Source organism: Equus asinus, chromosome 23 (genome assembly GCF_041296235.1).
Source record: "Equus asinus isolate D_3611 breed Donkey chromosome 23, EquAss-T2T_v2, whole genome shotgun sequence".
Classification (NCBI taxonomy): Eukaryota; Metazoa; Chordata; class Mammalia; order Perissodactyla; family Equidae; genus Equus; species Equus asinus.
This window is the reverse complement of record NC_091812.1, coordinates 62,235,663-62,348,394: the sequence shown is the minus strand read 5'-3', so window position 1 is coordinate 62,348,394 and position 112,732 is coordinate 62,235,663. Positions and strand designations below refer to the sequence as shown.

The window sequence follows — 112,732 nt, the reverse complement described above, 5'->3', positions numbered from 1 at the left end:
TGGGCACAGACATGGCACTGCTCATCGGACCACGCTGAGGCGGCATCCCACATGCCACAACTAGAAGGACCCACAACGAAATATACAACTATGTATCGGGGAGCTTTGCGGAGAAAAAGGAGAAAAATAAAATCTTTGGAAAAAAAAAAAAGAGGAGGACTGGCAGTAGTTAGCTCAAGGCTAATCTTCCTCAAAAAAAAAAAAGTTTAAATTCTGTATTATAAAAAAAAATTGTTAAAATGATCAATTTTATGTTACATATATGCTGTTGACTGATGATATCTCCCCCAGAATTCATATGTTGAAACCTAATTCCCAACGTGCTGGTATTGGGAGGTGGGCATTTTGGGAGGTGACTAGGTCATGAGGGTGGAGCCCTCAAGAATGGGATTAGTGCCCTTATAAAAGACCCCAGAGAGCTCCCTCATCCCGTCTGCCACGTGAGGCTATAGAGAGAAGGCACAGGCTGTGAACCAGGAAGGAGGCTCTCACCAGACACCGTATCTGCTTGAGCCTTGATCTTGGACATCCCAGCCTCCAGAACTGTGAGAAACACATTTCTGTTGTTGATAGCCATCCAGGCTATGGTATTTTTATTAGAGCAGCCCGAACAGACTAAGAATATTTTACTGCAGTTTAAAGGAAAGGAGGAGGCATCCTGTGGCCACGTCAACCTCGTCCCATTCTAGAGGTGGCCGAGTCTAGCGGCGAGTCCAGCAGCCACTGGAGATTTTGAGCGTGAGATGGGCTAGCCGTGTGGGGCGTGCCACCCGAGGATCATCGAGTCTTGGGCACTCGGCTTGGTTGCTGAATCCAGCTTCGCACACTGCCCCAGAGGACTGGCTTCTCAGTTGCTCCCTTTTCCCGAGACAAACATCCTTCCGTAAGGAAGCTAGATGTGGCAAAGCTGTGACGTGGGTACAGTTGTCCCTTGGCCAGGGGGGGCTTGGGTGGAGAACGCAAAGCCTGGACTCGGGCAGGATCTCGTGGAGATGCCTTCTCCCAGACTGCCCACTTGCTTCCCATTTACTGTTGGCAGAAACCAGGGGTTGAGCTCGAGGCTTTTGAAAGGAAGAAATGGCAAGCTGGGGCCAGATTATACCTGGGGATGAAAACAGTCACCTAGACAGGTTCTCTCTGGATGGGGAGGGAGGCCCCCAGGTGTGGGGAGGGAGGGCCCCAGGTGTCAGGAGGGAGAGCTGAGTTCTGGAGCTTGGAGGGCGGAAGAGATGGCCCTACGACTTGGCGTTGGTGAGGGAGCCTCCACCCCCATGTTGCTACGTTGGTACAACCCTTCTGGGAGTGGACTGAAGGGAAATAAATCTTATAAATGGAGCTATCCCTTGGCCCCACAATTCAGCTTCTAGGAATTTATCCAAAGAAAACAATCCAATGCACAAGGTGTATGTGTGGCAGCATTTACCTGGGCACTGCTCGTGACTCTGAAAACATAGAAGCCACCATTAATGGGGGACTGTGCTAAGTAAACTCAGGTCCATCCAAACAATTAAGTGCTATGTGACCATTGAGAATGATGGAGTGGATCTATATTTATCGATTGGAAAGAAGTCTAAGGAGAAAAGCAAACTACAGAATGATATTTCCATATATGGCAGCGAAACATGAATAATTTAGTACAGAAGTTACTCTGTAATTGTTTGTGGGAGCAGATGCACAAGCGATAAAATGAAGGGATGGTCTTCCCTTCTCTGCACAGACTGTGCAGCCGGGCTCCTGTTCTAGGGTAACAACGTTCAGTGTTTCGGGGGCTCCCTGAGGGCCGAGGCCTTTAACAGTGCTGGCCCGGTTGAGAGAAGGAGCTGGGTTGTCCCCGATGGAGGTGGCATTCCCTGAAAGTGCTCAGACTTGGAAGGGAGATGGGGCTTCCTCCCACTGGCGGATGGTGGAAGCTGGACAGGAGCTCATCTCAGGCTGGGGAGCTTCTTGCAATTCTCTCAGACTTAGAAAAATAAAGTTAGGGCATTTCGTGCCACTCTGTCTTGAGTGCAACTGAACATTCATGCCTGTTGTACTCGGGTAATAAAAGTGTTAATGAACAGAAAGGTTGGGTGGAGGGGCTGTGCCATGGCTCCGGAGGGGCAGGACTGGCCTAAGGCACCTGATCAGGGCCCCGTGTGGAGCGTGAGCCCAGAAGGAAATGAAGGGGACCCCATTGCCCATGGATCTTTGGCCCCAGAATCCAGGAGCCCTATTGCTGAGGGAGGCGCTGACATCTGGATTTTGAGAGACCTGAACTTGGAGCTCATTTCCGGGCCAGATGTGAATGCCAGACAGTCAGCCTGTGCTCCTGGACCTGGTCCCTGCCTGGGAGGCATGTACCGGGGAGGCTAGGTACCAGGCTGTGACTAGCAAGAGTGCACGCCTCAATCACTGAATCCTATCTGGTGGGGTGCCAAGGGCTGGGCGCCAGCCCTGCTCCACCCTGCTCAGCTCCGGGGCCCGGCCAGCTGGAGCTTCCTGCATTCAGAGCCCTGGGACAGGGTGAGCCACCGGAGGTCATCCTGCCAGGGACTCGGGCCATCGGTGGGGCCTTCAGAATGTGCCTTTTGTGAAAGTGTCCTGTTGCTGTGGCTGCAGTGACTTTGGTCTTCTCTGATGACGGGAGACAGACTGGTTCCAAGGCCCCAGCTCTGTAGTTCCCAATCCACCAAAAGCAGGGCTGTAGTGAGGGAGAGAGGAGGGGGTGCAGGGGACTCGGCGAAGACCGTAATCCCTCATGCGGGCTCTCCCCGCTGAGCACACCCACACCTTCCCACCTGCTCTGTGTTGTTCGCCACAATAATCCCTATCATGAGAAACAAGCTCAGGGAGGTCATGTGACTTGCACAAGGTCGCACAGAGTTGGTGTCGTATCCAGGTCTCCTGAGTGTGGCCACTGGACATGATCCAGCCACTCATCCAGCCACAGGGGCTCTCCCTCCACAAAAGTGTGAGAGCTGGAGGCTGAGTGGTGCCCTGCCCCAGCCAGGGAAGGCGTGGTGCCTGCTTCCAGACTCAGCAGCATCAACAAGAGTGCAGCCTAGACCTGGGGCTGGACCCAGGAGCATGGTTTTTGTTTTGCGTGTTTGTTTTGTTTTGTTTTGTTTTCCCTTAACAGCTGTAGAGGATTTGGAACCTGGCACACTTCGTGGCAGCAGCTCCCTATACCGGGGACCTCAGTAGAGCCTCCACCTGGGAGGCACATGGGCGTGAACACTGAAATCCTCCACGAGGAGGCAGGAGGCCTGGGTCACGGGGAAGCACGAGGAAAGGGGACCTCTGAGTGCTGCGGACCCACGTGGACTTGAAGAAGAAGCGGGGCTGCATCGCTCTGGGCACAGACAGCACAGCTCCTTCGTCCCACCACTGGGTCCTGGCCCTGCCCTGGGTTGACACCTGGTGTCCCAGAGGGCTCAGCACAGTGCGGTCCCAGGCTGCAGGCACCCCTGGGAGAAGGCGGAGAGACAGGCGGCTCTGCTGAGGCCTGGACTCCTGCTCAGCCCCCATTTCCCTTCTTGGCACCTCTTCTCCCCCAGTGTACAGCCTCTCCTCAAAGGAGGGCAGCTGCCACACCATTCCCAACCCTCCTGAACATTCCTGGCCAGTGGCATTTTCCTAATGAAGCCCGGGCCTGTGGTTTGGTTTGATGATTCATAATTCTGAGGCTGAATTGAGAGCTCTAAAAAGCAGGTCACTGGGTTTATCTTCATCAGCCTCCAGACCTCAGCGGTTGAGATTTCATGCAGTTTGCTCTGGACAGAACCTGACCCAGCTACCATGAGACCGTGGAATGAGAGAGAAGGCCTGCTGCTGAGGACAGAAGAAATCTCCACCAGGACCAATTTGTCGGGCAACCATCTCCATCACCGGCCCAGGCCCCACCTGCTAGCTCGGATGCTTGGCTTCTGACTCGGATGCTGGGCTCAGCATCTTTTTTCATGGGCCCTGGTTTGGTGACTGGTGGGTTTGGCTGCTGAGTTTGGCCTGGTGGCTCCCCGGGGCCTGTCGGCACTCTCCCCATGTTGGGCCTGTCCTATCTTGCAGGTTCACTGCCCACAACCTCCAGAAGACTGTTCCAGGGCTTTTCTTCATGGGAAATAAGTCGTGCAGGGCCTTTCCGTGGCCCCACACTAACCCTGACATTTTTGCTTTTTCTAAATCTAGATATGTAAGGGAAAACCTTTACTATTTCACCTTTAAGGATATTTGATGTCATTTTTTGTGTGTTTTTTTTAAAGATTTTATTTTTCCTTTTTCTCCCAAAGCCTCCTGGTACATAGTTGTGTATTTTTAGTTGTGGGTGCTTCTAGTTGTGGTATGTGGGATGCCACCTCAGCATGGCTTGACGAGGAGTGCCATGTCTGCGCCCAGGATTCGAACTGGCGAAACCCTGGGCCACCGAAGCAGAGTGCATGAACTTAACCACTTGGCCACTGGGCCAGCCCCTTGATATAGTTTTATGTAGCTATTCTTTGTCAAATTGAGAAAATTCCCTTCTGTCCCTTGTTTGCTAAGAGGTGTTTTTAAAAATCATGAATGAATGTTGAATTTTATTAAATGCTTTTTGACATCTATTAAAATGATCATGTGATTTTTCTCCCGTATTCTTTTAATGAGGTGAATTGTTTGGATTGGTTTTCAAATATTAAATCAACCTTGCATTCCTAGAATGGAACCAGTTTAGTGATTATGTATTAACCTTTTTATGTACTGCAAGATTTGGTTGGCTAACCTGTTGTTTAGGATTTTTGTATTTATGTTCATGAGTGAGATTGGCAGGTAATTTTCCTTCTCATAACATCCTCATCAGGTTTTCATATCTCTGAAGCGGTTATTTTTCTTTTTTAATTTTATAAGTCTGCTCAAAAAAAATTTTGGTTTTGGTCCTCTCTATTGTACTTTATTTCCATTTCTTTAATTTCTGATCTAATTTTTAAGATTTCTTTCCTTCTACTTTATTTGGGTTTAATTTGCTTTTCTTCTAATGCTTTGAGAGTAAAATTTACCTCTTGATATGTATTTAAATATATTTACGCGAAGCTATAAATTTCCCTCGAAGCATATATTTAATTGCATTCTATAATTTTGTTGTCATGTTTATTACTATTGAGTTTCTAGTTTGCATTTTTTTCTAATTTCAATCGTGATGTTTTTCTTTCATCCAATGGCAACATAGAAATATATTTTTGAAATGTGCTGTCATATGTGGGTTTTCAAATTATTGCGTTTTTTGTTGTTGCCGTTGTTGTTATTGGCTTTCTGGGTCAATCGCATTGTAAGCAGGACACATCCTCAGTGTGATCTCGGTCCTTTGAAATTTGTTGAGACCTGCTTTGTGGCCTAGTGTGTGGTCAACTTTTGCAAGTGCTCTTATATGCATGAAGGACAATGTAGTCAGAACTTGGGGGGGGTATACCCATTTGATCAAATATGCTAATTGTTTTGTTCGAATCTTTTATAACCGCAATGAATTTTTAAAAGAATCTCCTATACCCTTTACTTGTTAGAAATCTTCTACTATGTGCACTTTTTTTTTTTTTAAAGATTTTTAATTTTTTCCTTTTTCTCCCCAAAGCCCCCCGGTACATAGTTGTGCATTCTTCGTTGTGGGTTCCTCTAGTTGTGGCATGTGGGACACTGCCTCAGCGTGGTCTGACGAGCAGTGCCATGTCCGCGCCCAGGATTCGAACCGACGAAACACTGGGCTGCCTGCAGCGGAGCGCGCGAACTTAACCACTCGGCCACGGGGCCAGCCCCTACTATGTGCACTTTTCCTGTTATTTTTGTAGTTGTATTGTTTCTTACCTTTTGTCTTTTGAAGCTATGTTTTTAGGAGCTTACAAATTTAGAATTGTTGTATCTTCTTGGCTTAAAGCTTTTGCCTTAAAGTCAACTTTATCCAAGCATTAGATAGTGGTGATGGTTGCATAATCTTGTGAATAAACTAAAAAAAAACAAAAAAAATCATTGAGGGGCCAGCCCCATGGCCGAGTGATTAAATTCATGCATTCTACTTTGACGGCCTGGGGTTTCGCTGGTTCAGATCTTGGCCACAGACATGGCACCGCTCATCAGGCCATGCTGAGATGGTGTCCTACATGCAACAACCAGAGGGACCTGCAACTAGAGTATACAACTCTGTACTGGGGGGCTTTGGAGAGAAGAAGAAGAAAAAAAAAAGAAAGAAAAAAGATTGGCACCAGATGTTAGCTCAGGTGCCAATCTTTAAAGAAAAAATCATTGAATTGTATGCTTTAAAGGTAAGAGAAAATCCGCTTTCTCTGCTATTAATATAGCTGCATCAGCTTTCTTTTGGTTAGTCTTCCCATTCTATATTTTTCTATCCTTTTAATTTTTCTGTATCCTTGTTTTACCTGTGTCTCTTGTAAACAGCATATAGTTGTTTGTTTTTTAAATCCAGTCTAACAATCTTTGCATTTTAACTGGAGGATTTTTTCCATTTACATTTAAAGTAATTATTGATATATTTCAGTCTAAATCTATCATTTTGAGCGCTTTCTAGCTCATATGCTCTATATTCCTTTTTCTCTCCTTTCTGCCTTATTTTTGAGCTGATTATATATTTTTAACTTTTCTGCTTTTATAATTTGCTTAGAAACTATGCATCTTTTACTATTCTTTGAGTGGTCATTGCAGGGGTTACCCTATCCATCCTTGATTTATTGAAGCCTAATAGGAATTTACTGTCTTCCAGGACAATGCAAGAACCTGGAACACTCTCACCCCATTTACTCCTTCTTCACTTCTGTGTTATTGTTGTCATGCATTGTCATTTCACATATATTTGAAACCTCATGAGAGATTGTTATTATCATTGTTTTACACGGTCAGTATCAGCTTGAGTTTACGTATTTACTGTTTTCATTGCTCTTCATTCTTTTCTGTATTTCCAAGCTTCCATCTGGGATCATTTTCCTTTTGCCTGAACATTGTCGGTGTGGCTCAATTGGCAACACATTTTCTCATTTTTCGTTTGTCTGAAAATGTCTTTATTTCACCTTCATTCATTTTTGATAAAATGTTTGGAATGGAAAATTTCAAACAAATGCAAAAGTAGAGAGACTAGTATAATGAACCTCTGTACTCATCATTTAACTTCAACAATTATCAGCACCTATCCAACTTGTTTCACTCCACCCATCCTCACCCAGTCTCAGATTATTTCAAAGCAAATACCTGACATCAAAATATTTCATCTTTAAATATTTGTGTCTATCATTAAAAGATAAATGCTCTTTTTAAAACAAATACAATAATTAAAAATAAAAATTCCTTAATATCAAGTATTGTCAGTGTTCAAATTTGTCCAATTGTTTCAATATATTTCTATTTATAATTTTTTTGAACAGAATCCTATCGTTCTTCTTGAAGGATATGGAATTTTCGCTGGATATAGAATTGAATTTAGCAGTTATTTTCTTTCAATGCTTTTAAAATATAATTCCATTGTCTACTGGTTTCCATTGTTTCTTATGAGAAGTCATGTATTAGTTTAATTGTTGCTTTTTTTTTTTAAAGGTAATTTGTCTTTTTTTTCCTCTGGATGTTTTTAAGATTTTCTCTTTGTCACTGGTTTTGAGCAGCTTTGCTATGACATGGCTAGCTGTGTATTTCTTTTTATTTACCCTAGTTGGATTTTCAGAACTTCTTGAATATCTGGCTTAATGTCTTTCTTCCGTTTTGGAAAGTTTTCAGCCATTAATGCTTCAAGTTTTGCTTCTATCCTGTTCTCTGTATCTTCTCTCTTTCTGGAATTTGATTACTCATGTGTTATATCTTTTCATCACACCCTTTATGAATTGTTCCTCTCTTCCGTATTTTCCATACTTTTGTCTCTCTGTACTTATTTCTGGTTATTACAATTCATGAATTCTCTCTTTAGCTTGTCAGATGATCTGGTAAACCTATCCATGATTTCCTATTAGTGATTATTGTATTTTCAGTTCATGAATTTCCATTTAGTTTTCTTTATTGTTCCCAGTCCTCTGTTGAATCTCTGTGTCTTATAATTCCAGTATTTGGAGCTCCTGTGGAGTTGTTTCTATTGTCTAAACTTTTGCTGGTTTTCTTTTCAGCTCTATTGTCTGTACATGGGCCATAATATTTGCAAAACACAGTGCAAAAAAACTGTTTATAGCAATCATTTGAGGCCTAATTTGTTTTCCTCCAGAAAGGATTTAAGTATGCTTCTGCCAGGCTCTTGGGAGTCACAGGCATTCCAGAATTACTTTACTCCAATTTCAAGGATTGAGATGATTTGAAGCTGATCCCTATGAGGGCCTGTTTATTTCTAATTCATTCTTACTTCTAAGGTTCAACCTTTTAGTACCTTAACGCAAGGGAGGTTCATCATGGCCATTCTTAAACTCCAATCCTTGTCCTTCTAGTCAAAAAAGCCATCTAACTCTTGGTCATCCATTCTGGCACTGACAAAAAACCCTCAGAGAAAAAGTGGTCCCAAACAGCAATGTATTCTCTCTTCTATGCCTTCTAGCTGATTTGTTTTGTATTTTCCAGTTGTCTTCAGTAGGAAGGCTGGGCCACATTGCAAGAAGTGAAACTCTACTTAACCTTCTGAACTTCAGTTTTCTCAAGATGAAGACTCAGATGTGCTCGCTGGATTTGCCGGCATGGAAGTCATCAGTGACCTTGACGCGAGCAGGCTTTGTGGAATGGTAGAGACAAAAGTCAGAGTGGAATAGGTTAGGAGTGAATGGGGTGAGGGGGTAGAATTAGCATTTTGGGGCAACTCTTTCTAGAAATTTGGTTATGAAGGAAAGCAGAGAAAGGAGGTGGGAGATGAAGAGGGATAATGTGGGTCAAAGAAGAATTTTGAGAGTGAGATATACCGGAACATGTTTGTTTGCTGATGGGAATGCTTATGATGATGTGTATGTGTTTACCATCCTCATGACAAGTATATTTCATATTCCTACGGCAGGTAATTAACAAGTTTGCTTTCTAGGTCTGCCTCATAATGGTGTTTTAATCAGCATGAGTCAAAGCCCATGGGCCCTGCCAATCCTGAGGTCCAGCTCCAGCCAGCCTTTCTTATCACATTCATAGTCGTTTCCATTTCTTCCTCTACTTGCTCCTGTATCATCCCTGGCCCTTGACCAAGCTCCCGTCCCCTTTCACCTGATCTGATGCTCCCAAGTGGGGTTCCTACCACTAGGCCACCAGTTTCCAGCCCTCTCTACAGGAAGCTGCCAGAGCCATTCATATTTATTATGTGCTAGGCACTATTCTAGGTGTTGGGAGCCCAAAGTGCAAATTTAAACATATCACTCTCCCATGGAGTAATACCTCTTGGCTCCCCATTTTCCTCAGCTGAACCCTTAATTCCTACCTGCCTTCCCAGCCTCATTGCCCTCACCCTTGTTCCCTTTCTCCAGTGGGCCGCTGTAGGGTAAGCTTGGCCTGTCTGGGAAAGAGAGGCTTGGGTTGGGCAAAGTGGGGACTCTGGGTGTTAGTGCTTGTCTGCCCAGCCTGGGCTACCTGTCCCAGGGCTACCCTGTGCCTGGGGAGGCTCTGTGCCCCTTGGCTGGGAGCCCCTGGGGCAGTATGTGAGCGAGAACTCCAGTTCCAGGGAGACAAAGGCAGAAGCAGACATCCTGGGCTGGTGAGCCAGGGCCGGGCTGTGCCAGGGCCTTTGTTTCTGACTTGGGAGAGGTTTCAGGTTTCTGGCTTTTTTTTCTAAGAACTGAGGATGTGCCACGTGGGCACCACCGTAGCCAGAATCAACAAGAAAAACAATACCCGGGGGAAAAACCTACTCCCTTAAGTCACAGGATTGTGTGTGTGTGGGGGGTGTGTGTGTCAGAGTTTCCATGTCTGTCACCTGATTGTATGTCTCTATGTATTTCATATTTGTGTATGTGCATGTCCCTGTGTCCCTGTGCGTGTCCCTGTGTGTGCTGTCTGCTGGGAGGGAGGAGAGGGGAGGTCTGTACTGTGTCCTGTATCCATGAATTACTGTATGGCTGCCTGTGCAGTGTGCCTGTGTATGTCTGCGTGTATGTCTGTATCCTGTTTCTGTGTCTCATATGTGTTTGCATGTGCTTCCATGACTACATGTTTAAAGGTATTTAGCTCCCAATTTCTATGACTTCTTCACCCCACTTCAGCCACTTCCTCTTGTGGTCATGTCCAGACTCTTTTCATCAGACAGAAGGGCCCCACCTCAGGAGTCTCAGAATCCAGTGTTTCAGGCTGACAAGCTCTCCTCTCTCTCTTCTCTCACACTCTCTCACCACACTTTCTTCCACCTCACCGGGGCCTCCAGCATTTCATGGCTCCCCATCCCCTTCAGCCTGGACCTCCAGATGTATCATTGCAACAGCCTCTCCTCCGCACCTTCAACGTCCTAACCTTCTCCCGCTTTTACCCCACCCAGCGAAACCTCAACAACGTAGTTGAGTCTTGCTGGAGAAAAATCAAAGAGAGCTGGGTGGATGAGTCTGCCTGAAACTCGTCACCCATAACCGCAGCTGGGAATTCCTCTACCTGATGCAAACCCTCCTTCCCTCTCCTGTTTACAGCTGTTCCTTTGTCCAACGACACCCTTCCCACCCCAAGTGCTTTGGTTGACCTCAACGCAAAGACCTTGCCTTCTACCAACTCACAGAAACAGCCTTCCACGTTAATGGGTGTGGACTTCCTCCATTTCCTACCTCCCCCCCCCCCCCCAACCCCGCCAAACGCGTCTGCAGCTGCCCCTACTCTCATCTCCTTCTCCTGGATGTTGGGGTCCTTCCTCACATCCAAGGCTAGATCCATCCAAAAGAGTCCATCTCTGTCCTCTTTTGTCAGTACCCTTTTAATTAAAAATGACAGAATCCCAACCCAAACCAACTTAAGGAGACAAAAAGGGATCCTTCACCAGCTCACACAACTAGGATGCCCAAAGTTGATACTTTCTAGGAACAGCGAGATCCAGGAGCTCAGGTCATACCACATGGATAATGTCACGATTCCGTGTCTCAGTTTCCTCTTCTGTAAAATGGAATATTAATCGTCCCTACCATGTAAAGTTTCTGTGAGGAAGAAAAGCTATCAGAACCCCAGACAGCACTCGTGGTGGCCCTCATCTCTCTTTTTCTAGCCCGGTTCATTCTTTTCTCTGCAGCCTGACTTTCTTTGTGTCCCAGTAATGTAAGAGAAAGTGTCCACCCACAGCTCCCCAGCATATCAGGCTAGTTAGAACTAGAATATTTTGATCCCAATTCTTAATACTTGGGAGAGAGAATCCTACCGACTTAGTTGGGGTCAGTGTCCACCACCGGGCCTTTCAGGTACGGTTGGAGAGAAATACCTGGTAAAATGTGGCTGTAGCAGGCACACCCCTGAGGGTAGTTGGAGCACCACAGGGAGACAGGAGAACTGTGAGCTGCCCAGACATCCCAAAAGGCGTCCATTGCAAGTGGAGAGGGGACTCGCAGTCTGCTCCATGAGTAGGAATAAAACGGGGTTGAAGCTGGAACCTTCCCCCTGATGTAGATAAAGAAAGGCCAAGCATTCCAGGTGCCAAATTTAGTCCTTATTCTGCTCCTTAGAGTCCCTGGAGGCTGAAGGAAAGTACTCTGGGCAAGGAGACCAGAGATGCTGTTTAAGAAGTGGGAACTCCCTGTGGGGTGAGTACAAGAAGCTGCTGGGGCTCATCTTGGTCTGGCCCTATGGATTCCGTTTGCACAGATCCCAGATCAAAGATGTGCTAAGGGAAGCCTCTGGAAACTGCAAGTGCTAACAAGTCATGGTGTGGGGAACCGGGCTCTCCAACCTTGGCCTTCCATCTGAGCCCAGGCTTCTGGGAAGAACCCTTTCGGTGTAAACAAAGGAGGTGCTGGCCACAGACCCCATTGTGGCTTTGGCTGAATTGGCCAGCAGGAACACAGACAGGGATTCCAGGGGTCAAGATGAAGCAGAGGATTATGGGGCACCAGCCATCCACCAACTGGTGGCACATGACCGGGGTACAAACCCATCTGTGAGAGTGGCATGGCCCCAAAGAGAGGAGGAGTCCCTCCCTCCAAAAATGACCAGTTTTAGACTTCATTTTGACTTTCAGTATTAATTTTCTTATTGTTTTAAGAAACATAAATAAGGGCCCAGCCCTGTGGCCAAGTGGTTAAAGTTCTGCATGCTCCACTTCAGTTCACTGGATCAGATCCCAGGCATGGATCTACGCCACTCATCAGCCATGCTGTGGAGGTGTCCCACATAAAAAAAATAGAGGACAGTTGGCACAGATGTTAGCACAGGGTGAATCTTCCTCAGCAAAAAAAGAAAGAAAGAATGAAAGAAACATAAATAAGAGAAGGGCTTTTACTTCTTTTTTTTAAAGATTGGCCCTGAGCTAACATCTATTGCCAATCCCTGTTTTCTTCTTCTTCTTCTTTTCCCCTGAGCCCCCCAGTACCTAGCTGTATATTCTAATTGTGGGTCCTTCTAGTTGTGTTATGTGGGACACCACCTCAACATGGCTTGATGAGCGGTGCTAGGTCCATGCCCAGGATCAGAACCCGTGAAACCCTGGGCCACTGAAGCAGAGTGTGTCAAACTTACCACAAGGTCACGGGCCCGGTCCCTTTTACTTCTTAATATATAATAATAATAATAATAATAATAATAGCAAACTCTTATTCAGTGCTTACCATATGTTAAGTATTGCTATAAGTGTTTTACATGTATTAACTCATTTAATCCTCATAACTTTTTAAAATTTTTTATTTTTTGAGGAAGATGAGCCCTGAACTAACATCTGCTGCCAATCCTCCTCTTTTTGCTGAGGAAGACTGGCCCTGAGCTAACATCCGTGCCCATCTTCCTTTACTTTTTTATATGTGGGACGTCTACCACAGCATGGCTTGCCAAGTGGTCCCATGTCTGCAGCTGGGATCTGAACCGGCGAACCCCGGGCCGCCAAAGTGGAACATGTGCACTTAACTGCTGCGCCACCAGGCCGGCCCCTCATCCTCATAACTTTTGAAGTTGGTACTATCATTATCCTTATTTTACAGATGAGGAGACAAGGCACAGAGAAATCAAGTAACTTGCCTAAAGTCACACAGCTGATAAGTGGCAGGGCTGGGATTCAACTCAGGCAGTCTGTGCTTTGTTTTTTTTTAGGAAGATTAGCCCTGAGCTAACTACTGCCAATCCTCCTCTTTTTGCTGAGGAAGACTGGCCTTGAGCTAACATCCATGCTCATCTTCCTCTACTTTATACGTGGGATGCCTGCCACAGCATGGCTTTTGCCAAGCAGTGCCATGTCTGCACCAGGAATCCGAACCAGTGAATCCCGGGCTGCCGAGAAGCCGAATGTGCAAATTTAACCGCTGCACCACTGGGCCGGCCCCAGTCTGTGCTCTTAACCACTCTCAGTACTGCTGCTCTCACTCCAATGGTGTGCATTGCTCATGCTCTTTTGGAAGCAAGAAACACCCTCCCACAAGCTTCTTCAAGGAAAGGAGGGGCTATTAAAGGATAGAAGTGGGCTAAAAGAAAGAGACGGAAGCTTGGAAATCTAAAAATAGGCCCCATGGTGCAGGATTTAGGAGTCGGGAAATGGAGGTTCTCCAGGGCTCAAGGGTCACTCCAGCATCCTCAGCAGCAAGGTGGAGTTCAAGACTCCCCGCTCCAGGGTCCCTTCGTTAACACCACTCAGCATAATCCGGGTGTCTGCTCCAGGCTTGCCTCATCCACACACTGGCTTTCCTTCCCTCGGCTCAGGATCTTTCTGCTCTCTCAGCTAAAGCTGCCTCACACTTCTGTCTTACCCATCTCATGGCTCCCCCACCTTAGAACCTTTCAGCCACTCCTACCGTTAAGTGCCTGGTTTCTCCACATGTTCAAGGTCATAATTCTGAGACAGAGAGAGAAACTGACTGGCTCAACTCATCTTTGTGAGCCAGTGCAGGTCGTAGGATGCTGGTCAGCCTATGGGTTTTCCACTCTTGGGTCTGGAGTGTACCTCTAGCCCAGTCACTTTGGACGGGGATGGGGACTGGAGTCACACGGCATGAAACGTGGTCACCTACGGTTGCCCTTTAAGGTGGTGCTGTGGGTGAGGCTGTTTCCTGAGAAGATGCCTCCATGATAGGCACGTGTAGCTCTGGTCCTGTGCAAGAGTCATGTCGTCAGGCTACAGCTCTTCTCTGTGCCCGAAGTAGTCCCATTTCCTTGCCCTCTTGGGAAGGCATCTTTCCTCCCTGCCTCCCCCCAGTCCTCTAAGCCTGGACTTGGCTGGTCCACCAAAAAAAAAAAAAAACAAAAAAATCAGCATCTGTAGCCACTGATTCGGACTTCGGTCAAAGAAGGAAGGGAGGAGACAGGAGTCAGCGTAAATGAGTTTTTACAAGCTTGGGACTAACTGTGAGATCTGGGTGGGGCCCTTGAGTTCCTCCTCTCCATCTTCTTGTCTGTGTGGTGGGACTCTTCAGTGCCTCCTACCAGCCTCACAGACAAGACCATATGGACAGGGTGGGCTGTGTACCCAACAGTCATTCTCACTAGTTCCATCCCCTCCTCCTTGCTGGATGATCTGTGACGGGGTTTGGATGCTCAGCAAAGTGGTCCCTTCTCAGCCCTGGGGGCACATGTGCATCTTCAGGCCAACCATGGTAATTCCATTCTTCTAGCTGGTGACGGCTTCGACTTGAAAATGGTCATACGATCTTGCCTTGGCTAATGTGTCAGCTGAAGTGGGAGGGGTTTCTTGGAAAGCTTTTGCCCTTGATCAAAATTAATCAATGTGAGAAACTTTCAAAAGGAAAGTTGACTCTGGGACCAGGGCTTTTTCGCAATCTCTGAAGGGAACAGGCTTTGTTCTTTGGGAGCTACAGGGAAGCATATTTTATCCCAAGTTGGGACAGGTGGCTTTCATTCAAGTCGGTGTACAGAAAAGCTGGAGGTCCTTCATCAGGGATGATGCAGGGATTCCTGCCCTGGAGTGGGAAGTGGGAATTAAAAAGGAAGAGGTTGAGTTGAGACCTCTAAGTCATGTCCCGCCGTGAGCAGGTAGAATTGTGTGATAACGTTTCTCTAGACTTAGCCTGTTTATCATGTTAGAGGAAATTGATCTAGTTTAATAGGAAGGGCCAACCTTTCGCCCCATTTTGGCACTCAGACATTGACCCAGCCTTCTACTTCCTTTGCCTATTGTACCAAAGATCTCTCTCCCTGACCCTTCTCCTCTTTAAAAGACACCTGGAGGCCTGGTTTACGGCGGCGGCTTTTCTGTGGTTGGCCTGCCCTCTGCTGGATTAAGGAGATGGATTGCGGAGACGTGGACTTCGGGGAAGGGCCAGCTTTCCGGAAAGGGGACGTGATCAGGAGACCGGATTTCCCCTGAGGTCACTCTAGGCCGTTTGTTTGCCAGAAACATCCAGGAGGCTGTGACCCAGCCTCTGAGTTGGGGGTGGGGAGCTTCCTGATGAAAACAGCTGCCTGGCTAGAGGTCAGAAGTTGGCTGTGCTGTGTGCCTGCCTGTTTGAGTTTCTCTATCCATACACCGATAGACAGATGTGAGAGACCAATTTCCTAGACAAACTGATCTTCAGCAATTGTCAAATTTTATCAGCTGGCTAATAAAAGATCAGCAAGATGACAGAGAGTATGCTTTGGGTATGGAAGGGATATGGAAATTGATGGGTTATATAGTTGGGATACAAAACACTTATATAAGCAGCAAGTTTATGGGGGGAAAAGACCTCCCTAACTAGGTAAAGATTGCAGTTTCATTACATACAGTAACAAAAACGTCATAGTCAAGTCCCTTATTACAGAGAGACATGGATGAGGAGGGATTGCGATGCCAGGGGCATCGGCTGTCAATCAGAGATTAAAAATTCAATACCTCGGGGCCAGTCCGTGGCTCAGCGGATAAGTTCACACGTTCCGCTTTGGCAGCCCGGGCTTTGCTGGTTCGGATCCCGAGTAAGGACATGGCATTGCTCGGCAAGCCATGCTGTGGTAGGCATCCCACATATAAAGTAGAGGAAGATGGGCATGGATGTTAGCTCAGGGCCAGTCTTCCTCAGCAAAAAGAGGAAGATTGGCAGCAGATGTTAGCTCAGGGCTAATCTTCCTCCAAAAAACAAAAAAAATTCAATACCGCTGAGAAGCAAAGGATGAGGATGCATCTGTGGCTGCTAACTGTAATCATAACGTTTGATTTCTTAAGAATGGTGTCTGATGATCTGATTGTCATGGATGCATAAACCACAGACATAGCAGCAAATAACAAGTTCTGCCTTGAAACAGGCCACTTGGCTCTAGAGATTTTCTCATGCAGAAGCAACGCAGATAGGACACAGTTAACACCCACCTCAGCCCCGACCCTCGCCTCACACGTCTTTGTTTCTTTAGTTTAGAGGCAATTTTTTTCCTCTGAAATTAGAATGACCAGAGGTTGAATTTTTTCACATCAATTAATTTTTCAGATAACTGATATTTGCACCTTTAAGTACTGTAACTTTTCCTCTTGAAATTTTTAAAAAAGGTTTTATTTTTATATGCTTATGAAAAAAATTTAAATGATGCAGAAAACTGAAGAGAATAAAATGTTAGTCCAAATCCTCTCACACAGATGATGTTACGTGACTGTCACCCAAGGAGCCTTTCCATACACAAACAACAGCATTCTAGATCGATGGATGGATAGAACAGGCTTATGACACTTTTTCTGAAAATCTTGAGGCTAGACATGTTTTGGAATTTGGAATTCTTTAGATTTTGGTGAGATAATAAGGTATATATGCTGTATATCTTATAATATCTCCCGGTAGGATCTAGGCAGTACTCCATAATTAAATATATTAACATCTCTGCATATGAATATTCACACTAAGAGATGTTTGAAAGACTGCAAATAGCCTCCCTTAAATTCAGGACAGATTTTGCTGCTAAAAGGCTTATAAAATACCTTTAATTTCCACAGCTTTTTAGATTTCAGAATTGCAGGTAAGGAATTGTGGACCTGTGCCTTCATAAAATAGAAGAATATAATACACACTGTTTTTTAGAGAAAAAGTAATCAATTTAATTGTACCTGTAATTGATTGAATAAAAAGAAACTGAAGTGAAACCAAAGGAATTGCTGCACTTCACATAAATATTTCTTTATCCCAAGGTATTTTTTTAAATTTTTAATTATTTTTTTGCTGAAGAAGATCTGCCTTGAACTAACATCTGTGACAAACTTCCCCATGGCCAAGTGGTTAAGTTCCTGCGCTCTGCTTCAGTGGCCCAGGGTTTTGCCAGTTCGGATGCTGGGTGTGGACGTGGCACCACTCATCGAGCCATGGTGAGGTGGCGTCCCACATAGCAAAACCAGAGGCACTCACAACTAGAACATACAACTATGTACTGGGGGGCTTTGGGGAGAAGAAGAAGGAAAAAATAAATAAATAAAATGTCTTGCTAGGGTTAAAAAAAAGAAAGAAGTTAATAAGAGATTGGAGTCATTATGTTGGAATCATTTCTGATGGAGCTCTTCCCCACACGTTCTCCGTACTGTTAGGCTCAAGGCTCCCCAAATATTTTGTAACATTCTCTTTGGTATCCTGAGAATCATAAGTAATATAATCTATTCACACAGAAAATGAAAAAAAATGTAATACCTCATATATAGGAAAAATAAAAAGAAATTAATTTTATAAAATATGGTAATATGTATTTCAATATTTAAATCCTTGGGCATTATTACTAAAGACATCATGACGCAATGAGATGCTTGCATCTATGTATAATGGACAAGTTTTTATTTATTTTATTTTTATTGAGTTCATAACAGTTTACATTGTTGTGAAATTTCAGTTGTACATATTTCTTGTCTGTCACCACACAAGTGCTCCTCCTCACCCCCTGGGTCCACCCCCATGCCCCTGAACAAGTTTTTATTTAATAGGAGTCACAACTACCATATGATCCAGCTATTCCACTGCTGAGAATTTGTCCAAAGAACACGAAAACACGAATGCATAAAGATATGTGCACCCCTGTGCTCATTGCAGCATTATTCACAATAGCCAAGACTCGGAGGCAACCTAGGTGCCCACCAAGGGATGAATGGATAAAGAAGATGTGGCATGTATACACAATGGAATACTACTCAGCCATAAAAAGATGGAATCTTGCCATTTGTGACAATAGTGATGGACCTTGAGGGTGTTATGCTAAGTGAAGTAAGTCAAAGGGAGAAAGTCAAATACCATGTGATCTCACTCATAAATAGAAAACAAAGACAACAACAAAGAAACATATAGAGACAGAGATTGGATTGGTGGTTACCAGAGGGAAGGCGGGGAGGGAAGAGGGCAAAAGGGGTGCTTAAGCGCATGTGTGTGGTGATGGATGGTAATTAGTCTTTGGGTTAGTGAACATGATGTAATCTACACAGAAATCAAAGTATAACGATGTACACCTGAAATTTATATAATGTTATAAACCGATGTTACCCTCAATTTAAAAAAATAATAGGAGTTGTAAGAAGAGAAGCCATTCCATTCAAAGTGAAAGCAGACGTGTGGTGGACACTAGAATAAAACCTAATGTTAAGTAACTATAGAGAAGACTTATTCGTATAAGTGATAGACAGAAGTAACCTTAAGTGAAGTAAGAATAACATAAGTACTAGGTAGAGAAGATGAAGGCATATGCTACTGTTGAAAATGAGCTAAGTGTTCTTTTCAAGGAAGATGTAATAATTTTCTATATTGTGTCATGGGATGGGATCGCGAAAGAATATCTCAGAAATCATACACCCATCTAGATATCTCACTCATGTTGGAGCAAACATTTAGACCCCTAAGACCTTTGAGATCTTGGAGACCACGACCTTTAAGAGTTGATGCGGAATAGAGAAAGATTTGAAAAAAAGAAGCAATCTTTGAGAAGCTACAGAGAAGTTGTGTGGCATACTTTTGGGGACATATCAGATGAGATTGAGAGCCAAGAGGAAATCTCCGAATAAATAACTTCAATATGAAATTTTCACAACATAGATTTCTTATCACTGTGCTGCAAATATTTTAAAAATTAATATTGAATGACATTACAATGTTTTAAAATAGCCTTTATCAAACTCATTGATAACTCTACATTTCACTTGTCTCATTTAACAATGTATAGTTTAAAGTCTTTTAAAAGGAGTCTCAAATCCCCCTGCACACATTTGCATTCGGTATCATCGTTTTTCCAGGAACCGAAGCACCGCTGCGAAACCCTTTTCAACTAAATAGTTAGCTGGAAATGCGACAAGTAATTTAGCTCTTTCCAAGAAGTGTGTATGCAAATCCTAACTGGGTCCCAAACTTCATAATTAGATGTATTAAACTGTGTTTTGGCTTCAGTCTTTTACGAATTTACTTCTTTAAACTCAACGAATTCTTCCTGCCAATGTGGGCTAGTGGCCCATTGGTTTCGAACGTATTAATCTCCCAGTCAGGTATTGAAATTTCAATCCTACCCTTAAGTCTAATCAACTAATTGCACCAAATAAAACTAAAATTTCCAAACCATCGTCTCTAAACAGAAATCTCCTCCAAGGGGACTGGAGACTTGAGAGCAGGCGCCTATTCTCCACCTCCGACAGCCCCTCGAGGCTCCGCCCCTCACGTCGGCCACGCCCCCTTCCGTGCACGCCGCCTCTAGAGCGGGCGTCGGGCGTCGGGCGGAAGTGACGTAAGGCGGCCGCCGGAGGTGGCGTTGGTGTGTTGCGCTTCTGGGCCTGAGAGAGGAGCGGGGCCTGAGCCCGGGGAGATAACGCGATGTCGATCGAAATCGAGTCCTCGGAGTGAGTCCTGCGGTGGCGAGTGTTCGCAGAGTGGCGGGGCCGGGAGGGTAGGGGGCGTGGAAGGGGCCCAGGGGGAGGCCTCCCGGAGGCCCGGGCGTGGAGGGCTATTGCCTCGTCCACAGAGAAGCTTCTTGGATCTGGCTGCTCGGAGGCGGGCCCGCGGGCTAGTGGCGGACCAGAAGCCCAAAGCCCCGTGGGAGGCGCGGGGCGCGGGGAGGACGCCCCTTGAAGCCCTGAGTGCCAGCTCTCGCCGCCTGCCGGCGCGCGCTGTGACCGAGCGCGTCACCCACCCCCTCTGGACTCCAGGCCCGGGGCGCCTGGGCTCGGAGCCTGCCTCCTCTCCCCGCGCCCTCAGGCAGTGGGCTTCGTTTCCTCCTCTCTGCTTACACGGCCCCTCTGCTTTCTTCCTTCTGCCCAGCACTTAGCCAGTATTGTCTCTGTCGGCCCACCCTGCCAGCCCGTGTAGGCGCCTGGGGGCTCCTTTTCGTTATAGTCCGGTGCCTAGCACACTGTAGAGGCTCCGTTTCTGCCTTTGGAATGAGTGGACGACTAGCTGTTTTAGCTGGCGCCGAATTTTGGTTAGTCTGTGAGCTCCGCGTAGCTACAAAGGAAAGCGGGAATCTGGAGATTGGGCCAGAAGAAGGATAGATTTGTGGGAGATGGGGGGCTAGTGAGTGACTGAGGAAGGGCTTTAGTGAACTTCTCTAGGACACCACCCTCCACCTTGCCCTTGCCAACACTTACTAATTAAATGGGCAGACGTAACGTTTGAGTCCCGAGTGCAACTGAGGGAGAGGACTCGTCCTGAAGACCTGCCACAGGAGGAGGTGAAGTGTTGTTATTCAACAAATATTGAAGTCTACTATGGACTGTTCTAGACGCTGGGGATACAGTAGTGAACAAAACAGACCACAGTGCTTGCTCCTGTAGAAAGTATTCTGTGATTGGGGAAGGCAAACGACAGACAAAAAAATAAGTGAGATAATGAGGCTTAACAAGTGTTGCTGAGTGTTGTGCAGAAAATAAAGCAAAGAAGGGTGATAGTGCTGGAGATGAAGAAGACAGTCAGGGCAGGAGTTGGAAAGGATGCCACACTTTGGGGTCTGAATAACAACAGACACTGACCGTTCTCCCACCCTTGGCCTGCTGCATGTTTTTTGTTATCAATAATAGCTACTATTTACTAAGTATTTTCTCTGCTGATCACACTATAAGCAGTATAGTCAACCCACTTCACCAACCCTACAGGGAAGGTATTTTTGTTAACCAATGAGGAAACAGGCACAGAGATGCTAACTGACTTGCCCAAGGTCACAGTTAGTAAGTGATGGAACTGATTCAGATCTCAGCCTATCTCAGAAGCTTTTAGCTCTTTATGTATTACATTGTTTTTTTTTCTGGCTGTGTCAAATATGAGGTCTTTGCAGGGAGGGTGTCTCATTTGGGGAGTGTAAATGGAAGTATGCAATGGAAGATAGTATGGTACTAGATTAGCAGGGATCTAAGCCTGGCTGTCTTAAAGGGGCCATGAGGGAAGAGCCTACAGAGTACAGAAATCAGTTCCCTTCTGCAGGAGTTTTCTTTTTGGAAGATTAGCCCTGAGTTAACATCTGCTGCCAATCCTCCTGTTTTTTTTTTTTTTTTCTCCCGCTGAGGAAGACTGACCCTGAGGTAACATCCATGCCCATCTGTCTTCCTCTACTTCGTATGTGGGTTGCCTGCCACAGCATGGCTTGCCAAGTGGTGCATAGGTCCGCACCCTGGATCCGAACCAGCAAACCCTGGGCTGCCGAAGCGGAACGTGCAAACTTAACTGCTGCACCAGCGGGCTGGCCCCCCTGCAGGAGTTTTTAAGAGGGTGTTGGCTTTCCTGTGAGGAACGTGTGCTCAAGAGCCACACTGCCAACTTGAATCTTCATTTTTCCACTTATCTCTGTTACTTGGTCAAATCCTCGTCTGTAAAATGGACATAATAGTGATAGCTACCTCATAGGGTTATTTTGAGGAGTAAATGAATCAATATGTCTAAAATGCTTAGAACAGTACCTCATATGAAATAAACGCATAATAACCATTGGTTATTGTTTTGGGTTTTTTAAAAAAAGATTTTATTTTTCCTTTTTCTCCCCAAAGTGCCCCCTGTACATCCTTGTGTGTTTTTCGTTATGAGTCCTTCTAGTTGTGGCATGTGGGACGCCACCTCAGCATGGCCTGATGAGCGGTGCCATGTCCACGCCCAGGATCCGAACCGGTGAAACCCTGGGCTGCCGAAGCGGAGCGCACGAACTTAACCACTCGGCCACAGGGCCAGCCCCCTGGTTATTGTTTTTTGATTACTGATTCTTCCCTGGGAAAGGGAATTGACTAAATTCCAATCTGAAATCTCTTGCAACCAGGACAGCCTGACCCTCTGTACTGGCACCGTCTGACAGAAATGCAGTGTGAGCCACACATGTACATTTAAGGAAAGAGGAGGAAACCGTATTACAGCATTGTGCAGTGAACGTTTACAGTCTGTGTGAATAGATTCTCCACCACACCTCTTGACATTAAGCCCAAGATCAAGAAATTTTGACTATATATGTTTATAAATAACTTGTAAGTTTTCTGTCACATGTTGAAAATGGTTGCTTATTCTATCAATATTTGGGAATTATGTGGGTCCCTTTTTCCCTGGGAAGCTGAATCCACAATGTCTTTATTTCACTTGTCCTGAAAATTAAGTAATAAAGGCAGTGGGTAGGTGTTATTTTTGCAATGAGAACATATAGTTTTATTTTGCTTTTACATACAGTATAGCCCTACTTATTTGTGTTCAGCAAGCCCCGTTAAGAAAATCTCAATTTATATTTTTTGGTTGTCACTTTAAAAATGGACGAAATTGGGGCTGGCCCTGGGCCGAGTGGTTAAATTTGCATGCTCTGCTTTGGTGGCCCAGGATTTCATGGTTCCGATCCTGGGCATGGATGTGGCACTGCTCATCACGCCATGCTGAGGTGGCATCCCACATAGCAGAGCCAGAACCTACAACTAGAATATACAACTATGTACTGGCAGGCTTTGGGGAGAAGAAGGAAAAAACCCAAAGATTGGCAACAGATGTTAGCTCAGGTGCCGATCTTTAGCGAAAAAAATAAATTAAAAAAAATGGATCAGAGGCCGCCCTGTGGCCGAGTGGTTATGTTTGTGTGCTGCGCTTTGGCGGCCAGGGGTTTCGCCGGTTCGGATCCTGGGCGCGGACACAGCACCGCTCATCAAGCCATGCTGAGGCGGCGTTCTGCATAACACAACTAGAAGGACTCACAACTAAAAATCCACAACTGTGTACCGGGGGGCTTTGGGGAGAGAAAGGAAAAAAATCTTTAAAAAAAAAAAAAAGGGTCAAATCATCCTACGATCATTTGGAGTATTCTGTGTCAATGACTATACTAGGTTTAAAATATTTCACTGAAGTGCGCAACAGTATAATCATATGAGGTAATAAGGGACTTGGCATAACACAAAGGTCCTTGGCCTTGCAAGTAGGAGAGTCACCTTGGTACCAAATCCCTTTCGAGCTGACCGTGAGACGTTAGGCAAATTATTTCCCCTCTCTGAACCCCACTTCTGTTTCTGAGATGGACGTATGACTGGATGATCCCCAAGGTCCCTTGTAACTTAGATTCTGAGTTTTTGGGAAGTTTTACTCACCTGATAATGAATGGGAAGTCGGTGGTGCGAGGCGGGTGGTTGCGTAGGAGAAGTAAGCTGGAGTGAATGGGCTTTACTTTGTGGCCTCTTTGGTGAGTGAAGATTCCTGTGCCAAATGACTTGTTTTCTCCTTTCAGTGTGATCCGTCTCATCATGCAGTACCTGAAAGAGAACAGTCTCCATCGGGCTTTAGCCACCTTACAGGAAGAGACTACTGTATCTCTGAATACCGTGGACAGCATTGAGAGTTTTGTGGCCGACATTAATAGTGGCCATTGGGATACTGTTTTGCAGGCTATCCAGTCTCTGAAATTGCCAGACAAAACCCTCATTGACCTCTATGAACAGGTAAGAGCGGAGGTGGTGCTGCTCCCCGTGGTTGGTGTACTATGGGCCCCTGACCCGGAAGCCTCAGTGAGCATCCCTTCAGGCACCAGAGGGCTGGAGCAGCCCTGCAGACTTAGCTGTCAAGGCTCCAGAGCTACTTTGTATTTTTTTCTCTTCTTGGAAAAGCCAAGATTTTCCCAAGTTGAAGTTATTTCTTAAATGATCATTAAATGAACTATTCTAACACCAACTTTTCTGTCACCAGCTAGCAGGCTGCAATTTAGTCCTGGCACTAACTACCCAGAGTTAGTGCAGACTCTGCAAGTCAAGGGCTCAGGCCTCCGCAGGACTGCCTTTACTTCAGACACCAGCTGCACTTCTGAGCAACTGGCTGCGAATTCAGGAGTCCCCATGACCCCTTCGGATTTGATAATTCACTAGAATGACATGGAACTCAGGAAGGCGCTGTACTAAGGATCACAGCTTTATTATCAGGGTACAGATCAGGATCAGCTAAATGAAGACACATTTGGGTGAGGGCCAGGAGGGTCCTGAACCAGAGCTTCCAGTGCCCTCTCCCTGTGGAATCAGGGTGTGTCTCTCACCTGGCACATTAAAGTATTCACCAACCTGGGAGCTCCAGTGAGGTTTTGTTGGGGGTTTCATTCCGTCTCCAGCTCCCTGCCCGGCCCTCTTGGGAGGTTGGGCTGGCTCAAAGCATCAACTTTCTAATCACATGGTTGGTCTTTCTGGTAACTGGCCCCTGTCCCGAGCCGTCGCCTTAGCACTAACTCAGGTGCGATGCAGGGAGCTCATGAATAATAAAGATATGCCTATCACTGGGGAAGTTCCAGGGGTTTTAGAAGGTCCTTGCCAGGAAACCAAGACAAAGATCATACAGAGTATTTATTATACAACAGAACGGAGTGGACACTCTGGAAATAAGAATGTAGAGTTGTTTGAAGTAAAAATAGGGAAGTTGGGGGCTGGCCCTGTGGCATAGTGGTTAAGTTTGTGCACTCTGCTTTGGCTGCCTGGGGTTCACGGGTTCGGAACCCTGCGCGCAGACCTAGCACTGCTCGTCAAGCCATGCTGTGGCGGTGTCCCACATAAAGTGGAGGAAGATTGCACAGATGTTACCTCAGCGACAGTCTTCCTCAGCTAAAAGAGGAGGATTGGCAACAGATGTTAGCTCAGGGCCAATCTTCCTCACCAAAAAAAATTAAAAATTAGGGAAGTTGGTTGGTTTCTTTACAATCCACATGAGTTTAGTATTACCCTAAGGAGAATTTTGTTAACTGGAGAAAGGTTTCTCTGGACCCCATGGAGATATACTCATCTTTAGTTTTATTCAGCATCTGTATTCTGAACAAGAGGCCTGAGAGAAAAGGAGATTGGTAGATAAAAATGAAGGATGGAAATTATTACTTGTAATTACCTTAGTCGTCCACCTGAAATTCCTTGTGAAAAGGAGAAGGAGCATTTCCCAATAGTGGAAATCACTGGGGGCTGGCGCAGTCATGCAGCAGTTAAGTGTGCACGTTCAGCTTTGGCGGCCTGGGGTTCATGGGTTTGGATCCTGGGTGAGGACATGGCACCGCTTGGCAAGGCATGCTGTGGTAGGCATCCCACATATAAAGTAGAGGAAGATGGGCACAGATGTTAGCTCAGGGCCAGTCTTCCTCAGCAAAAAGAGGAGGATTGGCAGCAGATGTTACCCCAGAGCTAATCTTCCTCAAAAAAAAAAAAAAATCACTTTGGCAGGCCATTTCTGTGTCAGAAATTATATTGAAAAAAGAAATATTACTAAGAGAATGCGTTGAAACAGCCCTCCTCTTTCATTTATCCAGGTTGTTCTGGAACTGATAGAGCTCCGTGAATTGGGTGCTGCCCGGTCTCTTCTGAGACAGACTGACCCCATGATCATGTTAAAACAAACGCAGCCAGAGCGCTACATTCATCTGGAGAACCTCCTGGCCAGGTCTTATTTTGATCCTCGTGAGGTATGACTGTGGTAATGAAAATAAACTTGTTAATTTTGAGAACATGCAATAACGTGATCTTTTTTTACCATTTTATTGGATACTTTTTTGATTTTGATTTAATTTTTGAGAATGATGCTTTCCTGGGTTGTTTTGTTGGTTGAAATTTGCATACGTTAAAGAGAATAATCTTCTTCTGTTTTCTGAGTATTTGAGGGCCTTCCCTCCCCCACACACCCCATTTTAGAGGGTTGTGTGTTGATTAGTAAAGAAGCAGAACATTTATTCTGAGGTCATTCCCGCCTTAGCCCAGTACTTACCTGGCCCTGAGTGCTGCCTGACTGCTGGCCTGCCCCTGGCCCTGAGTGCTGCCTGACTGCTGGCCTGCCCCTGGCCCTGAGTGCTGCCTGACTGCTGGCCTGCCCCTGGCCCTGAGTGCTGCCTGACTGCTGGCCTGCCCCTGGCCCTGAGTGCTGCCTGACTGCTGCCTGCCCCTGGCCCTGAGTGCTGCCTGGCTGCTGGCCTGCCCCTGGCCCTGAGTGCTGCCTGACTGCTGGCCTGCCCCTGGCCCTGTGTCCCTTGCCCCTGACAGCTGCAGTTTCCTCCCAGTTCTTTCAGTTCTTAAAAGCTTGTGCTTTTCCTTCTCAGCTGACGATGCTTACTGGTGGAGTATGGGCACTGATACTCTTTGATTCCTCCACAACCTTATTATATATGGACTTTCGTTCCTTCTCCCCCAGTGTTTTACTAGAGGCTTGTCTAGATCTGAGGAGGAAGAGTTTACTAGGCACTACATAATGGGAAGTTAGAATAAACTCAGAAACCGTGAGTGTAAAGGAAAGGCGTTTAGATTACCAGGACAGGGTTTACGTTTGAGGTGGTGAACAGCTTCTGAGCTGGGAGTCATTTGACTGAAATTACCAAAGCACATAAAAGAATCCTTGGCTCTGCAGGTTTTTCAAAATGTGGAAAGACAACTCTGGCTTTGACGTGATTTACTTGGGCCCTTTTCAGAAATAGCAGTGTGGCTTGGCTGACCTCAGTTCTTTCACAGCTCATACTTTTGAAATGCAAGTGGGTAGAATTGGGAGGTTGTTTTTAATAAACAGATTGATTTAATTAATCCCCTGTTTAAATGGATAGTTTCTTTTCATGTTTTCCTTTTTGAATGTTTCTGCTTGGTTACTGTTGGTTTTTTTAAATAAGCACACTCTTATCTTGTAGCTGCTTCTTGGAAATGATGCTGCCCCCCCTCTCCTTTTTTAGGCATACCCAGATGGAAGTAGCAAAGAAAAGAGAAGAGCAGCAATTGCCCAGGCCTTAGCTGGGGAAGTCAGTGTGGTGCCTCCATCTCGTCTCATGGCATTGCTGGGACAGGTAATTAAAATCCATGGAACTGAAATCACCCTAACTCTGGTTCTGTTTCCTGTATATAAACTGTCTGAATACACTGAAGAAATCGGGCATCCTAAGAGTTGGGGATTACCTATAGAGCTGCTTGTACCCACAGCAGTGCCATGCCCCTCTCGTCTAGAGTCAGTATGGATGAGTGCTGAAGAACGTGAGCTCTCGAGTCCGTTAGCTTTAGGGTGACCATGGACTTTAGCCTTCCCTCTGGATCGCTTGGGGGCACTGTTGATCATCATGCCAGGACACTGTCCCCGGCAAATTGGAACAGATGTTTACTCTAGTTAGAATCCAAGCTCTCTCACTTACCAGCTCTGTGGTCTTGGCCATGTTACCTAACTTTTTTGATCCCATTTACTCATCATGGTGGTGTAGTAAGAATTAAATGAGGTAGTGTGCTCAAAGCATTTCCTATATTGCCTGGCAGCTTGTGAACAAACCTAGATGGTACAGCCTACTACACACCTGGGCTGTGTGGTGCTAATCTCATGGAACCACTGTCGAATACATGGTCCATCGTTGACTGAAGTGTGATTATGCGGCGCATGACTGTAATAGATATTTTTATAAGTAGCGCAGGGTACAGGCCATTGATAGAGATGTAAATAGCCTCTTTGCACTAAATCTGCATTTGCAAAAGGACCAAAAAGCTATTTGTTACAGGTTTGCAGTGATTCTGAGATTTAAAATTAAGCTGCTTCTTTCTTAATTTACTTTTTATTAAAGTAATAGATGTGCATAGTTTAGTACTTCAGGGCTTATAGTGAAAAATAGTTGGATCTGTCCTTCTCCACCTGATTCTTACGGTTTGCAGTCATTCTGACTCTCCTGACAGTTACCTCCGTAGCTAAATATCATGCTTATACTGTTATATCTTGACTTTTTTTTTTCTTCTTAGACAGTAGCTTTTGACTTTATTTTTCTTGTAGAGGAAGATTTGCCCTGAGCTAACATCCACTGCCAGTCTTCCTCTTTCTGTATGTGAGCTGCTGCCACAGCATGACCACTGACAGACGAGTGGTATAGGTCTGCGCCTGGGAACCGAACCTGGGCCACCAAAGCAGAGTGCCCCAGACTTAACCACTAGCCTACCAGGGCTGGCCCAGGTATTGACTTTCTTTAGTGGAAGATGAATTATCTCATATCTACTCCCCAGAACATGCACACATTCTTCTTCTTCCTCCAGATTTTCAGTATAGTTATATCACAACTCTTGGTTAAATCAGTTCAGTATTTATATTATTTTCTTTACATACATATTGCTCATAGCCAAAAATAATTACATTTAATTTCTTACATAATTTTTATGATTCCTTGTGATAATTCTTAATTTTTAAAAATTTTGCCTAGCTTTTTACCACTTGCTGATTCAGCCTGAATCTTTCTGACAACTGTAAAAAGTCCCTTTTTTCCCTCTTGCTGATACCCTCTCTGAGGCCCTTCCCTCATTTCCGCCAGGACTGGTTCTCTCGGCTTGCTGCACAGTTACTGTTCTGGGACTTCTTTCATCTTCGTTCTGGGAATTCTTTGCCTCTTGTGTTGGGTCGTATTTTTTAGATCCATGTTTTCCTTCTTTTCATAGTTTAGACCGTTGTTTTGATGGAGTACTTCTAGTAACTTCCTGAGAAAAAGGTACATGGAGGTAAATTTTTGAGATCTTACTTGTGTATGCAATATCTCTTATTTTTCTCTTGTTGGTCAAGTTTTTAAAGCTTTATTTTGCTCCCTACATTGGCCCTTTTTTTCTCTGATTTCCTTTTTTTGCCCATTTGTCTTGGTGCCCATGTCTGGAAACTTTCCTCAGACATGTCGTGATCCCTGGCTATCGGTTTGTATGTAAGAGTGAAACGCTGAAAAGCTGTTTGGAAACTCACTGTGGGGTTGGGATGGAAGGAGGAGCTGGGGAACTGATAGAATTCAGCCTGGAATGACTGGCTGAGGATCCTCTTGTGTCATAGCTATAGATATATTTTCTTGGACTGATTAGCTTTCCCAGAGAGTAGTCCTCTAGTTTCTGGCCTGGGGGAGGTATAAACTGTGTCCTGGAGCCAGAGGTGGGAGGATACTGGTGGGGGTGAAGGGTAGAGAGATCTCACCGTTTAGCAGACCAGTTTGCACTGGATCTCCTGTTTTCATTGTGGCGTCTCACTGGCGCCCTTCTTCCTCAGCTCTGCCTTGTTTTCCAGAGCCCAGGATCTCAACCCTTCCAGAACGTAAACCACCTGACTTCTGTTGAGGCTGGGGCAAGGCAGTGACGTGGTGCATGGCGTTGAAAGAGGTCCTGGGAGCTAACTGCTCTTTATATGGAGTTTATCATTGCCTCATGCCGTGCCTTGTCCTTGAGTGGTATGTGGTACCTCCAATTCCTAACCCTCTTTGGAATTTGCAGGGTGCTGTGGCTGGCTTCCTGTGGCTTCATCATCCCCACCTTGTATAATTAGGTTTCGTTTTTCTGTTCTTGGTTGCCACTGGTGCGTTCACTTTTCAGCTTCTGAAATTTAACTAACATTTCTCTTCTGCTGCCATCTCTCCTTCCATTCTCTTTGTCTTTTTGGGCATGTGCCTTTTTTATTCCTTTATTATCGTCACTTTAGTGGAGTTTCTAGAGAGTGGAAATAAACGCACGTGTTCCTCCCTGTTTAATTGGTTAGCTGTGCAGAGTAAGTGAGGTTTTGACTCTGGGTTGCCCTTTTATGTTTCTGGCTTGGGTGACTTAGGAAAGAATACAAGGAGAAGGGCAGATTTGTTGCGATTTGTTGAGAGGTAGAGACTAGGGTGGGGCGGATGGTCAGTTTTGGCTGTACTAATATTGAAGATCTCTGAGATGCACAAGTGGAGATGTCTAGTATACGCACTGGCATTTGTGGATCTGAACCTCAACCGTGAGGTTTTGGCTAGAGCTATAGATTTGGAAATTACAGTAGTGCTTGACTCCATGGATGTAAGTATGATTACCCAGGGAAAGCAAGTAGAATAAGAAAAGTAAACATTTGAGAAGGAAGCCATAGGGAACACTTAAAGTCAACAGGATGAACAGAGAAAGGAACAGCCAGAGAGATAAAAAGGGAAGCTCAGAGAATAGAGTTAGAAGAGCCAGGAGAGCAGTTTCAGGAAGACAGGTGGTCATCAAGGTCGAGAGCAACAGAGAACATGGGAAGTTGAGGGTCAGAAAGGAGTCTGGTTTTGGCCATGGCGCTATCTGAGATGCACTTGCAGTGGAAAGGTGGGACAGAAGACACATTGCAGTGAGTTAGGAGTGAATTAACTGAGAAGTGAAGGCAGTGAGTGGATGGCTCATGAAGCTTGGTTGTTGAAGGAGATAGCGGGGAGGGGAGTGGGCAGTAGTAGCTACAGAACAGAAGGCAAGAGGGTATTTTTTGCTTTTAAAGATGGGAGTGATTTGAAACTGTTAATAGACTGAGGGTAGAGAGTCAGCAGAGAGTACACATTGATTGGAGAGAGGTCCTGAGCAGGTACATGTTCTCTGGTCGTCATAGTAAAACATGAAAAATAAGTAACATGGATTTTGGAAAGAAATAAAATTAATAATATGTAGAAACATTAAATATTTCAATTCTAAGAATCATAGAAATAATTTAAAAGTTTGGTAACATTGCCAGATATAAAATACACAAAAATTGATTACATTCCTATAGATTAGCAGTGGCCGGTTAGAAAATTCAGTGAAAAAAAGAGCTCTCGTTTATAGCAACAGCATACAATATAAAAATTCTAGCACTAAATTTTGTGGGAAATAGATGATTTCCACTTTTAAAAAGGGAAATACCCTTCAGTACTTACAAGAGAAAAGATTTGAGTAAGTGGTGAAATAGTGATTTTCTTGGATAAGACTGACCTTCTTAGATTTAAGGCAGTTATAATAAAGATCACAATACAATTAGAATTATTTCACAAAGAATTCTAGTGTTCATCTGGCGAAATAAACTTGGAAATATATTCATCAAAGACATTTTGAAAAGGAAGAATATTGAGAACATACCAGCCCTAAAAATGTTGAAGCATTTAATGAAGGCTCATTGATTGAATCATTTTGGTACTCGGCACAAGAATATCTACTGCAACCAGTGCAACAACAGTGCAACAAATTGATCCACTATTTATATGGATTTAATAGATAATGGCATGTCACAGAACCTAGGAGCAGGGAAGAGTTATTCAGCGTATGGTGTTGGGTCCTTGCTTTAGAGTGGAGGGAAAGGTCAGATCAGAGCCTTCTCTCATATTTTATACAGCATAATTTCACATAGATTGAAAGTTACTTATGTTACGAAAATAGAAAAACTAAAAGATAATATAACATATCAAATCTCTTGATAGAGGAGGACTTCTGTGATGAGGGCGTAAACACCAAGGTAAAAATCAACAAATTTAATCACTTAAGAATTTAACTTAGGATTTAAAAAAAACCTATAAAACCATAATCAAAATAGGCAGATTGGAAAAAATTATTTTCAGCAAACGTAAACAACAAACACCTTGATGACATTAAAAGCTCACAAGTTGATAAGAAAAATAGTAAGATTACAATAGATAAACAAAGAACATGAATAAACAGTGAACAGAAGAGGGAATATATCCAGTTAATAAACATGGAGAAAAGCTCAAAGTCATTAATCAGAGAACTGACTAAAGCAGGGCATAACTTTCCATCACTAAATTAGCAAAGTTTTTAAAGGGTATCCAAAGTTGTTGAGTTTTCTTGATACAACAGAGGGAAAGGAGTTCGCATTCATCGTGTGCCGGTTGCATAGACTTAACGTGTCATTTCGGTTTATCCTTTCAGCAGCTCTAGGAATTAGGCTTCTTTCCTGACTTTTTTTAGGTGTTGAAATTTGAGGGTCAAAATAACAGTTTGTAAATGGTCTATCCTAGGACTCTCTGTCTCCAAAGTCCATGATTTTCCACTTCCCATAACGTAGTTGTGAATGCTGTTGAAGTTGCAACTTTTTGGGAAAACAGTTTTGCAGTATATGTAAAGAACCTTAACCATTCACCGTCTTTTTTGAATTCGGTAATTCCTTTTCTAGGAATCTATTCTGGTGTGGAGAGATATAGAAACTAGAAAAAGCCTTATATCCAAAGATGTTCATTGTAGCATTACTTACATGAGTGAAAAATTGGAAGCAGTGTACGTGTCCCATTAAAGTATTAATTAAATAAACTGTTAAATATCCGCTAAATAGGATATATTTGCAACTGTCAGAATGGTAGTCATGTCAAAGCATGACCTGATGATAGGTTAAAATAAGAAAATATAAAATTTTACATATAGTATAATTATAGTGACATTAATTAAACACGTATGTAATGCGAAAAATACTAGAAGGTAATATAGAAAATGCCAGCAGTGGCTGTGTTTCAATGTAAGAACTATGGGAGATTTCTGTTTTCCAAATTTTGTTTATAAGAGTCACACTTATGAGAAAATGGGTGTGGAAAGATGGACTGTTGGCTCTCAGAGTCCCCTGCTACCCTAGACCAGCCTGCGTTCCTAGGGCACACAGAGTAGCACAGATTATGCTCTGTTTGACTGGCCAGAGATGGTTGGGTCTGGATGGCTCACAGTTTCCCGTGAACCTCATCATTTCAGGCCTGGCTTTGTCTGAGCGATCAGGACCAGATCTTAAAAGCACCCAAGTGGATTACTGTACATTTCTTTTCTCATAGGCACTGAAGTGGCAGCAGCACCAGGGCTTGCTTCCTCCTGGCATGACCATAGATTTGTTCCGAGGCAAAGCAGCTGTCAAAGATGTGGAAGAAGAAAAGTTTCCTACACAGCTGAGCAGGCATATTAAGGTAGGATCCTTAGACACCAGTCGGTCGGTCATCATTTGTTGAGGACTGAACATGTGCCTGCTCAGCCAGGCCCTGTGCCAGGAGCTTGGGTTGGGGAGCAGATCTCATTCTCCAGCTCTGACGACATTCGGGGTTGCTGCTGGTGGCCGCTGGGCTCCTCCTGTGGCCTGGCAGTAGCTCACCTCGGATGTGTAACTTAAGTGCACATACGGTTGAGGTCTGGCCGCTCGTCTGCCCCTCTCTTCCTCCCAGGGAGCCTGCACTGGGAAGAGTGCTTAGGGAGCTCTGTGGTTAAGCCTGGGGCTCACTGTGAGCTTTCTATATATTTGTCCTGTTCAACATTTGTGTGTGTCCCTTTACATGTCAGGCAGAGTGCCAAGCATGCATTGTAAAGTGGGCTTGTGTGGTGTTTGAGGAAAATCGTTTCATCGTCTTTTGACTGGTTCTTGTTTCTTTTTTTGAAATCTGAGACTTTTCTAGGAACCAGCACATTCACTAATAGCTGCACTTCCCAGAATTACAAGCATATTTGCTCCTTGGGCATCTCCTTTATATTACAGTTTCTCTCTGAGTTTGTGCTCTGATTGAACTTAATGGATTTTAAAATATTTCTCAAATCTTTGACTTTGCCTTAGTGTTTTGAATTTGTTTTTTCTAGATTATATGTTCTGATTTGCATGTAAAGTTTTGGTGGTTTTTTTTTTTTTTTTTTAAGGAAGATTAGCCCTGAGCTAACTACTGCCAATCCCCATCTTTTTGCTGAGGAAGACTGGCCCTGAGCTAACATCCATGCCCGTCTTCCTCTACTTTATATGTGGGATGCCTGCCACAGCATGGCTTTTTGCCAAGCAGTGCCATGTCCACACCCGGGATGCAAACTGGCAAACCCCAGGCCACAGAGAAGCAGAAGGTGCGAACCTAACCACTGCATCAACGGGCCAGCCCCTGTAAAGATGTTTTTGAGCAGCACCTTTATTTACCCTGGCTGAAGCTTTGAGACAGGGATCCATTATAATTGTGCTGCTGGGCTATGATTTTTTGTTATCAACACTTTCCTTGTTTTACATTTAAAGTGGAATTCATAGTAGAGCTTTTCTCTGTTCTCATCTGTCTAATGTTCTGTACTTTGCTCATCTGTTTTTGGAAGCGTCATGGCTGGTAAATGCTCAGGATACATTTCCCAGGCAGCTTTCACTAGTGCACTGGTTCTCCTAGAGTTAGTCAGCCACACCTTATCACTTGCCTACACGAAGGTCATGAAAAGAAACAGTGATGCAAAACTTGTTTACAAAATAGTGCAGGAAAACAGACATTTATTTTGAAAAAATGAATTTTTTCCCCAGATGCACAGCAGGAACGTATGCCGTATTAAGTTGAGTGTGAAAGTTATGCTACCAGTGGCTGATTCTGGGAAAAACTTACTGTTTGAGTTAACAGGAGTGTTTGTTCTAAGTCCCATGGTAAAATAGTTTTTTTGCTTTTCTTTGGAAATATCCACTTTACATTAAAAAAAAACTAGTTTCAACTGAGAGCCTAGACATAAAACCAGTCAGAGAAAATATATCCACCATCTCCCTGTGTCCCAGGACAGACACGGCCCTCTAATTCTCCATAAGATGGGCTACCTATGACTTTATGCTAGGGCAAGGTTTTTCAAAAAGTTAAAGTGGGAATTGTTTTAAGGCCACTAGATAAAAATGCATCTGTTTCATTGTTTCATTTGAAACAGTTTGGTCAGAAATCACATGTGGAGTGTGCTCGATTTTCTCCAGATGGTCAGTATCTGGTCACTGGGTCTGTTGATGGATTCATTGAAGTATGGAACTTTACGACTGGAAAAATCAGGAAGGTAAAGTATTTTTAAAAATTAACTTTTCTAGTACGAGAATTATCTATTATTGTTTAATTATCTGGTTTTACAATTTAAATTTATTTTTTGAATGGGTAATATATACCTCTGATACGTCTTATAAAATAGAAAAATTATTCAGTAAAGAGTCTTGCTCCCTCCCTTGTCCCTCAGCTGCTCAGTTCCTTTCTTTGGTCCAGCCAGGGTTACCAGTTTCTTATGTAACCTTCTTGGAATATTCTGTGTATATGTAAGCAACTACTTGTTGTTTCCAATCTAACCTAATTGTGGTACTAATTGTGTTTCTGCTATTATGAGTGAAGTTGTGAAAAACCACCAATATTTCCTATTTTGTGAAGTTTGTTCATATCCTTTGCCCATTTTTCTTTTGAATAGTTTCTTATTGATTTGTGGGAGCTCTTGATAGTTTGAGGAAATCAACCTTTGTAATATGTATTGCAAGCATTTTTCAATTTTGTCTTTTGACTTTTATGATTTTGCTTTATAGATAGACTTAAAAACTTTTTGTATCATAGTATTTATCCATCTTTTCTCCCACAGTTTCTTCCAGTACTTTTATGTTTCATTTTGGATCCATCTGGAATTTGCTTAGGGGGATAAAGTTGGTGTAGATACAACTTAATTTTTTTCCCAAGTAGCTATTTATTGACTATTCACTGATTTAAAAGGTAATCTTTATCATAGAGCACTAAATTGCACTCCATGAGTAGTGGATTTATGAGTGATTTTCACTTTCTACTTTATGTATTTCTTTATAGTTTGCTTTTTTTTAAACCATGAAGCAGTCTCACTTTATAATTAGGAAAAAATAAAGATACTTCAATTTGAACAATAACAGATGTTAAAAAAAATCACAAATAGTTGAGTCAATGCATGGTTTTACAAAAAGTGGTTGACAATTTGGAAAAAGCATTAGTTTCTCACATATCATACCCCTAAAAATCTTACAAGTTTATTAAAGATGTATGGTATGAAACTGTAGGGAAATTTTGCTTAGAAAAGATCAATAAGCAAAGATGAAGAGTATTCTGTTGCATTTTTCACAGTATTGATTTGAATTGTGTAAAATTACTTATTCCCAGCCTTCTCAGTTGTTCATTAGGAACGTGTGTGCACAGTGCTTCTGTTTGCTTTGGAGCTTTGGGGTGGGCACAGTCCATTATCCTGCTGTTAGTGAGTTTGTAGAGACCTGGGGTGACTTGTGTTATTTTGATAACTGCTTATCATTGTTTCCTTTAGGATCTTAAGTACCAGGCACAGGATAACTTTATGATGATGGACGATGCTGTCCTCTGCATGTGCTTCAGCAGAGATACAGAAATGTTAGCAACTGGGGCCCAAGATGGAAAAATCAAGGTGTGGATGAGAGGCATGGACTCTTGTTTGTAGATGTTTGGGGAGTTCTGTAATGAGGTAGTGTCCTACATGTGATACTCAGCAGCTACTTTTTCTTGATCATCAACTTTATGCTCATCACTTTACTTTTTCTTGTTAATAATAACTCTTGCTAACAATAACTGTGCCTAGGGAGGTCCAATCATTTGTTTAAGGTCGCACAGTTGGTGAGTGATAGATCTGGGACGTCAGTCCAGATCTGCTCCTGCCCTTCCTGCTGGACCCCACGGCTCACCTTGTATGATGTTTTGTACTTTGGTTTTTAGGGAATGGGATGATCTCCAGCTCATTATCTGTGGCTTGTATTTAATTGCTGGTAAAACTCCCTGTGCTCGATAAAATACAGAAATGGTCTCTGCTGAGTGAATTTAGAGTCTAAACTTTTGTTTTAATAATTTACTAGGAAAAAGGTTTGAGTTTCTAAGGATTCAAGTTATCATTGTACTACGTGAACCAGACGTCATACTCAGCTATTAGCATGCATTTTTAATGCTCTTTTAGTACATTAGTGAGCACTGCATCTTGCTTGGCTTTGCGGGCTAGAGTGAGACACTCTACTTACAAGTTTTTGCGATTTTTTTTTAATAAAGGTATGGAAGATTCAGAGTGGACAGTGTTTAAGGAGATTTGAAAGGGCACACAGTAAAGGTGTCACCTGTCTCAGCTTTTCTAAGGATAGCAGTCAGATCCTGAGTGCCTCTTTTGACCAGACAATTAGGTAAGTAAGAATCCCCAAACTGCCCTCCCTTGGATTTGAGATGATGAAGCCCCAGGGGGAAGTACTGGTGATTCCTTATGCTTTCACCAGGATGCTCCTCTATGGAGAATGAGGGTTTGTGAGACCTCATTTCCCTAAAGTGCTGCTGACTCATTGCTATTATTTTGTCCATTTGAGTCTGTACCCAGAAGAGAGATTAGAAAGGGATTATAGCAGTGTTTCATGTTTTTCAAAGTGTGGTCTGGTCGCATCTGCATCAGAAGCGTCTTAGAGGGTGTGTTACAAATACAGATTGCTGGGACCCAGCTGAGACCTAGAAGTCTCCCTGAACAGAACCTCGTGGTATTACTGGTGTATTTTCTTCCAGTCTCTGCGCAGAGCTTTTGTTTTAGTTTTGTTTGATTGTTTGACATAATGAAAATAATACTGCATACGTAACTGACTAGCCTTCTTTCTTCACTTAGTATTATAACATGAGCTTCTAAAATTCATCCAAAATACATTCAACACTTGGTCTCAGCCATAATATAAGAGTTTTAATTGTTCTTTCCATTTCCTTTTATTTGTGATAGAATTCATGGTTTAAAATCTGGGAAAACACTGAAGGAATTTCGTGGTCATTCCTCCTTTGTTAACGAAGCAACGTTTACGCAAGATGGACATTATATTATTAGTGCATCCTCGGATGGCACTGTAAAGGTTAAGTATTTGCTACTGGTTTATTTTGGGGTGTCTCTTCCATTTTGGCCAACCCTGGTAGGCTAGTGGTTAAGTTTCGACACTCTCTCTGCTGCGGCCCAGGTTCATTTCCCAGTCAGGGAACCACACCACCCCTCTGTCGGTTGTCATACTGTGGCGGCTGCGTGTTGCTGTGATGCTGAAAGCTATGCCACCAGTATTTTAAATACCAGCAGGGTCACCGTTGGTGGACAGGTTTCGGCAGAGCTTCCAGACTAAGACAGACTAGGAAGAAGGTAACTGACCACCCACTTCTGAAAAATTGGCCATGAAAACCCTAGGAATAGCGGTGGAGCATTGTCTGATGTAGCACCGGAAGGTGAGAGGATGGCACAGAGAGACCAGGCAGGGTTCTGCTCTGCTGTCCACTGGGTCTCTAGGAGGCAGAATTGACTTGAGGGCACTAACAACCACAATTTCTATTTACCATTTCTGTTTACTATTTACTATTTCTCCTTTGAGGAGTTTTCAGTGGTGAAAATGGTGATAATTATGGTGGGTAAACCTCCACCAGCTTTTTAGCCATAATGAGGTGAGTCTATGGCAGTAGTAATATTCTTGAGTAATTCCTATCGGCCTGGGGACCTGAAATCTCAAACCTACCAAGTCGAAACAGACTTTATCATGTGTAGGAAAAGAGGAAAGGTCTGGAGTTCTAAACTTAAGTCAACCCCGTTTACAGCAGTTAAATTCTGTCTTGCCCTAAGTATGGTCCACCTGCAACAGTCAAATTCACAAAGGGCTAATGGCCAAATAAATAGATCTCTTTTTTGTTGCACAGCCTCCCCACCCCACCCCAACCCTGGTCCCCACCTTTCAGGCCTTCCTAACAGCGTTTGTAGAGGGGCAGGAGAGGCGTTGAGTAGAGCTGAGTCGTCTCTCAGATACTTAGTGCCCCCAGCTCTCAGCTGAAACTAATGGCTCTTCAGTACCTTAAGAGATTTAGTTATTTGAAGAGAGGGCCTCATTTCCTAGAAACGATGGGAAATCCAAATAGAAAATTGCTGGAGATCTTTGAGGCAGTCCATTTACATTCTGGACCTGCTTTTAAATTGCCTTATGTAAGTAAGTGCTCTGTGGCAGAAGACCTGAACATTGAACACAGAAACCTGAAATCAGACCACCCTCTGAGATTGCTTGTTCTGGCTTGGGAGTTGAACCAAACACCTGAAGGTAGGAGGTGTAATCTTCCTTGGGGATGGGGGTGGGGAAATACACAGAGCTCGTAGTACCATAGTTGTGGGGTTTGCCCTCTGTGCTCTGTTTGGGCCTCACAGTGTGTAAAATGCCATTATGAAGTGGCTTGTTCAGCCCTCTTTTCTTTTGGTTCTGCAATGATTGGGGCAAAGCATCTCACTGACCTTTTGGGTGGAAAACACTAGAACCCTTAGAATTCTTGATCCCTGAAATGTTCATTTCTCTCCTGGGCAACTGGGCTTTAGAGAGGAGATTGAGGCAGATGAGACAGTGTTTATTAGGAAAGTAAACACTGGGCCATCTAGTCGGGTAACTGTTTCCTCCAGTTTGTAGGTGTTTATTCAGCATCTGTTTTGTGCTAAGCTCTGTCGAAGGCACAGGAGAAACACAGCATAGTCCATGCCTTTGAAGCTTGTGTTCCTCATGAAGTGAGCCGTGTCCAAATCATGCCAGGCAGTATTTGGTCCATCCCTTCTCTAAGCACATCTCACATTTCCACAACTGTGAGGTCTGATTTAACCCCTTCATTCATAACAACTGAGAAGGGCAAGATGAAAAGCACTAGTTGGGGAGAACTCTTACCAGAAGAGATGTTGGCCTGGGGGAGGTAATACAAGTGGCTTCCACTTCAGGCGTCCTCATGTGTGTGTTAACATTGTGACTTCTGTTCTGTGGTTCTCAGTACAAGCTGTACATGAGGATCATTTGTGGAGCGTTTTGAAAGTGCACAAGCCTGTGTCCCACCCCAGACCTACCACATCAGTCTCAGGAGAGGGGCCCAAGTGTGTAAATCTAAAAGCCCCCATTGGATTTTGGTAGCTTTTTGGTTGTTTATGACAGTAGCAGTGTTGACACATAGGTAATTTTAAAGCTAGGTGGCTCCTTAGCCAAGGAAAATTTTGTAGGAAAAGAACATAGATTTTAAAAAGTTTTTATTGTTTAGCTTTGTGACTTGTATTTTGTTTATACCAATTAACCAGCAAATAGATGATGGGTGCTTACTGTGTATATGACAGTACTAGGTATTTGGAGTGAAAATCATGGGGGAAGCTTTTTTTTCTGAGTCAGTTTTATCCTTTTAGTAACCCCATTTTCAGTTTTTTAAACCCAAAAACTTTAGAAATTGTTACACCTCCCAAAATGTTTATGTCTTAAATTTTCGTGTTGTAGATCTGGAACATGAAGACGACAGAATGTTCAAATACCTTTAAATCCCTGGGCAGCACTGCAGGGACAGACATCACTGTCAACAGTGTGATCCTGCTTCCTAAGAACCCAGAGCACTTTGTGGTTTGCAACAGATCAAACACAGTGGTCATCATGAACATGCAGGGGCAGGTGAGTGCTCAGAAGGTGCCCTTGCACGGGCCCTGTGGGCTGTTCTCGAATCAGTCTGTCTCGGCCCTGCCCCTTCCAGTAACCAAATATGGGTTCACCACACCAAAAAAATATATACACCATACTTGTTTTTCAGACACTTACTTAAATTATATGTCTACAAAACATCTCTTTGGAGTCTCAAAAGTTACCTCCTTCCCTAGGGTGTTTGTATATCATGCTCTTTCTTTTGCATCCTTTGGATAAGTGAGGCTCTGATCTGTCTTTAAGCTGCCTTCAGAACCCCACTGAAGATTTTAAGTTCACAATCCTTGTCTGACTGAGGGAGATACACTCAGACTTACCAACTTGGGACATCTCCCAGCTACCACGTGATCTAAGGTGGAACTCTTGTAGGAGAAGAGCAACAGTGTCTTTGTAATTAAGACACCTACATGGTTCCCAAGGAGCCTCACTTTTGTAGCACCAGGAACATTAAGGGCATCAAAGTTGAGGTCTCAGGCCCTGGAAGAGTGGTGTGATGCCATTGCACTGTTGGCCTGGGCACTCAGGGATCCTGCTGAGCGTGGAGAAGGCCAGGGGCTGGTGTTTGGGACTCTCTCCATTGCTTGAGTCCCTTTTTTTTTTGAGGAAGATCACCCCTGAGCTAACATCTGCCACCAATCCTCCTCTTTTTGCTGAGGAAGAGTGGCCCTGAGCTAACATTCATGTCCATCTTCCTCTACTTTATGTGGGATGCCTCCCACAGCATGGCTTGCCAAGCGGTGCCACATCCACACCCAGGATCCGAAGCGGCGAACCCCGGGCCGCCCAAAGCGGAACGTGCGCACTTAATCGCTGTGCCCCTGGGCCGGCCCCTGCTTGAGTTCCTGATGAATCAGTAGTTAAGAACACATGGTTGAGATGGCTGGTCTGCAGTATCTGCTGGGCTGCTGCATAATAGCCATAGCTGCCCACTTCCTAGTTTTCTACTTTACTTTTAAAAAACTTTTTATTAAAAAAATTTTTTTGGATTCCCAAAGAAGTTACACAACAGTTCAGAGTGTTTCTGTATACCCTCCCCCTGCATCCTTCAATGATGACATCTTACATAACCATAGTACAATTATCGAAACCAGGAATTGACATCGGTACAATACTGTTAACTCAAATAAAACGTTTATTTGGATTTCACCAGTTTTTACATGCATTCATTTTGAGGTGGGACGTTAAAAGTTCTCTGAAATTTTATCACATGTACAGATTTATGTAACCACCCCTGTGATCAGGATACAGAAGTGTTCTGTCGCCCCCAAAGAAACTCCCTTACACTGCACTTTTATAGGCACCCCCCACCCCAAGCCCCTGGCAACTGCAGCTGTTTTCCGTTATAAGTTTGTCATTTTGAGAATGGTATTTAAATGGAATCACAAGCTTTTAACCTTTTGAGAGTGGTTTCTCTGACCTGGATTTATGATGATTTTAATGGTGTATAGAATAGAGCAAGCAAAGTCTTGGAGACAGAGTTCCATCCTGCACGGGAACTACTAGAAGGAGGAACTGGGTGCTGGAGCCCACAGAGCAGTGGGCACTGTGCTGTATTGATTTAGAAATTTGGTGTATGTGTGATCATGGGCTTGCTCCAGGGTAAGATGGCTCTGTAGACTGAAGAGCCAGACTGGGGACTTGCGACTTAGGAATTCTAAATTTCTGTCTGCCACTCACTTTAGATAGCTGTTGCCCAGGCAAGAGGGTTTAGCATGTTGTGAATGGAATTGGTCATCTAGTTGTAAGTGACAGTGAACCAGCATGCAGAGTAACAGTGTGAAGATGTGAGTCTGACCGGCTGCACCAGGACTGCTGCTTATCCGATGTTCTGTGTTTGCCCCGGGCCGGGGTCTGCTGCAGATCGTCAGGAGCTTCAGCTCCGGGAAGAGAGAAGGCGGTGACTTCGTGTGCTGCGCCCTGTCGCCGCGCGGCGAGTGGATCTACTGTGTGGGGGAGGACTTCGTGCTCTACTGCTTCAGCACAGTCACGGGCAAGCTGGAGAGGACCTTGACGGTGAGTGCCACCGACCCGGCCTCCCGGGAAGTGACCTCGGGCTGGGGTCTTTCTGAGCTCTGAAGGAAGCCTTTTCGAGACTGCCTGCTGTCAGGGTGAACCTCGGGATAAAAATGTACAAGTTTTATCACTAAAATTGTATGGAATTACCTGCTCTATCAGGAAAAGTCATCCTTCAGTGAGCCCGCAGCTTTAAGTGGATAGGATGGTGTGCATAAGGCCGAAAAGAAGGAAGGGAATGTGCCTGTCTAGCCAGTGAGATAGCTGGCTCTTCCCCGGGGTACTAGAGTGACAGAAACAGCTAGTTCTCTCCATTTCCTTTCAAAGGCAGATTATTTAACATTATCCTGTCAGACTGATGCCATGTTTTTAAGCAGCTCTGTGTCGCTAGAGTCAGTACAAGGAGTAATTCGAGCCAGCTTCTGTAGCAAACAGTTCCCGAATCTCTGGGTAACACCATCCGAGTTTCTTTCTTAGGACGCCACAGTGTGATAGGAATTGGAGAGCCCTCCCCATCTTCTAGCTGTGCCGTTTGCGATATGTGGCCTCCGAGATCTCGGGAGGAGAAGAGAGAGCTGGATGGCTGTGCTGGCTGTTTGAGAGACCCACAACTGGAAGTGGCTTATATTACTTTGTTCCTCATTTGTTTTGGGTTAGAATTTCATCACTGGCCACAGTGCAAATGCAAGGGGGGCAGGGAAAATGTAGTCTTGTGTGTCCAGGAAGAAGTGGTACGGTGAACATGTAACAGATCATTTACATACCCGGGTTAGAGAATTGTCTGGCATTATTCTTGAGTGACTTTTGGTCCACCTTCCCTGTGAAGCCTCCAGTGCAGATCTAAGACATGAACAAAACCAGCGGAGGTGGAGCGTGTCCTCTAGCTGAGGGGCCTGGACAATGCAGGGTCGCTGAGTTGAAGGAATTGTGTGGTCTCAGCCACTGTCTCGGCCTAGGATTTCCAAAATGGAGATGACAACTAGCATCAGCTGTAGTCCAAAGGTGATTTGGGACAAAGTTTTATTCATCCATCCTGAAAAACAGCACAGAACTGGGAACAGCAGTGTGACAGCCTCGTTCGAGTCTGGCGGCTGTGCTCGTTCAGCCGTCTGTGAGGCTGCTGTGGGCCCGGTGCCTTTGCTGAGAAGTAGAAGCTCCACTCAGCCCTTCAGCCCTGGAGGCCCCGCAGTGGCTTGTCCCAGGCCTGCCCCTAACCCTGTGCCTTCCCCGCTCCAGGTGCACGAGAAGGATGTGATTGGCATCGCACACCACCCGCACCAGAACCTGATTGCCACCTACAGCGAAGACGGCCTCCTGAAGCTCTGGAAACCCTGATCTCGCTGCTCTTTCCACACTCGCTTCAGAGCATGTACTTACATGAGGACATATTCATGTCTTGCTGTTTTTTTTTTTTTTAGTCCAGCTTTTCTAAGCAGATTGTCTGAATTAGGCATAAGAATAATTTTGTGAAAATTCATGTTTAAGTAGCAGTAACCCTTTTTATATTTTTTAAAGGTATTTGTCTGTTTCTAATTGAGGCAAACACTTAATGTTTTCAATAGTCTTCTACCTGGAGAGTGAAATACTGATATTTCTAGAAAAAAATTGTACTCTTTGGATTATTTGAAATGCTGATTAAAACGTGCCTCCTGCAGTAAAACTTGTAAATAAGGAACTGTCCCATATTCGGTAGCTGTTTCCGGTTTTTCTTTTTTTAGATATTAATAAACTTTACACCTTTCTGGAGGCTGTGTTTCTAGGCGTCAGTAAGTACTCATCTAGGTACCGTGTTTACTTAGAGTCAGGTGAGGGGCTGGGACGCAATGTGACGGTCCCTGGATCTGAAGTTCAGCAGGAGGTCGCTTCCAGGGTGGAAGGGTAGACTGTGAAAGGTTGGTGAAGAAGCCCTCGCCAGTCCCGTCGTGCTCCTCAGCGGTGCCTTCTCCTGTGTCCTGGCCGACTCCAGCGAATGTCATCTCCAGCTTCTGGATAGAACCAGTTGGAGGATCCATTATGAGAATTCAGTTTTGACATCTCTTTCTATGTGAAGGAGGGTTTGGCATTGGAATTGTGCTATTGTTCTGAAGAAAAATTAGAAAAGGACCTGGGATTTAGAAAAGTCTTTTTTGCTATGTGTGGCATTACCACTTAGCTAAAGAAAAAAAATGGAAAGCCAACAATACCCTTGAAACTATTTTGCATATGGGTGTCTCCTTTATGTTTAAAGATGTGTGGAATGCCTGTGTTGATGGATGAAGGTACCGTGCTGGGTACCATTTCAGGAAAGTGGGACTTTGTTTTTGTGGGCCTTTTATGCCCCTTTGTAATTCTAGCGTTTATTAAGTGCAAACCAGTGAGTAAAGTTTTTTATAAGTTGTGCGGTCTTATGATTAACCTTGATTGTAACTTGAAATACAGCCCGATGCTGTGCCTGGCACATAGTAGTGCTCAGTTTGGCTGAATTAATTCTTAGCAGCACTAAGAAATCCCTCTTTCCTACACACATTCCCAAAACTTTTTTTCCTTTTGCCACAAAACCTGCAGCTTTTTGACAAAATGTGGTTGGCTGCCATTTTTGGAGTTGAACATAGCCATGAATCCACGTGAATGTAGTCTGCCATCGCAGTGAAAAGAAGCCTTCACTTAAGTAAAAGAAGTTTAAAGTGGAAAGCAGCAACAGCTTTGCTAAAATCCCTTAGAAAAACCTCAAAAATTGGGGTTGTGCTTTAGCCCACAAGCTGGTGAGCGGGCAGGTGTGAGATGGATACTTCGTGCCAAGGCTCACGGAGAGCGAGAATCCAGTCAACCTGTGTTCGCTGATTTGTTCTAGGAATTCTCATCAAGTGCCTGCTCTGTTCTGCACAGTGTGGAGGGCGGTTAAAAAAGACCTGTTTCATATGAGTCTGACAAAGACAAACACTGCGTGATTTCCCTCATAGTTAGAAGACAAACAGGTGGATAAAGAGAACAGATTAGTGGTTACCAGAGGGGAAGTGGGTTGGAGGGGTGGGCAAAAGGGGTAAAGGGGCACATATGTATGGTGACGGATATAAATTGGACTATTAGTGGTGAGCACGATTCAGTCTGTACAGAAACTGAAAAAATAATAATGGGACACCTGAAATTACACAATGCTATAAACCAGTATGACCTCAATGAAATAACTGAAAAAAAATATAACCAAACAATAAAATCAGCAAAAAAAAGAGACCAATTTCTGTCATCAGGTAGGGAAGAAAAGCACAAGTTAGAGTAATTAAGGGGCCAGCCCCGTGGCCAAGTGGTTGTGCACTCTGCTTCTGTGGCCAGGGGTTCACCGTTTCGGATCCTGTGTGCGGACATGGCACAGCTCATCAAGCAATGCTGAGGCGGCCTCCCACATAGCACAACCAGAGGCACTCACAACTGCAATATCCAACTATGTACTGGGGGGCTTTGGGGAGGGAAAAATAAAAAGATGGGCAACAGATATTAGCTCAGGGCCAATCTTACTAAAACAAAACAATTAAAATAGTGGGGTAAGAGAAACTCCTGAGGTTTTTTTGGTAAGGGGAGGAAGGGCACCTAGTCCAGCCTGCTGAGTTAGGAAAGGCTTCCTGAGCAGCTGGCCATGGAAGGACCAGCAGGAGCTGGTGGCGAAGGGCTTGGGATCTAAGTTACAGAAGGAGCCTTTCGAGGCCCTGCAGTGGGGCGTGGCGGTAAGGCATGTGCTGGACAAATGGCAGCGTTGGGAGACCAGGCCAAGAGGAGAGGCCTGGATTGGGAGCTGTTAAGTATATCTATTTTCTTTTTAATAAAGTAATGCATTGATGTAACAACGCAAAGGTGAAAAAGAAAATGAATCTGCCTTTCCCAGGTAACCCTTGTGCATCTGTCTACAACTTCCTTCATTTGTTGTGACTTGCTTTGTTCAAAAGTGGAAATGGCACTTCCCCTTACTCTGTGCCTGGCTTTCCTTCTGAAGGCCCACGTGGCCATCTCTCCACAGAAGCTGGGGGGGGGGGGGGGGGCGGCGCGGAGGAGCTGGGGACAGGCGCCTCACTGGAGCCACCTGTCGGGTGCGGGAGGCGAGTAACAGCCAGCACTGCTGGGCTGCTTGTCCCTTCACATCCTGGCAATCACATCATGATATTGGCCTCTCCAGCGCAGGGCCGGTGGCAGAGGCAGTCATGGCGAACTCCCTGCTGGAGGCGTGTGTTGCGTTCCCAGGGATGTGCTCTGCTCAGCCCACCCATTCACCACATACGCCTCTCCAGCACTGCAAATTCGCGGCATTAAAGTTAACTCCGTGAGGGTAAGGACGTTTGTCCTCCCTCCCACTCAGTTGTTGAATTAATGACTCTGGGAAACATTGGACGACCTAACGGTGTTTCAGGGCAACTTTTTAAGTATATAGTCTCAGGTGCACTTCAGTACCCTCTTCACTGGTTTTGTTTCCAACTTGTACTACTCCCGCTAACAAACAGGGTTGACCGAGCCCGCCCTCCCTATGTAAGCAGCCTTATTTAGTCCTCAGCCGCTTGCTGAGGCACAGCCTAGGATTCCTATGGTACACAGGAAGAAACAGGTTTCCAGAGGTTACCACCTTGCTCACGGAGCTCACTGAAAACCAGGCGTGAGTCCAAATCTCAATTCCTTTTCTCGCTTTGAATCTAGTCGCTGTCAGTTTCTTCTCCATCGTTAGGTTTGGGCAGAGGCAAAGAACCCGTGGATGGTTTCCCCACATCCTGTTAAAACTTATTTATGAAAACTGGCCACAGGCAGCGAGGTGAGTAGAAAGAGCACTGAAATACAAGAATCTGAATTCTCGTCTTTGCTATCATTTCTTTTTCCTTGGGCCACAAGAACAGTTCTGTCATCTGGTAACTTGTTGGGAGGCAAATTCTCAGGTCCTGCCCCAGACCTACAGAACCAGCAGCTGTGGGGCAGTGGGGCTCAGCAAGCCTGCTCAAATTTGAGAACCAGGGGGCAAGAGAGCAGTTTCCTCATCTACAAAGTTGGTGGTTTGATTCTTTTTTTCAGTCTCAGTTGCTGAGATAACCAAATTAGTTGATACAGGTACCAGACTTCAGAAACCCTTGAAAGCACACCTTTGTATTGCTGTGGCTTGCTAGCATTTTCATTCACTGCTTTTCAGAGCCTATGCTTCATTTTCCCACATTACTTGCAAAGAACTTGCAATGAAGTGTACACCTAAGCTGGGAGTACACCTAAGCTGGGAGGCTCCCTTGGTCTGAGCTTCACTCTTACAGTATCAAGGGCTGGCATTATTTGACCTTCCACAGCAATTCTGACAGTGGCATTACCGTCCTAGGTGGTTAATACAACTATGTCCCTATGTTGGTGGCACTGAACCTTGGCTGTACATAACCATCCTAATGCTTAGGCTACACCCAGCTCAAGTGCACCAAAATCCCCTAACGGTGGGACTCAAAGCATCAGTATGTTTTAAAGCTTCCTAGGTATCTCCAATTGTAGCCAACGTCAAGAACCAGTACCATACGCAGAAAAGATCTGCCACATCCCACGAGCACCCTCATGGCACGTAATCAGTCTCTTACTTATTCCCTCCAAGTATGAGCAGGTGGGGAAGCATCACGGAGAAAGCATTAGAGTTCATGCTGGGGCCAGGAATGGCACTCGTGTGAAAACGTTGGTATGTCTGTGACGACCTTGGTCAGAGTTCTGAAATGATGATAATCAATGTTCTAGGAAGCATTTTGTTTTTTTAGACTACAAAGACTAACTTGTCAGTTGCTGCCTCTCTAGGTTATAACTATTTTATTAGTTTTTACTGTGGTAAAATATATGTAAAATTAAACCACTTTTAAATAAGTGTACAATTCAGTAGCATTAATTACATTCAGAAGGTTGTGTAACCATGACTATTTCCCAAACTTTTTCATCACCCCAAACAGAAACGATTAAGCTGCTGCCTCTCCAAGCACGCCCTTCCCTCCCAGCCCTCAGCGATCCGCCTCCATGAAACCTGCCTGTACTTCACGTCAGCAGAAGCACCCAATATTTGTCCTTTTGTGTCCGTCACACATTTTGTTTCTCCACCTGTTAGACACACAGGTTGTTCCCCCTTTGGTTATTGTGAACACTAACAAGAAATAAAGACATGCAAGTATCTGCATCAAGGAGTGGAATTACTGGGTCATATGATAATTCCATGTTTGGCCTTTTAGGAGCTGCCCAATTTTTCCCTAGCAGCTACCATTTTACATTCTTGCCAGCAATGTACAAAGTTCCAATTTCTCCACATTCTCACTTGTTTTCATTTGGGATTAGATTTTGGATTACTAGGTGTGAAGTGGTATCTCACTGTGGTTTTGATTTGTATCTCCCTCATAGATGATAATGTTGAAAACCTCACGTAAGGGTTTTTGTATTTTAATTTTTTAAATGTCTTTTAAAACATTCCTAAATATATTACAATACAGGTTCATTGTGGAAATTTTTAGAATTTGTATATAAATCCAGTAACAACAAATTTGTCATAACCATTGTTTTGAATACTTTGATTTGATATGCTTTCCTCAATACCTGCTTCATATTCAAACCTATGAGGGCACACAGACTAAAAAGACAACCCAAGAATCATAGGAGAGGTTATCAATTAGGAATGTCACGACGACAAGAAACACCAAAGGCTTGGGAATATTGTTTACACCAAGTTTCCGTCTCTCCTTTTTTACTCAAGTGTTCTCTACGAGGGGAGCTGCAGATGCAGGCCATCTCCAAGCCAGAAATGCTATGCTTCCTGATGACGGGAGGTGCAGCAGAACCAGACACAGGATAAAGGCAAAAGGCTCTCACCTTCTCATTCCAGTGTTTGCCAAGTTTTTAAAATCCCCCTTTTTGGGCTCATTACTCACCTCTCTACTTTTGCTCCCCACCCTTGTTTAATACTACCTCTTTAAAATTAGCTATTTTTTGGTTACTCATTCTAACTAGTTAAATGAAAAGTTACCTATCTTAATTAGTGAAAAGCCAATGCTTTAATCTAGGGGAAAAAAAACCTGTGGTGACACATTGGAAATGCTTTGTAATCAGTATATTAGGGAGACATTCACACATTGCAAGAATTGCCTAAATTTTGATATCCACATTTAAGCTTGTGAACATGAATTTTAAACATACAATTAAAGCTATTCATCATAATTTGTTATACTACCAACATTAAATTACAGTTACTTTGGAGCATAAATTGTTTAAAGCCAGCCTGTAATATACCTAAAGAACACCTTCCTAACTCATACATGCACGTTACTCTCCATGTCTAGGTCTTATGACTAACTTCTAAGTTACCCTGCTCCAGAAGTCACTACTTTTGAGGCTTATCATGGTCCAGAGAGAAGGAAAAATATACAGATATTAAAAAAATAATGATAATAAGATGGCACAGCAGAAGGGAATGCAGTCCTGTAAGTGCAAGGCCTGAAGCAGCAGCAGATCTGATAAACCCCTTCTGTAGAAAGGTGTCATTTCCATCACTGACCCACAGGCTGAATCACATAGCATGCCATCTTCAAGTACAGTGGAGGCAACAGAATAAATGCAGAGGCATCACAACGAGTCCCACTGAGTACAGCTATACAGACCAACACTTCTCTACAAAGTCAGTTCTCTGTCTGATTGCCAGTTAACACAGTTTTAATTTCATAGTTTACAATGAAGGGTCATACACTGAAGTCAATACATATACCTGGCATTTCAGTCTAAGCTAGTCCACGTACACAGCTGCAATCAATTACAAGGTATGGCCTAACAAACGCTAGGGGAAAATTCTTTTTAAAGTAGTTTTTACAGGTATTAAACTTATCTTGCACACTGAAGTCATCATACATACAGGGCAAAGTCAGAGCTTTTATACTTGAGTTTATTCTTCATTTAACTTTTAAAACACTACTATAGTTGAATATTAAAACAAAAACAATAGCAAGTAGTGAGCATATTCTGATTATAGTCCTTCACTCATTCACTACCGCATAAAAAATGCCAGCAGTGAGTGTTGGTCACTGGCCCCATTAAGAGGTCTGACACTGAACACCACCCCTGGGATGATGCTCATCATCCTCATAGGCTTCTCCATTGTAATGGCGCCGTCTTTCCTGATTCGGATCAAAGTCCACCAGTTCTACCTGGTCCATTTCATCAGTCTCTTCTACTTCCTTCCTCTCAGGTAGGAGTTTTTCCAGCAAGGAGAGTTTATCAGGAGAGAGAAAGCCATTCTCAGGAAAGTTTACCTATAAAAAAAGAAATTACTCCAAGTTCAATCTGATTTACTTCAGCAGCAGTTCCTTAGACAGATTACTGTCCCATTTCCCCCAGACACATGTAACCACACAATCTTTCGGTGAACCTGCCAGTCCCAGGTTAGAATACACGTTCTAAAAGGAATAGCACCAAAAACTCTGAGAACCAGAGTAAGGATCCCAGTAAAGTTGCACTGTTAAAAATCATTGTCTATTCATCAAGTTTTTTTTTTTTTACACGCAAACCCATCCTAAAACACATTCCAATCTTAACATATAATTTAAACAAAGCCATTCTTAAAAAACGTAGCCCTTTTTTACCTGGAGATATTTTTAATAAATGTATTTGTGAGAGACCAATCAGTTTAAGATTGAGGAAAACGGCTGGGTTGCTCTATGAACCATGCTATTAACAAACCAAGCATTGAACTATTTTGCCAAAAAGCCACAATTGTTATTGTAAAGTGCTTCTGAACATGAAGATCCTAGTTACAGCATTCCATTAATAAAATACCCACTTGCCAAGCACCCCTGCCCCACCAATCTTTAAATAATTTAGCCAATAATGATGCAAACAAACCCAATCCCAACTGGTTAACAGAGAATGTTCAACAGGAGAGGAGTATTAGATCAATGTTTATTATTTCTTCCTGGACAAGGAAAAATATAAATTTGGTATTTCTTGCCATTCAGAAAATGTAATTCTGTTATCAGGTTTTAGTAAGCTGATCATTCTCAAATATTCCTTAAGTAGTTTATAGCTTACCTTAAATTCGATGATTAGGCGACCCTTTTCATACGGTCTGCGATAAATTGGCATGCCTTCATTTAGCACACACTTGATATCTCCATGCTTGACAATCTGACCTAAAAACATCGAAGGCAAGTTCTTTCTTAAACAGTGACATTTTTACGAGGTAGGGAAAATAACAAACAGAAGAATGCGTCCCAGCTCACTGATTTGTTAGCGCCATTGAGCTGAGTCTGACTCCTAGCTCACTGCTAGGAGTAAATTTATGTGAAGCAATCCTGTCATCCTTTATTTGTGGATTTTCTAGGGGATTCTGAAAGAGACCCAAGACCATACAATTTCAGCTAACAAGGTAGGATACATAATTGAGCAAGTAAACCATCAGTTTTCTCAGTGCCTATACTGGCTATCGGCAGACAACGAAAACACTTGAATACAAAGAGCAGCTCCTCCAGTCACCATACCTGGATGAGAGGTGATGACTATGGTTCGGTTGTCAAGAGTGGATATTGGCTTTTGGAAGCCACACAATGCTTCAACCAGCTGTATGTCCATACACATGAAAAGGTCTTCTCCTCGTCTGTATCAATGTAAATACGGCACATACTTAGATCTTTCAAATCACCAATCATTAGAAGTACCACAGAAGGCAATGCTGTTTTCTTAACAGTAAAGGTATCTTTCACAAAGACGCTCTTTCTTCCCCACTCTAAAAACAGAGAGCAACAAATAGATGGAGCCTGCCAGCCCTGTTTTCTGGACAAGGCTTTAGAATCCTTCTACACACTTTGCTAGGCAGCCTCTATCACTTTCCTTGAATTGTTTCATTATTCAATTTTAAATCTAGTTTCTCACATAGAGAAGAAAAAATTCTCCCAAAAGTGAGGCAAAAAGAAAGCAAAAATACATTAGAGAGAGAGAACATTATGGTCTAAGTTAAACAGACCTCAGGCAGGTCCTAGATTATTTAGGATTTGTCAAATTAAATAAAGGGGACATGGCCAACCTCAAGGGATAGTTAAGAATTTACTTTTTTTTTTTTAAAGATTTTATTTTTCCTTTTTCTCCCAGAGCCCCCGGTATATAGTTGTGCATTTTTAGTTGTGGGTCCTTCTAGTTGTGGCATGTGGGATGCCGCCTCAGCGTGGCTTGATGAGCTGTGTCCACGGCCTAGGATTCGAACCAGCGAAACCCTGGGCCGCTGAAGCCGAGTGCACGAACTTAACCACTCGGCCACAGGCTGGTCCTAAGAATTTCTTTGTTGATACATATGACTCAAGCAACATTAAGTGCCTGGCATATTATGAATAATCTTTTTTATATTTAATAACAGTCCACTTCCTTCTCCTAGTGCTTAAACTTTCTTCTTTTCCAAACTGTATTAATAACATATCTTTAATCGGCATAATATTCTCCAGAAAAACTGAGGATTCACCTCAAATGATAGCATCAAAATCCTGACAGCAATTCCCATTATTATTGAGACACTTGTGTAATCTTCTATTATAATTCATTCAAAACCAGTTCCTTCAGCTGTCATTCCCACAGATTTACCAGAACCCTAAAGTGGTCCAATGTTTTAAAATTAGCCATCGATTTAACACATTCACTATTAACCATCAAGCTTTCTTATGCTTCACTCTAAGTTCATTGTAGACACAGTATTAAATATTTCGTACCAAAGGCCTGAATTTATATTCTATTTCAGTTTTTTTATAGAGATGGTTCTAGACATTTATTTACATTAATTAAAAGCCAACCCAATTTACCATAAACTCAAGATTGAAAATGGTGAAAACTTTAGTGCATTTATTTCAAACTAACTGCTCAGACACAGATTGAGGCCAAAAATCTGTCTGGGGATGTTTCCCCTAATCTACCCGTTTCTACTCATACCTCCTAATTCAAGTAGATCCTCCAATTCCAGATTAGGTAACAATTTACCTAAATTTTGACCAAAAACTAAAATCTGATCCTTTTGTTTTTAGTCTCTTAAGACTGAAACATTAATGGTCAACACCCTTTTAGAAAAGACACTATACACCGCCTAAGTCTCCTGCTATACTTTTCCAGGTGCTTCCAGGAAGTAAAAAATACCCGAAACACGCAAGACACCAGTTTGAGTAGTCGATGATAAAGTTTTACCGAGTAAAGACAGCATGGTCCTTCTGATCTAGAACAATGATAATGTCTCCTGGCTCCAGTCCTGGTTCTTGGTCGCCTTCGCCATGGAATGTTATCTTCTGGCCATCTTTCATGCCTAAAAACAAAAGGTAATTTTATGTTCTTCCTCAGCATCCAACTGAGGTCAGAATCTCAACCTATTAAGAAACACAGAGGCATGTTTTTGTGTGTGCACAAAAAAACGTTCAAGTCTTCGAGGATGCTCAAGTTTACAGAAATGGCTAAGAACGCCCACATGATGTAAGGCCAATTTCTTACTCAACAGAGTGATTACAGTCGAGAACAAACTCTTGAGGCAAACAGACCAGGCCTCAAATCTCAGAGCTGCTGTTTACCACCAGCAGATTCCTCCAGGGAAGCCAGCTGCATAACCTGCCCCACACCTACCTCGCCTGGGCAGTTGTGAGGATTCATAAAAAGGGTGATGCTGACACCAAATCAGTGACTGGCAGACATTATAACCATAGATGGGAACTGTTTCAATTTCATTACTTAAAAGAACCTACATCAAACTATTTCTATTAAGTCTAACAGGAGCATAAATGAAGACTTTCTCCTACTGTATTGGCAGTATTTATATATAGGAAACCTATATATATATATATATATATATATATATATATATATAACAACCTAAAAAACTTAAAAATCCCTAATCTTTTTGTTTAAGATTGGTTCTGTTTAGCCCCCTTAAAAGAAGATAATTACTGGGGTCGGCCCGGTGGCATAGCGGTTAAGTTTGTGCGCTCCACTTTAGTGGCCCAGGGTTCGCTGGTTCGGAACCCAGGTGTGGACCTATGCACTGCTTATCAAGCCATGCTGGGCATGGATGTTAGCTCAGGGCCAATCTTCCTCAGCAAAAAGAGGACTGGCGGCAGATGTTAGCTCAGGGCTAATCTTCCTCAAAAAACAAAAAAGATAATTACTGTTGGACACTCCTTCAGCCCCTGTGGTTAGTTTCAAAAGTACAGAGAGAAGTATTTTCCAACAGGGCAAAAATTTCTTAAAGGCCAACATACTTTACCAAGATTCCCCCCTTTCTCCCTCTGACCCATGTTTCCGTTCATGAAGGGCTTACTCAGACCCCCTTTCTTTAAATATAACTCCTATATCGTGTCTGCAGATCATTAGGCTGTAGCAGTCCTGATTATTTCCTGAACCCATGATCACCAAGGTCATCCAACAAGAGCAACTTCGTTTCGCTTTCTATTATGGGAAATATCAAACCCACATAAACGCAGCCAACAGTACAATGAATCCCGATATAGCCATCAGTCTGGATCCAGCAGTTACCATCTCAGGATTAATACTTCACATATCATACCCTCCATCCACAACCCCTCCCTGTATCTGAAGCAAAATCCAGACATACCAATTAACCTGCAAATACCAGTGTGCACCTCTAAAAAAAATAAGAACTTAAACCACAACATCAGTATCATACACTGACAAAACTAAACAATCTGTCTTTAATCATTAATGAGGCAAAGTACCTGTCTTGTTACACTAGTGAAGCAAATAAACTCAGCCAGGTTCTGCTGGTTGTTCCACTACTGTAAAGAGCATGGGTTAAGTGCAACATAAACGGCTTCACAGGCAACTAACACCGTCCTAAGTACATACTGTTGGTAGCAAGCAAGGGGGTACATCTTACCAGAGGGGAAAAATCCAAATGCTACTACACATGGGCCAATTAAGGGGGGAAGAAATGGAGGGAGGGCAGTATCATGATTCACGTGGGAGAATACTACTGCAGGGGCTTAAATTAATGTAGGTCTATGTATTAATATGAGATGATATAATATTAACAATTCCCTATCAGTATGTACAGTACAATACTAACTTCATTTCAAAATAAGTCTGAAAGAGATTATCATAATACTGATTATTTCAGTGTAGAAGAATTAGATTCTAATTTATTCTGGGGTTATATACATTTCTAAAATTTCTACAATGAAGATGTATTGCTGTGTTACACTTTCAAATGTTTTTTTATAAACTGACCAAATAAAGGAATTGGCAAAATAAAAAATTAAATTCTAATAATATAAAAAAAAGTTATATAGTTATAACCTAGAACCGAAGAGGCAGAAACTAACAGGTATGTTTACAGTCTGTAAAAAAAATCTTAAAAAGCAATATTCATAACCTAAGTTCTTACAAATCAATTAAGAAATAAAACATGTTCACTGGTTTTAAAAAAATTAAGGAAATATTTTAATAAGAACCCCCCCAATTCTTCACCTAAATCCCCCCAAAATCCTTAAAAGTACACATATCCCTTAATCTAGCAGTTCCTAAGGATATTACGAATCTGTGAAATTAACTGGAAAAAAATTTCAGAGCTAATGGTTCAATGCAAGAGAATTCAGTCTGGAACACTGCTGTTCATTTACTGATGTAGGGGTTCTATTAAGGGTGGAGATCCCTAGTGTATTCCCTACAGATGTACCAAAAAAGTCTGGACTGAAACACACTATTTATTACACAGCTAAGAGCTATCTCTGGGGTGATAATACATACGCTATTGAGGGTAGTCTTCCACAATTATAAAATGTAATGTTAATAAACTAGAAACTTGCCACAGCTCTCAAGAATTCAGAGTAAATGGCTCAGAACTCACCTTTGTCGATATGAACTTCTAGAATCTTCTTCTCTCGAACTATCTTCCTTCCGTTGCAGCTTTTACATCTATCTTTAGGACTGATGCGTTCCCCGTGGCCTTGGCACTCCATACACACAGATTGGATCTGCTGAACCATGCCAGGTCCTATCTGGTGGATTCTTATCTGCATTCCAGTACCGCGGCAATTGGGACAGCACTCGACGGCTCCTTTCTTACCACCTCGGCCTAACAAGTTGTGAAACAAATCAAAGTATGGATGAATTTAGTGCCGAACACAGTAATGATGTGTTTAATCATTTAATTAATGATTAATAACAGTTTTATAACTGTGTTTAATAATACAGTTCCTAACACCACATTTTATTAATACTTTCAAGGTCTGATGGAATGCTGAGCCCTGAGAATCTACAATTCAGCTTTTTAAATAAAACTTAGCTGCAATCAGCTTCAGTTATCTATAAACCTCTCAACCGCTGTCTTTCCAAGGAGCTACTTCAGAATTTTGAATCTTAAATGTGCTCCCAAAGCACAATTCTTAGGACTACGCTATCTCTGAGATGAGAACATTTTGGAGAGTTTGTTCTCTTTAGAAGATGATATATTTCCAAGAAATAATTGGTATTTATAAAAACCTTAGAGGTTCATAGCCAGTAATGTCTCCAGATGAAACAGGTTCGTGTCCAAAAAGAGGACAATGTGTAAATTACTGACAGATTATTAAGCCACTGGAATGGTTCTGAAGTTTTAGAGATAATACGAGGAAAAAGCACACCAAGTTAGATTGATCCCAACTGCACTTAAAATATACACATAAAACAGTGCTGCAATTTTGCTACTATTTCTCTAGCTGGTAGGTTCAGTGGTTTCCCTCACACTTGGCACTCTTTTAGGCAGTGTATTATTTGTCAGTTTTATATATCCAGAAAGGCTTCAGTTAAAGATATTAAAAGAGCATACCTTCACATTTGTCACAAATCACATTCTTTTGCAGAGCTAGTTTCCTGGTTGCACCGTTATATAAATCTTCTAAGGTTACTGAGAGCTGATGTACAACATTTTTACCTAGAACAAAACAATGCTCATTAAGAATCTAAAACGCTGCACCATATTTGTAGTTCAACGCACTAAAAAAACAGGAATGGATAAGGAAAGAGAGCCTCACAGGGTCCATCTGTTGAGCATCTATTACATGCATAGAACGCTGGCCACATTATGAGGCAAGACCTTCAAAGTATGATGTAAATCCAGAGGAGGAAAATTGGGTGAGATTAAGAAATTTGCCTAAGAACGCAGTGGTGGCCATTTTATAAATTACGGCAATCAAAGACGGCAAAAGCACTTGAGAAAACATTTTTTATTAGGTAGATGCACATTTCACAATACATTAATTCAAATTGCATTTCTGTCCCAATAATTCTTTGAATCTTTCACTTACTATGGTATTGAGCACCACGGCCAATTACTTCATTCAAAAATCCTTCAGCACATCAACTTTCAACTAATCAAGACGGGCCAGGGAAGCGCATGTATTTATTCAGTCTTCCCAGAAGGGTACCATTTCAGGAAGCAGCAGCAACAGCACAGTTAATGCACTGACTCTTTAAAGGCTCCCTTTCTCATATTCTTTATCATAGTGCTGTCCAACACAATTTTCTGCAGTGATGGAAATGTTTTATATCTATGCTATCCAACATAGTAGCCACTAGTCACATGTGGCTATTGAGCACATAAATGTGGCTAGTGCAGACTAAGGAGCTTTTTACTTTTGTTGTGAATTAATCTAAATTTAATGTGGCCAGTGGCTACAAATGAGTCCCATATGTATCTCACCTGAGAAAGGGAGGTGGAAGGTGGAGATCATACAAGGACATTGAGACTACAGAAAAGAAGTCACCTGCCAATGGTTAATAAGTTCCTAGGGAGTGATTCTTCCACAAAGACTTAATCCACCACAAAACAGTACTGCCTTACGCGTAAGTGAAAAAAGTTCTCACATTCCTGCACGACATGCCAAGTGAACATTTTTAGTTTCCAAGGATGTGAAGCACCATTAACTAGATCCTTCTGCTCTTATCTAGCTCCACCTTCGGGTTATGCATCACAAATACAGTCCCACTTGGTTCCGGCACGCTGAAAGCTGCCCCTTTTACTTTAACTTAAGAGTTTGGAGTACAGGGAAGGAAAAAAGCTTCAAGTTTGATTAAGCAAGTGTTTGCCAGTATCACATAAAAAAAAAAAAAAGACCTTTCATTGGTCTAAGCCACACAGGAGAGCTTGCTGATAATTCTGCATTAAAAACAAGATGAGTAATAATAAAAAGACCACTACTATTCTGTGAAACAAACCATTCTAAGCAACTGATTTTGACTGCAAATGACTTTAAGGTAAATTCCTCAAAAATAAATAAAAACATACCCCTTTCAAGAACTGAGTCAACAATTTCATTTTATCTGAATCTTAAACAGTGAAATTTAATGGCTTGCCCATTCCTTCTGAAATGGGCTCCACCCACTGGCCCTTGTTTGTGTGTATGAACTCTGCTGGGAACAAAGACTACCGTTCTGACCTGAACGCTGTACTCCTGTGAACAATATTTCTACAGCCCAGAAACCGTTTCTATTAAATGCTAAAGACACATACTTTGATATAAAAAAGCCAAAGCAAGATTAAACAGACAACAGGCTATTTAGAGGCACAGAACCGGTGTTCCCACCCTAACCGACTGCTGCCTTGCTACATCCGGCCTTGAGGAAAGTTTTAGGTTTCTGAACATCAACTCGCTCTCTTGACTGAATAAGTACCTCCCACAAGGGGAGGGGGTCAAGTAAGATTTGTAAAAAGGGCTTTTATAATTATGTTCCTATTCTTTGTTCCTGTAATTAATGCTTGATGACCTTACAAAGTCATCTACACTTGAGAGCTTTAAAAGCACTCACTTGTTAGCACTGGATTGGCTTAGCTATTCTTAGTTACATCAAATCTCATTTAAAAAAACTATACCACAAATCAAACCAGCAATTTATGGCCAGTTCGCATCATTACACCAACATGTAAACAGGCATTTAAAATAGGTGAATTCTCAAGAATTTGCTTGGACCAAAGGCTACTTTAATTTGCTGCAGGTGGACTAGCCTAGTCTTACCTCGCCTTTCTCTCTGCATCCTTCCTCCTCCTCCAAAAAACATATCAAAGATGTCCATGGGGGAGCCAAAACCGCCACCTGCGCCACCTTCTTTAATGGCCTGTTCTCCTCCTTTATCATATAATTCCCTTTTCTTTGCATCAGAGAGCACTTCGTAAGCTTGAGATATCTGTTTAAACTGTGAGAAAAAAGGGAATAAATTTCACTTAAAAAAATTTACAAAGCCAAGCCACTGTATTAGACACAGTCAACTCCAGGTTGTAATGGACACACTACACCCCCGGCAAAGGCCAACCCAGCTACGTTTAAGAACACGACCATACTACTTGCCTTCTCGCCTTCGTTTGGATTCTTATCAGGGTGGTACTTCAAGGCCAGTTTCCTGTAAGCCTTTTTCAATTCCTCCTGGGTGGCATTGGGTTTGACCCCCAAAACATCGTAGTATGTGGTTTCCTTCACCATTGTCTACAGCCTAAAACAACAAGAGGCACTTTTAACCGACTTTCCACTGGCAGCTCTGATTAGTAAAATCAGAGTTAAGGTGGAGAAATCTGTTCTCCGCCGAATCTGATTAGGAGAGCACAGGCTTCCCTCAAGTTCACGGAAAAGGCAGCAATCCCTTTGATAATTCAGCCCTAAGTCCTAACACACTCAATAGAAGCTAACAATCAGGGGGGAACAACTCCAGCGCCTCCTCCTCCAGCAGCTGGTTCCCTCTCTCCCATCCGAAAGCCTCCACACTAACCAGACTCTCCTCTGGATCCTTCCCGTGTCCCTTCCCCGGCAGTGAGGCAGCAGTAACCCAGAGGAGCACGAGTAGGTTCAGTCCACTGGTTATTACATCATCTTTGTCTTTAGTAAATCTGATAAACCATCCCCTCCCGAGGGGAAAAAAAAAAAAAAGGAGAGGCGCAAGGGGGGAGGGAGTGGTTTCTGAAACTGATTAAGAACGCCAGCGCCAGAAGGCAGGCTCCCCTCCCCCTCAGTCCCGGGGCCGTTTCTCAATCACAGGACGGCCAGCTCCCCCGCTCCTACCGCCGACCCTCCGCCGCCCCCCGAGCCGGCGCGGTCTACACGTCGTCAGGTTTCCCCCTGCACTTGGCGCCGACCGTTCAGGTTTCCTTCCTTTCTCCCTCCCAGCCTGGACCGAGCGGTGGGAGGGGAAGCCCAGGGCTCAACAAAGACAAGGAGAGGAGGCCGGAGAAGCGGAGCCCGCAGCCCCTCGCCCCGCGGCTCGTCCGCGCGTGCGCGCAAAGCTCGCCCACCCCGGGCGCGCGGGCCGAGGGGCGCCGGGGCCAGCCGCCGCCGCCGGCGGGGCCTCAGGGACCTCGGGCCGGATGGGCAGCGGGGAAACTTCAGGAAGGTCTCGGGCCGGCTCGCCGGGGCACTACCCCGGCCCTCCAGGGAGGGAACCGTGGAGCCGGGGACCGACAGCCCTCCCGCCCACGCGGGGGCCAACCGCCCCCGACCGCGGCTCCATCCGGTTCCCGGCGCCGCCGACAGCGCCGGCCTGGTGGGGAGCCCCGGGGAGGCGGGCTGCCGACACTCACCGGTGAGCGGGCCGAGGCCGGGGTGGGGGAGCGAGAGGGAGCGCGTTGCTGTGCGCAGCTCGGGCAGCCGCTGCTCCTCCGCCTCTCACCGAGCGTTCTGGAAAGTTCCCCCGACGCGCCGCAGCCGCGGTCTTTTGTAGCCGAGCCCGGGCGCGTCACCCGCCGGAAGTCCCGCCCTGCCCGGCGCTCCCACCGCCCCGCGGTTACCCGGGCAACGGCGCGTGGGCGCTCGGGCCGGGAGGGGCTGCGCCCAAGGGCCTGGTGGGGGTGGGCGCCTGCCCGGGTTCCCGGCGCTTGTCGAACTTTCTGGAGCCCTTTCTTTCCGCCGGTGGGCCCGAGAGGGCGGAAGTGTCGGGCGGCAGCGGGGATTGCCCGGGGGCCGCTGCGCATCAGTCCCGAAATCGGTGGGGCGGCCCGCGGGGACTGGAGTGCTCGGCCCGGCCGGGCGGGCATCTCCCGCGGCCCCTCGCCGGCGCGGTTCCTTAGCCCCGAGGTTCTGGGAAGCCGCCGAGCCGGAAATGCTGAGCAAGCCGGGTCTGGGCCCCAGAGCAGCCGCGCAGGCCTGGGGTCGCGTTCTTCCCGCGCCTGGTCCACGGCCTCGGAGGGGCTCTTTGTGCAAGTCTCAGCTCCGGGACACGCGGCGTCTGCCTCGGCCTAGCCGGCTCCCGGGGCGGGCTCAGCCCGGGAACCTGCGAGTGCCTGGGTGCACGCAGGGCCGTGGACTGTGCTCTGGCCAGGCGTGCACCCGGGTTGGCGAGCCGGGGACACACAGTGGCACCAAGAGTGGCTAACAAATTGTTTCAGTTATTTGACCTAACTTGTAAGTCCGTCGTCGTCCCCCGCCCCCCCCCCCAGCCCCCTACTTTCGGAAACTGGATCTACAGTCTGCAAAGTGAGTCTGGGCTTTCAAATGTTGGGACTGGGGCATAATGGAAAATGGGGGCTGTCTTCTTTACTCAGTAAGACGACAAATTGGAGCACCGAGAAACCTGGAGATGCAAAGTTGGAAAAGCCGGGTTCACACTGCTTAGACTTCAGTGGGGAGCCGGCCCAGTCAGTGCACGATAAGGGACCCACAAGATAGAGGTCAGCTGGGCAGAGGCTCCCGCGTTCGTCTGATGGGACAGAGAAAGCTTCCCTGGGAAACGGGCGGTTGAGCTGAGTGTTGAAGGGAGAAGAGCTTTCCCAGCAATAGACAAGTGCAAGGGAAGGCTAAGGTGTGGAGGAATATGACGTTTTTAGGGAATTGCAAGTAATTGCACGTGGCCAGAGCTAAGGGAGCTGGAGTGGCAGGAGGTGAGGCTTCAGAGCTCTAGGGAAGCACCTCCTGGTATATCTTGCTAAACTATTTTTGAACCTTACCCTGGAGGCGTCCTCATGCGTTTCTCTTCAGCCTTCTCTCCTTTATTTAAACCGTGCAGGCCAGTCACACCGAATTATCTGCAATTTCCCAGAGGCACTTTGTCATCTCTCTGCTTTTGCTCTGGCTGACAAACACCTACTTTTCCCAGTCTTAGATGTTGCCTTCTCAAATGCTACCTCTGGCATAGTTTTTTCTTTTCACCAGCAGTTGCTTAAGTCTGATGCTGCCAGGCAGGGAACGAGGGCTTGGTAATGTAAAAATCGCATTAAGTCCATGGTTCCTGCCCACGAGGAGGTCACCACGTAAAGGAGAAGTTGCGTGATCAGTGCTAATAAAGAGTATTGGGGTGCTGAGTGGGGGGGACCTTGCACCATCCAGATGAGTATCCTAGGCTGAGAGACCGGCAGTTGTGAAAACGTGAACTGTTAATAGAGAGCAGCAAACAAACAATAACTGAATAATAAATACCACTTGTGTGTTATGTAGGGTTGTAGTCCTACAGGTCCTGCTTTGCTGTAAAGTGGGCTGTGTGTCTGTGAATCTAACACTGGTCAAAGCATGTGAAATAAGCTTCAGTATCGAGTATATCGAGTCAACCAAGAGTTTCCGCAATCAATGTTACCATGCCTGCTTCATAAATCTTACTGTGTTTAGTGTTTCTTTTGGCCTAAGGAACCCAACTGAAATTCCCACAACTTTTAGGAAGATGGAAGTGTGATACAAATAAGGTACCTCCTTGAGAGTGCCCCATAAGGCTGTGAAATGAGATACTGAAAATACTTTTAAAATCTGCACCCTCACTAAGTGAGATTAATTCTTAATAAGAATAAAATAAGGGACGTAAAAGTTGGTTAAAAAAAGGAAGACTGTGTACTTGCTTGCTTCTGTGTGCGTAGAATATTTCAGAAGGATACCCCCAAAACTTGTAATATGGCTGCCTGTGGGGAGAGCTGGGTGCTGGGGAGAGGTGAGTGGGAGGGAGACATTTCACAGTGTACCCTTCTGTGACTTTGGAATGCTTAACCCATTTGAATGTAGTACTTACTTAAAAATTAAACTTAGAAAAGTATAAAATTGCCTCCTCCCAATGCAGGCTTTGAAGTAGTAACGTGTCACCCCAACAGTAAAGCAAAATTAAGGGATTCTTAGTTGCCTTAAAAAAACCATTACGTATGTTCTGTTTGACATTTTTCCCTTATAGAAACTTTCCTCAATGATGCTGAAAACATGACGATGAATATTATGGCTTTTCAGTAATAAGAGTTAACACTTTTAAGAAGCATTCTTATTTACTCAAAATACAAATATATTAGCAGTAATTTAGTATGTAATCTTTTCTTGTAAAGAAATGAGATCGTATTATACATGCTGTTTGCAAGTTACCCTTTTCACTTAATTTATTGTCATCTTACCACATCAGGATAAATAAATCTACCTTGTTATTTTTAACGACTTTATAGTAGATAGTATGAAGGCACTATAGTTTATTTAACCATTCCCCTCTCGATAAACATTTTGGCAATTTCCAGTGGTTTACAAACAATGCTGCAGAGAAAGTCTCAAACTCAGCTTTGCGTACTCATGAGTATTTATATAAGATGACATCTAGAATTGAAATTGCTGGGTCAACGTGAATGCAGATTTAAAGTTGTAACAAATAGCTTTCCATGTGGGTTTGTACTGCAGCCAGCAGATGTGAGTGGGTCTTGCCAATATGGAGGATTCTGTCTTTTTTTTAGTCTTTGCGAATTTTGGAGGTTAAAAAGTGATATCTAGGGGCCAGCCCCATGGCATAGTGGTTAAGTTCAATGTGCTCTGCTGTGGCAGCCTGGGTTCCCAGGTTCAGATCCTGGGTGTGGACCTATACCACTCATCAGCCATGCTGTGGCTGTGACCCACATACAAAATAGAGGAAGATTGGCACAGATGTTGACTCAGGGCTAATCTTCCTCAAGCAAAAAGAAAAAAAAAAGAAAAAAGAGGAAGATTGGTAACAGATGTTAGCCTAAGGTGAATCTTCCTCAGCAAAATTAAAAAACAAAAATTTGAAAAAGTGATATCTATTGTTTTAATTTGAGTTTCTGAAATAATATGGTTAAGCATCTTTTAAATGTTTACCAGCTCTTCTGTCAACTGTCCATTCTTTCTTTTTTTTTTTTTTGAGGAAGATCAGCCCTGAGCTAACAACTGCTGCCAGTCCTCCTCTTTTTGCTGAGGAAGACTGGCCCTGAGCTAACATCCGTGCCCATCTTCCTCTACTTTTTTTTTATATGTGGGACACCTACCACAGCATGGCTTGCCAAGTAATGTCATGTCTGCACCCGGGATCCAAACTGGCAAACCCCAGGCCACCAAAGCAGAACATGTGAACTTAACCGCTGCACCACTGGGCCGGCCCTGTCCATTCTTTCTATCGGACCATTTTTCTGTGGTGTAACTCCACTATTTTAATGATATGTAATAGCACTTTTTTTTTTTAGTTTTTTAAATTTTTCCTTTTTCTCCCCAAAGCCACCCCAGTACATAGTTGTGTATTTTTAGTTGTGGGTCCTTCTGGTTGTGGCATGTGGGATGCTGCCTCAGCATGGTCTGATGAGTGGTGCCATGTCCATGCCCAGGATTCGAACCAGTGAAAAGTGGGCCGCCAAAGTGGAGTGTGTGAACTTAATCACTCAGCCATGGGGCCGGACCCTGTAATAGCACTTTTATATCTGAAGTAGTAGGTGTTAGTCTGTCACGCGTCACAATTATTTTCTCTAGTGTATTGTAGCTTTTGACTTAGCACCTACATCTATATATGTATATATATCTTGGCGATATAAAGGTTTTAACTTTAGCTAAGTTATAACTCTTCCTTTTTATTTTTTGCTGAGGAAGATTTGCCCTGAGCTCACATCTGCTGCCAATCTTCCTCTTTTTTATATGTGAGCTGCCTTCACAGCATGGCCACTGACAGTCAAGTGGTGTGAATCCTGCCTGGGACCTGAACCCAGGCAGCTGAAGCTGAGTGTGCCAAACTTAACCACTAGGCCAGCAGGGCTGGCCCTAATGCTTTCTTTTTGACTTTTGCATTTCTTTTCTTCTCCTCCCTTCTCCCCATCTCCCTTCTCCTTTATTTGTTATATTTAGGAAGCCGTCACCAATCCAGCATTATCGATGTATTCTCCCAGGTTTTCTTCTGGTACTTTCATGGTGCCAGTTTTTACATTTCAATTTTTATTACAGGTAGAATTTATTTTGGTATAAGGGCTGAGGATTATTTGTAAGTAACTGAGCTTTATTTTTCTCCAGATGGCGAGCTAGTTTGTCTAACACTATTTTAATGCTCTATTTTTCCTGACTAATGTGAAATGCCACTTTTATTGTAGACTAAATTTCCATTGAAATACATTTTAATGTTTGGGAGGCCTAGTTCCCCTCATTGCTTCTCCTTTTTATAATTCAATTTTCTGGCATTTTCTAGTATGTTTATTCTTCCAGATGAACTTAAGAATATTTCTGGCAGATTCCCCTCAAAATCCCAATGTGATTTTGATTGTGATTACATTGCTTTTATGTATCAGTCAGTCTGGGAGAATTAACATGTTTATAATGTTGAATCTTCCTACCCACGAGCGAGGTATACTGTGCTTATAACTGTGTATTCACTTTCTTCATTGTATTTTTTTTTAAAACTAGGTCCTGATCATTTCTTCCTAAAGATGTTACTAGATACTGTCTTTTTGTTGCTATCACGAGTGGTCTCTTTCCTTTCCATTATATTTTGTTCCCGTGGTGTGTTCGTAACTCTTGGTAACGATGTGATCAGATCGCAGGTGTCCATGGAGGCAGCTGGAGATGGCTGGAGGCTTGTCAGGAGCCAAGTCTTAAGAGCTTGAGCAATGTGCCAGAAGTTTGAATTTTATCTTGGAAGCTTTTGAGAGATACTGGAAGATTTGGGGGATAGGGTTATATAACCTCTAACAGCTGACATTTTTTTTTTTTTTGGTGTGCCTGTCAGGCACTGTGCTAAACTCTTTACAAATGTTGTCATGTTTTAATCCTCAAAGCACCCCCTTTTACAGATGATCTGATCGTATTTACATTTTAGACCAGTCATTTGGGCGCTGACGTGAAGGATGGACTCTTAGGAAGCTTTTATGATGAGAGATCAGATTAGAAGCGGTAAGGCATGAACAGTAGACATGGAGAGGGAGGGAATGTCAGTACAGAGGTGGAATCTGCAGGTCGCGGTGACTGGATGAAGAGAGAGGGCGGAGTCCTGGCTGACTTCCAGCTTCCTAGCCTGGGCACCAGGATGGCTGGGGATGCCTTCCTGAGAGGGCGAGCCCAAAAGGGGAGGTGAGGGCAGAACTGGGGAGGGGCAAGCTGAGTCTAGTTTGGGATGTGTAGAATAACTGCTGTGCCTTTTTCCTTTAAATAAAAAAGAAAATATCTTATTGGAAAGCACAAAATGGAAAGGAAATCCAAGCTAAAATGCTATTGTTCATGCTTGTATAAATTAAATTTCTTGCAACATTTAGTTTTTAATTGACTGTGGGGCCAGTGGGACTGGAAATACTTTTTTTGAGTGTCACCAGTTTGTTATGGTTCTCCCCTTACCTCTGTGAGTACAAACAGTTCAGTCTTCTTTATGAGCTGTTCTCCTGCCTTTCAACCTCCCATCCCCCAGTTATTACTTTAATTTTTTAATTTTAATTTTAATTTTTTTTTTTTAGTTTGTTTTAAATTTTTTTCCTTTTTCTCCCCAAAGCCCCCTGGTACATAGTTGTATATTCTTAGTTGTGGGTCCTTCTAGTTGTGGCATGTGGGATGCTGCCTCAGCATGACTCGATGAGTGGTGCCATGTCCATGCCCAGGATTCGAACCAACGAAACACTGGGCCGCCTACAGCGGAGCACGCGAACTTAACCACTCGGCCACGGGGCCGGCCCCGATTAATTTTAATTTTTTTATTGGCATCTCAGCTAACATCTGTTGCCAATCTTTTTTTAATTTCTTCTTCTTCTCCCCAAAGCCCCCACAGTACGTAGTTGTATATTGTAGTTGTAGGTCCTTCTGGTTGTGCTATGTGGGATGCCGCCTCAGCATGGCCTGACCAGTGGTGCCATGTCTATGCCTGGGATCCAAACTGATGAAACCCTGGGCCACCGAAACAGAGCACAGGAACTTAGCCACTCAGCCATGGGGTTGGCCCCCAGTTATTGTTTTTTTACATTTTGTTTTTTTTTGAGGAAGATTAGCTCTGAGCTAACATCTGCTGCCAACCCTCCTCTTTTTGCTGAGGAAGACTGGCCCTGAGCTAACATTCATGCCCATCTTCCTCTATTTTATATGTGGGACACCTGCCACAGCATGCTTGCTAAGTGGTGCATAGGTCCACACCCAGGATTTGAACTGGCAAACCCTGGGCCACCAAAGTGGAATGTGCAAACTTAACTGCTGTGCCACCAGGCTGCCCCCCCCAGTTATTATTTTTTTAAATAAACTTTTTAGTTTTATGGAAAAATGTTGCAAGGATAGTACAGCAAGTTCCTGTGTACGTGGCCCCCAGCTTTCCCTACTGTCAACATCTATGTTAAAATGGTACAGTTGTCACAACTAGTGAATCAAGATTGATCTATTATTATTAACTAAAGTCCATTCTGTATTTGAGTTTCCTTAGTTTTTACTTAATGTCCCTTTTCTGTCCCAGGACCCCATCCAGGACACCATGTTACTTTTAGTCGTCATGTCTCCATAGGCTCCTCTTGGCTGTGAAGTTTCTCGGATTTTCCTTATTTTTGATAACCTTGACAGCTGAAGGAGTCCTGGCCGGGTATTTTGTAGAGTGTTCTTTGATTTGGGTTTGTCTAATGCTTTACTCGTGGTTTGACTGGGTTGATGGGTTTGGGGAGGAAGACCAAGAGGTAAAGTGCTGGTTTCATCGTATCATGTCCAGGGGACGTGCTAAGAGCACAGCTTACTCTAGTAGTGTTGACCCTGCTCACCTGGCTGAGCTGGTCAGCTCCTCCCCCTTCCATGTTCTGCCCTTCAGAAGTAAGTCTTACTCACCTTGGTGTCATCGGCATGAAGGCATGGTCTGGCACAGAGCAGTCAGTGTTTGTTGAATTGAACTTGGTCTCTGTTATAATTTTTTGAGTCTCACAAAAGTCCTGCCACATAATTTTCTCTGTTTTATCAATAGGAAAATAAAAATTAGAGAATTTGAGTAACTTGCCCAAAGTCACACAGTAAGTGGACAAATTGGAATTTGAAGCCAGTCTTTCTGAATGCGAAGCCTGTGCTCTTTCCCCACACCGTTCTGGCTTCACAGAGCGTTGTGTTTACTTTACCTCATTACTTTACTTTTACCTATTACCTCAGTATTTGTAATGCAAAAGCGTGCCTAGATAATGTGGTTAGATCCTTGGTTATATGGAAACTTAATTCCTCAATAATTCATCTTTTCAGTTTAAAGTTGTAATTTAGACCTCTCAGCCTCGAATTGGGCAGACCTCTGTGCCCTGTATTGCTTGATCCAATTTCAATGGAATATCTTCTTTTTAGTTCCCTACAGAATTGTGGAGAGTGGGTTGCAGCAGAGCCTTACTGAGAAAATGGGTACCAGTTAGGATGCTATTACAGTGGTATAGGACTGGCTATGTAATTTGTAAGACTCGGTGCAAAGTGAAAACACGGGGCCCCTTGTTCAAAAATTACTAAGAATTTCAAGACGGTGACAGCAGAGCATTAAACCAAGCATGGGGCCCTTAGAGCATGAGACCCTGCGTGGTTCCATGAAGCTGGCCCGGCAGTGGTAGAAGTAATAGGTACGGGGGCCAATGTTAGAGTAGTGGAAGTGGGAAAGGAGAAGAGAGGGAGATAACAGAGGCGTTAAAGCGGTAAACCTACAGGAATCGATTGATTATTGGAGGTGGCAGGCGAGTGGGCGGATAAAATATGGAATGTTAAGTTTCTGTTGGGGTGATGCATTCACTGACCCAGCAAATCAAAGAGGACCGGGTTAGCTTGGGAAAATGAGTTCAGTCTTAAACATTAAGATCAAGCGTAGATATTGAAGCAGCACTTGGATATGCAAGTATCCAGAGAAAAAGAGCTGAGGGATACACTCCTCTGGCAGTGTTCCTTACTTATCCCTGAGGGTCAGGACCAGGAGACAGGGGGCCGAAGGCTTGGGGGCTTCAACCTTTTAAAGAAAGTATTCGTGTGTTCCTTGTATAACGGAGAAATAAATATTTTTATTAACGAAAATCAAGTCACGAAGTGTTATCATATTTGTAAGAGAAATAGGTTCAATTTGAAAGTAAAAGTTTCAGAAAGTTTATAGTAAAAAGAAAGGCATTTGTGATAGAAATAGATTTGCTGTTGCCAGTGCCACGGCCCGCAGGATTTGGGATAGGCTCTTAGTTTGCTGTTCTTTAATCGTTTTTTGCGCACCCACAATCTATTGGTTGCTCTACAGGGTGTATAACTTTAAAAACTTACCTTAAATTTTACTTTTACATCATCTCTCTGTGTTTTTTGATAACTGGCGTTGAGCATTTTCATGTTTTAGTGTTGTATTTTATAACTCTCTTTCCGCTATCTGTACTTTTTCTTTTCTTTTTTTTTTTTTGAGGAAGATTAGCCCTGAGCTAACATCGGCTGCCAATCCTTCTCTTTTTGCTGGAGAAGACTGGCCCTGACCTAACATCCGTGCCCATCTTCCTCTACTTTATATGTGGGACGCCGGCCACAGCATGGCTTGCCAAGCAGTGCCATGTCTGCACCCAGGATCCCAACCAGCGAACCCCGGGCTGCTGAAGCAGAGCGTGTGAACTTAACCCCCGCGCCACCGGGCCGGCCCCTCCTGTACTTTTTCTTCGGGGAGGGGATAGGGCGGTAGGGAAGGCCTGAAGTTGGAAGTTAGAAGCTCAGGTTTAAGTTCTGGCTCTGCCTCTTACTGGCTGTGTGATCTTGGGAAAATTACCCAGCTTCTCTGAGCATGGTTTCCTTATTAGTAAAATGCAGATGAAGTTAACCTTATTAGGGATGTGAAAATTAAATGAGACTGTAAGAGAGTTCTTTGTAAACTCTAAATTTTGTAAATCCATACCCTGTAGCTCTGCACCCAGGTCCTTCTTAGTGAGCCTTCCACCTCCTTCCTGGATTCATCTCCGACAGCCTCCCTTCCCCAGCTCATTTTCTCACCATCCTCCCAAACGTGCCTTGAACGTTCCTGCCTCCTTAATTTTGCTCTATTCATTGATTTAATCAACACATGTTTATCGAACACCTCCCCTCCCTCAAGGCTTTGTTTCACTATCACCTTCTCAATGAGGCCTGCAGTGTCCACTCTGCTCAGAATTGCAGTCTGCTCCTTCGCAGCACTCCCAGGCCCCTTAACCTGCTCTCCTTTTCCTTTTCCATTGCACTTACCGTGTAACACCTTATTTACCTATTGTCTCTTCTCTCTTCTCTCCACACCGCCTTCCCAACAGAATTGAAATGTCATTTGGGCAGGGGTCTTTGTTTTATTTTATGATTTTTCCCGGGTATCTAGAACACTGCCTGGTGCAGAGGTATTTACTGAATGAATGAATGGATGTGCCCTGTGCCAGACTTTAAGCCAGGCTCTGGGTTTATAGCTGTGCGGAAGCAGAGCTGGTTCCTGCCCTCAGGGAACATCCAGCCTGGCACTGTAGTCCGGTGGTTTTTCTGCCTGCCTGGGCTGCCCTCCTCTGGGAAATGTCAGAGTGACTAATTGTTGAGTTCAGAGTAGCCTTTCCTCTTAGCAGTGAGCAATTTTCAGATAATTTTGCTTTTAAGTTAAAAAAAATTCTAATAGGAAGGGTGGAGGGGGCCGGCCAGTGGTGCAGTGGTTAAGTGTGCACATTCTGCTTCAATGGCCCGGGGTTCGCCGGTTTGGATCCAGGATGTGGACATGGCACTGCTTGGCAAGCCATGCTGTGATAGGCGTCCCATATATAAAGTAGAGGAAGATGAGCACGGATGTTAGCTCAGGGCCAGTCTTCCCCGGTAAAAAGAGGAGGATTGGCAGTATTTAGCTCAGGGCTAATCTTCCTCAAAAAAAAAAAAAAAACCAAAAAAAAAAAAAAGAAGAAAGGAAAGGTGGGGAAGAGTAATGCATTTTATTTAGACACTCTAAGTTAAAAGTCAACAATTTTCCCCAATGCAAAGACAGAATCGTATTCCCTTTAAAGCGCCAGACCTTGTAGGTAGCTGAGGGAGGTCATGGGGTATAATGGTTGTTTTTCTTTCTTTCTTTCTTTCCAACCTGAAGGAAGCTGGTTGCATTTTGCATACTACTGAAGAGTGAAAGGACACGCAGTGAACATGTTTATCGCTGTCCTTTTGTAAATTGTGGAATGCTTCATCCATGAGATCCTGACCTATTTCCTGAGGTTCTCTCTATGCAGTTTGTCAATGTGAGCTTCTGTATTTCTAGAACTCTTCCTTAAGAAAAGAGATTTAAAAAAAGGAGCTTAAGTTGAGTGTATTTAAAAATAATCTGCTGATCCAGCACACTTAAAACAGCGTGTCAGCAACTATTCTTTCTCGCACCCTGTTCTCACGCAGGCCGCCACGCGATCCAGGGAAGCTGCGATGCTGGGATACACCTGCAGGGTGCAAGGAAGAATTAGGGAAGAACCCTGCTTCACAGGCACGCACCTGAACTAAATGACTTTTAATGTCCCTTCCAAATCTGAGACTCTTGATCTAGATAATTTAAATTCCTAAATCCTGTTTGTCCTCATTTATTTGAATAACCCAGTTGATGGCATTTTGTGTACTACATCTTCTAGATAATTATTTTAACCCTTTACTTCACTTTGCTATCAACTGTTCTCTAACTTAAGTTTGATATTCCATGTGAATTTCCTTACTTGCACACAAATTCTGATGTAGATATGAGTTGTTTTGCCCCTTGATCTTTTTGTCAGGAAAAAAATTGATGAAAGGAAACTCTTGTGGAAGTAGCCTCGACTTGTTGTAAATAATTTCTGTGGTGTCCTGTAAACCCATGATATGATGTAAAAATCTACTCTGAAAGATTTTTTTTTAGTATCTTCTTGCACTTGGCAACAACTTAATTTTAACAATTGTCATATTGTCAATAAATTCTACAACATCCTCAACAAGACAAAGAGCAAAATAAGAGAAAAAACAACTCAAGCAACAACCCCTAAGCAAGGTCTTCTCTAATGCTCTTGAGTGATTTATAAAGCCTCTCGTGTGCCCACGTCACCCTGTGGACAACCTCTATCGCAGCATTTATGAAAATACGTATAATGTATTATAAACATTGATGACCGTGTCTTCTTCCAGAAAGAATTCATAACCATTTCCAAGGATACAAGAAAAACCCAAAAAAGCAAAAAATCACACCACCCCCTGCCATAAATTAAATGCACAGAGAACGAATTAAATAAAAACATGGATAAAGACAAAATGGTGCCAGGGACAAAGCTAAAAAATGCACGCAGGAATGACCTGCACATTTGCTACAGCTGGGCTCTCACTTTGTCTCTAGGCTGACAGCCTCATGGATCCCACAGTTCATGGTGTCCAGAGATAAAACAACAAACCTGTTACTCTGGAGAAGTAAAACTGTTCCCGGAACTGAGACCAGATTGGACTGTCTCCCAGGGATGCTCATAAAGAGGACATTGTGTTACATGAGGAGCAGTGTCCGTGACAGCATCGCTGACAGGACGGCCAGTCCACAGGGATGCCTCTTACAGCCCGATGGCAGCACAGCAAAAAGCGATTCACCTGGTTCAGTCCGTGCTTCTGAGGTGGAGTGCTGTCCTAAAGGTCGGGGCTTCCATTTTCTCTCCTGCCCCCAGGCCAGTTATTGGCAAATGGCAGGTGTCAAGAAGTATTTATTGGGGCTGGCTGATGGCACAGCAGTTAAGTTCACACATTCCATTTCTCGGTGGCCCAGGGTTCGCCAGTTCAGATCCCAGATGCGGACATGGCACCACTTAGCAAAAGCCATGCTGTGGTAGGCGTCCCACGTATAAAGTAGAGGAAGATGGGCATGGATGTTGGCTCAGGGCCAGTCTTCCTTTTCAAAAAGAGGAGAACTGGCAGTTGTTAGCTCAGGGCTAATCTTCCTCAAAAAAAAAAAAGAGAAATATTTATTGAGTGAATGTCACATGGAGGAGACCCACTTTGAAGACTCCCTCTAGAAAGGCCCCCCTGATTACCAAGACCTAAAATCCTGCTCCCCAACTTGGCACCACTTTTGTCACTATTAAGCAATACAATTATGAAATATTCCTTCTACTGATGGGTTAAACTGCCATTTCAATATTTTAATGTTAAGTTTCTCATGTCTTCTCCAAATATGGGAGTGAGGTCAGGGGTGTGTGTGTGTGTACACAATTGCTGGTGGTGGTGGTGGTGGTGGTGGGTCAGGAAAGTACTGCACTCTTCAAACTGGGAGGTCAGTTTGCAGGTGACCTTGAGAGTGCTAAGCTTAGGTCCTGGCTCCCACATCCAGGCTGTCCTTCCGAGCAGAGGCAGGGCTGGTGATGGTGCCAGGGTGGGCCTTTGCCATCGGGCTCTGTTCTGAGCATCAGGAAGACTCGGTCACAGATCACAGTAGCACTGGCATTAAAAGAGACTCAGTGCGGAGCCAGTAGTACTGACTCAGGGCTCTTTACAGTCCTGTAGAGGGGCTGGGGTTGAGTTGAGCTTCAGGTTGGGGTTCAGTCATTTTAGCTGGCAGAGTTAGAGGCTTGGCGGTGGGGCCTAGTGGAAGGGTCTTTCCTCCCGGTGGGTGTCACCACCTCTCTCGTTCCTTTTTTTTTTTTTGAGGAAGATTAGCCTTGAGCTAACATCCACTGCCAAGCCTCCTCTTTTTGCTGAGGAAGACTGGCCCTGAGCTAACATCTGTGCCAATCTTCCTCTATTTTATATGTGGGACGCCTGCCTCAGCATGGCTTGACAAGTGGTGTGCAGGTCCATGCCCAGGATCCAAACCAGTGATCCCAGGATGCTGAAGCGGAGTGCATGAACTTAACTGCTGTGCCACCGGGCCAGCCCCACTTCTCATTCCTGACTGTCATCTTCCCGTTGTCATTGACACTGTAAAGAGCTGGAACTTAATTCCTACGTGCAGCTTTGTACCTGCATAGTCACAGTGATGTCTTCATCGTGATGAAGATGCTCTATATCTTCTAGTATGTAACCTTACTTTGTTTGTACTTCAACAGCAATGGCACTGCCAGACCTACGATACGAAATGGGAAAAGGCAGCGTAGTGGTTAAGAATATGGATTCTGGGGGCTGGCCCAGTGGTGTAGTGGTTGGGTTCATGTGCTGCACTTTGGCAGCCCGGAGTTTACAGGTTCAGATCCCAGGTGTGGACCTATGGACCTATACACGGCTCTTCCAGCCATGCTTTGGCAGCATCCCACATAGAGAATGGAGAAGAATTACCATGATGGCGGCTCAAGGGCAGTATTCCTCAAGCAGAAGGAGGAAGATTGGCAACAGGTGTTAGCTCAGGGCCAATCTTCCTCACCAAAAAAAAAAAAAAAAATCCACACAAATATGGATTCTGGAAACTGACTCCCTGGGTTTGAATCCTGGCCCTCAACAAGCAAGTTACTCATCCTTTCTGAGCCTCAGTTTCCTCATTTGTAAAAGGGGTTAGTAATAGTACCTAGCTCATAGGGCTACTGGGGGACTCAATGAGTTAGTACATGTAAAGTGTTTAGAACAGTGTCTACATGCAGTAAACATTATGTGTTTGCTAATAGTAATAGTGGTCATAAGAATTACTATCCCATTCAAGCTGAGGCACTAATATAGCTAGTAAATCAACATATTGATTTACTAAAATATTGATTGAGTGTCTACTATGTGCTAGGGTCTTTTCTAGGTCATGGCAGATGTAATCGCTTCCCTTACAGAGTTTTCAGATGAATGGGGGCACAGACATTAAATGAACAATTACACAAGTATATAAGGCATCTCTCTATAGGGAAGTTGGACCTTGACCCAAAGTTCTGACATTTCAGTCTTAAGAATTCCAGCATACAGGGGCTGGCCCGGTGGTGCAGTGGTTAAGTTTGCCCGTTCCGCTTTGGTGGCCCGGGGTTCACTGGTTTGGATCCCGGGTGCGGACATGGCACCACTCGGCAAGCCATGCTGTGGTAGGCATCCCACATATAAAGCAGAGGAACATGGGCACGGATGTTAGCTCAGGGCCAGTCTTCCTCAGCAAAAAGAGGGGGATTGGCAGCAGATGTTAGCTCAAGGCTGATCTTCCTCAAAAAAAAAAAAGAAGAAGAAGAAGAAGAAGAAGAAGAAGAAGAAGAATTCCAGCATACAGTAGGAACAGTGCCTCTTTTTTTTTAAAGAAAAGAAACTGTTCTGGTTATCTAATGCTGTGTGATAAACTGCCCCCAAAACTGGTGGCTTAAAGTAACGACAATCACTTATTTGCTGAAAATTCTGCAATTAGGGCAAGGCTTCTCAGGGACAGCTGTCTCTGTTCTGTGTGGTGACTGCTGGGATGGCTCAACTAGGGCTGGAGGATCCTTCCAAGCTGGGTCGCTCACAGGCTGTCTGCTGGCCGGGACCCCAGTTCTCCTTCACGTGACCTCTTCGCGTGGCTGTGCTGGGCTTCTCACCGCCTTGCAGCTGGGTTCTGAAGAGGAGCAGCCCAGGAGCATAGTCATGATGTACAAGTGCTTATTAAGGCTCTGCTCACATCATACTTGTTAATGGCCCAGCGGCCAAAGCCAGTCTCTTGGCCAAGTCCAGAGTCACTGTGGGAGGGGAGCACACAAGGGCGAGAATTCTGAGAGGTGAGACTCAAAGGGTCTAGAAAAGTCATAGACTACCATAGAGAGAAAGGCTAAATCTACAATTCCTAAAAAATGTTGTTGTTCTTTTTTCGCCTCAATCACGTATGTATGCCATATCCCCTATCTCTAAGACATCAGAGAGGAGCCAGCCCTGATGGCCTAGCAGTTGAAGTTCAGGGCTCTCTACTTTGGCAGCCTGGGTTAGGTTCCTGGGTGTGGAACCACACCACTCGTCTGTCCGTAGCCATGCTGTGGTGGCGGCTCACACAGAAGAATTAGAATGACCCACAACTAGAATACACAACTATGTACTGGGGCTTTGGGGTGGGGGGAAAAAAAAAGAGGAAGATTGGCAACAGCTGTTAGCTCAGGGTGACTCTTTCCCAGCCAAATAAACAAACAAACAAAAAAGACATCAGGGAGAAGTCACACAGGTGGGAAGCGAGGTCTCTTCTGTGTCAAAAGTTCTTTGGAGAGTAGTTAAACTTTTGTTACAGGCCATATCATTTAGAGTGATATTATTCTATGTAAATAGATGTTTTACTCTGGTTGAAAGTAGGGTGAAGAAAGAAGGAGTAAATTTAAACCATGTTATTTTGACAGCAGAGCTGGAGCCTTGGTGGTGAAAAGAGTGACAAGGTAGGACAGTCCCAGGGTTGTCTGAATAGTGTGAAAATGTGGACATACAAATTTGTTGTCAAGAGGAGCCAAACCATGGTCAGGAAGATGGGACTGCGCCTCCAGGCTGAAGTATAAGGAGAAAGACAAATGGAGAAAGAGCAGCTCGGTCAGCATCTGAAGGCTGGCAGGACGGACACCGACAGGTGCAGGAGAGTAGAGCGCGTGAAGGCAAGTGTGTGAGAGGTGAGTGTGTGCGCGAGCTGCGCTCACCAGACTGAAAGCTCCCTAACAGGAGGGCTGTGTCTGGCTTGCTGACTTCTCTGCCCTCCACCCCCAGCTCACGGCCTGGTACAGAGGAGGCACTGTAAGCGGTTCTTGAATGGACACAGACATCAAGGTTGGAAGAAACTGCAGAGTTGTAAACCATTTCCTCTCTTCAAGATCCTGTGCCATAAAATAATTAGAATGATCCTTTAAAAATATGGCACTCTGGGGTGGTTGGAGGTGGCAGGGCTCAAAAAAAGTCACTCCTCTGATTGAAATCCTTTGATGGTTTCCCGTCTCATCTAGATATCCACATGACTTCCTTCTTCTTTTAGGTCTGTGTTCAAAAAAGGCCTTCCACAACACACAAAATATCCTCATCCCTTTCTGTCCCGCTTTTTCTTTACAGCATTCATCCCCGCATGACCTGTATCTTTCTTTATTTATGGTCTGCCTCTCCCTACTATATTGTAAGCTCCTTGAAAGCAGGAACTTTGTTTTGTTCACTGTGGTAGCCCCAGCATCTAAAACAACGCCTGACATGTGGAAGGTGCTCAAAAATACTTGTTGAGGGGCTGGCCTGGTGGCACAGTGATTAAGTGCGCACCTTCTGCTTCGGCGGCCCGGGGTTCGCTGGTTCAGATCCTGGGTGTGGATATGGCACCACTTGGCACGCCATGCTGTGGTAGGCGTCCCACATATAAAATAGAGAAAGATGGGCACAGATGTTAGCTCAGGGCCAGTCTTCCTCAGCGAAAAGAAGAGGATTGGCAGCAGTTAGCTCAGGGCTAATCTTCCTCAAAAAAAAAAAAAAATGTTGAATGAATGAATAAATGTGCCGGCCAGAGGAGACCTAGAGCATCTCTGATTTTTATCTGGCTACAGGCCAAGGTGCTGGAGAATGTGGGATACAGGTGTCCATGTGGGCTCCTACAGCCATGTTCCTCCTACCAGACCAGTGGGAAGAGCTGAGCTTGACAATGCCAAGATCCCAGGCCCTCCTTTTCTGGGAGTTACTATTAACTATCTGTCATTGTGAGGTGGAGGGCCTGGGTGTACAGGACTCATATGGGTTGGGAATGGTACCAAGGGCAGCCATCAATCTTTAAGTTAGCTAGAGTAGTTTTCTAGCTTCCAACCCAAAACCTTGACTGAGTGGGTTCAAGAAATTGAAAGAAAGCCCCTGGGTTTGGGTATGTGGATAGGCAAGGAGAGAGTGGTAGATGAGATTAGAGAGAGAGAAGATCTTCTCTAAAAGTAAGACTAAACAATGAGTTCAGTCTTAATTGGTGGAGCAGTGGAAGCCCCTGAAAGGAATTAAGTAGGGGAGTGACAGGATCAGGTTTGTGTTTTGAAATATTTTTGCTAGCTGTAGTGTGAATGGATTGGAGGAGGCAAGAGTGAATTAGGGAGAAAATAAAGAAGAACATTCCAGAGAAAATAGCATGAACATCAAGGAATGCAATAGAGTATAGCAGTTGGGCTAGGGCTTAGCAGGGATAGCTTATCAATTTCTCTAGAGTATTGGGGAGCAGGGAGTGGTCAATATTGCTGGGACAAGGCTGGGGATGAAGAAGTGCTGGAAGGTAAGGCAGGATAAGTTAGAAGGGCTTCCTGTGGCTTTCTTTGTAATATGTTTACAAGAAATTTCAGGAGAGACCATCACAACATCCTTGATTTACACAAATAAGAATTGCTGAATTGAAATAAAAGTTCTAACATGAACCATCAGTGGTCTGAATGTCAGTACTTAGGGTTACAGTGTCTATCCCCAAACTCTTAGAAAATAGAAGCTTGAGAGAGTCAAGCTATGAAATCAACACTTCGTGCTAGAAGGTAACCAGTCCTAAAAGCAGGAGTGGAAAACAATAAAGTGTAAATTATAGGTGGAGATTCTAAAGTAAATTGTAGGGTATAATTTATGGATGCATTAGCATTTTACACTGTGATGTACAGAACAGAACTTTTCTACTGGTGTACCAATTATAGGTGTGGCTACCAGGAGAATTGAAAAGATTATCATTAAAAATTTTTAATCAGAAACTATATATATCTATTTTATCATGAAACTTATTGTCAAAAAGGTAATATTCACAGAAACATGCTCAAGTTTCTCATGAAAAATTTAAAGATATTTCACTTGAATATTTAGCCAAAGTCAGTATTATTTTCCCCAATACTCTATTCTTTATTTTTCTTATCATATATAATTATAAAGAAAACGTAATGATTTTTTTCACCACGCCTCTCATAGACCTTAAGTGTACCCCAGTGTGCTCTGCAAATATGATTTAATCTTTAAGCCATGACATTAAAAAGTTGGGATGCAGTAGGAGTTATTAACTTATCTAAAAAGAGAAATAAAATGATATCATTAGAAAATAGGAGGAGTGTGTTAGGCTGGATTTCCCCAGAAGCCGACACTGAGACAAGGATTTGAGTGCGAGTCCTTTGTTTAGGAGATGATCCCAAGAGACGCCAGTAGGGAAGGGAAGTGAGACAGGGATGGGAAGGAAGCCAGTGTGCAGGTTACCCCTCTGGGCAGCTGGGGCTCAGTCTCCCCAGAGAGCCTCTGGGAAACACTGCAGTACCCGCTTCAAAGTGGCTTCCTGCCAGGGGTGAAGAAACAAGTTCACCCATCCACTTCTTCATGGCGTTTCACTGCTGCTCCCTGGGGTGCAGACCCCCTCGCTCTTGGCCTGCATGCAGGCAGAGCACACTCTTGGGGACAGAGAAAGCCTGCAGGCAGTCGCAGGTGCTTGCAGTGAGAAGTTTTCGGATATATGAAACATGCAACTGAATTTGTAGCTCACTGGGTTTTGGTCATATCTCCACTAAGTGACTTTTAACACTTGGCATCTGACGTAGGTCTGCCTACAGAGAATATGTCTTGTCCAGTTGATCCCGCCTCCAGAACATGTCTTGACCCAGTCCACCTCTCTCTTCTTGTCCCGGCTGCCAGCATCCTCTGTGCTCCATCAGTAAACTCTCCATTGCTCTCCACTTTCTGTTCTTGCCCTCCCCCCAACGCCCATTCCTCCTCACAGCAGCCATGGTGATCTTCATAAAATGAAAATCTAATAAGGGTATTCCCTGGCTAACTCTTCAGGGGTTTTTCATTGAATATAGGGTGAACCCACATACAGTTCCTAACTGGTTTCCCATCTGAGCCTTGCTCAGATCTCATCGATATTTTCCTTTCACTGTCTACTCTTCAGCTCCCCTGGACTTCATCACGCCTGAAAGGACATGCTAAAGGCCCTGCTGCAGGGCTTCTCACATGCTCTTTCCTGAATCTACATCAGAGACCTAGAGTATTCTCCCACCAAGTCTTCACTTGGCTGTTTCCTTTTCATCTTTCTGGACTTGGTTTACTTTCCTTTCCTCAGATAGGTCTTTCCTGACATCCCTTCCAACCCCCTCCCACTCTCTCCCCTCTCAAAAAACTAAAAACAAAATAAAGTTTCCTAGTTATGCTGTCTCCCAGAACTCTCTACTTTTCCTTCTGAGCGAATCTCTGGACCAGACCACTGCAGCCTCCCCAGGTCGGTCCTCTGGCTCCAGCTGTCTTTCCCATAGACCAGAAGTCTCAAAGTCTCCAAGAAAGAAGGGCCTTCAGGGGGCCAGACAGGTTATATAAGCGAGTGGGTGGAGACAGTGGGAAACTGGAGAGCGCCTGGCAGCCACTCATGATTCTGGCTATTTGTTGCCAGAATTTGCTGTATTTATTGATTTTTTTCAAGAGATGAAGAATCCTGATTTTCATGCAAGATCTTCTAATTTCTAACTGTTGACATGAAAAACTCCTGAGCAGGATAGCCAAAACAATCTTGAAAAAGAACAAAGTTGGAGGTCTCACACCTCCTGATTTCAAAAGCTGTTACAAATCTACAGTAATCAAAACAGGGTAGTTCTGGCATAAAGAGAGACATATAGAGCAAGGGAATAGAATAGAGAGCACAGAAATAAACCCATACATAGATGGTCAAATGATTTTCAACAAGGATTCCAAGACCATTCAATGGGGATAGGACAGTGTTTTCAACAAACAGTGTTGGGGAAACTGGTTATAGCCACCGGCAAAAGGATGAAGTTAGACCCTTATCTTACATCACATAAAAAATGAACTCAAAATGGATCAAAGACCTACATGTAAGACCTAAAACTATAAAACATAGGCGAAAAGCTTCCAATGATTTCTTGGATATGATACGAAAAGTATAGGCAGCAAAGGTAAAAATAGGGTGGCCGGCCTGGTGGTGGAGTGGTTAAGACTGCACGCTCTGCTTTGGTGGCCTGAGGTTCTCAGGTTCAGATCCCAGGTGTGGACCTACACATTGCTTGTCAAGCCACACTGTGGCAGTATCCCACATACAAAATAGAAGAAGACTGGCTCAGATGTTAGCTCATTAGCTCAGCAATAATATTCCTCAAGCAAAAAGAGGAAGATTGACAACAGATATTAGCTCAGGGCCAATCTTCCTAACCAAAAAAAAAAAAAAAAAAAGTAAAAATAGGTAAATTGGACTACATCAAAATTAAAAACTTATGTGCATCAAAGGGCACAACTGAGAAAGTGAAAAGGCAACCTACAAAATGGGAAAAAATATTTGCAAGTCATATATCTGATAAAGGGTTAATATCCAGAATATAAAAAGAATTTATACAATGCAACAACAAACTAACTCAGTTAAAAAATGGGCAAAAAATATGACCTCAATAAAAATAATTTAAAGAAAAAGATAATCAGCATTGAACTAATAAGGCACATTTATGCATTATGTATTTGCTAATTTCTTGTTTAGTTTCTTAACATAATATTCAAGTGTCTTCTCTTGATTTTGTGTTGTTAGATTATGTCATTTGCTGTGTGAATACATTGTACTTTTAACTATAGGGTAAAAAAAATGGGCAAAGGATTCGAATAGACATTTCTCCAAAGAAGATGTACAAATGGCCAACAAACATATGAAAAGGTGCTCAACATCACTAGTCATTAGAGAAATGCAAATCAAAGCCACCATGAGATATCACCTCACACCCATTAGGATGACTGCTATTTAAAAAAAAAAAAAAACAACACCTGGGGCTGGCCCTGTGGCTGAGTGGTTAAGATGGCATGCTCCACTTTGGCAGCCCGGGGTCCCAGGGTTTGCCAGTTCCAATCCTTGGTGCGGACCTATGTACTGCTCATCAAGCCATGCTGTGGCTGCATCCCACATAGAAGAACTAGAATGACCTACAACTAGTATATACGACTATGTACTGGTGCTTTGGAGAGAAAAGAAAAATACCCCAAAACTAGAAAATAAGAAGTGTTGTTGAGGATGTGGAGAAATTGGATCCCTTGTGCCCTATTGGTGGGAATGTAAAATGGTGCAGCTGCTATGGAAAGCATTAGGTTGTTTCTTAAAATATTAAAAATAGAGTTATCTTGGGGCTGGCCCCGTGGCCGAGTGGTTAAGTTCGCACACTCCACTGCAGGTGGCCTAGTGTTTCGTTGGTTCGAATCCTGGGCGTGGACATGGCGCTGCTCATCAAACCACGCTGAGGCAGCGTCCCACATGCCACAACTAGAAGGACCCACAAAAAAGAATATACAACTATGTACTGGGGGGCTTTGGGGAGAAAAAGGAAAAAAATAAAATCTTAAAAAAAAAAATAGAGTTATCTTATGGCCCAGCAATCCCACTTTTGGGTATATATCCAAAAGAATTTAAGGCAGAACTTCGAAGAGATATGTACAACCATATACAACCATGTTCATAGCAGCACTATTCATAACAGCCAAAAGGTGGAAGCAATCCAAACGTCCAGTGAAAGATGAATAGATAAACAAAGTGTGGTATATATATCCAGTAGAGTGTTATTTAGCCTTAAAAAGGAAGTTTTGGGGCCGGCCCGGTGGCACAGGGGTTAAGTTCGCATGTTTCGCTTCGGCGGCCTGGGGTTCGCAGGTTTGGATCCCCGGTGTGGACATGGCACTGCTTGGCATACCATGCTGTGGCAGGCGTCCCACATGTAAAGTAGAGGAAGATGTGCATGGATGTTAGCTCAGGGCCAGTCTTCCTCAGCAAAAAGAGGAGGATTGGTGGCAGACGTTAGCTCAGGGCTGATCTTCCTCAAAAAACCACAAACAAACAAAAAGGAAGTTTTGACACATCACACATGAATGAAACTTGAGGACATTACGCTAAGTGAAATAGGCCAGTCACCAAAAGACAAATACTGTGTGATTTCCCTTATATGAGGTATCGAGAGTGGTCAAACTCATGGAAGCTGAAAGTAGAATGGGGGCTGTCAGGGGTTGGGCAATTGGGAAATGGGAGTTGTTGTTTCATTAATACAGAGTTTCAGTTTTGGAAGATTAAAAAGTTCTGGAGATAGATTTCACTACAATGTGAATATACTTAACACTACTGACCTGTATACTTAAAAATGGCTAAGATGGTAAGTGTTATGTTTTTTGCCACAATTAAAAAAAAATTTTTTAATTTGAAAAAAGAAAAAAACTCCAAAAAAGCCCTGAGCAGCCTAACACCACACATTTTTCTCTGTGTACGGTTGAAGCCTTTGCCTTCCATCAGTGAATCTCAAACTTGAGCAAGCCTCAGGGAGGGCTTGTGGAACGGATTGCTGGGCCCCACCCCCAGAGTTTCAGAATCAGTAAGCCTGGGGCGAGGCTCGAGAATTTGCATTTCTAACAAATTCCCAGGTGTTGTGAGGCTACCGATACTGATCCAAGGGTTACACTTGGAGAGCTACTACATTAGGTAATTCCATAGACTCTGTTAATTTCTAGATATCTGTTTGTGATAAATCTTCAGTTCTGGGGTCTATGAAAGTCTTAAGTGCCTGCCCTGCCCTTAGCCATGCGTTGTGCCATGCGACGCTGCTTCTCTGGCCAGCAATACGCTGTAGACAAAGGGCTACACTTAATAGGCTAGCTCTGGAAGCTCTGCCCAATTTTACATAACATATGGTGAATAACCTAATTAGCAAAATCCAATACAATTTTGAATGCAAGACACACGAAGGCAGATCAAGTAGAAGCAGAGACTGAAAGAAGCTTAACTCTGAGGAAACAACACAACTGTTCAGGTTACCAGAGCTGCCTCTTTTTACGTGGAGCAGTGTGAACCACACTCCACCGCCACGAGGCCCACGGTGCCGCTGCGATGCTTCCTCTGCTCCCCACTTTCTGGTCCTGGTGTGACCCTAATATGAACCTGCATCTTCTTTGCTAACGAGGGCAAGTCTCTTCTGTGTTTCCTGGAAGATCCTCCCACCGTCTGTTTTGATAGCTTTGATATCTTCGCACCCTTGAGTCTCTGCTTTTCCATGGAAGGAAATAACATCCTATCTTGATCAAGAAATGTGACACCTAAAGGTTCAGTTTCTACTGAGTTTGAGAAAAATTATAAACTATCCCTTCACCCAGGAGACAGGCATTTTTCCATCTGCCCAAATGCCTTCCAGTCATTGCAATACCTGACTCTTAGGGAACATCCTGGAATTGCTATAAAAATCGGCAGACATATCTCATCCCAACATCCTGCTTCTCTCCTCTCTGATTGCCCTTCCGTCAGTTCATTTAGTGAAGACAGCACTCAGAAAATCTTAGCAGGTTTCTCCGCCTCTAGCCCCTCCAGTTCCTTCTCCCTCGAAAAAGGAGAAAGCAGATCGTAGTTTTGAAAGGGGACGGGAAAACAATGCTAAGAGTAGGTACGGTTTTGCGGCCGAAAAGACGGCCTTAAAGGTAGCGAGCTTCTCCTTCCGAAAGGAGTGTCAAGAGACTGCCTAGAAAGGGCCAGAGGGGATAAGCCGCCTGAAGTCTCTTTCAACTCAGAGACAGAGGCGGGGAGAGGGCAGCGGCTCTCAGGTACCGAGATGCTGAGAGAGTTCGCCCGCCGAGTTGATCTCCGGGAACCACAACCGGGCCACTGCCCGGTGAGGGACCAATTGGGGCGGGCACTTCCCGATCCGGGCATTGGGTGAGACCCTCTCAGCCAATCTTCGGACAGGCGCTGGTGACGTCACTGGCCGCACACCGGCCTGTCTCGTGACGTCATCCGGCAGGGCCGGAAGTGGTGCGGCATGGAGGAGTGATGCGAACTTGCAGGTCCTTGCGATCTTGAGGTAAGGCAGTTGTGGGCCTACCTCCTCTGCTGGCCGGGTCGAAAGGCTGGGTGTGGGCCTTAGGCCGGTCCGCTCCTGCCCGTGCATGCTGGGCTTTGAATAACGCTCTCTGGGCTGCCTTCCCGGCAGGGGCTGCTCGCTCCTCGCGCTCCAGGGCGCTCGGCAACCCACTGCCATCCTGCTCCCTTGGGCCGTGTTTGGGCGGCGCTCACCTTGGTCTCCGACCCACTTGGGGTTCGCCCTCCTGTACCCCCGACGCTGTATCTAACTTGGTCGCTACACAGGCAGAGAAAAGTTCAGAGGCTGGACACTGTCCAACCCAAGGAGGTGACTCAGCTTGTCGGGAAGGACATTGTTTCCTGCAGATACGCGCCTTGAAAGGAACTCGAGGGCCCTTCCCAGCGGCCTCAGCAGGCCTTCCGGGAAGGCCAGAAGCAGCACGCCTTTTCTCACGCAGACCAGTGATAGCGGTTCAACAAAGGCAGGGATCTGATTTCCATTGGAATGAATGTGGTCCAGGTCTGCAGCCTTTTGGGAATTTGATTTATTATTATGGGTCGTTAGAGCACTTGAGACAGGACTGTTCATATGGGCTGACAATACAGATTTGTGCCCTTTCACTGTAGTCGCACAGTCAGAGCTGTTGGATGGTCTTTTAACATGTCCTTAGCTCCTGCTTTCATTCCACCATCACTATTTACAAGAGTGGTAATAGCGTTGAATGCTTACTTTTTGCCAGACATTGAGGTTTATACGCTTCCTCATTTAGCCCTTGTGACAACCCTGTGGTGCTGAGCAATTATTAATATCGTTTTACAGCTGAAGAAATAAAGACAGGTTAAATAACTGGCCTCAAGTCACATAGTGAGTAGGCGGTGGAGCCAAGATTTGAAGTCAAGCAGGTGGACCTCAGAGGCCTGGATGTTCTCCACTGTTCTATCTTGACCTTCTTCAGTTATTCATTAAGTTCCCAAACACCTCACGCCGTTGTTATCTACTATTTTATGGAGAAAATCGAGGTAATCAGGTGTGCTTTTCCTCAGACTTCTGCCCCTGCTTTTCCTTCTCAGAGTCGTCTAGATTTACACCCATCTTTACCTGTCCTTCAGTCTCAGCCGGAACTGTCTCCTCTGATCAAAGCAAATCTTATCTTTGCTTCTGGCCTTTCTTTTATACTTTCACCTGTGAGACCTTGTTTTTGTTTGTCTTTTCTGCCCCGTCTATGTCCCAGTCATGTATAAACAAGGTCAGGTTTTTCAGATTCCTGGCTACCCCTCTCCCCCGCAGCATGCCAGAAAGAAAAAGTTCTTGGTGATCCATCTTCCTTTAGCTGCCATCCAGTAACTCTCTTCCCCCTCTTATCCAGACTGTTTCTTAGAGTGTTCTAAATTCTGTCTCTGTTTCCTCACCTTGCATCCCCTCTGCAGTCTAGCTCTCAGATCTGTCCTTATTCTGAAATTATGCTTGGAGGTTACCAGTGATTGATGATCAAACCAGATAGGCATTTTCAATCACTAGTGAATCTCTTTGCTGCTTTTGGAACTTGGTGATACCTCTCACTCCCTACTCCTTTGCTTTCCAGGACCTTACACTCAGCTGCTTTATTCAACAAACGTTGTGATACAGAGATGAATAAGACCAAGTGCTTTCCCTCAAGGAGCTTGCATTCTAGCTGTTTCTCCATGTGCCTCTCTCAACAGATGTTAGCTCAGGCAAATTTTCCTCAGCAAAAACAAAAACAAAAACAAAAAAAACCTACCTCTGGCACACATTGGCTATGTGACATGAGCATGTAACATGTTCTCTAAGCCTTAAATTTTCTCTTTCTTGAAATAAGAGTTGTTGTGAAGATTAAATAAGATGATATAAGTAAGACATTTAGCAAGTGCCTAGCACAAAGTGCCTAGCCTTTGATAAAGGTATGCTTAATACCAGGGGATCCAGAAGTACAAGACCAGGCCTCGTCCTGGGCAGTGATCGCCAGAGGCCCTTCCTCCAGGTTTCCTGGATCTATGGGCTATGGTGCAGTCTGTTCACAAGGAGATTATAGTCTCATTTGGAGAAGAGAGTTATATCTACATTACATTTTCAGAGAACTGTGATGGTAAATCGACCACACCCAATAACAAGATGTGGAGGAGAGAAGACAGCTCAGTGAAGGCTTCAGGGAGGAGGTGGGACTTGAAATTTGAGTAGGATTTTGGTTTCTAGGAGGGCAGAGAGAATGTAAACCAATACCAGGAGGTGATATTAAGAATGATTTATTTGGGAGATGTGATTCAGTGCGTTTTATCTGAAGGATGTATGTGTGTGCAAGGATGCATGTATGTGAGTCTGGGAGAAGGGAGGGGAGAGCGGGATGGGTAAATGGGACTAGTTCTGTGAAAAGCAGTGGAAGGTCAAAGAAGTAACCTCTGTGGAGTTAGAGTATGAGGGTCTCAACTTCAAGCCTGAGGGGTTTGAGACTGATCAGGGCTTGGCAATTTTCCAGGGCTGTGTTGGACATTATGGTAGCCCCCGGCCACATTTGGCTATTTAAACTTAAATTAAGTTTTAAAAAATCTTACGTAAGATATTCAGTTCCTCTGTCACATTAGCTACATTTCAAATGCTCGATTGTCACATGGTGGCTGTGTTATTGGACAGAGCAAGTTTAGGACATTTCCTTCATTGCAGAAAATTCTATTGGACAGTGCAATTCCAGGTCATCAGATTGATGGCCTTCTGTGGCCTGTCAGATCACATGGGTTCCTTACGAAATAATCAGAATTTCTTTCTGACCAGTCCTCACACTTCTGGAATGAAAGGTATGGAGCTGAAAAATAGAAAATTAGAATTCATTCACATAGATGTGAGGATGTATGGGATTGCCCCAAGAGAGGAGCAAAGCACCGCCCTAAGAAGATGAGCCCAAGGAGGGCAGAGAGAAGGAAGGGAAGAGAGCCTGGGAGAGTTCTCATCTGGTCATTCACTTGCAAATGTTTATTGTATTCTTGCTGTGTGCCAGGTATTGTGTTAAGTGCTGGGAATATACTGATAAGCAAAAATGGGCTTGACCTCTGCCTTCTTAGAGCTTGCACTTTATGATGTTTTACTGGAGGGACTATATTGAGGATTCGGGAACACCCATCTTGTGTGCTCCCCATAGCCTAAAATGTTTCATTCCTAGAAGCTGTAGCTGGAGGCTGACATGGGCCAAGGTATTGCTTAAGGTGAGTTGCACAAGCATTGTGCAGTCACTGCTTCAGCTTCTCAAGAAGTAGTAAATAGGAACGTCATAACTTCAGAACTTTGGGGAGAATCAAGTGCGTGAATGTGTGTTTGTGTCGGGCCGGAGGGGTAGTTCCTCTTATTCTGCAGCAGCCAGCCGTGCTCTCAGCTGCCCGTCAGATTCCTTTCTGGCCCTGCTCTCAAACTGTGTTCTTTCCAGGCTTCTTTTACAGTCAGCGTGAGCAGTCAGTTACCACGTGACTTATTTGCCAATTCCTATTGAAGACATACTTCACTTCTCAGTCCATTACCTGCTCATTCGTCGGTTTCCAGCAAGTGCAGACAGATGCCCCTCTGAGCACACGCATTTGAAAGTGGGGCCTTCCTGTAGCGCCATCATCATCTGAGGCTCCAGGTTTTGGATGTTAGATTTACAGCTGACTCTTCATGCTCTTGCTTCAACTTCACAAAGACCTGCTGGCCTGCCCTTTGGGCCTCCCTCTGGCCCACATTATAGTAACAGCCTCCTGACTAGTCTCTGACTCTAGATGTCTCCACTCCAGCCTCCGTACACACAGCTGTTGCTTCACCTTACTGTGCAGCTCAGAACCTGCCAGTTGTCTTCCACTGACTGTCAGATCTAAACTTTTAGCCTACTGTTCTTTCAACACCTTCGTCTTTTTTTGTCACTCCCTGGGGCAGCTCCTCTGGGTCAGCCAACTAAGGTCTCCTTTCCCCACTGACCAGTTGCTTGTCATTGCTGAAATCTGTGCTGTCACTCGTGCTCTATGGAATGTACCCTCCTACTCTTTTTCTTCCTTGTCAGTCCCCTTGGCTCTTGGCCTTTTCAACTGGGCGGTTTCTGAAGCCTTTCCTGACTGATCCACTTCCTGTGACTGCACCTCCTCAGCCCTCATTTGCTCACTCTGCCGTGCGTGATCCTGTCTTTGCAGTTGGTAACGCAACTCTGATGTTTTAAAATCTGGTTTGTTTTCTCTCCCCCTTGGACACAAAGCTTGTGCAGAGGGCCTGGTAAGTGCTGCCTTGCCTACAAGGGACACTTCCCAAAGAAAGTGTCTTAGGGGCTTGAGCATTGATAAGCTTCTGGAGTCTAGGGAGGCATCCCAAAGATCTAGTCCTGTCCCTGCCCAGCCTCCCTGGGTGATCTCCTCCTCTCCCTCTGCCTCAGCTTCTGTGACCTGTTGATGTCCTTCAGTCCATTCCTCTCCCTGAGCTTCATACCTGTATACCCGACTTGACCCTGGGATCTGCCACAGGCAACTTAATCTCATGTTTCAATCTGAAATCACTTCTTCTTCCCCTACCGTTTGTCCCCAGATTATGTCTCCTTGTATATTCCTCATTTTGCTTCATGGATATTTCCAAATTAGAAATCCTGGTTGGTTGGGGCCGGTCCAGTGGCGCAGTGGTTAAGTTTGCACGTTCTGCTTCTCGGTGGTCCAGGGTTCACCGGTTTGGATCCTGGGTGCGGACATGGCACCGCTTGGCAAAAAGCCGTGCTGTGGTAGGCGTCCCATGTATTAAGCAGAGGAAGATGGGCATGGATGTTAGCTCAGGGCCAGTCTTCCTCAGCAAATAGAGGAGGACTGGCAGTAGTTAGCTCAGGGCTAATCTTCCTCAAAAAAAAAGAAAAAATCCTGGTTGGTGTCTCTCTACTCCTTTGTCATGCCCCAAATGCAGTCAGTAATTAAGTCTACCTGCACGATTTCTTCTTCCTCTCCATCCCCTTTGTGCAGGCCTCCTCTCTCTCCTGAATTTCTTGTCTCTTTCTCCTCTGCTGATACTCTACATGGCCATGAAAGTTATTTTTCAAAAGAAGACCAGCACCTCCACACTTGTGCAGGTTATGTATTGCACAAACGTGCTGCATTCACACTTTAGAAATTTTAGGTTTGTATGTTTATTATGACGATCTTCTGGCAGATGGCAGTAAAATGTATTGTTCTAACATCAATATGTTATTGACAATTAAGGAAGGGAAATCTTCTGATACACATAAAGATGCCTGTGGACTGAAGAACATCCTCTCTTCTTATGTCCTTAGTTCTCTGCCAGGCAGACTCCTCCTCATCCTTTAAAACCCAGCACAAATACTCCTTCCTCATGAAGCCTTTTTTTTTTTGCTGGGAAAGATTTGTCTGGAGCTAAAATCTGTTGCCAATCTTCCTCTCTTTCTTTTCTTCCTCAAAGCCCCAGTACATAGCTGTATATGCTAGTTGTAAGTCCTTCTGGTTCTTCTGTGTGAGCTGTGCCACAGCATGGCTTCTGACAGATGAGTGGTGTGGCTCTCCTCCTGGGAACCGAACCTGGGCCACTGCAGCCCAGCATGCCGAACTTTAACCTTTAGGCCATCAGGGCTGGCTCCTATGAAGCCTTTTTTGACACTCCCTGCGAGAGTCAGTCATTCCTTTCCCTGGGCTAATGCCTATTTGGTTACTCCCTTCTTATAGTGCTTATCCCATTATATTGTAATAATTGGTATTTGAGTCTGTCTGCCCCCGCCTCCATACCCCAGGCCCCTCAAGGATAGGGACAGTGCGTAATCGTTCTTTGCTCCTTTGATCTTCAGCATGTAGCACATAGAATTTATCAGTAAACTTAACAAATATTTGATTGCTTAGCATGATTCAGGCACAGAAGTAAATACTTCACCCACATTATCTTATTTAATCCTCACAACAGCCTCAGAGTCCTGTCATTATCACATTTTACAGGTGAGGAAATTGAGACTAGGGAGGTGAGGTCACTTGCCTTGAGATGAACAGTTGGTAAATGGCGTGTGTGGTGGTGCTGGGTGTGGCCGTGGAGGACTTGGGCTGGTTTTCCCAGATCCTCTTCTGTTTTTCTCCCAGAGTAATGATGCGGGTGTGCTGGTTGGTAAGACAGGACAGCCGGCACCAGCGAATCAAACTTCCACATTTGGAAGCAGTTGTGCTTGGGCGCGGCCCAGAGACCAAGATCACTGACAAGAAGTGTTCTCGACAGCAAGGTAACTGTCTTAGGAATGTGGAGATTACCATGTTTGGTTCCTTTGGGTCGTGATAACCAAAGATGCACATTTCCTGGGTGCTTTTGATGGGAAATCTTTTGTCTGCTATAGACAAAACTCAGGAACTGAGCTCTTTTAGCCAACACCAGGGCCCCATTCCCTCCTGATTCCACCCTGTGACAGTGGTTAGCGTTCAGTGTTGGGAACAGGCAGCTTCCATCCTCTTACTACGGGGTGCTGGAACTGAGTCCTGCACCCTGCCTTGCCCGGGGAGAGTCCACGTTGGGCAGTTAGACAGTTGAGTTCTGGGATCTCCAGGCTGAAACCGTGTCTAAGAAGTGATGGGGTGGTTCCATCCTTTACACGTTGCCTCCCACAGAGGGTGATATCTTTGTAAGACTACGGCATCCAGCTCTTGAAATGCCTTTCCTGGGATTTAGTGAAATGAAAGTCCCTAGGAAAAAGCCTCATTATGTACCTCATTTTTTCTCTAAAACTGCAGACATGCTCACTGCCAGCAGGCCTCCTGCAGTGTGATTCCCATAGCAGAGTTTCCCAAGGCTCGCAGTCTGCAGCACTGATTTTGGTTTTTCCCACAAAAGTTAATCTAAATGGGGAAAAAAAAGCCACGCTTGAGCAGGTTAGATCCAAGATTCAGAAGAAGACACTGCTTCTCGCTCTCTGTCCCCCTCGTCACAGCAGCAACTGTAGGAACATATGTGTCAGCGTATCCTCCATGGAGAACAGCTATGGTATCTCTTCTTTCCTCCCTGTCTCACCCTGGAAACTTTGTTCACTTACCTGAACGTGAGTGTTTAATGTTACTTCTTCCCACACATGCTCACACTGTTCTGACTCTCAATCTTCCTTTTTTTCCCCTAGCATCTTTTGTGTTTTTTAAGCTTGGCACCTGAGCTAACAACTGTTGCCAATCTTTTTTTTTTTTTTCTTTTTCTCCCTAAGTCCCTCCAGTACATAGTTGTATATTTTAGTTGTGGGTCCTTTAATTGTGGCATGTGGGATGCCGCCTCAATGTGGCCTGATGAGCGGTGCCATCTCCATGCCCAGGATCTGAACCAGTGAAACCCTGGGCCGCCAAAGCAGAGTGCACGAACTTAACCACTCAGCCACGGGGCTGGCCCCCTGCAGTCTTCTTTCTAGAATATTCTCTTCACTCCTCCCACCCTATGCCAGCTGAACTTCTGTTTTCCAGGAATGTATCTTCTGTCTCTTTCTCCATGAAGGCATCTGATAGTTTTATGTAATAGTGGAAACCTGATTTAATCCTGAGCCAAGAGCTTGTGAGAGAAGTGGGTCTGCTTCCCTGACTGCAGAGTCTGTGATCCTGAGTGGGCCAAGGGCTCTGGAATAGGGAGACCTGTGGGGATTCAGTGAAGGTGTCGCATACGGATATTAGCAGTAGCTAAGGTAGTATGGATAATGGTGTTGGCTGTCAATGACGGACCGCATCTACAATGGTGGTCCCATAAGGTTAATACCATAGAGCCTAGGAGTGTAGAAGGCTGTACCATCTGGGTTTGTGTAAGTACACTCTACGATGCTTGCATAATGACGAAATCATGTAACAACAGATTTCTTAGACAGGATCCCCTTCGTTATGCAATATATGACTATATGTATGCCATTGGACATTTTCTGCAAGGATTTGGAGCCCCAGCCACCTGCGTAACAGGCAATTTTACTGATAGGCCTTTGAGGAGACCCCTGTCAGGTTGCCTCCTGGAGTGAGGCTTCATTGACCTCTAGGGAGATAGGAGCAAGGGCCTGGTTCTTCATGGCATTTGGGTGTAACTGTTTTCAATCTCTTTCAGTACAGTTGAAAGCAGAATGTGACAAAGGATATGTCAAGGTAAAGCAGGTATGTCTGTCTGTAACTTGCATTTCTATTTTACGCTTGATTTTCTTATGCTGTTGACTTGAGAATGTCTGGGCCAGCCAATATAGGCTTCTTTATCATGTGTGGAAGTGACGGAGTAACGTAAGTGACATTAAGCATGGTGCCTGGCACATAGTAAGTGGTTAGCATAGCAGTGGCTGTATTCCTAATGGTGTCATTGCCATTATTATAATTATTTTCTGATTATTCCATAGGTGGGGGTCAATCCCAGCAGCATTGACTCAGTTGTAATTGGGAAGGACCAAGAGGTGACGCTGCAGCCTGGCCAGGTTCTCTACATGGTGAATGAACTGTATCCATATCTTGTAGAGTTTGAGGAAGAGGCAAAGAGCCCTGGCCTGGAAGCACACAGGAAGAGAATGAGGTCAAGCAACAGTGACTCTGTAGGAAGGGATGCTGCCCAGGAAGCTGAGTCCAGTACAAGACTGGAATCTGGGAGTGACCCTAGCCAGTGCTCTGTGCCCGCACAGAAGGGGAAAGATGCATCTGCCAAAAAGGTGAGGGTCGGGTGCTTGATGGACGCTGGGGAGATTAAATGAGATGTAATGACTGCTGAGGTGTTTCGTAGGCTGTGAAGCCTGGACAGTAGGGGGTTATTAACCATGACAAGGGTTATTAACCGTGATGACAGAGGCTCTTGTTTTTGTCACCAGTCACCTGGATGAATATCCCTTTATGTACTTTTCTCTTGAATTCCTGAGGTAAGCCACTTGAAGGTAGGGCCGTAATGGCAGTGTATTAACTCTGAGCTACTGAGATGGGTCGCTCATTTGTGTACCTATAGGTTAGCATGGGAACACTTTTCATAGATCATGTCATTCGCATCCGGATGTCGAAGTGGAAACTTAGTCAGGCTGTAGGTGGAGTGGTAGGGGGCATAGGGGGCAAAGAGGATGCATTCACACTGGCATTTCCAGCCTCTGTCTAGACATGCAGCTCTGGATATAGGAAGAAGATTCCATGGCTTACAGTTACAACAGCAGAAGGTTGAGGTAAAGGGAATGTAGTTTCATTCTTAAAAACTAACCTTATTTTCAAGTTTGGTTGGACTTTGCTAACACACAATATTAACTAATGCCAAATTTAACTACTGGCAGTTAGGATTTATTTTGCCTTTTTGTTTTAGGAATCATTGGGCCACTGGAGTCAAGGCTTGAGGATTTCTATGCAGGACCCCAAAATGCAGGTGAGAATAAAATTTTGGCATGGAAATACATTTCATGTTTTAAAGGACCACTCCACAGAGGTCATAATACAAGTGAAATCAAAGGAGATCAGTCCTTCTGAATGAAATTCCTTTTATTGGGCTATTTTGTGAGAACAAATGGCTTTTCCCATTGTCAGTAAGTTAGCAACTGGAATTCTTTGGAGAAAAGCTCAGTTCTTCAAGTGAATATCCCCTCTGCCTTGTTCCTCCTAAACTTCTGGGTACTGTTAAGGGAAGTTGTGTTAGCCTTCATGTGGTCCCTTTCAAGGGAACGTCAGATAATGTATTGTGACTGTAGTTACTAGGCTGCCCTGGGATTAGTAGTCAGGCATCATCCTGGGAGGAGTCTGAGTTCTTGAATTACATCCTTGGGTGACAAGGGACCAGATCTGATAGGGCTTCTTGGAACACACGTGCGTGTGTCACATGGTCTGCTGTGTTAGGGCAGAGAAGAGTGCATTTGAAATTTATGCCAGCAAGGATTTCACATCAGATCCTTAGGAAGTGTTTCGTACTGTGCATTGTCTGTGTATTCTGTGTAGTATGGTGATTGAAAACACAGACTCTGAGTCAACTAGATCTGGATTGGAATCGTAGATTTCCCACTTAGTAACTGTGAGACTTTGTGCCAGACATTCAGCTTATCTGAGTCTCTGTGGGCTCATCCGTCAAAATTGGATATGAAAACCTTTTGCACAAGATTGTGGTGGGAATTAAGTGAGTTAAAGAAGATGACATCTCCTGGCACACAGAAGATGCATGGTAGATGTCTGTTTCCTTCTCTTGTGTCCTCTGCTAGGTTTACAAAGACGAGCAGGTGGTGGTGATTAAGGATAAATACCCCAAGGCTCGTCACCACTGGCTGGTCTTACCGTGGGCCTCCCTTTCCAGTCTGAAGGCTGTGACCAGGGAACACCTCGAGCTCCTCAAGCACATGCACGCTGTCGGGGAAAAGGTGATTGCAGAGTTTGCGGGGTCCAGCAAACTCCGCTTCCGATTGGGTTACCATGCCATCCCCAGCATGAGGTAAGCCTTGTGGGTGGTGCTGGTGTGTTCTGGTTCTGTCTGGGTGGACAGATGGATTCAGCCTCGGTCCGCTGAGTGCGCTCATAGCCCTGAGGCCCAGGGAGTAGGGTGGGATGTCTCCAAGGCAGGTGGGCTGAAACTTCCACCCTTCTGTCTGACTTGCCTGCAAGCCTTGAGTTCCTGCTTCTGCTTGTAATCCTGACACGTATGGTTCTTTGTTCCCCTCAAAGTGTAGACCGCTGAGGGTCTAACCTATGAACTAGGTGAAGCCACCTCATTACCCTCAGATGAAGAATTGTGGTCAGTGACTTTTATCTGATTTTTCAGAAGCATCTATGACCCCTAATTGATTAAGGACTATTGTTCTGATGGAGACAAACATCCCTGACTTCTGTCATGACAGCTTTACTAGATCTAAGATTTAAAATAAAACGAGAGGAAAGTGTAGAGCCTGTTTTCCTTTGGCTCATCCCAGAAGGATTCAGAAAGGAATGATTGTTTTCAAAGAAGGCCTGCACAGCAATCTCCACAGTTCTTTTGAGCTAAGCAACTAGATAAGCAGTCTAATGAGATTTCAGAGTTTTTATCTTGGTGTTTTTTTTGGGTGGTAAAATATTCACAGCATAACATTTACCATTTTAACCATTTTTAAGTGTACAGTTCAATGGCATTAAGTACATTCACATTGTTGTGCAACCATCATCACGATCTGTTTCTAGTTTTTTCATCTTCTCAAACTACCTACCATTGGCCCTTCCCGCCAGCCCCTGACAACTGCCATTCCACTTGTTTCTTTTGGTTTTCTTTTTTCTTTTAAAGATGTTATTTTTTTCTGTTTTCTCCCCAGAGTCCCCCAGTACATAGTTGTATATTCTTAGTTGTGAGTCCTAGTTGTGGCATGTGGGATGCTGCCTCAGCATGGCTTGACAAGCAGTGCCATGTCCACACCCAGGATTCGAACCAGGGAAACCCTAGGCCGCTGCAGCAGAGCGTGCGAACTGAACCACTCGGCCATGGGGCCGGCCCCACTCCACTTTGTTTCTATAATTTGACTTCTCTAGGCCCCTCATGTAAGTGGACTCATACAGTATCTGTCTTTCTCACTGGCTTATTTCACTTAGGATAATGTCTTTAAGATTCATCCATGTTGTAGCAGGTGTTAGAATTTCTTTTGGTTATTTTTTTTTAACCACCCAACATTCTTCACATTTTATTTAGGTGAGTAATTTTGACTTAGATTACTGGCTACTTTAATGGAATGAGATTTTCGTGCCACATTTTTTTCCCTGTCCGTACTCTTTCTTTTAAATTGAGGCATAACTTACATACAAAAAATGCATGGTAAAATTTATAATTTGATCAGTTTTGGCAAATGCATATGCCGTGTAACTATCACTCTGATCAAGACACAGAATATTTCTGTCGTCTCGTCCCAGAAAGTTCGCTTGTGTTCCTTTCCAGTTAATTCTCCCCTCAACCCCCAAGCATTGTTCTCATTTCTTTTCAGCATAGACTCGTTTGTCTGTTCTAGAATTTCATGTAAATGGAGTCACGATGTATATTCTTTTTGTCTGACTTTTTTTGTCAGCATAAGGATTTTGAGATTCATGCATGTTGTTGTGTATATCATGGACGTACTTCATTTCTTTGCTCTTGGTTAAATGCCTAGTAGTGGAATTGCTAGGTTATAGGATAGATGTATGTTGTACCTAATATTAAAAAAAAACTATGTCTTATCAAAACCTTATTCAAAAATTTAGGCCGAAAATTTACCTCTAATCCTATTTCCCGAATGCGCTTTTCACATAGAAATCGTGGTGTCCATATCTTTTGCATATAATGAATGTTGTACTAAGGAGGATGCAAACGCAAGCGCTGGGGCCGATGATGGGGGAAGCAAAATGAGCAGTAAGTCAAGTTGCCGCTTACACATCCTTTTATGACCACTCCTTATGCTATAATTTTGAATAAACATTATAGAAAGGGTAACAAATTAAATAATTATTCCTACTGTAAAAGTAATATATTTTCAATTTAGAAAATATGAAAAAGAAAGTATGAAGCAGAACAAAGATCTTCCATAATATCACCACTGATTGAACTCCAGACCTTATTCGAATTTCCCCCTTTTTTCTTAGCATCTTTTTCCACTCTGGGATCCAATCCAAGATCCCGCTGCACTGTGTTTTTGTTGTCTCTCCTCCGTCTCCCCTAATCTGTGACAGTTCCTCCTCCTTTTTCTGGTTTTCATAACCTTGACACCTTTTTTTTTTTGAGGAAGATTAGCCCTGAGCTAATCCTCCTCTTTTTTTGCTGAGGAAGACTGGACCTGAGCTAACACCTGTGCCCATCTTCCTCTACTTTTTTTTTAATATGTGGGACGCCTACCACAGCATGGCTTGCCAAGCGGTGCCATGTCCTCTCCCGGGATGTGAACCGGCAAACCCTGGGCTGCCGAAGCGGAACGTGCACACTTAACCACTGTGCCACTGGGCCCGCCCCTGGCTAATTGTTTTATAGGATGTCTCTCAGTTTGAGTTTGTCTGATGGTTTTTCATGATTAGATTGAGGTTACACCTTTTTTTTTTTTTTTTCTCAAAACACCACAGAAGTGCTGTTGTGTCTTTCTCAGTGCTTCATATGAAGGAGTGCGTGATGTCGAGATGGTTTATTCCTTGTGACGTTTACTTTGGTGGTGTCTGCTGGGTTTCTCTACTCAAAGTCTTTGTAATGGATGAATGTCTTGAATATTTTGAGACTATGCTACTATTTTCTTTCTCTTCAAACTTTTGCCCAGTGATTTTAGCATCTATAGGTGGATCTCGCCTATAACAGTTAATTACTGTGGTGTTTATCTAATGGGGATTTTATGTTTCCTCATTCCTTCTAATTTATTAATAAGAATTCTTCTTCGTGGAAGAGCTATCCCTTCTCCCCCATCAGGTATTTATTGAATTATTTATCAGTATGGACTCATGGATATTTATTTTATTCTGTAGGCTTTGATTCAATCTTTTATTATTTATTTTGTTTCTCATATTGCTCCAGCCTTGGTCATTGGATACTCCTTTAGGTTGGCTCCTCTTTGATATCCTCCAGCATTTTTTGACCACTTCCTTGTTTTCTGGCCCCTTATTTCCTTTTATTCTGGCCCCTTGTTTTCTGGAACAAGATGTTCCAAGCTCATCTTATAATTTTCCTGTTCTAGTGCTAGAATGAACCACTTCTCCAAAGAGCCCTAGTTCCTTTTATTGGAGAGTGATATTTGTACACCAAGATTTGGGTGCTAGGTTTCTGCAGTGAGAGAAGTGGTTGATCCAGGGTGTCTTTGCTCCTAGGTCCTCTCAGCAGATAGAGCCAGGAAGCACACATGCGAATCCTAACCCGCACACAGATTTCTCTGTTTATTTCTGTATTTATCTATCTGTATACATATATGGAAAACCATGAGTTCAGACTGATAACCTCTGATTTCAGTCCCACTCCACAGGTTCATTTTTGTCTCCCCATTTCCTTCATTGTAACTTCTTCCTCCAGCAGTGAGTAATCTGGCTCTCTTTAGCTACAATAAGCTCATTTATTTGTTCAGTTCCAGGATGCATATAAAACAGTTGCAGAATTGCTGACCCACACCCCTGTGAGGAAGGCACTCACTGGGCACAGTATTTGTGTACAGTTCTTTTTACCTTTACGGTATCCACTCACAGTACTGTTTTCCAGAGTTAATTAGGTTACTTATTTTCTTTCTGACTCTCTTCAGTGTGGTTCCTTCACTCATTTGTCACACGGTTCAGTTTCTTTGTTACTGCTTAGGTTCCATTTTGGATTCCCACACACGCGGGTTGATTTTGATTATCTCTTGGGGGGATGTGAAATAGTCCTGATTCTGAGAGTCAGAGCTATACAAAAGGCGTCCTGCTTGGTTTAACAAGTCTAAGGGAGAATTGATTTTCTTCCCCAAACCTGCTTTCCCCTAAGCTTCTCCATCTCAGTAAGTGGCGCCTCCCCAAACCCACGTCCCATCCTGAGATTGTTTGTACCGAGACTCAGTGATCTCTGTTGTTAGGACGTCACACTCAAAGGAGACTGATTAGGATATGGTTCAGGTTCTTGATACACAGCATTCCTTTTCAGAGTTTGTAGGGTATTTTTTCTGCCCTAAACAAGACTCCAGCTGTAAAAGAAATGCTTAATGATGTTGAAAGGATTAAGCCATAGTTGTTTTTTTTTAAGATTGGCACCTGAACTAACATCTGCTGCCAATTTTTTTTTTTCCTTCTTCTCCCCAAAGCCCCCCAGTACATAGCGGTAGATTCTAGTTTAGGTCTTTCCAGCTCTGCTGTGTGGGACGCTGCCTCAGCCTGGCATAATGAGTGCTGCCGTGTCCGTGCCCAGGATCTGAACCGGTGAAACCCTGGGCCGACAAAGGGCAGTGCGAACTTAACCACTTGGCCATGGGACCGGCCCCTAAGCCATAGTTTTTAATGGTCAATTTTTTTTCCTCTCAACTAGCCATGTACACCTTCACGTGATCAGCCAGGATTTCGATTCTCCTTGCCTTAAAAACAAAAAACATTGGAATTCTTTCAATACGGAATACTTCCTAGAATCACAAGGTAAACAGTGTTGATCATTTTCACATTTCTTTTGTTTTCTCAGCTGGTCTTATACTTGATTCAGTTGTTTCCCTAAATTATAACCTGGCCTCAAAAACTCATGTACAATTTGTATTCCCTGTAAGGAGAGCCCCATTAAAAGAAACCGGATTGTTTGATTGTAGCAGGATTGCCCCTTTACAGTGAGCAGCCTTCTTGGGGGACCTAGAAAGCCATTTTGTCAGGGTCAGAAAGGTATTGTTATTATTGTAACAACAGGAGACAACATGTCCTGAGAATTATGGGAGTTCGTGGGGTGAAAGCGCTGGGCATTCTGTCTCTTCTGCTGTCAGCGGGGCAGGAGCGTGGGGGCTGCCTTGTGTCAGGAGTGGTTAGTTAACGGGGGAAGGCTGTTATATGTGGAAGGAAGCATTTCCCAGTGTGTGTACTGTGGAACTTCAGTGTGCTGGGGTGTTAATGGTGACAGCTACGACCGACCAAGGGCCAGCCAGGGCTAAAGCGCTGGGATAGCCTTTGACGTAGTAGCATGGATTGTGAGAGCACATCCTGAAGGAGCATAATCATCTCAAAAATAGGCTGCTCAGATTTAGAATCCGATCAAGCCCATTTTCCCAACATTCTAACCTCACGTTCACCGGCTTTAGGATACCTGGCATGTTTTTATTTGGAGTCGTATTTTCTTTTTTTTGATACTTATATTGGCTTTCCAGAGGAGCTGCCCTCTGAACTTGTTTTCCTTGTCTGTAGCTGTGATCGAGATGGTGCAAGAGGCTGGCAGAGTGACTGTCCGAGACGGGATGCCTGAGCTCCTGAAGCTGCCCCTCTGTTGTCATGAGTGCCAGCAGCTGCTGCCTTCCATTCCTCAGCTGAAGGAGCATCTCAGGAAGCACTGGCCCCAGTGACCGTGGAGCCTGGACCACTGCATCGCATATAGCTCATTGTGTCGAGCAGACTCCTGCCACCTGTTCTGGATGGCTTGTGACCTTTTACTTGTTTCTCGAATTAAAATGTGCAGCTTTTTTTTGTTTTTTACAAAGCTTGTTGTATTCCTGAGTAGCTGCAATGTGGGATGACTCAAAATAGTTAAGGAATTAAGAATTTGGGCTTGTCATGGATGTGTTCTCTGGTGAGGGTGTCTGGGACATGCCTGACCCACCATTTCCAGGACCCACATCAGGTCTGATGCATGGGAGCAAAGCCGTGTTCATACTGACCTAACGCAGGATGTGGAAGCAGAGGGTGGATTGTATATCTCTGTTCCTTACACGCATCCTCCCTCCCTGGAGGCATGTGGGAGCCTTTCATCAGAGCAGCCAGAGGGCCTCTTGTTTATCCCAAAGGTGCTGCTTGGTCTTGTCTCTGATCTTAACCAGTTCTGTGATATTCTTTATCTGATTCATTGGGAGACTTCGTTTCTTCTGTCCCTTTCATTCCCGTCTATCCAAAACCACCCAAATGCTCAGGAAGTCTGTCTGATCCCCTCTCCTTCACTCTGAGCAAACAGGCTAGGTGAGGGGCTGGAGGGATGGGTTTCTCCTAAAATCAGGGGTTCCTGGCTGCTGAGGGAGTACTCAGCCGTGTTCACCGCGCTTCAGCTGTCAGCCTTCTTGCTGGCCTGCTTGAGCTGTTGTCTGAAGATGAAGTTCATTTCTTTGGGCCATCTCTCTCAGGCAGCTGAAAACTATCAGGAGTTCAGCTGAGCGTCACAGTCAGTTGTATGCGTGAAAAGGTAGCTGTCGAATGAAAAAGTTGCACAGACCCTATAGCTTCATTTTTTCCTCAGAACAAATTTGCATGGAACTGTTGATCAAGTTGGTTTTGGGATAATGTCAGAACTAAAGGTAAAAGGAAATCCAGAATGTTGTTTTTGATTAAATTGTTGATGTGTTTGGGCCTGTGACTCTTTTTGCCCTTGAGTTTGTAAAAAAAAAAAAAAAACCAAAAAAACAAAACGCTTTTAACAATAGCTTCTCTCTGGAGAGAGAAAACCTCAGTCCATAGAGCACATTTGACCTCAGTGTCTTTCACAGGTAAATAAGGTGCCGCACTGGTTTCTTGGTGAGCGTGCTTGTAGTCATAATTAGTAGTAGTTAGTGATTACAGCAGCTAATACTTGTTCCACTCCTGTGTGTCTGGCATTATACTAAGCACTTTATTCAAATTCTCTCATTTACTCCTCACTGTCTGTGCCTCTGTGGGCTAGGTGCTATTGTTATGGCCCCTTTACAGGATGAGGATTTAATAGTCTGTAAAGGATCCTGGGCTCCAAAGTCAGTCTTGGTTCTGGTGCATCACACTCATCGTTCCTCAGTTGAAGAGGAAAATGCAGCCCTAACCAGCGGGGCCGTGCACCCGCAGCGGCCTTGGGCCTGTGCTGACCAGAAGCTTTCCAACATGTTTGATTGACTTCTCTGAGGACAGTTGATTCCTTTAAAGCCCCCTTTGTCCACTTGTTACTACCCAACATTTTTCATCCCTGGCCTCTGTCCCTTTGGCACTCCAGGAATGTAGTCCTTACCTCGTTAGCCCCGCCAGCCATAGTTCCTCCTGTCTGACTCCACGCTGGACCTTTGAGCCCACCTGGTCGTCAGCTTCCTCTCCTGCAGTGGCTGCCTACTCACGCTGTGGCCGTGGGTTCTCCCCCGACCCAGCTGCAGAGGGAATGTGGCTTCGTAGCTTCTCCTGTGCTGTCATCAGGGTCTAGGCACTGAAGCTCTTTTCAAAGTCACGGGCGTATTGGTTAAAAACAGACTCTAGATTCTGATCCGGGTCCCAGTCCTGGCTTTCATGCTCAGCTCGGGTTTTGCGCAAGTTACTTATTCTCTCTGAACTACAGGGTTGTAAGGATTAAATAAAATAGTCCACGTAAGAGATTTAGCGTAGTAGCTGCCGCAGAGAAGGACTCAAATGGCAACTGGAAGCTTCTGCTCTTACTTCGGTGGGAATTAGGGAGGGGAGTTCACTTGATCAGTCCCCCTCTCCACTTCTGATCCGTAGAGCCCCTGGAAACTGCACTCCTGAGATCAGAATTACTAGTTTCCATTTAAAAATGTAAACACCTGGGGTCTTCCGCAGAACAACTGATCTCAATCCCCTGGCCCTAGGAGTCTGTTATCAGACAGACGTTTGGGATGATCTTTATTCAACTAAAGTTTGAGAACCACAGTATAAATGAACCCTTGGCTTCAAAGAGCCTTGCATTTCTGAAGCTTCCAGATTAGGCTGTGCCCTGCCAGGACACAGACACCATTCTCTGGTTGGCTTTCTGGGCCAGTGGTGGGCCTGCCTCCCTTCTGCAGGGTCACTGTTATGTCGGGATCTGGGGAGACCTTGGGCATTAGATGAGGGAAAGTGACTGGCTATCGGGACCAGCCCTCCCTTTCTGCAGGGGTTGGAGGGTGCCCCTCTGGCCCCAGGCTCTTAGGGGCCAGGCCTGGAGCTCATGACTGCTCCTCTTCAATGGCTCCGTGCCCTCTTCTGCCTCAGAGGTCAGTCCCAGAGGCTTGGCTTGGGACCTATGATGAACTCAGCCAGTCTTAGGCTCAAAGCATATATATATTTTTCCTCTTCTGGATCTGTCTCTGAGATATCCAGGTACAAATGGTCCTTTCAGGGAGGACACTGTACTTGGGATGATCATTAAGAGTCTCTGCAGGAGCCGGCCTGGTGGTGCAGCGGTTAAGTTTGCACGTTCTGCTTCAGCGGCCCAGGGTTTGCCGGTTCAGATCCCGGGTGCGGACATGGCACTGCTTGGTAAGCCATGCTGTGGCAGGCGTCCCACATACAAAGTGGAGGAAGATGGGCATGGATGTTAGCTCAGGGCCAGTCTTCCTCAGCAAAAAGAGGAGGATTGGCAGCAGATGTTAGCTCAGGGCTAATCTTCCTCAAAAAAAAAAAAAAGTCTTTGCAGGTTCAGGGACATTTCCTGGAGCCTGTCATCTGGCAGTCAGTTACATACAATGGATATGGCTGGATATCAGAGATTCAGGACTCATCTGTGTCAGAATTGGACTAACTGAGCCTCCCTCTGTCCCAGTAACCCCAACTTGGAGACTTCCACAGAGCTCTGAAGATTCTTCCGTAGACTAGATTAAAAAAAACACGAAAGCCATGAAACCAGCTCCCCAGAATAATGTATATATACACATTTTATGTACATCAAAAGGGGATTTGTGAAGCCCCTGAAGTGCTTGCCTAGACTCCTTAGGGGTCTGTGGACCCTAACTTACACACCTTTGCTCTGGAGAAAAGGGTCATCCCCAGGCATCTGGAGGTGTCTGGGATCACTCTGGAGGACTAGGGGACATACGTCACCTCCAGGATGTTTCTGGGATGCTCTCCTTTGATCTCCATTCTCCTCCCTCAGCGCTTTGGCACATGCACATCCTGGGGGCCTCTGGCTGGAGGTGGAATTCAGGCCCAGGAGCTGCTGGCTCCAATTTAGCCACCACACTCAGGCAGGAGTCTTGGGCAATGGAGACATCCTCAGCGGGTCTGAGGGGTTCGGGAACCCTGGCTGACAGACTCATCATGAGCGATCTGAAAGGTGTTGAATCTACGTTAACTAAAATGAAGGCCTAGGCCCAGGCCTACCAGTCGTCTGCACAGATAGGTCAGCTGCATTGTGACCACATGCCCAGGGAGTGGGAGTGGCAGGATTTCTTGGGTACACTGTGTTAACAGTACAGACTGCACTGAGGACCCAGGTCAGCTTGTCCTGTTAAATTACTAAGGCAGAGATTTGACTGAGGCCCCAGCCAACGCACTGGAGAATTACAGAGTGTTTAGCCAAACTTCAGGTAAGGGGCCCAGTGAACTTTTTAAAAATAGGTATTGCAGAAGTATTCGATTTACTTTTCCACCTGATCAACACTGCCATATAGTGTAGCATATCAATATTGAAATGAGAATATTTGATACGAAACTGCAACCAAGGAGAGACTATATCTCAGACAGTGTTAATATGTGAGATGTATTGAAGGGAAATGTGGCAGAGTGAGGTGACCACCTCTGCATTTTTTGTTCAGCCAGGCTGCTCAGGGACTCTGAATAATAGATCTTTCAGAAGAGGGGACCAGCCCGGTGGCGCAGCGGTTAAGTGCGCATGTTTGGCTTCGGCAGAAGAACAAATGTGAATAATGACTTGCAGTGGCCAGAAAAAGGGCGTGAGATATTGAGGTATCTATGCCACTTCCTCTCCCAAGTGGGCTATTGTTGACATTATCATTAGAAAAGACTACCTTTCTTTGCCTGTTTAACTCAGATTTATCATTGTATTACAGTTGGGTGGAGTCTTCTGAAGGTACAGGGCATGAAAAAATAGACTGAAAGCATGTAAATCACATTTGTTATGCCAAGTCATAGTGTTTCCTCTGTTGGGGACTATCCTCTTTTATCTTGGCCCCATCATAGCCAGGCAAGGCAGCAGTTTTATTAAAATAAGGCAGGGAAGGTAGAAGAGATGTGACAGTCAGAGCTGAACTGAACCTGAAACTGAGCAAGTGGCTGCCTTATATGAGAGCATGAGGAATAGACCTCGAACAGTTTATAACAGATCTTAAGTCAGAGCTGGAGAAAAGGGCTCTCAAAGTCTATTAGACTCTCTGAATTGGAGTAATCTAATATGTGTATCTTTTTTTTTTTTGAGGAAGATGAGCCCTGAGCTAACATCTGCTGCCAATCCTCCTCTTTTTTGCTGAGGAAGCCTGGTCCTGAGCTCACATCCGTGCCCATCTTCCTCTACTTTATATGTGGGACGCCTGCCACAGCATGGCTTTTGCCAAGCGGTGCCATGTCCGCACCCGGCATCTGAACTGGCGAACCCCGGGCCGCCGAAAAGCAGAATGTGCGAACTTAACCGCTGGGCCACCAGGCCAGCCCCTGTGTATCTTAATCTAACTTTCTTTTTTTTTAAGCGAACAAACTCTACCACCAGGGTACGGACTTTGGGTTTTAGTCTCCTAATGAATTGAGTTCTGATGCTTCCGACTCAGGAAGGGGCTGGTAGGTGAGTGTTATGTAGGCATTTGTCCATTGACTCATCACATCAGTGACGTACCCAGATGCTGCAGTTTCCCTATGGCACTTTCTCTCTGTGCAAACCACAGGGAAGGGAATGGCCTTGGCAGGGGCAGTGGGAAAGGAGTTTAGACCTCTAGGATTCTGGGCCACTCACTACTCAACTTTTTTTTGCCTGTTCCACTTTGCAAATTTATTTTGAGACTATCTATTTCAACTTCCTCAATTTTTAGAAGGCAGCTGGGACTTGGAGGTTTAAGGGGCTCATTTAGCAATTTAAACTAGCTCTTGCCTCTCCCTGACTTCCCAGATGCTCTCAGGCACTGACATCTTATTTAAGAATAAGGATCAGCATCACTACTGAGTCCCACTTGCTTCTATGTCCTACCTCATCATATTTTTTTCATCTAAAGATAGAAAAAAAAGGACTTAGGCTTATATTTGAGGCTCACCCCTGTTCCATGTTAGCTGTGTGACACTGGGGTAGTCATTTAACTTCTCTGGCCTCAATTTCATCATCTGTCAAATGGAGCTAAAATAGGTACCTCCCAGGTTGACTGAGGAGTAAGCAAACATGAGCGTGAAAGGGGCAAGATCCTGGTGGTCCAGTGCTCATCAGTCTCCTCCGCCAAACTTGAACCCTGTCTGCTCTGGGAAGTCTCAGTGAGTATTCTCTTGAGCAAACCCTTTTCCCCTTCCAGCCGTGGTTCCTCATATTTAGGACCAGGGCCTTGGACTAGATTGTACTCAAAGTCCCTCCCTGGAAGATTTGTGTCTTCAGGCTTCAGCTGGTTATCTCCTATTGCTCTGTCTTCAAGGTCTCCTTTCCTACGACCAGAATTGGCAGATGCACTTTCTAAAGCACAAGCGATCCTTTGCATCCATGCTTTACCCTATGAAGTAAGTTTCTAAAGAAGTCTTCGTCTGTCTGACTTTATACTGATTTTGGACCTATGGTGAGGAGCAAAAGGCATAGCCAAATCTAGGGGTTTAAATGACCTCACTTCCATCTCTTAGTTCTGCTTTCCTGTGTTGATCTCCCCAAGGGGCAGCAAAAAGAGCCAAGGGCCTCACAGAGAGACAGGGCAACACTTTCTCCCGCCATTCCAGTGAAAGCACAGAAAGGACACTGACTCCTCTGCTTAGGTCACATACTCATCTCTGGACTAAGCACTGTGTCTCTTAGGAGGATGGCATACACTGGCCATCATGAGCAACGGGACCATCTTGAGGACAATGCAGGGCCGTGGGACTGATGGCCCTTCTAGAATTACCTGGAGTGGGGAGGAGCAGTTTGCAAAACACTAGATGTTTACCACTCGTGTAGACTGCACACATCATCCTGATATATTAGAAGCTCCCTCGGCCCCACGCTGTTGTCATGGGATCCAAGACTGAGAAGGAGGCAGACAGTCCTGGACTTCTGGCAGCTACGAGTTGAAAAGTTGACACAGCCCACTGCCTCCACCCCCAACCTGTACAGTTTGCCTCGATTGGAGGGAAACTCTGTCATATATTCAAATTGCATCATTAGTTACTGGCCCAGGACCTCTTGCAGAAACTTCTTTAGAAACTAGGATGTACTCTTAAATGCTGATGGACTTGCAGGGTCCTGGCTCACCAGTGGACCCCCAGCCTTTGCTGCTCTTTTCTTGGGTGCATTCTGGTGATAGGAGGCCAGGGCCAGGGCAGAGGAGGGGGCTTTGAGGGGTTCTTACCAGCTACTGACAGCATTCCCACTGTCACAAGTATTCTGTAGGTTACAAACACCTAGAGAATTGCCCAGTGACTCGGGAATGGAAACTGCTACTTTTGCTTTCAAGCATAAAGGGTGAAATGTTCATGACAGAGCAAGGGGAGGCAATGGGTGAAATGCTAAAATATGATCCCTCTACTGGTCAGGCTTTAGGGAAGAAACCCAAGGTTTTGGAGAGGCCCCAACAGGCACACCTATCTGAATTCCCCAGGGGAGAAGTTGATAGCCCGTATGTCCACGTGAATGAGAAAAAGGCACCCCCTGTAGGTAGAAGCTTTTAGGGCACACCCACTCCTGAGGCTGAGGCCCATTTAGGGCACAAACACAACCTTACAGCGCGGGGGCCCTGTTTCTCACCAGACTGTGAAGTTCTGTGGAACAGATGCTGTTTCTTCGGTTCTCTGTCATGTACCCAATGAACTTCAGTGTACCTGGAACATGACAGGATGCCAATACAATCCTGTTGAGTGAATGAACCTTGTGTCATACTTTGAGAGCAGAAGGAAAACAGCTGTCTTTCTGTGCAGCTGGATTTCACTGTCACGTGTGTTGTCTGGTGAGGCCGCACCTTTGGCATTTGGAAACACTTTGATACACGTCCTACTGCCATTGTTTATGGGCAAAGTATCTCTTACGGATCAGAATTAGTGGAACATAAACATGTTAATACTTTCCCACATGATGTTCCAGATAATCTTTTCCCAGATAACGTTCCAGATTATCAGTCTTTGCTAATAAACCAGGTGATTAGGGCTACTGGGCTGTTCCATATCTTTTCCATGAAGGGTCTGTTTTGGGAGGTTTACTATCTTTGGCCACCAGATGGCAGCCTTTGAGCAATAAATTCTTTATCTTTTATAATTCAAAGCTTTTTGAAGAAGTTTTATATAATTCTTTTATGTTTCAGAATCAGTGTTTCAAAATAAAATATAAGAGTTTTTACAAATAAAGTTGATGTGTGTTTAACTGGTCTCCTAATTAACATAGAAGTTTGAGAGGAAACGAGGGCGTAGGCAAGAACACAAGATTCACAACTGATACGGGGAGGCTGTTTGTCTTGGAGGTTAAATAGACTCTAAAATTGGATAGAGCCTGGGTTGAGGCCTGATTCTGGCATTTATCAGATGAGGGGCCTGAGATATGTCAAGTGCATGGTAAGCATTGAATGTATGCCAGCTCATTTCCTCTCATTTCTTAATTTGACCCCAAGGTTAGTAACTCTTGTTCCCATCACGAGTATAACTGGGAGTGGCACCGGGAGCAGACACTTCCGGGCGTATCCTTGAAAAGTGGCATCATGTTCACCTTGATGTCATTGTTAAGTATCGTGGTCAGTACCGGAGGAAGCACTGTCAAAGCCGGATGAATGATACACAGAGAAGGTCAAGGGCTGTGTGTGCATTTTTCATGCGCCAGCTCCTCTCAAAACCTCCTTCTGAGATAAGAACCTAGAAGAACCTTCACCTCTGTTTTCCACCTCTTCCAAGGCTTCTGTCTTCTAAGCAGACAGAATAAATTCCACAACCTCAAATAGTACCAGAATATTAGAGCTGGAAAGAACCTTACAAACCAGGGCTCCTGACATTTTGAAGGAGTCACAGATTCTGAGAATTTGATGAAAGCTGTGGACCCTCTCCCCATATATTTTTATACAAATCAATCACCCATGAATTTCCTAGGCCAGAGGTTCTCAGCTGCCTGCGTGTGCATGTGTGCGTGTACCCCTCTCAGGCCCTGATTATTCTGAACCATCAGGTCCGGCTTTTTTCCAAACCACACACAGAAAGTCACTCTACTGCCAGTGGGAGGGCATCTAATGCCCCAGTGCTTTGGGGCAGACAAATGTTTAATCTCTTGACTCCAGAATCTGTTATAACTCTTTAATTTAGTAGCCTGTCCCATTGAGTGGTTTGGGACACAGAAATGATTATTATAACACCAGTGATGAGCTTATAGCTTTATTAAACACCGAGAGTGCTTCATTCCCAAATTCATGCTGGGAGAAAATACACTAATATGTTAATTAGTGGTCTTCTCTGGGTGGTGAGAATGTGGTAATTTACATTTTGTTATATTTTTGTCCAGATTTCTAATTAGCTACAGTGAATATATATGAGAAGGTGAAAAAAAATTTTATTCTAAAAAAGTAATAGATCACAAGAGAATGCAATCAACATTCAGTTATTTGTATTAATAGCTGATGAAACAAAAAATGGCTAATGATTTTAACAAGTCATGTCAGTTCTCCAGCCCTATAGAGACAAAAAGACATCCCGCAAGGCCACATTCCAAGCCTTTGACTGGTTCACTTGGGCCTGAGGATCACACAAATGAAGGTAATTCATGTTCTGGATCTGATTTCCCTATCACTGGATCTAGAAAAGTAGATTTTCTCTGTTTGCCCCCACCCTCAATGTCTGCCTGTTTCACAGAGACATCAAATACATTTTGTTCAAAACTGCAGCAACTTCCTATTCATACTTATAAATGTCTTTGTGCAGCCAGTGAGGCCCTATGATTTCTCGTGTGTGTAATGTCGATGTGGCACGTTCTATTATATTTCAATATTGAACCACCCTTGAGGGCTGCTGTTTCAGGGTTGACTTGGACTCCGGGAAGCATTTTTCATGGGGTGGGGACGGGGGATAAGGTTTATAGATTAGTTCATGTGCGAATGCTTTGTGGCTTGGAACCCAGACTCTGACATAAAGTACCAGGAGAAGAGGGGGAGCAAATGGGACCCGAAAGTCAGGGGACTGGGTAGGATTTTGACCTGCTGGGTCAGTTCCCGGGAGATCGTTGGTGGTGGAGAATTCAAGTAATGGGAAAGGTAGGGAGGCAACAAAAAGAAGTCAAGATAAACCAATCTACGTAACTGAGGAGAAAGGGAGGAGAAATGAAAAGAGATAAAGGAGGTGAACAGTTGGAGAGGACTTCGAGGCATTTGGGCAGTGGGACCTTTGGAACGGTTGGGAGAGGGGAAGGCATGAGGGGCACTGGAACAGGACGCTCTCCTTGGATATGACCTGGATTTCCTTTAGTGGTTTTTCAGAGGTGCAAACAAAGATTATAGACTTCATTTTTGGGGAAATTTTGATTTCTGTTGTTCTGAAATTCCATTTCTCATATCTTGCATTTTGAGTTTCTTTTTTTCTTGATTACATTTGCTAGATGCTTATATTATAAAGTATTATTTTTCAGAAAAGTAGTTTTTGGATTTGTTATTTACCTTCAGGATGGTCTTTATAATTTTTTTGTTTTTGCCTTTATCTGTTTCTTTTCTCTTGCTTTAGTATCTTTTCTAAATTTTTAAAGTCAAATACTGAGTTTATATACTTCACTATTCAAATCTCTTTTCTTTTTATTAGTAATTGAATTTTTAAAATAATGAAAATATTTAAGACTATGAATTGAATGCTGGGTTGGACCTGAGACTTCCGGAGACTGCCTTGCCTGTTGATAACCAGGAAATAGTTAATCTAATTTCAAGACCTGAACCATCCGGTTCCTGGTGTCCATCAGAGAAGGCGTATGTTCCAGAAGCTAAAGTGCAAGTGGTGTGTTTGTGCATAGGATAGGGCTTTGTTCCTTGTACGTTTCACAAATATTTGTCTTCCTATTTTCTTATAAATGAGTAATTGTAGGAGGGTGCTCTCATCTCCTTTCTCCCTACCTGCACTACAACAATGAAACCCCATGACCTAGGCAAAGATCTGCCATTAGTCTTTCATACTTCAGTATGATTTTAAATCTCAATATTATCTCTTCTGGATAGGAATTTGCATTTCAATTCTGTTTATATACGAAAAATTTTGTCCCCAGTTAAAGGATTTTTAATTTTGATGAACTGCAACTTATCATTCCCTCCCTCCCCCACATTGGTCATGCTTTTGATGTTGTAAAGTCATCACCAAACCTGAGGTCACCTAGATTTTCTCCCATGTTATCTTCTAGGAATTTTTGTAGTTTTGTATTTTACATTTAGGCCTATGATCCATTTTGTTTTAATTTTTGTGAAAGGGGTAAGGTCAGTATCTAGATTTATATTTTGCATGTGAATTTCCAGTTAAAGGATTTTAAAGCCTTACCTGATGGGGACATTTTTAAATATAAAGTAAGCATCTTTCCTCCCCTCCCAACGTCCCACTTCCCTGGTAATAAGAATCTGTGTTTAAAGAGAAGAATTTTAAGGGACAGGAATACAGTTGCCAGCAGAAAGCCCTGTAACTTAGGGAGACTAGAGTGTGAGACCTCTGCTCCTCCTCCAGCTGTTTTTCTTCCCCTGACAGCTGGAGGGGGTGGGGTTCTGGGAGCCACTGCCTTCCCTGGGCTGGATGTGCCAAGCTGTTCTAACCCCAGGGGAACTAACCCTCAGCAGAGGCCCCTCGCCTCCTGCCTGTGCCTTTCTGCCAGTTCCCAGGCGCCACGGAATGGGAGCAGTGTTCAGAAAACCGGGCATTCACCTCCCTCTCATAACCCCAAACTCACCTGAAGATCTGGGGCAAAATGAACAAGGGCAGCTAGCACCTGATGTCAAATGTGAGAAGTCAATCCTTTGTAGAAGGCATGATCGAATTGTCACAGTTTGGGAAGAACTTGTCACAGTGTGTCATCTGCCCAGAGGCGCTCCCCAAACACCACAAAATCCTCCAGGGATCTTTCCATCTTTCTGAATCTCCAGTTAGCGCTTCCAGGAGCCGGGCTGACCTGCTGAGCACAGTGTGCTGTCAGGGCAGAGGTCGCTTCTCAGTTCCTGGTCGTGGGAGGAACACTACAGTGGTGGCTGCTTTTTGAGAAAGAGGCGGGAAGTCATTCGTGAAAGGGAGGTGGGCACGGCGAGCTTCAGGCTGCCCAGGCGTGTGGGTGAGCAGTGAGGCTGGGGGTCTTTGGAGACAAAGGTCATTCC

General features: G+C 44.3%; 3 protein-coding genes across 13 annotated transcripts; 2 read left to right on the top strand and 1 right to left on the bottom strand.

Annotated features, from left to right (window-relative positions):
• The first annotated feature begins 19,647 nt into the window (after positions 1 to 19,647).
• Positions 19,648 to 44,082, top strand: SMU1 (SMU1 DNA replication regulator and spliceosomal factor). Its single transcript, XM_014857498.3, has 12 exons — positions 19,648 to 19,816; positions 23,644 to 23,854; positions 25,684 to 25,836; positions 27,082 to 27,192; positions 32,911 to 33,039; positions 34,769 to 34,888; positions 36,149 to 36,265; positions 36,895 to 37,022; positions 37,595 to 37,721; positions 40,128 to 40,295; positions 42,183 to 42,335; positions 43,572 to 44,082. The coding sequence occupies exons 1-12, from the start codon at positions 19,791 to 19,793 to the stop codon at positions 43,668 to 43,670; spliced, it is 1,542 nt and encodes a 513-aa protein (XP_014712984.1). The 5' UTR covers positions 19,648 to 19,790; the 3' UTR covers positions 43,671 to 44,082.
• A 5,894-nt stretch (positions 44,083 to 49,976) lies between these two features.
• On the bottom strand, positions 49,977 to 61,500 carry DNAJA1 (DnaJ heat shock protein family (Hsp40) member A1). 2 transcript variants are annotated; one of them, XM_014857500.3, is made up of 9 exons: positions 60,850 to 61,500; positions 59,630 to 59,771; positions 59,300 to 59,477; positions 57,115 to 57,219; positions 56,155 to 56,382; positions 53,493 to 53,607; positions 51,812 to 51,927; positions 51,363 to 51,463; positions 49,977 to 50,587 (listed from the first exon to the last, which is right to left on the bottom strand). In XM_014857500.3, the coding sequence occupies exons 2-9, from the start codon at positions 59,759 to 59,761 to the stop codon at positions 50,369 to 50,371; spliced, it is 1,194 nt and encodes a 397-aa protein (XP_014712986.1). In that variant the 5' UTR covers positions 59,762 to 59,771; positions 60,850 to 61,500; the 3' UTR covers positions 49,977 to 50,368. The 2 variants fall into 2 exon arrangements, with proteins under 2 accessions (XP_014712986.1, XP_070351697.1); XM_070495596.1 differs by lacking the exons at positions 59,300 to 59,477; positions 59,630 to 59,771 and having other exon boundaries at positions 60,850 to 61,003.
• Positions 61,501 to 84,942: 23,442 nt separating this feature from the next.
• On the top strand, positions 84,943 to 101,952 carry APTX (aprataxin). 10 transcript variants are annotated; one of them, XM_044756741.2, is made up of 10 exons: positions 85,021 to 85,065; positions 85,885 to 86,084; positions 91,149 to 91,285; positions 93,118 to 93,164; positions 93,398 to 93,700; positions 94,121 to 94,195; positions 94,330 to 94,389; positions 95,210 to 95,436; positions 99,949 to 100,052; positions 100,800 to 101,952. In XM_044756741.2, the coding sequence occupies exons 3-10, from the start codon at positions 91,153 to 91,155 to the stop codon at positions 100,952 to 100,954; spliced, it is 1,104 nt and encodes a 367-aa protein (XP_044612676.1). In that variant the 5' UTR covers positions 85,021 to 85,065; positions 85,885 to 86,084; positions 91,149 to 91,152; the 3' UTR covers positions 100,955 to 101,952. The 10 variants fall into 10 exon arrangements, with proteins under 10 accessions (XP_044612675.1, XP_014712987.1, XP_070351699.1 ...); XM_044756740.2 differs by lacking the exon at positions 85,885 to 86,084 and having other exon boundaries at positions 84,943 to 85,065; XM_070495601.1 differs by lacking the exon at positions 94,121 to 94,195 and having other exon boundaries at positions 85,015 to 85,065; positions 93,123 to 93,164.
• The last annotated feature ends 10,780 nt before the right edge of the window (positions 101,953 to 112,732 follow it).

Excerpts from the sequence above, each read along its gene's own strand:
- SMU1 (XM_014857498.3), top strand. The coding sequence starts at position 19,791 with ATGTCGATCGAAATCGAGTCCTCGGA. Across the intron at positions 19,817-23,643 it reads ATCGAAATCGAGTCCTCGGA|TGTGATCCGTCTCATCATGC; the intron begins GTGAGTCCTGCG and ends TTCTCCTTTCAG. Across the intron at positions 40,296-42,182 it reads TCATGAACATGCAGGGGCAG|ATCGTCAGGAGCTTCAGCTC; the intron begins GTGAGTGCTCAG and ends GGTCTGCTGCAG.
- DNAJA1 (XM_014857500.3), bottom strand. The coding sequence starts at position 59,761 with ATGGTGAAGGAAACCACATACTACGATGTTTTGGGGGTCAAACCCAAT. Across the intron at positions 57,220-59,299 it reads GATGCAGAGAGAAAGGCGAG|GTAAAAATGTTGTACATCAG; the intron begins GTAAGACTAGGC and ends GTTTTGTTCTAG. Across the intron at positions 50,588-51,362 it reads GCCTAATCATCGAATTTAAG|GTAAACTTTCCTGAGAATGG; the intron begins GTAAGCTATAAA and ends CTTTTTTTATAG.
- APTX (XM_044756740.2), top strand. The coding sequence starts at position 91,153 with ATGATGCGGGTGTGCTGGTTGGTAAGACAGGACAGCCGGCACCAGCGA. Across the intron at positions 93,165-93,397 it reads GATATGTCAAGGTAAAGCAG|GTGGGGGTCAATCCCAGCAG; the intron begins GTATGTCTGTCT and ends ATTATTCCATAG. Across the intron at positions 100,053-100,799 it reads ATACTTCCTAGAATCACAAG|CTGTGATCGAGATGGTGCAA; the intron begins GTAAACAGTGTT and ends CCTTGTCTGTAG.